Below are 144179 nucleotides of genomic sequence, written 5' to 3' on the forward strand. Positions count from 1 at the left end.
TCAGTAGGAAGACACACTGTATTTCGTAGTGTTCTAGAAAAGATAGTTCAATGTTTTGTTATGTCTGGAGTGGTATTTGGAACATTACCTTTAACGTAGGTGCCATGGCTGATTTGAATATGCACTTTCTGCCAGTTAGTAAATGTTTCTTGTGCATATTATTGGCCTCTTTGTTTCCACATTTGCTTCCCCCTTATCTGCCTCTTTGTGTCTCAAGATGAGAGGTAGAATATGTGTATACTATAAATAAAAATTTACTTTGGAGGTTGCTCACAGGCTATACTCATCACAAGTGTGGCACCTGAACTTATTTTTTCATAAAATATTATGTGTTATATTTGTAAAAATACAAACGCTTGTATCACTGATAGGCTTAGCTCATTGTAAAATGAAGATAAATTAATCCATCCATTTTTAATTTTACAAATCAGTTATTCTCCTCTGATACTGGCTCATCCTAATTTTGTCCTATGTTGAAAGGAGAAGTGGGCACACAAATTTGTTCCTCAAACCAGAATTAGGGCCACAATGATTGTAGTGTTTTAGTTCCCACTCATTTTGTGTTCTACTGCTGTGTTAAAAAAACATGCATTCATGGAAAGTATTTTATTTGTTAACTACACACTTACAAACTCTCACTGAATAGCAACCAACCTGTCTTTTCAAATTTTCAAAATGAAGAAATGGTTAGCAGAGGGAGAGACAGGAGGAAACTTCAAGATAATGATGGCTGGATTCAAGAAAGAAAGCACTGACATGTTTAGTATATGAGAGTTTGGGACTTGCCAATGAAACACAAGGTGAAAGGCACTAATTTTGTACTTCAAAGCTTACATCTGTTTTGCTCTGAATTGCTTTAATTTTTTTTCTTCATAAGAAAATATTGTGCCCTGTGACTGTTTTGAACTTACCTATATATTCTGCAAGCAAATAATACAAATTTCCCTGCTCTGCAGTTCCTCATTTTCATTCTCCCTGCTACTTAGTGCTCCCCTCTGATTTACTTATTTGCTTCTTGATACTTTTCACAAAATGGTCCAAACAGCACTTCTTATTTATCTTGCTATATCCTTTATATTGCCCATTAACACATTAATCTTTTTTCCACTTGCACTTAAATTCAGTTTCTGAGTGTCTCATATGTACATCTCAATACAGGATTCCATTCTATATCCTTTCCATGGGAGTTGAAATTCCTTCTTTTCCTACAGGAAAAATCCAATGCTGCCAGCAAATAATATGAACCTCCCCTCTGGGGCTCTACTAGTCTTCTCAAACAGGAAAGACTCCATCCAAGTTCTGGGTGAGGTGTCTACTCTCTTTTATTTTCCTATGTTGCTGCTCCAGTGACCTGCCACCACCATGTCTTTAGATTTCCACATTTAGATGCAGAAGTGAGGGGCTTATTGTGGGGTTTTGAGGTGCCTGCATGCTGGCTGGTGGCTGGTGCCATTCAGGTTTGGCAGAGTGGTGGCAGGTTGTCTCAGGTGGTCAGCACCTCCTGGCCCCAGGCAGTGATGGAGAAGAGCTGCAGGAGCTGTGGGTTCAACTGACTCTTCAGGAGCCAGTGATGAGCATCAGAATGCCATTCTTAGCAGCACTGTTAACTATCTCTTCTGATATAATAGTTCCTCTTTCAAAATAGAACTCTTGAACATAACTGGAAAGTAATTTACTGTGTTTATAAAGGAGATGTTTTTAATGACTGAACTGTCATTTATATACAATCAAATATTCAAACTCTGTTTTCTTGCCAGCTATTCCTATTAACGAGATGTGTGTAGTGAGGGTTAGTATATGCCTAATATTGTATACAAGAAGTCTCAAGTAGTGTTCTATTGATATTTAATTAGGGATGTTGTGTAGCACTTACAGCTTTATACTTCAAATACTTCCACTAGTGCATTAAATAATGAGACTGACATCTGTAGACTGTGGCTCCCCACTGTGGAAATCACTGAACTACCAAACTTCTAGTCTTAATTTAATTTTTGGAAACTTAAGTCTCTAATCAGCCTTATGATGCAGTTATCCTGCTTTTTCTCTTTATTCTTCCCTTATCATTAAATAGAGAAGAATGTTTTCTCACATACAGGTTTTTTCCCTGATGGGTTTGTATTCTCATTGCTTTGCTTATTTGTGGTAAACTTTATAGGTTTGTTTTTTTTTAATATACTCACATATAACAAGGGATCTTCCTTTCCTCTTAAATGCAAAATTTGTGAATAATTCCTAAATCCTTTAATGAACTAGAGCATCTTCAAAAAGTTCATATTAATAGATTTTTTAATATCACTGAAGTTCTCTTGTAAATTAATAAAATATACAATCTGCTTCCTTTCTTAAACATATGGAATTTGAGTTGCCATTTTTCTTTGGACTCAGACTTCAGACACTATGAGCAAAATACGTTTTGTTCATTTGCTCATTTACAAATGTGAAATTCTCCAAGCCTTTCCCGTCTAGCAGAACACAGCAATACCAGCATTACAGGCAGTTATTTTTGATCCAGACTTCAATTTTAACAGTTTATTCTGCAAGTTTATTATCTTTTGTACAAAATAATCCTGTTCCTATTAACCTCACGTATTGTGTTTATTTTTTTTCTAGATTATCACGTCATTTTTTAGTCTACTCTTACAGCCTGTGCTGAAATATGTTTCCAAACTCTGATGTTTTGTATTTTTTCTTGTGCATGTGCAGCATACATGCAATACCCAGAATTTCTGATATAAGAACTTATTCTCTAATACAAGCTCTGTAAAAGAACCTTACATGCATTCTGACTTATTTCATAATCAGTTGGAAAACTTATTTACAGGAGCTACAATAAGCTATATGCCTCAAAATTACATGTTAGAAAACACTTTAGAAAATGAAAATGCTGGGACTTTAGTCTTAGTCAGTATGTTGCTTAGTTCCACCCTCTGGACTGCAGTGGGTTGCAAGTAAGCAAGTTAGATTTTTTTTTCCCCCCATTTTTTTTCCATTACATCTTAATGGCTCTGACCTTGTATTTTTTTTACTGGGGGAAGAAAGGAGTGGGAAGGGAAGGCAGGGCAAAGGCAAATCCTCCCCAGCCTATCTGCTATGTTTCTTCCCCCATTTCTTCAACAGAGTTTCTCAGAAACCAGCTAAACTTTGGAGTGCCACCCACAGAAGCAGACAGTCAGGAGACCCCAGCCAGGTAAAAGCAGGAAGACACATGCCTTTGTCTTCCCCTACTCAGCATGTCCAGCTGTGAGAAAAGCTGCCATCAGACAGCTTATGTGGGACAGAGCATTGCCTCAGCTGGGTGGCTGCAGGAGACCCACCTGAAGGCTTTTTGCACAGGAAGATGTTACTTGCACACTCTGCTTAATCTCACTTAGACATTCTTGTGGCCCAGTGTAGTCTCTTTTTCATTAGTTTACTCTAAAACATGTTAAAGAAAATATTTAAACATAAACAATTCTGATTTCCAGACTCAGTTCATGCCATGTTTTTATCCCAGTAGTTCCCAACCTCACCCTGTCTCTTCTGAAGGAAGCCTGCTTACCTCAAGTCTATAATTCTGCTAGAAAAACTGTAATTTCATAACTATTGGTGTGGAAGTATGTAAAGGAAAAGCATTCCACTAAAGGTTTTTACAAATATCCCACTACTGATAAAAATATTTTTCTTGAGTTAATGAAAGTATTTTGCAGGAATAATGATTTTCACATTATAGAAAAGCAAGAACAAGCTTTATACCAACTGTTGGTTATTTGTGCAGGGATTAGGTAACCTATTTTGGATCTAGATTTGCTGATTGTTTGTTTGTTTTTTATTTGTGGGTTGGTTTTGTTTGTTTGTGGGGTTTTTTTGTAAGGGATTGACTTTCTTTGTATACAGATATATAGGAAATTAAGACAGGTCAACCTGTCTTAAAGCTATACCAGTATTTTCATTAAAAGGTATCAAATAGCTAAGACAGCAACAACAATTTAGTGAGATGTTTTTTAGTATAAATAATAGAGAGACAGCAGATTGTGAACAATCACAGAGAAAATTATTTTGTTGTATAATGAAACTGAATATTAGACAAAATTTCGGGCTTAATACTATACAAATATTGTATCATACAAATGTCATATATGTTTGTAATTCTCCCTTGCTCTCTCAAAACATTTAGTTCTTAGATGTTTGTTCTTCAGAGATTTTTTTCTAAAATGAGAGTTAAAGACCAGTTCTCCTTAAATTGCAATGAGATTATGGTACTCACCATCTTAAAATCTCAACTCTTTTAACTTCCATTTTCTTCCATTGTCTTTTTGAATATAACAACAATAATAATTTACTGCATTTGTTGTCCTGTGCTGAGACTAAGCTTAACATTTCGACTACAAATAGAAAATGGTTGTCTTTTCTTTCTCATTATCATGTCCTTTATTTCCTCTTTTGGTGAGGTGCATTTTGGATGATGTATTTACCCTACCGTGAGCTGCAGGATTCTGTAAAATCTGTATAGAGACCCATTTCTTCATCATTATCTCAGTTCTAACTTATAATCACAAATGTGGCAGGGTTTCTGTTGCAGCTTCCTAAATATGACTAAATTATTCTCAAGTGGGCCATTAGCAAAGGTGAAAAAAACCCTCGGGTTTTTTACAAGTTTAAACCCCCTATATTCTGATTACCAGAATAAATTAGTTGCTAAGTGCATGCTACCTGAAAAATCATGACTACTCGAAGTGCAGTTACTTTTTAAGTATGTTTAAGAAGAGGAATCACCATCATGTCTGCATGTATCTCCTCCATGTAACTTCTCACAATACAAAACCAAATCAAAATTAAATAAATCTGACATTTGTTTTAAGTTGAATGCTTCTTTGTGAGCTAGTGAAAATTTTGCTAATAAAAGATATGTTAATTCCCCTAGTAGTCAGCAGTTTCATTGGCCCAGTGGAACATAACTGTTGTACTTACAGTGACAGTTGCTTTAGTATCTTGAGATGATTAATTGGAAGGCTTTCACTATTGGACAAGGGGTTTGAATTAAAGATCCAGTACAGTGGAGTTAGTAGAGGTGATGATTCCTGTCAATAGTGTCCTGCTTCTGCCATTATATAAACCAGAGACTGCATTTCTCGGAGTAGCAAAGAGTGACACAGAGTTTGAGTCTCTGACTGTGTAAGCCTGTGTATACAGTCTACACGTTTGGAGACAGCTGATTATTTCCAGTGAGCAAAATGCAGAACATGCTCCAGGAATGATTTGCAATTCCTATTTGTCATCATTCTTTGCTTTACATATGGCAGTCTCTGTTCAGAAACTGTTGTCTGAACAAGCTGATGTAAATTATTTACTTAGTAAAGGCTTTCTTCCCCTGATCCTCTGGCATTTAGAACCATTGTACCTGATACAGATACAATTTGTGTTATGCACCAATAGCAGTGTGTAAAGTCTGTCTGCCTTTAATATACTCTTTCTCTTTTTAACATGTCCTACTCCTATAATCATAAAAATCTCTAATAGAACACTATGTGCTTCATTGTAGAAACCTACCCTTATCCTGTTTGATGAAAACATATGCTGTAAGGTATATTTATGCACAGTTGGTTGGCAAGTAAGACTCTGTAAGCAATGTATGTTCACCACATATTTCTTCACCATTTTTGTTTCAAGTTCCAACATTCATTTTGATATTTATGAAAATAATGGTACAGAAAAAAAAAAAAAAGAAAAAAGAGAGACTGGTTCTTTTCTTGTTCCTTGCTGTACATAGCGCAGGGTTCTGGCAATAAGGAATGATACAGAATTTAATGTATAGGGTAGGCAGCTTGACTTAAAAGAGTGACACATATCTAGTATAATTGACAAAAGCCACAAACTAATTTTGCCACCTTCTCTGTCATATGGTTTTTTATCAGTGTGAATTTTCTTGGATCTTAAAAACTTTATGCATCCCACCCTCCTTCTCCACCCCAACTGGGGTCTGTACCATGTCTCCCAGAAAGTCACAGCACCTGAATATCATGGGGGAAAGGAGGATATGCTCTTCTAGGTCCATTATTGTCTTGAAGTATTCGTGGCTGCAGCAGCACATACTCCTCTGGCAAAGGAGAAGAATTAGTATCAAACTAGAAAATCAACCAGAAGTGAGGGTAAGATATGTTTTTAACTTTGGTTCTGAAGATATAGGGTTTTTTTTTTCCTTTTATGACTAGGAAACAGATTCATTAGTTGTAATAAGAAAGAACTCTACCTCTAAGAGAGATATAACAGAGCGTAGACTATAAGAAAGCACAATCTGTCCATGTAATTGCCCACAAAATCTTGAGAACCAGCATTTATTGATGCTTGGATTGCCTCTGATATTTTGAATTTTTTACCCCCTTGTTTTTTTTTGCAAAATAAAATACGTTTTGTACTCTGTATACCTGCATAAGGATCTAGTTAAATAGAAGATAATGATTAATGTTGTTGGGCTTATGTTAGCAACACTTATATACCTTCTATAAATATATTTCACTTAGACAATTCTTTTCCACTTTTAAAGAGATATAAGTTACTGAGTGATTCGATTTATTGATTACTCCCAGAGATGAACATGGAATTACCTTTATGCTAGCAGTGATTATTTCACAGTTTGCTGTGTTTGTAATTTCAAAATAAATAATGCAGTTGCATTTTTGTGCTCTGTCAGGAGTAATTAACTACCTCTGCACAGTATTTCCATAGCATGTATCTGCCCGTGATTTAGATTGTTTGTCTAGACGTACTACAACATACAAGGGGAGAGGGAGAAGCCATCTGTCATTTAATTTATTTCTCACTGCATTATGTATATAAAGCAAATGCTGCTTATGCATTAACATTAGTCAGATAGAAATTTCTTTGCCTTTTTTTTTTTTTTTTTTTTTTTTTTTTCTTCTGAGCTGTCATTTTTATAGACTTACTTTTGGAAGATAAATAAATGCCTTCTGTTGCCTGTAGTATGAATTTCAGAGCTATGTTAGAGGGAAAGAGGTAACAGAGCCATGTTCAATGTACTTATCTCCTGATGGACAGATTTGTCGTATTTGTAGTGAGTATAGCCTGCAAAAGGCTTTACTTATTCGCTTTTCATGGGAAAGTAGCTAATAGGTGATTCTGTATCCCATTCTGTAAAGATTAATTCCAACATTTTTATCTGGCAGACATCTACTTCCTCAGGCATTAACTGGTTAAGCACTGATCTTTGAAAACTCAGATGCTGTTTTCATTTGACTTACTTTCTTCAATACAATTAACATGCGATATGACCGAAATTTCATTTGCCTTTAAATTCTGTGACATTTCACAATACTTTAAGATGATCTTCACACTGAGTCTGATATGTTTCTCTTCATTTTGGTTTGGGTCTGGCATCTGGTTTTGTCCTTTCCGTCATGAAAGAGAACGTGCACATTGAAGTCTTCACTCCTTTGTCTTTGAACCTTGAAAGATATCTGCCTTTAATTGCTCTATAAGAAAATGAGTGGTGAACAGGATAATAGAAATATTCAAGAAATATTCAGTGGTATTTACAGGACCTTTTTTTTTTTAATCTTAGTACATTTCTAATTATGGTTTTTATTTATATCACAGGAGAGCTGAAGAATTCTAATTAGGATTAGGTCTCTTCTGTATTCAACTTCATATTGAACAATAATTTGCCATTTTCTCAAAGACTTTGTTTGTCTTCTTATGGCCTAGGATATCTAGCTAGTGGAGGAGCCAGAGTCACTTCTCAAAACATGTACAGATGTCAAAAATCTTGTCAGAATATCTGATGGTGACCCATTTTGGATCTAAATGTTCATCAATAAGGAATATTATGCCATGTGTAGAAAATTAACTTAAAATCCATAATCACTGAGATTTTAAAATTTTCTTTTTTGTTATTTCTGGATATATAAAGAATCATACCATGGCCTGAATAGAAACCATACTGTTTTAATTTATCATACTAATTTATTCAGATTCTGCACTAATGATTTTATATCACAATTTTATTATAATAGAGAAGATTATTTTGCCAGGCTACTTGAAAGCAGCAAAGATTTTTTTTTAGTATGTTTATAGTTTACATATTTATCTACACAAATATTTTTATTACTAAAAGCAGAACCACTGACATAACTACACACGATAATGTTATGGTTGTTATTATAACATAGTAATTAGAAGTACCAAGCTTTTAGAAACTTAAGTATAAAACCAAGACAATATATGTATACACATGAGCAGGAAAAAGCAAAGATTTGATGAACAAATGTAAGTCAGCTTAAAGTGTAGTGGTCCCTGGACCCTTTTTTTCCTTTTTTGTTTGTTTGTTTGTTTGTTTGTTTTTAATGTAACAACAGCATTTAAATGAACCTCAGCATCCTCATATAACTTGTTACTGTCTTTTGGGAAAATGTATAAAACTTGACTGTGTGTTTTGCTTCTTCTATTTAGGGATACTTAACATTTATTTTTCATAGAAAGTGGAAAACTTTCTTTTTACCTTCAGCTAAGATACTAATTTTTATCCTTTAGGACACTCTGGCTCTATATCTTTCCTTCTCCTTTATTTATCTCAGGTTTATATCTTCTAATTTGTGAATCAAATGTTGCTCACCAGCCTGCCACTGTAAACCTTTCATGAGTTAGTCTGGATCTATGCTGAGAAAATGGAGGGAAAATTGGCTTCATGCCTCTTACCTGGTGTAGTCTCTTTTCGTTCTAAAATACAGTCTCTTCAGACATGGAGCATATACAAAACCCATCAAAACTGATGCAAAAGCTCCTACCCATAGCAATTTGATTTTTCACTTCCTTGATCAGTGCCTGTTGCCACATCCACCTCTATTAGTTTTGTTTCAATGCTTTGCAGCAAAATGTGTGTGCTTATTTCTTTCATAGCATTTCCTTCTACTCTTGTACACTGAGTGCATGTTTTCTGACAGCACACCAAAGCAAAAGATGGGGTGATCGAACAGTTTCTATGGAATTCACATACATTTTTTGTCTGAATCCTGAAGATGCAACACTGACAGAACACCAAATGCAAAAAATGTAATTGAGTTTTTAATACCATTAAAATGTTAATTCATATTATTTCATAATTTCAAAAATCCTGAACGTACCTTTCTCCCAGCACTGTTAAAAAATGCATCTCTCTTACAGCCAACCTGCTTGTTTAGCTAATAGAAAAACATCAACCATTATATAGGGCTCACATAAAGTTTCATATCCAGTGAGGTCAGCCCAGAAAGGAAGAGTTTTCTGCCTTCTAATAAATCTTAAAAGTCTCAGTTATGTGAAAGCATATTCAGTCTGAACAGAATGCACAACTTTGTACTCATGGCTGTTTTCACAAAGAATAAACGGTGGCACGCTGGGTGGGTGGCCAGGCATTTCTGTTGCAATGAGTCAGAGGGCTGGTCTGCAACTCCTGCAGCTGGGGAGCAGCGAGAGCGGCAAGGCTGGAGGGTCAGCAGCACCACTGCCCGAGGCAGCTCCACTGGCTGGGGTGTCTGTCGGGATGGATGGGCCACCAGCAGCTCCTGGGTTTTTGGTGATAGCAAAAAGTGCTATCCCCCTACCAAGGTTTTCTTCCCCTTCTCCTTAACTCTGCCCAGATAACACGCTTAAATAGCTCTGGGTTTTATGGTTAGGTCTGTCAGAGAGACAAACTTCTTGGAGCTTATTTCTCTGAACTAGCTACAAACTGCAAGGAACAAAAGCTCCCTGACCAATATCCAAGGTGGAAATGATGAAAAAGTATTTTAGTGAAGCCTTACACTTGTAACACTCAAAGACCCTTTCAATCCTGCTACTGTTTTTGTTGCCTTACAACTGCCCCTAGTAGTAATTTTCTTTTACCCCATTCTCGCAAAGGATGGAGAAAAAGAGAGAAATTCTGCTTAATGCAAGCTTCTCCTGCTGACTAATCGAAAAATTCCCTATTGACCTATGAATCTGTAAAACTTTAGCTGATATTTGACCCTGGAGACAAATGTCAGTGAATATTTTCCTCAAAGGAGATTGCAGGTCTTTCAAACAGATTGGTTTATTCCCAAACAAGCCAAAGTTTATATTTTTCAATATTTTTGAGGGTTTTTAAATAGTGTTAAATTTTTTTTCTATTGAATTTCTACTCATAAATTGATTACATTTTTTTTATAGACCACTTCTGCTGGGAAGAGGCTTGTTTTGTTGTGTTTGTTGTCCTTTTACAAACATATTATGCAAACTCAGCAGTCACTGAAATGCTTTACTTGCAATCAGAAATTCCGCTAGGCCAGTTGTTGCAGTAGAGATGATCGTAATCTCTATTGAAATCTTTCATATTTCATCTATCTTGTAACTGCTTGTACAATTTAATTAGCATTTGAGGATTAAATTTTGAAATGGAATATTTAAATGCAATTGAATTACAGCAGTATCTAGGAAAGTAAGCTCATGAGTAGTTTTTTTTTTAAAGATTACTATATGGCTTATCATTTGTGCATTGACATAATGTAGCCTATTTTTTAGATAGGCGTAGTTAATCTAGAAGGAACACATTCAATTTGTATTAAATACCAGATGCCAAGATCTATCACATTCCCTAAAGAATGCTTAGAGCCCATATGGTATACAGTAAAAATAAAAATTACTGAAGACTGCTCAAATATTGAAGTTTTATTAAATAGCTTAACACAGTCCTCTATTTAAAAACAACAACAACAACAACACAAAACAAACAAAAGAACCCACAACAAGCCCCACAACATTTTAAATTATTAAAATTAAAAAAAATTGTATGATTCACTGCTTTTCTTATGAAAGATTGCTGTTAAAGGTTAGTAACAGCCTATGCAGGAGATCATTCTGATATGGAATTACTTTTAAGTTCAAACTTTTAGGTGTATGTTGTTGAAACTTAAGGTATGGTTCCTCTCATCATGTACTGGCAGGAAGCGTTTTGGGATCCTGAGGTGGGATGCAGTGAAGTGAAGCTTTGGGCATTGACTGCATTGGCCTATATGGAATAAGAGTTTCAGGATGTCTGATAAATCCCCTTCCTTTTGTATCTACATGTCTTATTTTTGAGGGAGGGTAGTATTTAGCCTTTATCACAATTTTTAATGCATAATCCTACTTTATATCAACTGATGTGTATGTGCAATCTCTATTTAAACTGCTGTTCAAATAGAGGCAGTGGGATGAGGGAGATATGTTCAAACACTGTGCTGGAAATGAGGATATAGGTGTTCTTGACTGTGGTGCAAGACCTCTTATTAACTTTGAAATTTTTTTGTTCATCACTTTTCTGTATGTAAAAAAAGGGTGATAATAATAATCTATTCTTTGAACGGTTTGTCATTTAAAAAAAGCATTTGCAAAAAGGAAAATTATTCAGAAGTTAAAACATAATCAAGCTATCTTTTTAAGAAAGAAAGAAACTTCATGGCAGGAAGGAACTAGTAACAGCTAGAAATGCAGATTTTGACTTAATGGAAAAAGCAAGCATTTTTTCTACAATCTTTGTCTAAGCTGGTACTGTTATAGATGCTGAGCTGTCAATAACCAACACTTCATAAAAATTCTCTCTCCAGGCAAGCAGGAGAGAAAACTGTACTAATGTAATGATTTGTTTTTTTCTTGTTTACGTGTGAAAGGAAAAAATATGTTTCTGTTTATAAAAGTGTTGGAGAAAGCTTGCTTACTGGAAGAAAAAATGTATTTACCAGAGGAAAGAGGAGAAGGAGCAGGTAGTTAATATCTCTGTCTCTAATGCTGTCCAAAGACAGTGTCCAGGAGATTAGTGTAGTTCTGGAGAGATGAATACTCTGAATATTACGAACTGTTACACAGAGTGATGGAATAAACAAAATTACTAAGATTTTCAAAGACATCTAGTCAATTTTTAGGCCTTCTAGAAAGTATGATACATTTTCTCTCTGACAATGTAACTCATTTAATATGTTTTGGGAATTCAAAAGATGAAAAATTGAAAGGAAGAGCTTTAACATGCAATTACATGTCTGAATAAACATTCTGGCTCTGTCGAGTTTTTTGCTGTGTCTGGGAAAACATTGCTTCCACCATGCAACTGATTTCTGGTAAATAGGATAGCATTTTGCTAATTTCACAGAACTGAGGAACAAAACCAGGAGCCTGAAAAGTACTGGAAAATACTGTTTGGCAGTTTTCAGGGAAAGATAACTGACTTTTTCCTGAACCACTTTCTCATTTAGAGAGGAGAAATTTTCTTATTTTGCATTGACAGTGTTTGTCATTGACAGAGAAATTCATCTGCCCTACCTGACCCTGCATGACCATCTGTCTGCTTTGGCTGGGCAATGATGCCTGTGGGCGCAGAGCTGACCTCAGCCCCTGGCACACAGTGACCAAGGTCATTCATCCAGCTGGAAGGCTTGCAGGAGTCATGCTGGCCCATGGAAAGTTTTGATAGGTTCCTTCCCAGGAGCCCTTCTGCCAGGCCAAAGGGTCAGGCAGGCTGCACCCCAGCAAATTCTGGGAATTCCCTTGAATGCTACTTGTCTCCAAAAAGTAATAGAAAAACTGAAAATCTGTTTTGTATTTATTTCACAGTAGACAGTTTTTGGCTGTTCATTTAGGTACATCTTAAAGCCATTTTTCACAAACTATCCATAACCTGGGATCTAGAGAAATAGTTCCTTATAGCCAATAAAATATATGTGGTTAATATGCATTGAATTTACAAAGAACTGATTGATGTTCTTAAAATTGTGCAAACTTTATTAAGTTTCAAACATTTGTTCTAAAACTACTTGTACCTCTACAGATGTGCTTATATGCCTATAGAAAAACAAGACTTAACTAAAAAACAAGCCAAATGTTTACTTGTAGTTTTTCTGTTCTGGTTGTGAAACAAAAATATAATTCTACTAAAATTATGTATGATCATGCTGCTTCATGTCCTATATCAAACACCCTTTTTTTTACCAAGTGCAGCTTATAAATAAGTAATAAATGGAGGCAATTATTTTAGCTTATTTATTTGTGAATGTGATTTTAGAAAAGTTTATTGAAACTATTCTGGTAGCCCTGATTTTTATTTTTATTTTCTGTGATTTTTATAATAATTTCTTTATCTTGAATCCTTAGTACACTCAGAGAGAGAATGTATTCCCAATAGTCTGGACCAGTACTACTTAACTAAGAAATTGCCCTAATGATCTCCTTGTTTAATTAAGGATTCTGGTTTTATCCCTTTAAAAAAATCCTCTTTCCAAACCTGGCCCTGTGAGTACCTGCAGTATTTTCAAGGTTAGTGGCATACAGAATATTTTATTCTTGACTGGCCTGAGTCCTAAATGTTTTTCTCTGGTCTTCTCAGCGGAGTCTGCTGTAGAATTAGCTTGTTAGTTATTTTGGTTCTCCTGGGCCCATTTTTTTTTCCCAAAAGAGAAAGTTAATTCCTTACCAGAATGAATTTTTTCTGTTTTCTGGTGGCCCATGGAGGGAGAAAGAACTGTGCCTTCAAAGAGCATCTGAGTGGGGAATGGTTTAAATATAGGAAGAAGAAATTTCTAACGGAAATGGCGAAGCACATAATCTTTAGAATATTCCTAGCAGAAGGAAATTGAAAATCTGTTTTCTTATGCGAGCTTGGTTATTCCTGGTCCTTCTATGAGAAATGACCCTATTTTTCAGGTGTTTAAATCCTGGCTGGTTTAATTATTTCAGCTGTTGGCAGAAAATTTTTTCAGTGTTCAATTAGCTCTTAGATAACTTACATAAATAAATGTAATAAGTAGTAAGTTATGTTCTGGAGTTGTCTACTCATGACTTAGGCCAAATAGTCTTTATTTCCAAAACCAGAAGGAATGATCGAATTTCCCTTCATCACTTGCTTGTTTTCAGCTTCAAAAAGAGTCACTCAGGAAAGACTGTGGATATTTATTATTACCTTCATTGCCCCATCTTTGCTTGTTTTTTGTTGCCATTATTGCCATCACTAGGCAAGTAAGCAAAACTTGCTGCTCATTATTTTAAATAAGCCATCTGCGATGGATCATCTTAAACAATAGACCTACTAAGTCATGTTTATACCACAGATCAGTCTTACAAAACTGAAGAAGAGTTACAGCGTGAGTTATGAATAAGAAAACTGCAGAATGACACAGTTTAGAATGATGCTGGATCTCACTCTAATTGTACTGCCTGGAACCCAGCTGTGCCTGTTCCCCTCCCCTGCTGCGTCACTGTTCCCAGGGATCTCTGCAAAGCACTTTTCTCTTTGGAGCAGAACAGCAGTGTCCTGCTGCTATATGAGTTGAATCCCAATGGGTGGCTGCTACTGGTGGCATAAAGGTGATGAGGGGAGTGGAGAGCTCACTGCCTCACTGAGGCACCCACATCCTGATTCTTCTCAACCTCAAGAACTACTGCTATGAGAAAGAAAACCAAACTTTTCCCAGATGAGGGTTAACAGTCTTTTCAATGTGTCAAATAAACTCAGTGTCTGGTTTGAATAGAGCTTTGCACAGTGTCAATATCCACAACTGTGGATGTGTGGGATGAGACACAGGAAAATGAAAGGGACTTCTGTGACATTGATAAGGGGCACAATCTTTAATCTGAAGTAATTAAAAATAAATCATCACAGTGTAGGCTCTAATTAAATTTGGAGTTCAAAGAAGCATTCAGTCTTAGTTTGCTGTAGCAAAAAGCCTGCTCTCTGATACTTGTTTTTTTAAAACACTGAACTTTTTTTATGATTATGACTGATGATACTTCTTTGTATTTCTTTAAGGAGAGTGAAACTGTCTGGAAAAAAAAAAAATCTGAATTGCATTCTCTATTGGTATTTTTTCTTCTAACATGGTGTGACCTGAGACAACAGCAAAGGTGAGTTTTATTATCCTCCTTCTGGAGAGAATTCAGATAAGTGTGAAGGTAACATTCACAGGGATGACTTTTATATGGAGGGGTCCAACCTGTCAGAAAGTGTGTCCCATGGGAGAAGTGAAGCAATGTGAAAAGGCCAGTGGAAACTCCTGTATGTACTAATGCAGTGTCAATGGGTTAGAAAATATCCTAGGCTCCTGGAAAATTTATTATCTCACCATTCTTTGTGGAATATGATCCCCAGAGTAAACTATTTTTGTGAAAAATGATGATTTATACCACACCACCAGTCTCCCTCACAGTGGAAAATCTTTAGCTCTGCGTTTCTCAATAAGGGCTAATAGCAGTGGTGCAATTTTATGCTTAAGAAAGCATACTTCACTGTAGTAAACTTCTGTCTATCCTGCATTTAATTTAATGGAATATTTCCTTAATTTTGTCTCTCGCCCACCTTCTTAGCCCAGGATCACTGGAAGGGATGCAAAAGCATCTCATTCATTTCAGCCCATTTATTTACCAGCCCTTTTGGCTGTAGGTTTCTCAGTAATTCAGGAATAGTTAAACAAGTATTCAGGAGAAGCCATGAGCATCTTTCAGTTTCTCTGAGGTGAAGGGGAATTATTGAAGAGGTTGAGAAATCCATGGAGAAAGGTACGAAGGATTATTAATATCCTTTTCTTCACCCAGGATGAAGATAGGAAAGGGTAGCTATGTCTCTGCCCATGAAGTTCTGGATTAAAATTCTTATTCTTGAATATTCTACAGTGTTTTCTCTTAAGTCAGCAAAAACAGCAAGCTATTGCCCCACATCTTTCATACCTTCTTTTAGCAGCACCTGCTGCCTTGACTTTCCAAAGCTTTGGGGCTCTGGCTGCTATCTGCCCATGGCTGTCAGGTGTGTGCAGTGCCCATATCTAGCAGCAGTATTTCCTCACAGCTGGAGGAGTACAAGCACAAAAACAACCTGGTTCTGTTGAACAGCAATGAACTCATCAGTCCTGCTTCTCTCATGGTTTGTGAGCACACAGTTCAGTACAATAAATCTGGGAAAAAGCTCTTTGACAAGCTGGCAAAATAGTTACTTTCCATTTGTGGGCTTATAGAGAGGTTTCTTTCTCAGTGGTGCCTAGGAGCAGAATAAGAAGGGAACAGATAGGATATTCCACCAAAGTTGGCCTCACAGGCATTTTATTTTCAGCTAAGACATTGTTTTCTAGTTCACATGTGCTATACACATTAATCAAGCAGGATTAGCTCTTGGCGTAAGCCCTGCTGATGCCAGCAAACCTATACCAGCAACAGTTTGGCTAAGCTGCTTTTCCACGCAACGGGGCCCTGAGAATTAGGACTTTCTCATTTCTGTGCTGCTTATGAAATCAAAATAATGCCTTCAATAAAATGAAAACTTTTAACAGAAACACAAGAAAATGTTCCGTGCTCTAGCAAGTATGAGCAAACAAGCTACTTTTAATGTCAACATTGATTGATCAGGAAGTGTTTAATTTAATATGAATCATAATAGCTGACTATTAACTCTGACAAACTTGTGAAAAAGTCTTTTTTTCTTCTAGTTCATACTAGCACCCACTTGACTAGCAATACAGAACCCACTGTGTCTGCCTGACATGAATAATAATTATCTGTCAGGATATCTGCATCTACAATTAAACCCTGAAACTGCTGTAGTTTCTAAACAAAGAGAAGCTGAAAATCTGCCTGCTTGTATCCTGAGAGGTTTCTTTGGAATCTGATTGCCCACAGTCCACAGGGGATTTAATCTTGCCCCACTGTGCAGCACAGAAGACATTTATGCTGCATGACCATTAATTTAAGCACCCTGAAGTTTACCACTGGGAAAAGGAGAGTGGGAGGATAAGAAGACCTGAGAGACAAACAGTAGTGAAATATTTGTTGTCCACTCCACAGAAACAGTCATTACAACAGGCATTAATGGACTCCCTTGCTGGCAGTCCCTCTGGAAGATTAAATTCACTCCAAGCCTAAGCTGGTCTCATAAAAGTACTACCTCTCTCCACAGACCTTGCCTCCTATACTGAAGCAAGCTTTCTGTGACGGAGGTGGTCCATCTCAAGTCACCCTGAGGCCAACTGATTTACAGGGAGTTTTAATGTGACTACATCTGCAGTAAAGGAATAAATGCCAAACTTGCTCCCCACTGTTGTCACCCCAAAACCTCCCAGGGCATTCTGCTCATGTACAAAAACTTAATTATTTTTCCTTCAAAATAGATTGCAAATGAATAATGAAGTAATTAATAAAGAGTTATATTTAGGTACCTAGATACAAATTATCTACTGCAGTTATCACTAAAATTTAGTTATTTTTTAGTATTTAAAATGTCATTCCACCTTTTGCTTCTGAAATTTGTCCTGGCCTTCGCACTGATTATTTTGCCTACCGAGCAAGTTTTCAAAAGTGTGTATATAACACCTGGGATTTTCTACTTAGAACTTGTCATAGATTTTTGTACTCTAAAAGGTAGGAATGTCCATCTGTTCTGATGATAGAACCATACGCCACACAGTTACTTCCAATTTTACTTGTGTTAAACTGACACTTTTCTGTTTGGCTAAAATGCATTTTAAAGAAAGGCAGTCAGTATTGAAGTGAAGCTGTCAAGAAATGGAGAATTGTTCTTTACCTAAGTAATTTATTTTGAAGGTTGACTCACTAATCACTCCCCTAATAACATTTGTGTACCTTTATTTTTAATATAAATATGAGTGGATTTACTATCCAGACTTTTAAAGCAGTTGTGGGGTTTTGAGGGTTTTGTGGTGTGGGTTGTTTGTTTGTTTGTTTCTGTTAAAGTATTACTTTTCTATTATTTAAAAAAGTTGGTATTGTATTTTCTTGGAGGTATTCCAAAGCTTGAATTAAATAGTGTCTCATGCATTTCTTTTGATGAGGTAAGTGGACTTTCCTCCTTAATGCTCTCTTCTCCTTCCACTTTACCTCAGTTAAGATTAGGGGTTGTTCTGTAATCTCTCTTCAGTCTGTCAATCTCCTCTTCAAAGTGCAGATATCACTGGTGATTGTGCAGATACCTAATGCCTACTTTGAAAAAAATTATTTTGAAAAAAGTAATTTGCTGTTCACATCAGCTTTCCTTGGTGTGTTTGTCAGTCCTTCTGGAAATTGTGCCACTTGTATATAAATTACTTGCTTTAGGCAGATAAAATTGAAAATACTGCTCCAAGATACTAATCCAAAAAGGACCTTGATGTAGACAGAATCTAGTATGCCCAGGGATATCTATTGACTTTAATGAGGCTTTATTCAAGCCCAAATGTCTTCCCATGTGGAAATTCATGAATCAAATTTGAAAATATTTTGGATCAGTAAATGGGAAAAATGAGGGTAAGAAAAGAGAAATATGCTAAAAAAAATAATCTTCAGACAGGTAACATTGCAATTCTTCTAGTTTTAAGATTACTTGTATTTTATTTTGTTTTGTTTTGTTTTCTTTTTATTTTATTTGTGTCTGACTAGTAAACAAATGACTGATAATTTGTAGCAAGAAACCATACAATGGAACTGGAAGACAAATTCTGTAACAAAATAACAAGGTTGTGAACTTGTGTTCTTGATTTTGTTTCTTTAGAGAAGCATGTATGTCAGCTAAAGCCAAGGATTTAACAGTAACACTGTGCTTTCATTTGAAACTTATTCATTGGAAACTTATTTTGGAAGTGGAAATCAGTTTCTCATTTATTACTTTCATCTTCAATTCCTATAGGTAAAGAGCTTAGAAAAATAATCAGAGGTCACCTGGAATCTTAAATAAATTTGTCAGTTATTTCGGAACACTTCTGAAATCTAAATATGGAAATTGAACAAAAGCTTTCTGATACTGATTTTAAGCTGCAATTTCAGCAATCCAGGGCCTGAGGCAAGTTAAAGATGGGAAGAAAAGTTTCTCAAAGTGGTATTGTCTATCTTTCGTTCTGCTTCAGAAGTCAGGAATACTGGGCTTACAGGAAATTTCCACAAGGTAGGAAATTACATTTTCTTCACCACAAGATTTAAGTAGTTGCTAAGAGTCATTACTGGCAAAAGGAGCAAGATGGGCTTTGACTTTTGAATGAAATTTTAAAAGCCCAGAGGAACAGATTCTGATTCTGTAAGTGTAGTTTATACCAGCCACAGACCTGCAGTTTTTGCATGACAAAATTAAGTAAATACTGAACTATACAGCTAGTCTGTATTTTTCTTGCACCAATATAGAGAACCAATGGTATGAATGTCTCTCTGAAAGCAGAAAAAATTGCAGCCAAATTAGGTTGGTAGTAGCACTTACAGTTAAGATTCACTCTTTTGGCAAAATCCTCAGCTTTAGCAAAATATATTCAGTGAACCTATGGACTAAGTGGAGAGCACATTTGCTTTTCCTTGACATAGAAGTCTTATCTGGCTCCTAGCAAAATTTAAAATCTGCTTCTATAAGTCAAGAATAGTCAGGATATGTAAGGGTAAATCTCTCTGCTGTAAATAAATGACTAACCTATGAGTAAAAGGCATTGATGAAATTCAAGAAAGTCCTGATTTTCCAGGGTGTTTTGAGACAACTCATCTGTGTGAGCTGAGAAAGCCCAACAGGGACTACTGCTGAAAATTTTACCTGTTGTGCCCTGGTGATTTTCTTCCCTCAGTATCTTACTCAAAAGCATCTGAGGTGGACTACTCTAACTTGAAAGGTGGAAAATACCTAAAAATGTCCCTGGCAACTGAACAGCTTTGTAGTTCTATGTGAAATCTGAAATGACGTAAAGAATGACTTGTCCTAAAATGAATTATATTTGATTAAAATGAGGTAATGATACTGTAAAGCTTTGCTCAGGGGAGTAAATGTTGGTCTTTCGGAATAACCATTTTACTATTAAAATGTTCTTCTCTTACTTCTGCTACTCACAGCTGATATCCCGAACAATAAAAATCCTCAAATAGAGCCTACCTAATGCATAAAGTTTGTGTTTAGGAGCTGGCCATTAGTGATGATGTATCTTATGATACTATTATGACATTTGGCAAGATATCACAAAAGTGTGAGATCAATTCTACAACGCATCAGAAGCTGTTCTGAACAGAGAAGAACACAAAATTAGTCTAGAGCTGGAATTAAAATGTGAAAACAAACTTTTCAATAACCTCACTAGAAATTTTACATTAAGAGTCTGAGATCACTCTGTAGCATTGTGCCTTGACACATTAATTCTGCAGTATGTTCCAACACATTAAAGCAACATAGATTTTGCATCTTTTGGTTTATGTAAAAAAGCAAGAACTATTTTTAGGTCCTCAGGAAGACAGGCTTTATAGTAGCAGCTGGTACTGAAGCTTCAGTGTGTTGTGTTTATAAACATATTTGTATGTTAGTAAAGAGTGGAAATTTGTCACCAAAACTGTCAGTTTTCTTCTGTTTCAGTTCTGCAAACATTTACTTATGAGTTTATTGTTAGGTATGCATATGCTTGCTGAAGGTCAGGTGCTCAAGAGCTTGGGCACGTAAGAAATGGGCTCCGTATTTTCCGTCTCGTTCTAGCGGAGGCCAGTGATGGATGCTTCACATCTAGATAGATGTCATGCAGATAGGACTGTCCTTATCCTACACAGCCATGGCTGAGGAATACAGAATTGTTAGAATTGCTAATACTAAAGCTTTTTCAGGCATTGTTCTTTAGTGGTAAATCCCTTCTTTGTAAATAATTCTGACTCCACAGTTTTAGTCCAGTTTTAGGAAGGAATAACTCTGCTGATTTTAATACAGTTTCACCAAGGGGTTGGATGTTTGGAAGCCAGCCTTCCCTTTGGAAACAGGTGATGATTCTGGTCATTCATGATTTCCAATGTCATTTCCAATCACAGATTTCCAGTGGTGTCAGCAGAAATGTGTGCTCATCCTTCTAAAAGCAGGAATAGAAGTATAAAATTGGAGAGATAATTTTCCATTCTATCCTCATTAAGTCCTATGTTTGTCAGGGTGTTAAAGCTGAAAAATTAGAAGATACATGGTATTGTACATACATGAAAAATCAATTCTGAACACAAACTTGACTGTAGACACCTGAAACTCTCACTGTGTTGTTATTAGTGTTATTACTGTTGATAGGCAATGCAGAAAATGTGAAAACGGGGAAAAGGCAATCAACATGAACTAGAAGAAAAATTAACTAGACTTCAAGAAGAAAAGGTGAATCTTTTTCAGCTATTTGGATATGTTCCTAATAAACACTGAAAGCAGATTAATAGTTTCCACATTTTATTAGAATGAAATTCAGATTCTTATTCTGAAAAAAACGACTTGCTATTAAGCAATGTCCCTAAAGAATTATGTGCTTTGTCAACAGCTGTATTCTGCACCTAGAGGTACAGCAGAGGTAGAACCTCATGTATTTTAAAAATTGTTTTATTACCAGACAAGGTGTAGGAGTCTAAGGTTCAGTAAGTCAAAGGAAAATGGAATGTGATAGCTCATAACTTGGTAAATTCTACAGCCAAGGCTCTACCAATTTTGAACAGAGATAATGATTATTACATATATCCTCTGTTCTATCTTTACAGGATGATGTTGGCCTTTCTGGAAATTGGTAACACTTATATGATACCTGGACCTTCTTTTTCAGAGCTACTGCCCAAGAAATTGTCCTTCAGCCTGGATTTCTGTGATCAAGCTTTTGAGAGTATACATGGTCTTAATGACTTTTTTCTTTGTGTTAAACTTTTTTTCTCGGTATGTCAGAACCATTTGCTTGCTAGTGCCTGTTCCCTGTGCTACTGGAGGTAATTAGGCAGATTTGACATGATCTGTTCTTGTCATATCTGTGTTGGCTGCACCTTATATTCCTGTCTCCTAGATTCCTAAAATGTGGAGGTTTTTTCTATAATATATGATACTACTTCCTTGTTGTGTTAACCATTTTATCACAAATGTCTTCTTAGTGAAGCCCAGTGTCAAAAACCAAAACACATTTCAGCTTTCTGAGCCTTATTTCTTAGTAACTTTCCCGTTTTAAAGATAATAACACTTCAATCTTTTTTATTGCAGATGCTTAGAGAGTACTTTCTTGTTGTCAATACTATGGACTGGTAGATTTCAGCTTGCTTAATGGCATTTTGTACCTTGACCTTTCTGACTTGGCCTTTGCATGTCTGTATGTTTGTGTGCTATTTTATACCTGCTAGAGTAACAACAATTTGTTTTCATTAGTTATTTGCTTCCCTGTGTATGAACTCAGTGAAGAGTTCACAATTTTGCTCTTACTACACTATCCTTCTGCTTTTGGGGGGTAGCTTTACTTTATGGTCTTTGCATAATTTCTTAGACAGTAGCCACTTCTCCTGACTTATGCTTCCCAGGCATCCTTTGAAGTTTATAATGCAATTTTTAAATTCATTTGATCTGACTTCTTGAGGCTTTATGTTTTTTATTTTCCTATTTACTTTTCCACTTTTCCTAGGAATCATGAACTCTGTCACTTTGTGGTCACATTTATAGAATTTTCAATCCATCTCTAAGACGTTAACTCATACTTAGGATAAAAACCTCACTTTTTGGATATCAGATGTAGTGATAAAGTAGAAACTTCTCTATAATCTTTTTCCTTACCTACTGTTTCAGATTCTCCATGTTTCTCTAGTTTAGATTCCTTTAACCTTGCAAGTCAGGTTAAGGATAATAGAAAGAGCTTTTTCAAATGCATAGCTAACAAAACTAACACTAGAGGCAATATTGGCCCACTGGGGAATGAGGTGGGAGCCCTGGTGACAGAGGATATAAAGAAGGCAGAGGTGCTGAACACCTTCTTTGCCTCTGTCTTTACTCCTGCAGGATTTCCCCATGAGCCCCAGATTCATATAGCCCCAGAAGTAGTCAAGATAGGTGAGGACATAGTAGATGAGGATTGGGTTAGGGATCAGTTGAGTAATCTGGACATCCATAAATCAATGGGTCCAGATGGAATGCATCCAAGGGTGCTGAGGGAGCTGGCGGAGGTCATTGCTAGGCCACTCTCCATCATCTTCAGTAAGTCATGGGTAACAGGAGAGGTGCCTGAGGACTGGAGGATAGCAAATGTCACTCCAGTCTACAAGAAGGGCAAGAAGGAGGACCCAGGTAACTATAGACCGGTCAGCCTCACCTCCATCCCTGGAAAGGTGATGGAACAACTTATTCTTGTCTCTATCTCTAGGCATATCAAGGACATGGCGCTCATCAAGAGCAGTCAGCATGGTTTTATCAAGGGTAAATCATGTTTGACTAACCTCATAGCCTTCTATGAGGGAATTACTAGGTGGATAGATGATGGTAGAGCGGTAGATGTGGTTTATCTTGATTTCAGTAAAGCATTTGACACCGTCTCCCACAGCATCCTTGTAGATAAGTTGATCAGATATGGGTTTGGTGATCAGGTAGTGAGGTGGATTAGGAACTGGTTGATGGGAAGGAGTCAGAGAGTTGTAGTCAATGGGGCAGAATCTGGCTGGAGGTGTATGACTAGTGGAGTCCCTCAGGGGTCGGTACTGGGACCGGTGTTGTTCAACATCTTCATCAACGACCTGGATGAGGGTATAGAATGTACCCTCAGCAAGTTTGCTGATGACACCAAGCTGGGAGGAGTGGCTGACATACCAGAAGGCTGTGCTACCATTCAGAGAGACTTAGACAGGCTGGAGAGTTGGGCAGGGAGAAACATGATGAAATTCAACAAGGGGAAGTGTAGAGTTTTGCATTTGGGGAAGAACAACATGATGTCCCAGTATAGGTTGGGGGCTGACCTGCTGGAGAGTAGTGTAGGTGAAAGAGACCTGGGGGTCCTGGTAGACAGGAGGATGACCATGAGCCAGCAATGTGCCCTTGTGGCCAAGAAGGCCAATGGCATCCTGGGGTGCATTAGAAAGGGTGTGGTTAGTAGGTCAAGAGAGGTTCTCCTCCCCCTCTATTGTGCATTGGTGAGGCCGCATCTGGAGTATTGTGTCCAGTTCTGGGCCCCTCAGTTCAAGAAGGACAGGCAACTGCTGGAAAGAGTCCAGCGCAGAGCTACTAAGATGATTAAGGGAGTGGAACATCTCCCTTATGAGGAAAGGTTGAGGGAGCTAGGTCTCTTTAGCTTGGAGAAGAGGAGGCTGAGGGGTGACCTCATCAATGTTTACAAATATGTAAGGGGTGAGTGTCAGGGAGATGGAGTTAGGCTCTTCTCAGTGATGACCAGTGATAGGACAAGGGGTAATGGGTGTAAATTGGAGCATAGGAGGTTCAAGGTGAATATCCGAAAAAATTTTTTTACTGTAAGAGTGACAGAGCACTGGAACAGGCTGCCCAGGGAGGTTGTGGAGTCTCCTTCACTGGAGACATTCAAAACCCACCTGGATGCGTTCCTGTGTGATGTACTCTAGATGACGCTGCTCTGGCAGGGGGGGTTGGACTAGATGATCTTTCGAGGTCCCTTCCAACCCCTATGATTCTATGATTCTATGATTCTATGATTCAGATTCTCCATGTTTCTCTAGTTTAGATTCCCACTAGTCTATCTTTCTTCTTTTCATTATTATCCAAATATTGTAGGATTTGGGTCCAATTCCTTCTTCAGTCTAGTGATTTATTTATTTTTTTAATCCTTGAAAAGAAAGGGAAAATATTATTTTATTTTTTTTTTTCATCTCCTGTCTGCCGTTCTTAAAGAAACTTTACCTTTCAGTCTTACACATTATTGCACCAACATTTTGGAATGACAGTTAAATCATAATAATTTTGGAAAACAGACTCCTCCTTTACATTCCTAATCATGCGTGCATCAGAAAAATTAAGCAGCTGACCTTTTTCCTCTTTCTTGTCTGTCTTATGCTCCATCAATAACATATTGAAAAATAAATACTTAAAATGACAATGTTATCGTAGTGTGAGTTGGACTCAGATCTCATATTTAACAAAGAATTCCAAGAAAATAATACATAATTGTGTGTACAATTGTGCATACCAAGAGGATCTGACATACCTAGAACATGTCAGCTTTATTGTGAATGTCTTGTGCCCAATTCTTTAGTATTTAAAGATGCTAATATCCTCGTCTGTGTCTAGATAAATGTGTATTCTTTCATTTTGCCAGGGAAAAAAGGCCGAAGTCTGTGAAAACCTTTGTGTATGGTAGCCCTGAAATTCTGCAAGTCTGCTGAAATAACTGAATAAGACTTCAGAGAACTAGACTATACACTCCAGAAGGAAGGCAATAGATATTTTCTATTAAATGTAGGCACTGCATTTTATTTATTTATTTTTAATTCTAGAAAACGATAGCAAAACATTGTTTGATTTACTTGTGAGGCTCCCAAGGAAGATGATGGGAAACTGCCCCCAGATAAAGGGCAGTCACTGGTTCTAAATACATTTACATGACACACTGTGAAAACTCCAGTAGTGCAAAGATTTAATCTCATATTTAGCACACTGTCTAGCTTCCCACAGGTGCTGATGGTGAAAAGAAGTTGTATCAGGTGTTTGTGCAAAATAGACTCCTTTAAGAAACAGAAAGAGGCAATATATTTTTAATTATGAAATGGAATCTGGATTGCATTTATTAGCAATATAAAACCAGCTTACATTCATGTACTATTAATTAGGATGTCCCTCACTCAAACCAATTCTTATAAAAATGTTGGCCTAGGTCAATACTAAGTAAAAGTGTATTAACTTTATACATCAATTTTGATAGAGCTCTGGTGATGTACAGCAGGCAGAAAATTGGCTTGCCCCTGGGATGTTAGGAGTCAGACCCTAGAGCAAATCAGCTTTTAATCAACTAAACTATAACTGCAGTGCAACTTTGCTGCTCAGCTCTTCAAACTGATCCATAAAGTTTTGTCTGACTGCTTAGATTCCTGATGTGCCAACCGACTTAGTTTTGGTCAGCAACATTAATTAGCTCCCTGAAATATGTATGTATGTAGACATTGTTGTTTAAGACAGACATAGCAATTTCCTCATTCATCTTACACCTAAAACCATGAAATCAAGTTGCAAATGTAACTAGATACATTTTAATTTGAAGAAGTGTTTTGTTTGGGGTTTTTTGTTTGTTTGTTTTTTCATGGAGTACAGAATTTTGAAAACTAAAGAATCCCTTCCATAAAGGTCTATCAATCCAACCTGCAAATGGAACAGATGCCCATTTACACCAGTAGGGAATTTGGCTCATACTGAAGAAACTTAGAGTGACCCATTTCTTTCATTCTAACAGGTTTTGTTTATACCTTAAGGGTATGCTGGACATCCATTGTTCTCCTTGAAATCCCAGCCAACTGACATTTAAGGAAGTTCAAGAAATAATGCCCAGAGCAAGCAATTAAAAGAATCACAGGCAATGCTCAAACAAGGTACTTGTCCTTCATATTTCTATGGAAGGACAAGTTGTTAACAGACTGAGAGAATTCCCTGATAAAGTCAATCCCAAGTAACTTGAGAGGCTCATCTCTACCACACCCACAATTTATACAGCCATACTGCTGAGTAGAAGAGGAAATTATTTCCCTTGCTTTAGTTGATGATAAAATGATAAAACCAGAACTTTTTATTCCACAGCAGTAGAGATGGGATGTTTCTGGCATCCATGTTTTACCCTCTGTAGGGGTAAAGCACCTGATTTTCTTTACATTTCATCTTCAAAGTGTGTTTGTGACAGCTGACTCGCAATGTTTTGCCATTGTTCCTACCAATTCTTCAGGTGTTTTTCCTAGAGTTTCCAAGTCTCATTTCATCCCCTTTCTACATTTGGCATTGCCCATGAGTCTTCTAAGTCAAAACAATCTGTATTGGTCCTGTTTCCATTATTGCTAATGTTCACCTGATCTGTGATTTGATGGCTTTTAACTCCTCTTTGAGCAACTTATTAGGTATAAAGGCTATACCTCCCCTATTTAATTTAATTTATTTTTTGCCTTCTTGTGACATTTTAGAATGTGAATTATAACACCACAGAGTCAGACACATTCTGAGGGAAGGCAGGGTTAAGGGAGTCCGTACAATGCAATAGCATTACATTACAGTACAAAACAAACAACTCAGAGTACCAAGAAATACATACTACAACACAATATTCACATCTCTGAATTTGACATTATATTCTTGTGTGTTGCTGAGAATGTCTGCTTATCAGAGCTCGATGTCAGCTAAAGAGTGAAGTTATAAAATGCTCCACTTTCATTCACGCCTGCACTAGTGAACTTTCAAAAAACAGGGCTTTCAAAGTGCGAGAAGCCATGCTTAAAAAAAGCAACTATAAATCATTTGCGGGCAAAGATACATACATGAGATAAAGAAAGCAGAGACATTTTTGCTACTAAATCTGAATGAGAGAACCAAGTAAATTCAGGAGGACTGCCAATATAGCCTGTTATGTGTGTTCTCTATTGCAATATTTGAGAGAGACATTTCACGTTTTACTCCATGGCTACAAATTACTTAATTAAACCATTAACTCCATAACCTTGCAGTAAAAGTAACTGATGGTTCATGAAAATCCTTTAAAAGAAATACTCTTAGAAACTTTTCATATAAGGTAGTTTTCAAAGCTTTCCTCTAGCTATTAATTATTATTTAGTTTAACTATATATATGACATGTCGCTACATTTAATTATATTAATTATAGATAATGATTCTGACAAAAGACATACCACTTCCATTACCCAACAAAGAAATCACTTCATGTAAGAACTGAAAAACTGCGAAGTGAAAGAAAAGGACATCAAAGAAAATTACAGAAAAAACAATGAAAGTTAGAAAAGGTGATAAAGGAGGGGGAGAAAAAAAGAAAGGAAACACACTAGAAGAGAGAATCAGATCTTGTTTTTCTTTACTTTCATTGTTGTCCTCTTTGTTTAATCATATTTTATTTGTAGATTCTGTTCTATTTGCAGCCATTTTTACTGCAGTTCCATAGGAAATGTGATCTATGTCACTACACGTTAATGGGCACTACAGAAGGAAGTTTTGCCACAGAACTATTTGAATGCACTTTTAACACCAATATTCACCAACAGTGCCTCATTATCTACCCCACTGTATATAATAGAAAGTAGTTAATTTTTTGTGACTTGAGAAAATCAGTCATATGGGAAGCTCCAGTTAATGTTTTTCACTAATGATGCAACACAAGATTTGAAATTGTTCTGACATATATACTTTGTGTCTTCAGACTATATTAAGCATGCAGCTGAATGTGACTGCTGCCTTTCCCTACAGGTGTTTTTTTGCCCTGAGACCACTATCAAAACTAAATGTTGCTTTTTTAGATGGAAGTAAATGTGTATATCTTTCCTCCATTTTAATTTATAGCTTTTTTGTTTTCAACAATGTGATGCAATTTAATGATACAACTGTTGGTAACAGCTTTGTACCAGGACATTTACAGTAATATAGTCTATGTTTGTCTGCAATATACTTTTGATGATGCAGATGAGATACATGACAAATTGGTATATGTTTCTTGGAAACGACAGCATGGAATCTTATTTTTCCTCCCCTTCTTTTGGAATCTGATTAAGACCTGCCACAGCATAGGAAATAAGCTCAGGCCTCACTAGGAGTAGGAGGGGTGGGTACCTACTGTACAGGGCCACCCCTCAACAATTGACATACAGAGTGGTACGATCTTTGCATTTTCTTCAAAAGTTACTATTTCTCATGGCTGCTAGGACACAGAAACAGGTTTTGGCAGTCTTATGTAGTAAATGGCATGCATCACTCATTGTTGCCTTAAGTCTGAGCAGTAGCTGTTTTGAAATATAGCTCAGAAAGAAATGGATAACCCGAGAACTTCTAGTTCTGTGTCGATAGCTTGTTTTGCAGCCTAGCCACAGTGGATGAAGGAAGTTTTATAATCACATTTACCAGAATCCTTGGCTGGTAACAACAAGAAATGCTGAGGTGGAAGGAAGTGCATTTGACATTATTTTGTTGCATGATGTCTGTGGCTAATACCTGACTGGGGTCTTGGAGGATTTTCTAACAATGGGTAGGCAATGGTCACTAAACGCATGCAGCCTGGAAGACAGTATTCCTGAACTCCTGGGATGTTCAAACTGCCTTCAACTGCAAGCACCCAGGAAGAAATAATTTGTGAAATTCAAAACCCACATTGTCACAGTGGGTCTCCCTAAGACTCTGAAATGCAGAAACTACTTTCACAGGATAAACTCTCCTTAATTTTGCTGCTGCAGAAAAAAAATTCATGGGGAACAAACGAGAGTTACCTTGCTTCCTTGACACAATTGGCTTTCTTCTGCAGCTGAGTACTGAGATTTATACTAATTTTTGTTGTTTTCTCAGTGCTTACAATCAATCCATTTTTTTAGAGCCAAAATTGGAGGGACATCATCATAGTCTTACGGCAGTTTGCAACAATATTTAAAATTTCAGATGTGTCTTTTTCCTGACTGCTACCTGCATTTTAATTTGGCAGAAGCTCTTGGATAAAAAACTGCTGCTGGCTTAATACGGTCAATATATATGGTCATTCTTCTGTGAGCCCTCGCAGCATCTTCCAGCCTTCACATCCACTAATTCTATTAATCCAATCTGAATTTTCTCTGGAGCAAATAAATTCAAGAAGTATAAAAAAACTATGAAGAGATATTAGAGGTGTAATTGTCTAGCTGGACATCTCCTTGGAATACTGAAGGGCAATGCTGAAGGCCAACGTTGAAGTCAATGTCAGTAGATGTAAAAGGTTTCAAACAGCACAATGCTTTCACTCAGAGCTTTGCAAACATGAGTGGAAAATCCAACTTTGAGCATTAACAGGAAGGTCTAATAGACATAATAAGAGAAAACATTAAAAATCGTTAGGTAAGAAAATCACAGTATTTCGGTTCTCATTGGATGCTGTAGTAGCTGCTGCAGAAGAGTAGATAAGACAGAAGCCTGAAGATATTATTTCATATTGAAATAATAAATCTGTTTCTGTGGGATTTTCATATTACTAAAACTGAGAATGTGCAGTGTATTTTCTACTTTTGATTGAGAATTTGAAATATGCCTCTGGCTGGTCTGTGGGAATCAACACTGTTTTTTAAAAAATTTTTTGTTTTCTGACAGTTTCTTTAAAATCAGCTTCTTAATTTTGGACAGGAACTTGAATCAATTTTCTGCTTTGGCATTGCTAGATAGAGGTGTCAAAATATTAATAACAATTGGTGAGATAGGTCCCAGAATAATAATAAATTTGTTGTTAAACACCATTTCACTTAATGCTATTCTGCCTCTTCATATTATTAGTAATTTGTGAAACTTAGTTGTGATTACTGGTGTGATACTGATAGTTAAAAAATTCTGGAGGAAAATTACTCAGAATTGAATTTGTTCGAAGATGCTTTACATTCAGATTCTGATATCTGTAATCCTATTATGGTTTCAAGAAGTGGTAGTCGTGAGCCAGAGTACTTTTAGTATCTGCAGTCTCTCAGTATAATATTAGCATCAAATATATGAGGGTATAAGACACCTGTGTCACTCCTCCATCTACCTATTTCTAAAAGAATTGCCTTGCAAGCAAAAAGACACCTTCAGTCATTGTTCTGTTTAATGCAGGCTGATAAGCTGGGAAAGAAAATAAGCTCTGCAGCTACCCCCTGACAACTGGTAATTGTACGGAGGATAATTTCTTTACGCTGTCAACAGGAACCTTTAACCCACTTTCTCCTGAATAAATTTCTCTTTGTTTCAAGGATCAATATTTCCTTGGTGCAGATTTGCTAGCTGTAGCTTTTTTTCTTCTTTCAGACATGTGGCAGGGAGCCTTCTGCACTGCAACCTTGCCCATGTATACGGCAAGTTCTGCTAGAGGGATAGCAGGGTCAATTCTGGAATAAAAAGGTAATTCCGCATTCCTCTGGTTGTGCATCTGTTGGCAGGGTTTTGTCCACTGAAATAAATCAGAACCTTATCAAGGATATCTTCTTCCACAGCTGCCTGTAAAGTATTATGAACTGTGGTGGCAGTCAGGTACAGCCAGAGTCCTGCACAATTAGTTCAGCTTTGTCTATAATGCTGCAAAATTTTTCAATAAATAGACAAAGTCAAGCCTTGGACCACTGTATATTGTATATCACCTACCCTTATCCAACATGGCCAATTAAGTTTTTATGCAGCAGTTTTTGGCGAATCATGGAAAATCTGTAAACTAAAAGCACTGCATAAAACATCAATTCTTCTGTTTTTGCACTTTTTCTCTGAGCTGACACTGTATTTTTACAACTCAGAAGTATCTGTGAGGAGGTATATTTTACTTAACCATCCAGCTAATTTCTCTTTATTATCTGCTGTAAATTAAATTAATGCATTTATGCAACAGATCTTTTAGTGATCATGTGACATAGATCAACAACAGAGTTACATAAGAACTCAAAAAAAAGGTTCTTCGATTTTTTTAGTCTACAAAACAGTACTGGTGAAGTTACCCACTTTTCTAATTGGAGTCAAGGGGAGAAATCTTAAATTCAGCAGGACAAAGACACTCCCCTTTTATCCCATATCACAGAACCTCAGAATGTTGGGGATTGGAAGGGACCTCTGGAGATCATCAAATCCAACCCTCCCTGCCAGAGCAAGGCCACCACAAAATCTGGGGCAAGTCACACAGAAACACATTCAGACAAGTCTTGAAAGTCTCCAGACAAGGAGATTCCACAACCTCTTTGGGCAGCCTGCTCCAGTGCTCTGTAACCCTCATAGTAAAGAAGTTTTTCCTCATGTTGAGGTGGATCTTCCTGTGTTCTATTTTGCATCTGTTGCCTTTTGTACTATCACAGGGCATGACTGAAAAGACATTGGCCCCTCCTTCTTTACATCACTCATCAGATATTTGTAGACATTAATAAGATCCCCTCTCAGTCTTCTCTTCTCTAGACTAAACAGCCTCAGGTCTCCCATCTTTTCCTCCTCAGACAGATTCAAGTCCCTTAATCAAACTCGTAGCCCTTCATTGGACTCTATCTAGTAAATCCCAATCTCTGTTGCTCTTGAACTGAGGAGCCCAGAACTGGACACAATACTCCAGATGTGGTCTCACTAGGGCAGAGCAGAGGGGGAGGATAACCTTCCTTGACCTGCTGGACACACTCTTCTTAATGTACCCCAGGATACTATTGGCCTTCTTGACCACAAGGGCACATTGCTCTCTCATGGATAACTTGTTGTCCACCAGGACTCCACTGTCCTTCTCCATGGAGCTGCTTTCTAGCACGTCAGCTCCTAATCTGTTCTGGTCGATTAAGTTGCTTGGCAGTGAAACACATTTATTCTCCTTCCCAGACACTAGGTACACAAATACACAGGCCTTCCACCTATCTAGACAGTACCTCTACTTCCAAGATTTTCTTGGTCTCCCTAGTTAACTGGCAGATGATAATCCATGTGTTTCATCTTCCAGATGGTCACTTGATCTAGTAGAAGAAAGAAACTACTTTTCAATGACTATGTAAATATTTCTCATAAAATAGAACAATAATGCCAACAGGATGGAAAAGGAGGAAGGTACAGGGTAGTTGAAGGAAATTCCACCTTTGAATTACCAAACTAACATTTTTTATGGGAAATGAAAAATACACATTCACATCTTCTGAAACTAATTATTCCTGCTTTAGAAGAGTGTGCCATGCAATGGATTATAGCACAAAGGAGAAATAACTTCATCTCCTTCTTACCTTTTAATATTTTTTGAATGCAGAGCATTAATTTTCTTGCCTTTTCTCCCAATTTAGAAGAAAAATGTGCCGTATGTCAAATAGAACATTTCTCCAATACAAATCAGGTTGATTTTTTTTTTTGGCAAGATTTTTTTTTTTTTAAAGTTCTTCTTTGCCTTGCCTTACTTTGCAACTGAAACCAGGGTAACAGAATGGAGACCTATTACCTAAGACCATCTAGATCTGAAAAAAAGAGACTTATTTTGTTTTAAACTTTCAGATTTTTACAGAAACCCAAATTAAATATAATAAATTGAGGACTAATAATTTTCTTCACATTTTTTTTAGTCTCTCATTATACTGTTGATATAAGTCCAAACTTCCTACAGAATTTTCTGAAAGTTCAGTACTCAATCTGATTAAGTAACTGAATATGTTTATTTCCTTTCAATTTCTTTATATATTTAAGTAGGAAAACATTAATAAAAAACAAATTAGTATTGTGAAATCAAATAATTATATATAAATACAGAATTTAATTTGAGGAATGAAATTCATAATGTAAAATGCAAATTGCAACCTTGTTACAAGTCTGTATTCACTTTTTTATTATTACCTTAAAATATGGTAATTAGGTGACTGTCTTTCAGAATGTTTTTGGGAAAATGTCTAATTAATATGCTAGAGCTTAATGTTTGACTGTTGTCACTTCCCTAGAACTTTTAATTAGAAAGTTTCAAAATGTCTAATAATAGTGCCTGCCTTGATCTGTGGTTTCTCATGCATGCACAAATTTTAACTTGTTATATGATGAAATCTTCGTCAACATCCTCCTCTCTGAAACTTTATGGGAATTTTACTGAGATATTTTCCTTTTTTCTGTACTATGACATTAATCTATGGAATTATGTCACTATAACAGTACAGGTTATGTGCCTTAACTCTGTACTTAATGGAGGAAGGAACCAGTAGGAACCAGTAGAGTCACCAGAACTGTTGACTGTCAGTATGGTTTTTTTCTTTTTTTTTTTTTTTCCTCAGAGTTAACACAATGGTCTGTGACATGACAAACAATAAGTAATCAGCCCCCAATTTTTACTTTTTATTTAAATTTTAATATGGTATGAGGAGAGTCTCCCAGTGGAAGGGGAACATTGGAAAAGGAATTTCATTCAGAGAATAAATGTATTTTTCTTTAACAGTGAGACATATTTTAAATCTGTCTTTAGTCTACCTCTTCCCAAAAACAGGCAATGATGAAGATATTCCAGATTTATCTAGATGGAAGTCTAAACAGGAGGATAAAGTGATCGTTTTTCTTTTACTGCAGGTAAAATAATTTGTGACAAGGTCAGTGACTGCTTATTACACCTTATGGTTCATAGGACAATTAGTTCTCTGTTGGTACTGGAAAGGCTTATCAATATTCAGGTTAGTATGGTACTGGATTGCTCAGTCTGCCACTTCTATTGGTGATTGAACTTCATATGGACAATGCTAAATATATTTTTATCCCAACTTTATTGTTTGTCTAGAAACAGTAAATTTCATCTGGAATATTTTTGATCCATGTGCAGAGCGGGATGCAATTATACTGCCTGGCAGCTTTCTGGGGCTTTTGCTGTTCTGAAAAAAATATTTTTTTTATGGGAGTTTTGTTTCTTGTATTTTTAAATGTCTTTATTACACAGGAGATTAGTAGCCAAGATGCAGAACTGATACATTTACATAAGCTATTTAGGGTGATAGAGGAGTTCTAGTTGTAGGTTTGTCTTGCATTTCTATGTGCAATATTGTGAATATTGTGCAATTTTCATTTGAGCACATCACTGGTGACATCAAAATTATTCCCTGCCTGGTGGAACCAAGGCTAAAGTCACCTAACAGCTCCAGCTAGAGGCATCCACTAGAAATGAGAGTGCAAGTCCTCTAGAAGCTCTGTATATATTCATAGTGCCTATGGTTGGCAAGTGGCAACGTATTTCTGTCACAGCTGGTTAGTACTTGAGGTGGGTCCTGGGACCATAAGAGCAGCAAAGTAAAGCATGGTCACTCTTTGCTCTACACCAGCTGGTAAAGGAAAAAGCATCCATTAACTGCTATTCTACAGCTAGCACAGATTTGCCTGTTGAAGTTCAAAACGACTTATGGAATCTCTAGAACAATACTTCTGAAAAACATGGTGCAAACAAAAACACTAACGTGCTCTTCCGAAAAATGTGGTGCAAACAAAAACACTCACCTGGTTTTTCAAAATATAGACGCCTACATAGTTCTCCATCTGTTCAACACTACAAAGCAAAATCAGACCAAGTACGCAGAGTAAGATTTTTTTGCCAGCAAAGCTTCTTCATACAATGAAGGTGTACAGTAGAATCCACAATATAAATTAACTAGCATAATCAAAAATTTTTTGACACCATGTAATTTGATGCCAGACACAGGAACCGTGCACAGGAAGCAGTCGCACAGATCTCCTTGTTTTCTAACTGGTCTACTGTACAAAAATGTGTGAGTCTTCTGATGTTAGTCACATTGTAGTGAAAAGGGAAAGAACACAATCCTGTGACTGAGCTTCCGGAACTGAAAGATTGCATATATTTAGGCTTAAATAAAGCATATGTGAAAATGTTTAATTGAACACCTTTGACAACAAGCAAGATGACAAAAATCTTATGCAGTGATATTTTCTGTGTGCCTGCCTCAGTCTCATTTTTAAGAGTTGAACTGATTTACAGAGTTAAAATTTCTATCACTTATTAATAGAATGGGTATGAGATGAACCATGCTGACAGCAGTTTTCCTTAACAGATTATAAAAAGGGTGAATAGAGAACAATGTTGCCTAGTGAAATAGTAACCCTTTCAGCTATCTTTATTATACAGACAAAAGGTCTTCAAGAAGACTTACTTGGGCTTCAAGGAAGTAGATATACTTTTTTGTCAGTTTTGTATACAAAAAGCAAAGGGGCTACAGACCTAAAAATAAGTCTTAAATATTCCCCACTCTTCTTTGGAAATATTCAGTCTAACTTTAATGAATAACAAATGCATACCTTGTGGTAAACTCTATTCTGAGTTCATGTCTTACTATAAGAGATTCAAGACCAAGCAAGCCTCATTAAAAGATGATAGAAAAGCAAAGCTTTCAAGCATTGGTATTGCTGTATAAATATGAAAAGCACTTCTTATCTTTCCTACTCTCCTACTTGCAATTCAAATGGAAGAGAAAACTTTAAAAAAATGAAGAGGAAAAACGGCATCTTCAGGAAAAACTTCTCTGTCCACATTCTAAAGGAACACAGAGAAAGGTGGAAATGAAAATGGAAGATTATGTTAACTGCTGCCTGATCATTAATAGCAGAAAAAAACATACCTCATCATCTTGCTTCCTCTGATCCATAGGTTTATTTTTTGTTCAATCTGAACCGAGTATTACATACCTATCTCTGCAGCTCTCGCAAAGGTCTTTGAAGTTTTGCTTGTCACAAAAAAAGAATGAGCTCACTGTGAACAAGACAGTAGAAACTGTATAGCCTCTAAGTTTCTTATTAAAAAGTTTTACTAGTTCTGAGTTGTACAGGGTGATGGGGCAAGAAAAATTCTGATGGATCGTGCATAGGGCAAAATAATAATTATTTCTTAACCATAGCTGAAGTGAACTAACACCCATGAGGAACAAATAAAATCTTATATGGCACAATCAGGAGTAGTCACTGATATGTATGAGTGAATTAACACCTGAACATCATCCATTGCAGACAGAAATTAACAGTGGAGCAAGTGCAGTCCTGGTGTTTTATACAAACTACTGTAATCAAATTAACTAGCAATACGAAATCTCTGGTAGAAAGATTATCTCCAAGTCTATGGCTGCATATCAGATTATGCTATATGCTTGTGTAAGAACCTTTTCCTCTAAAAATTGCTAAACAGTTCACATGCATCACTCACTGACTTTGCCATCTGACATGAATGAGGTAGGCAAGTACTAATCTAATTTGCAGATTTGGAAATAGGGAAGCAAAGTGCCTCTTTGAATGTTGTACTGTAAGTCTTCTTAGCAGAGTAAAGAATAGAAGCTAGATCTTCTGACTTAGTTTGTCTGTTCTTTGTGTCAGACTGCAACCTTTCATTGACCCCTCACCTATTTGCCAGTTACAAAAGGAACAGTGTCACCATTAGGGTTGGTTCATTTCAGTAACAGTTTATAACTAGGTAAGTTTTCTTTTTTAACAGCTCCAACTTCTAGAACTTTCTGTGCAGAACAGGCTCCTCATGACAGACAAATTTTGTCATAACAGATAGTGGAGCAGCATTTCCAATAATGTAAGTATTCTGTAACAGTCGGAGATAATACACAGCTACCAGTGGTAACCATGTGAGCCAGCACAGGTAGGATGCATTAACAACCACAAAACCATGGATGAGATGCAAAGAGTAAATTTGTTACCTGGCCAACCAGGGGATCCCTGAAGCAACATCCAGGCAGAGGCACACAGGTGGGAACACAGGCACGGCAGAGCTCTGTCTTCGCTACAGGATCACCAGACTTGCTGGTTTTGCCTGTATATCCAGGATTCATGCAGGCGGAATTTACCACTGTGCTTTGATCTTTCCCACAGCAGGACAGGAATCTCGGGCATGTTTGATAGGGTGAATCTAAGTCTAAAGACATGTAGATGAGGCACTTAGGGACATGGTTTAGTGGTGAACTTGGCAGTACTGGGTCATTGGTTGGCCTGGACAACCTTAAAGGTCTTTTCCAAACAAAACAATTTGATTATGCTTTTCCAGGATCCTGGCAGGCTTTCATTATATGAGGGTGAATTTCAGTTCTGTAGAGTATAATTTGACTTTAGTGTACACAATTTTATTGCAGAATAACATGCCTGTGTAAAAAATAAATAAACTGGTTCCTTAAGCTTCATACAAGGAATCTCTGGGGTGAAGTATCTGCCCTTAAAGTCAAAACTTCTTCAAAGAAACAACTTCTGTTCCAAGGTGGTATTCTTACCATATTAATATTTGCAAAATCTTACATCTCTGGTGCAAGGTTAGAATGGAAGAATGAACATCCCAGAAACATGCTGGGTCACTTTGGTTTGAAGTTGTGCAGAGGACAAATCTTTTCATTAACATAAAATTGTCCTTAATAATCTTGATAAGAAGTTTTCTCGCTTCTCAAGAAATGGATATGGGAAAATAATGAAGCTGAGTAAATGGAGTTTCAATGTAAGTTCATAATAAAACATAAAATTAATTCATCCAGTTTCAGGGTTAATTGTAGGGCTTCAGTACAGCTCTGAAACTAATGGGCCAAATTCTTTTTTAATGTGATTAGAAATGAGTTTAAAGAATACAAAAGTAGTTGCCTCAGTATCTACATGAGACTGGAGAGTAAGTCCAAATACATTACATAGAAAAATACTATGTATAATTGAGATATAAGGAGGAAAAAGAAGCACCTACCCTGGGAAAATAGGATTTCTTCCACCCTCAGGCTGTAAATTTAGCAACTTCCTAAACAGCTAATTACTTATTTACATCCCCCCCATCTCCTGAAGTTCAAGCTTAGAGCTGTGGTGATAAAACAGATAGTATTTTATCATGTACTGTATTATTTATTGAGTGCTGAATGTGTTCTTAGCATTGTACAAACAAGTAAGAGGACACGGAGCTTACCCTAAGCACCTTACAGTGTAGGTCAGACACAAGCAGAGCAGTTCAGGCACACTAAAAACTAACTGGCAGCACATACCCAACTTGGCGAGGAAATTTTAGAGTCTTTACAGTGGTTAAATTTGACAGGTTTTGGGATAGGGGTGGGAATACTATAAGGATTGATTCAAGGGAGTCTGATGAACTATATAATGTAAAAGAAATACTTGGTAGACAGGTCTGCAGGGACCTGATCCCATTCTGCCATAACTGAACTTATAAAGTGCCATGAGTTTCAGGCATGGGGGGGTCAACAGAGAAGATGCCAATAATGCAAAACCCTGTGAAGGGGCAATGCCAGAGAGGTAGAAGGGAAATTTCTGCTGTAGGTAAAGTAGCAGAAGAACGATCATGAGGCATTTTTGAATGAGCAGAGTAATTAGTAAGGGCATTCCAGAGGTCTTAAAAAGCAATTAAATAGTGCTGCAATACCAGTTGTAACCTGGCTTTTGGTTTTTTCTCTGTGGACATGGAACATAAAAAAAGGAGATGAAAATTAGAAAATGGGTTGCATTTTGATAGGAAGAAAATGTCCCTTTCATCAGCTTTTCATCTGTCTTGTCTTTTTATGTGCTCAGCAATGAAATGAAATGGAATATTAAGGTTTATCCTACTATGCATTTTTTTCATGTTTTTTTCCAGGCAATGTTAGTATAAAACTGTCCTAAACTCATTTACTAATAATTTATTAATAACCTTGTGACATCAGTTAACCAAAGCTTCTCATAAATGCTTTTTTTCCCTGCCAAAAAAGATCTTTTTTAATCAGTTAAATGTCTCATTCCCATTTAATTTTGAGGCTTCAGAAATTTGTCATTATTACAAGATTTGATAGCAAAGGATAACCCATAACTACTGGTAGGTATTATTCAGAATAACAGTTTGTTTAAAGAAATGAGACCAAACACCTTCAGACAATTAACATATACCCACGTTTAGAACAACTGCTCGAGCAAATTTCAGACCTGATTGAAAAGAGAATTCAGTGGAGAAACTAAAGCTACCTTGCAGCAATGTTTTAGCAAATAGCATCATTTCCTAACACGGGAGAATGGGAGAGATTTACACCACTAATTCACTGAATTCTTCCCATCACCTGAATGTCTCAGGGTAAAGAATTGCCAAAAACAACTGGGATGGTGTGGGGAACGGTCCATCTTCTCTCCCCCCACATAAGACTAAACAGAATGCCTTTCAAGCCAGCAAAACAAGAATGGTGTCTTTTTACTGATTTAGTCAAGGACAGACTGGAACAGGCCTCTTACTCTACCAGATAAGTCCACAGCAAGAAAACAGCACAAGAGTTACGGTAACTGGCAGCAAAATGGACAACAGGTTAAAGATGCCTCTGACAGAGCACGTACCTGGCCAGTGCTAACTGGCTAATTTGAACAGTGGTACCTTCTCGAACAGTGATTTCTGATCTATAAAAGAGGGGAAGATCCGCAGGCCGGTGCTCTCTCTGCCTGACCGGGACGAGACCCTCCTGCTGCAGCACCTGAACCTGCCTGGAACGCCAGCCTCGCTGTCCGGAGGAGCCGAGAGGGAAGGGGGGGCAGCGCGGAAAGGGCGGGGGGAGCCGCCTCTGCCCGCTCCGCGGGGACCCTGCCTGCCCAGCCTAAACCAAACCGGACCAAAGTAGGAGCTTGCCCAGCCTGCGCTTGTCACCTGCTTCGGGACTAAAGGCGTGCTCGCCGCAGCTGCTGCTGCTGGGAGTGGTCGCCCCGGTTACTGGGAAGCCGCCCCCCCGTCCCCCCCCCACGCACACGCGCACACACGCACACACTCACACTCACACACACACTCTAACTTTCCTGCCGGGCTCAACTCCTACCCTTTCACTCCATTGATTTTACACCTCTCTCTCGGAGACCATAGTACCTTTGAATCCCTTTTCCGATATATGCCTAGACAAGCTCTCCTGAACCTTGATCCCTTAGTTTCTGTTGACCCTTAATAAACCGATTAATTCGTAAACTAAACATCGGTCTCAGTAGCAATTTGTGAGCGTGGTGAGAGGGCATTCTAATCTACCCTCTAAGATACGGTCCCGCAGTGGCCGTTCCTCTGTGAGAGGCGAACTTCACGTGTGACCCTCGGGCTCATTCACAAACCTCTCCACACTGGGGGGGGAAGTCGCAAAAACATCCTGACAGCCGGTAGCCCCCCAGTACCGGCCCGCGACAGATGGGATCTATGGTTCCCCAAATGTCACTGTGAGTCACATCTGCTGAAGGCAGTGCGGACACGCTGCTGATGGCGAATGTCCCCCACTCCTGAAACACACACTGCAACCCTGTACTTATGTTGAATGCTCCAGTATGTTTTCCTTCTCTTTTTGTCAAAATACTGATACCTGTAATATGGAAAAAAAAAGGAAACTAATAGGTACTCCTGCTTTGTTTGACATGGACTGCAGGACAGCCCTGGCTAACTGTACACCACAGGGAGTTCAAATACTCTGGAGATTGACTCATATCATCCAAACCTTGCCCTAAGCATCTAAAAATACAACAAAGAAGCAATCTACTACACACCAAGTGGCAATGATCAACAGTCTGCTTTCACTTAGGCAAATGAGCCTTGGGTCTCTTTTTTCAGACACTGGGAAGAGATACAGATGAAACATAGCTTTTTATCAATTCATTTGAATTTTATGTTAAATCTTTTACTGATACATTCAGTAAAAAGGATGTAAGACAGTAATATGATTAGCTAATTTTTTAGGATTCATTTCACCTCCTTTTTCCATCTAATTTCTTCTTCTAGTTACATACTGACCTGAGAGGAGCTGGTGCCAAAAGAACAGTTCCTAAAAAGAGGAAGCATGATGTTGCCTTGGAAAAACGTGTTGGAGGAAAGGTCTGAGAAGTGGGTGCAGATCATAGAGGTCAGGGAGATGCATGAAGATGGGGACACCCCAAGGGATTCCCCAGGGCCCTGGCTGGTAGTGCCCAGGATGGGTAACTGTGAGCAATGACAGAGCAAGGACTGATGCAGCTTTTGAAGGCTGGGTGATGTAGAGCTAGAGAGGGGAAGAGGATGAGTGAGTGAGTGACTGTGTAAGATAATCAAGTAGGTTAAAAGTGCTAATCTTTTTGGGTTTTAGACAAACCCTGATACCAGGTTCACTGTAATTTACTCTGTCTTGTCTGTTAAAATGTGGGTATAGTAAATTAAAGTTCCAGCAGCAGTGAACCTTCAGAGAATACAGGCAGAAAGAAAGGCAGTAACTCTTCACAAGCCTGGTCAAAGTATAGGTTGTGACAGTATTTTTTTAAGGTGCAAAGGATTGTCTTTGTTACTTTTCTTTTGGAGAGCAGAACACATTGAAAAACTGTTTCATAACTTCTCTTAAGGAGTTTGATTCTGTAGTAATTGAAAATACTAGTTCTGCTTAGACAGTATTGGGGAATAGGCAATGAGCACAGCTTGAAGGTTTACAGAAAAGACAAATGTGACAGTTTCCTACAAGGCATAGAGATGAAAATGAACAATAGCACATCACTTTCTCAGTTATATAGGCAAACTGAATTCAATTTAACTCATGTTATAAGAGCTCTTACAAGTCTCTCCTTTTTTTCCTTCACAATAATTTGAAGATTATTTGTTCACTTTCCAAATTTGATGTATCACTAAGGCTAGTGCCCCCTAGATAGAATACTCTGCCCAAATTTATTTCAGGCTGAAAACCAGAATCTAACCTTTAATGACTTTGAATTTTGTATATACAATAAACGTAAGGCAGAGATAGATTGTACAGATGTGCCTGTAGTTTATTTACTGAAGGAGCACAAAATATCCTCTTCATGTTGACAGAGGAAAATAATTCAAGGGATCTGAAAGCTGTTATGAAAACCTCTGGGAAAAAGAAATGTCAGAATATGTTAATGGCTGTATCTTTAAAATGCATCTGATTTCTGTGAGCCTGTATACCAATTTTATCTACTGTTCTTTACAATTCCAGACAGAGTGGAGTAGATTCAAGATAACCATTTCAGAAAAGCATTTCTTTGACTCTAACATGGTTTTTATTATCCAAAACTAGCTGAAAACATTATCCATGATAATGGATGAAAAGCCAGTTCTTCAGATTGTATTTGAAATTTTTTCTAGAATATCCTTGCACTTTGGCAATGAGCTTTGAGATAACCTCACTTGGGACAGACTCTGTGGGAAAGCAGGATGGGATGGACAGAACTGATCTTTCTGAGCAGAATTTTCCTGTTGGTGAAAGAGCTATGAAATTTAATAGCAAACTTTGTAGATACTGTAATACCAGAAAGAATCCCAGACTCTCTGCAAATGGGCGCCTGTACCATTGCCTTGGCTTTTGTCTCTAGTAACTGAAGCAGTCTCGCACTGCCTTTCATAATCAAATATGGAAGTTTGCATGAAAGAAAAAAAAAATCCCCTTTTTTCTTGGACTTGGGACCAGATCATTAAAAGCAAAATTCATGGAAATTAAGAGCTTTGGTATTTTCTGAAATCTTGAAGGTGTTACTATCTGTGGAAATATAAGCGCCTTAAAAAACACAACCAAAGTTTTCAATCAATAGTCAATTGCAAGGGGAAAATTTTCAGAAGGGGTAATCTGTATGATGTTCTCATCATATGTGCTATTTTATAGCATCTGGATCCATTGTGCCAGGATCTTCAAAATCACACAGAACAAAAGTAATGCAATATTTTCTCTAGCAGATTTAAATGTTTGTGCCTACTATAATACCGCTTATCCTGCTCTTTGGTAGGCTTCACAGGCACTGTAGTCAGATTAATACATTCTGGCTAAATATCCTGCATGTTAACTTTTCTCTGTGTCTCAAATATAGTAAAAAATAATTAAATGCTGACAGGCCAAACCTAGTCATAATATAATGTTTTATCTCCTTTAAAAATGCTGAAACTAAGGAGTTTAATTTCAAGCCATTTCATAAGTTAAATAAAACACAGACACTTAGCACTCTGCCATACCATCTGGCTCCTGTAAAATTTAAGAGAGAATTTAAAACTGACTGATGAATAATACTGTAGAGGTGAAATAATTAAGCAGTGTGAATTTTCCTTCTGCCTTTCCAGAGACCTATGATCTCTGCATAGCAGCTGAAAAATTTCCCAGAGAAAACCCTTCTCAGAAACCTTTGATTTGGAGAGAAAGTTTTGTGGCTGGAAGAAAAGTATCTTTGAGTAGATAAACAAGTTCTTTTAAGCATACATGCCCAGATACTCAAGTTAAAGCAACTCTCAGTCTGTGCAGTTACGAAGCTGGTCTGTATATGTGGAGAGATAAGCAGGTCACACCTAGGAGACAGCTGATGATCTTTTTTTTGCCGTTAGTTAGAGGAACACAAATCTGGAAAATGTTCCATTCTAAGTTTTTGCTGCTCATGCCCATACTGAGTTCTTACAAGTTTAGAACCTGATCAATTTATGTGTATTATTTTAAGATTTTCATAGCTCTGACAAGCAGAATGTGACAAAGGTAATGAATTTTCCTTGGTCCATAGTGCTAGGATACTAGAACACTTCTGTTTCTTTCTTACGCTTTTCATTAGTCCCTCCTTGGAAAGGACTGATCTATTTCAACTGAATTATTCCACAAAATTCTTAAGGATGAAGTTATAATGAAGTAATTTAGTGTAGCTGGGAAAACGCATTTTACCAAGAACTGTCAGATCACATTATATTGCTGAACTTATTTAACACTAATAACATTACTTAAGCCAGGTTACACTCGCTAAAAAGATCTTTCTCCATTTGCTTCACTCAAATTACCTACTTTCAGAAGATTTACTGGTACTTCCTGTGTTTCATTAATCTGTTGCTAGGTATTGAAAAAGTTAATGTTCAAGGGAAGACTTTTTTGTATACATTCCTGCAACTTTCAGCATATTTAATAAATAAAGGAACATTAATATATTTTTTGAATGTGGATTTATAGGGGTACAATATAGTTTAATTTTGTATGGAGAATAGAGTCTTATTTTTAGAGTATAAGTCAAGTCTTTACAAGTAAAATATGAGAAGACTATCAATACCAGTCCCCTATGTTTTCATATAGACTGAAGAAAACATGTGAGCCTAGATAGGATTTCCTTTTTCCTCTGTATTGACTTAGCATATTAGGAAGTCCATCTCTCAGTGTTCAGTGCAACAAAGCAAATATTACAGAAAAGTCCAATGTGGCTTTCTGTGAGAAATAATAAAGCCACAAGAAGATGAGAAACTTCAAAATTATTCTGTACATTTCCATTTTTTTTTTCACAATTCTGTGATTTTTTTTGGGTAAGAGTTATACACAAACTCATCACAAACTGCAATTGAAATTAAAATGTAAAACAACTTGTACCCTTCATTAAGGGCTTATGACAGATATAGAATCTACTTTCCTAGCAAAGTATTTTCCGTCATAACAAATAACAACAGAGTGTTACAGAAAATGAGTCTGGCTAGGTGATGACTATTTAATGGACAAAGAAAATACACAGGAGTTCTTATACATTCATAATCTTAAATTTTCCAGACACATTTTTCTCAATGTCAAATAACACTGTCAATTGTAACATCATAAAAATATAGTCTAATCAAAATGCTGCTAGGTTTTCCTCTAAAGAAAATAAGAGGAAGATTCTCTTCCTAAGGCAACGACAGAATTAGGCATCAAAGAGTTTTGCCATTCTTAGTTAGAGTTCTCCTATAGTCTTATTCTAAAACAATTTTACGTTTTCCTCTCCAAGAGAGCACTTCAGATCTCTGTCACCATTTGACTCAGGTCCGACAACAATGCTCTTTTGTGAAGTTATTTGTTTACTGCTTTTTGAAAATAAATTAATAGCAATTACCATTAAATGTTTCCAAATTAATCAAGGAATGGAATATTTTTAAGGCATTGTAAAAACAGCTAAAATTTTTTTTCATACGCCTACTGAAGTTTGATTATTTTCAATTGTAGCAGGCTAGAATCAACCAGCTAAGTAATCCTTTCACTTTAGGCTATTTTCCCAACTCTGTTTGAGGGTTAAGAGCCTAGGCAGATTGAAATGGAGAATGAAACCATTGACTTATCCAGTCTGCAGTCGAAAATTTGAAAATACAACTTCAGGACAAGATTTAAAAAATGGACTAACAATGAAATTTCTAATTCTTTAGACAGATAGTAAATATGCATACAAATTATGAAACAGTTAATCCCCTAAATCCAATAAATATGCAGTTTTCATGTAGCATATAAGAGATTAAAGGCATCTGTAATTTCAAAAGTTACATTCAGTTGATTTTGTTGAAAAGAAGTTATTCCACTTACCCTTTTCTACTGGCTACACCATCCCATGCCACTTTTTACCGTAGTAGCATAGCACCACTAATAATTTGGATTATACAATTATACAATTGGCTAAATCAGAAACATTTAAAGAAAAATGTGTATTATATTTCTGTAAGTTCTCCTCAGATAATCTATGAATATTGAAATATTGGTGTTTTTCTGTAGCCTTGTCAAAAAGCATGTTGGATAAAGTGCTTTAAAATAGACGGAAATGCCTTAAGTGTTTTCCAGCTCTCTATATAGATACCATGCCCACAGTGGTCTCCTGCCTGTCTATACTGGACACTGGAGATACAACTATTAAAAAATTCAAGAGGCCTGTAATACATAATATCAGAAACAAAAGATTTTATTCCTGAAAATATTATTCTTATTACACTTTAGAACTCCTTTGGAGGTAAAAATGTTAAACAGTAAATATCTTAATAAAACATTCAGAAATGTCTAGGAGGTGAGCTTGAATGTCACTGTTAGCTTCACATCTAAGGAAATTTCATTGTTTCCTGTAGTTTAAGGTGGTAGCGCATCTGCCCATTCTTATAGCCTCCTTCCTTCCAAAGACCATCAGTTCTCACCCAGCTTAGGTGTGGTGTCCTCACATACGAGGCAGATCAAAAGAAAAAAGAATCACTGGCTCAAGCTGCAGAGCTGGTAGGCAGGTGGCCTTCCTTTGTGACAGTGTATGTTCAGCAGTAATGACAGAAACAACTGATTTTTGGTTCCTGCTTTCTCCTGAAACAATGTTTGTTTTCAGCATGTGTTCACAGACAATTTACAATTAATTAGTAAATTACATAGGAAATAAATTACATAATTCCAAAAAGGTTCCTCAATAGCCTATTAAATGGTTATGGCATAGAAAAATGATTAATTCCATTTACCTTGAAGAGTATGAGGATTAAGGCTGGTTAGTGTGAATCCAACTCTACTGGGTATAGTCTTCACAGACAGCCATAAAATAACCTGAAGTGGGAAGGCACGTAAGCATATAGATTTTGTCTGATGGTCAGAAATTATTGCAACATGATGGATTCAGTGGTTTATGAGTCTCAAAGTATGAGTCATGATAATTACTTCCTAACCATCAGATTGAGAGTTAACTCCTAGCCTGTAGCTTTTGTAAGGCTGCACGCCAGCAGGTGATTGAGAGACAGAGTGAACATAACAATAAGAACATTTGGATATGTAATATAATGGGAGTTAATTAAAATTTGTGTAATCTGAAGTAGGAGAATAGAGGTGGATATAGACAGTTCTAGGTGATCATTATTTATCAAAGTGAAAAATAAGCTCACAAAAAAAACCCCAAGAGCATTGCACCACTGATACCTGCTGAGGATTTCGGTGTGTGAAAAGTAGAGTCAGAAAGGACATTGCACAGCACTTTGAGATAATTCACTTTGATGTCAGAATTGTTGCCCTAGTAAAGCTCATAGCATTGGGAAGAAGATCTATTGCAGTAAAGTGTAAAACAAAATAACTGTTGTGTTTCAGATACAGCTGTAAGGCTGTAAGATGTAAATATTGTGAGGAAAAAGCATTTCAGTAATTCTTTTGACTAAAATTAAATTACTGGGATAAATCAATACAAGGTAGGTACTGGCTGTATTAGCTCTGATTACAGCTGATAGAAAAAAACCTGCAAGCAACAATGTCAAGTTTTTAGAACACTTGGGTAGGAAGTTTATCAATGAAAGTATCTCAAGGAGTAATGGCAGACACCTGTGACAAAAGGTAATTTGATGATAAAGTTTTCCAATTGAACCAGGAGGTGAACTATCTCCATGCAGGAGGAATGCTTCATATTATTAAGGAAAAATTTCATCCCATGTCCAAACCTAGTCACCAGTTCAAACCTTGCCTGCAAACAAGAAATACAGTTGAGCATCAATGACTACATTTCTGATCCTTTACACTGCAAGCTGGTTTTGGAGCAAACCAGAATGCAGCAATCTGGGAACAGCTGTTGTCCCAACAACTGTTCTTGATACATAGAAATCAGGCATCCATAGTATAACATCCCACAAAGTTATCCTGGCTCACGTTGGGTTCTTTATTTATCAAACCACAGAGTGCTGGAATGACCACTGACATGAGAATAAATTGACCACAGATTCTATGTGCATTCATCTCTGCAACATAGAACAGACAACTTAGTAAGGTGAAAAAAAAAAATAAATAAAAATTGAAAGGAATAGTTATAGAAAAAATGGATTAAGCCAATTTGAAGTCTTCATTTTTTTAAGTGAATTCACTCTGTTTTCAAATGTTAGGTACCATATGTTACTTTATGACACACAACTCAAATAATCAATTTCTTTACAGCATTATAAATGAGTATTACTGAGTTAAGCATGGCTAATACAGCTCTGTTTAATATTATCACTATTATTCTCTCAGGCCTGTAACCCCTTCTAAGGCATTTGTTTAATATATCAAGGTGATGTACACTTGAAGCCTTGCTTTCCCCGTATGCTTATATCTTTATTTAACCTTGTGTCTCTAATTAATGGAATATGCTATTCCTGCTTTACTGTAACGGATGGTTATGTTTGAGTAATACACAACTTAGTAATGACATCTCATTCCGTAGCAGACATTATAACAAAAATAAATAGATTAACCAGAGCTGACAAATGCATTTTTACTCTATATTTTTTATCTTTTTCTTTCTGACATCTCTTTATAGCTTAAACAGCCTCCCCTGTAAAATCTCACTAGCAATACAGCCTGAAAGTTCACTACTGACCACCCCAGGGATTACATTGCCCCAAGAAGTGAGGAGAATGTGTTGGTACATTCACAGAATGTACACCAAGGCACAGATTCAAATGTGCAGTTCCTTCATTTAGAAGGCAATTGAGCACTTCAAAGCACTAGGAAAAGTATGTCATATCCCACGGTTACTAAAATGTTAAAGCATTTTTTTTATTAAAATGAAAGAATTTTAAAAATCCTTTTGCCTACATGTATCAGGCATTACAGAAAGAAAATTTCACTTGCAACTTTTCCATTAGTGGACTAATTCATATAATTGCATGAATATAGGGAGGACCATGCTGACAAGACTGAAGACTGAGGTGCATCTTGAATTGATTTATTAATTTATCTGATATTGTGTTTATACTTGAAACAGAAAACACGTATTTTTTATTGAAGGAAATAATGAGCAGTCAGCTTAAAATAAACAAAAGGAAGTACTTTTCCAAACAACATATTTAAACTGGGAATCTGATTGTCAGAGGAACTGCAAAAAGCAAAACTACAAAAAAGTTCAGAAATACATTTGTCAAATTTATGAAAGGTAGATCCACTGGCAACTATAAATGCGAAAGTCTTATATGCAGCCTCTGGAACTGGAAGATCCTAAAGTGGAGATTGGAAGGGAAATGGAAATATCAAAGATAATATTATTCCCTATGAGAATAATTGATTATCAGTTACGATAATACAACAATGTTTGCATTGTTGTTGCCATTAGAAAAAGAGATGCTTGTCTGGAGAAACCGTGTGCTGACCCTACTTTGCCATCCCTTCCACTATCTGTTGCACCTGTCTTTTATATCACCTTAAAGTCTATCAGTAAAGGCTTTTTTTTCTCATTTTCAAAGTTGATCTTGGAATTCATCCTGCAGCATCTCACCTACCAAACATTTAGGAGTATGAATTAGAAAACACTATCCTACATCATAAAATGTGAAGGTTTATGAAGCAAATGGAAGATCAAGGTCCTAAACATGTTTTGGACCTCTGAGGATAATAATGCTTCAGTTCTTTCCAGCAGGAACAGATTCAGGCCTCACATCAAAACAGCTGTTAGACTGTCAAAGTCAGATTTGATTGTGCTACTATAGACCTATTTTTTACCCTCAGAATTTCCTTGAAATTTGATGTTTTACAAGAATTTTGGAATTTTTATTTTACTCAGCATTGTTCACAAATGCTCACATTATTCTAAAACACTCTGAGTAGCAAATCTTCAGTACTGAGTATTGCTGACATTAATGCTACGGTTAACACCAAAATATTATGCAATTACTCCAAGTTTTTTTGAGGAATTTTAAACACTCACAGTTACTTTTCCTACATAAGGTTTTTGTAATTTTTTTGTTAGGTGAAGTTATCCCAGCAATGTTGCTTTTACCCTAAGAGATGGAATTGAGACAACAACGTAAGGATGTCTGAAGCTTCAGTTCAGTTCTGGTTTGGTTGGTAATTACCAACAGTCTACTTGTCATGGTCGTGAGATGTTCCCTACGGGATTCTAAAAGAAATCAGGGACTACAAAAAAAAAAAAGTGTTATCAATTGTTTGTCTGTTCTCACTGTTACAGTGACTCCAAAATGCTTTATGTTTCATGTGCTTAACAAATGTCTTCCCACTGTATTTAAGTGTAGCACAGTGATTCTTGACAACCTTTTAAGAATAAATACTTGAGATTAACCTATTTGTTCTTCCTAGAGAAATAGTCTGCTTTCTTGTGTTCTTTTAAATAATTAACTTACTATTCAAGCAAAGCTTAGCTAGCACCTTACTTTCCTGACTTTCTAATTAAAGAGAGGCCCAAGACTACACAGAAGCCTTTCAGTTTTACTTCATGAATAAATGAACATCCCTTACTCTTCCAGATAATCTCAAACCTTACAACACTTTGGTATAATGATTTCAGTGACTATACTGTCATTACTGATGGCATAGACAATTACGAAGTTTTCTCTTCAAGATATATAAAAGGCAATTTTAGTTCGTGATCTGTCGGCAGCTTGTATTTAAGGTCCCTTCTTGTGTGTTTCCTTCATGCATGGCTGACTTTGAAGTATTATTTTTCTGTATGTTATTAAAAAGCAAATGTTTCTGCCATTTATTTATTTTTTCTCTCTGAGTACATAAATCAGTTACCATATGAGTTACAGAAACTGTTTGCAAGTTAAAAGCTTTAATTCAGCATAAAAGAGTGACAATGTCACTCGTCCTAGCTGGGATGACCAGTAAAGGACAATAGATTCAAAAAACCCTATAGCTGTTTTTTGGTAAAGACACTTATCAGGACAGGTTTATAAGGTGGAAGAAGAACATTCCTATCATTCAGGTGAGAAATAGAACTTCAAATAGTATCTTTGCATCACATACGGTACATCTAACCAGAGCATAAAACTTGCAATAATCTTTTTAGTTAAAAGGATACAGCTAAATATAGGTATGCTTAGAGTGACTATATTTTAGGTAAGTGAGGGAAGTAGTAAACTGTATAGCAGGAGTAGTGTTAAGCTGCTGTTAGCAATATCAATTTGCTCTAACTCCCAAGAATACCCCTATGACAAATGGTAAGCTGATTACTTCACCTGCCTGCCACATGCTCCATCCCACTGAACAATGGATTCTGTTTAAATGAAGCTAAATGCTCACAAAATAAAGGCAGACCTAATTCTTAGCCTGAAGCTAAATATATCATGCTATACACATCATCATGATGCGTTGCCTGAGAGAGAAGAAATTAGGCCAAATACAAATTAAAGTCCTAATTTAGGACAGCAAAAAGTAAAATAAGCAGGAAATACCAACTCCTGACTATAATGGTGCAGTTGTGGTGTAGTCATACTAGCATACTAACATGGGCAGAAATATCCAAGAATATGAGTGATGTTAAGGAGAATATTAGATGATGTAGCTGGCAAGTTCAAAATGTTCCAGAACTCAAGTTTTTTTCTGACATGGTTACCCAGGAATTCAAGAAATACACAGAATCTGAAGAGGAGATCTCAAGCTCTCAGCTTCATTCCTAACTTCCTTACTTTTTACTGAGATGTATTAAAATGCAGACATAGCACTGAAATCTCTAATATGATGATGTAGTGGATAATTATCTCTTAGAGAAACATGTGGGGGTTTTGCTATCTATGTTTTGCTCTGATCCCATGTGAGCCAAGCATTTATATAGCTTAATGGCCTATTACTAGTTAGTTCCTTCTATTACTCTTTGAGTGAACTGCCCATGAAGCAGAATATCCACATTTTCCTTATCAACATTTGAGCTCAGTTTTGGATCAGAGGTGTTTGTGCAAACTGTCAATTAGATACGAATTTTTATTTTTAGAGATGGAACGTCAAAACTTCTGTTTTATTCCAGTTATCCTAGAGGAGGATGAGATGTAAAGCAGTAATCTCTGACACAAAAAAAGAGAGAGAGATTCCTGACTCAGCTGGATATTTTTGCTTACTTTCCTACTTCATGACAAGCATGCCAACCAGACCACCCCATTCAAACAGCAGTCTGTGATGTTGTTGGGCAAGGCAATATTGATTTTTTTCTTGGTGACCTGTTTTATCCAGTTTACCTTAGTTTGAAGAGAAGACTTGGGTAGTAATGGTGCTTGCTGCTCTGAAGAATAAGCTGTTTATCCTGACTGCTAATAGGGAAGATGAAACAGGTGATGAAAAAGGCTCTCAACCCATGGAGACATTTTGCTAGAAATCTGTGTGTACTAATCAGAGCTTAACACTGGAAGAATAACTTGCCAGAAATTCCATTGTCAATACAGAAATATTGAAGCAAGGAAGAGTAGGAACAGGAGTGGGAAAAAGTTGAACTTCTATGGATTTATGAAGTGAGAATCTGTACACAGCCACCTAACTATAAATGTGGTAATTGGAAATTATACGCTTTGCTTTGAGCGTCAAAGTCTCTGAGGGAATTTATGTGAAGAAGGATGGCTTTTCTGCCTAGAACAGCTGCTGTGTACAGCTGCTGAGGGAAAGCAGGCAAACTGATTTCCCTTGCATCTGCTCCCAGGATTGTGTGGTAATCTCACAGAAATACATCTAAGCTTCCCCACTCGGCGATTGTCTTTGCTCTTACACCAACACGTTGCATGGGTGAGACAGCCACAGACTTTGGATGACCTCCACACAAATTTCTGTTTTCTTCTTCAGCATCTGTTGGCTGTCTCGTTTTCTCAGTAGCAAATGCTTCAATTGTAGTGGGTGACTTGTTCTTGTAGGGTCACAGAAAGCTCCATCTCATTTTGACCTTTGATGAAATTAATCATGTCATGTGTTTCACGTGTGCCCTTTCCAGATATGTTATGGCAATCTATCTGACAGAGACATGGAGGAAAGGACAAGACAAAGTAATAACTGATGTTATCAGCAATAGCAGGAACAGAAGATCACAGATCATTGAGTTTCTCCAGCTACATGTGAGTTTTCTGGGATAGTAGTGTAAACATGTACTGCTTATATAATACACAAAATCTCTTTCTTTCTGGAGTAAGACAAGCGACTAAAGAAAAAAGCAATAATCTAAGCCATAATCTACCAGCTTTTTCTGTCTCCTTTATCTGATGAAGTTAAAATTTTCAGTGGTTTAATTTCTGGAAAATTTATCTGACTTGAATAAAGCAATATAAATACTTCTAAGCAATTATTTTAAAACATATTGCTGAGTTCAGTCTTTATAGAAACAAGAGTTCTGAAGTTTGTGGGTTTTGTTGAAGCAGTAAAAAAACCCTATAAGTAAAACCTAAGCATAACATTTTCATTTTATAATAAAAATAATAATAAATCAGCAAACAATTTGAATTATTCTGAGCTTTTCTTGAGATAAATTTGCCAGTAATTTATCCAACAGTGAAATAAATGTCTTTACTAATGACTTGAACAAAAAGGCTCCAAATTCACATTAAATTTTTTAGGAATGTACATTGAGCTTGGTTGAGTCTTGGAAAAACTTTTTTTTCTTTTCCTTTTTTTTCCCCCTTTTTCCCAGAAATAACCACAAAGATGTGAATATGGGAATTAACTGTAACAAAGAAACTGCCAAACGCCTACTCAAATTGGTGTTTGCATCAGCATGATTCCCACAATACTCTGCATGTTGCATGCAAAGTGCACATATGAAAGTGGTCAAGGCCAGGTAGAATGGAGCTTTAAGCAACCTGATCTAGTGGGAGGTATCCCTGCCCATGCAGGGAGGTTGGAACTTCATGATATTTAAGGTCCCTCCCAACCCAAACCATTCTATGATTCTATAAATGTGTGAAAACCCGAACATAGAAAGGGAGGGACTTTTGAAAATGACCCCTGTTTCACAAAAGATATGTACCCTTCTCTATGTAGAAACAAAAATGTGAATGATGCAGAAAAGCAGGATTGGATTACTATAGGTTTCTGCATACTCATAACTAGATGGAAGGAATATAAAAACAGCACAATAATTTTTATTTTTTTCAAAAATAAAAAGAAATGTTTACAGTGTTCAAATAGGTGCTGTGCATGAATTTTTTTCTTTTAGAAATTACAAAGATTAATTGCTAACAGAAAGGGACATTTGACCAATTTCAAGCAACAGTGGACAGAAAATAACCTGTTGAGCTGTGAAAAGATCTCTCTGAAAAAGAGATGGAGACACACGCTTCCCTGAGCCTGGGGTACAATAGATTTCTATTGGGACAGAGGGTGCCAAAGACATTGCTAAAACCAGAAGAATGAAGCCTGTCAATATGTGAAAGAACTGGCCACAGTTCTACTTCTTTCAAAGTTGGAAATATCACGTGGATTGTTGAGAGAGGAATAAGCCTCTGGGAAATATGAAAGACAGGGAGAGTATTATGCTAGAGAGAAATAAATCAGATGAAGCATTTCTGAACTTTGAAAGCTCAAAAGGATGCACTTATATACCCCAAATAAATTAGATAATTTTCTAAATAAATAAAGTACTGTTATTTTCATCTGGATTCTTGTAAAAAGACATATCATTTATTGAAAACAAACATTTTCCAGAACATTTATTTGAGAGCTGTAATTTTTCATGAAAATATGTTTGAGGGCAAAAGAAAGTGTAAATTCCAATATACTCGGCTCAACTTCAAGACCAAAAAATTGGAATTTCAAGTGATTTTGTGACACAGATTTGAAAGGCTCACTGCAAGTATTTGTTATTCCATGTGAAAAAGGCACAGCATCCTATCATTAGGATTTTTACAATTTGAGAGATATTAACAGTTCCACTGATATTCCTACTTAATACGCTTGTGATGGATGAAACCTTTTTTCATGGAAACCTATCATATTCCATATGTAAACAGCAAGAATGCTTCTTTACTACTAATATCAGGAATCCATCTAACTGAACTTGATAGATTTTTATGAATTATTAATTTCTGGCACAGTATTTATCCTGTTAGACTTTTTATTTTTTATGTGTTTATGAGCATATTGGAGCTGTTGGGTAGCACAGTAATGTTGTGTCGCATCACCTACCACAACTGATTATTCTTTTCTTGGCCATGGAAAGCAGAGTTTTAAAATGAAGACTTAAAGTGGGTTATGAAATTCAAGGAAAGTTTGAGCTGACACAGACGGTTTGATTTATGCTTTGATGCAAAAAAAAACAACTGGGCAAGTATATATGATTTTCAGTGGTTCTAAAAGAGAAAAAAGGCTTCTGTCAGCTCTATTTGAGCCACTGCTTATGGAATGCAGCCTCACATATATATATTAATAATTTTATTTTTTTTTTCCTGTGGAACATCACCTAGAGTATATTAATATTTTCTCACTTTTTAATCTTTTTCTCACTCATTTTGTGTATCAAATTATTTTTCAACCACAATTTTAGTGCAGGCAGTTGCAGCTGTGACAAGATCATCTTAGTCTCTTATCTGTAGAGACTTTGTTTATTACTGAAGACATTAATTTCATTTGTGTACCTTTTACTGAAGTGGAGAGTTAGTATAACATCTTTTAACAAGAGAACTCTGGACCCCTTTTCAGAAATTTCAATATAAACACCTCCAAAATACCAAAAGAGTTTTAAATCATCAGCAATCAATACAAAAGATAATGTGGAATATATAACTTTGAATATAAAGGAAATAATATTACTTCTCTGTCCTCAATAGTGACATTTTAATTTGCAAAATTTTATGTGCTTTCTCCACAAATGTAGCTATTACGAGTAGTAATAACAGTAACAATGATCTTTGATAAGTTAAACTAAGAAATAAGGAAGCAGAGCTCATAAAAATAGAACTTAAACTTTTAAACAGGCAATTTTATTCTGCACACAGCAATTACTCTTGTTGTCAGCAGGATGAAAATTTACTACCCCTGGAAGTCATAAAGACTGATGCATTCTTACACAACATAGCGTGAGCTGCATCTGAACGAGACTGCCCTTTCCAACAGCCTCCCCCTGCACTTCACTGTACGGGTGCTTACATCTGTGGCACACCATCTGAGGCTTTTGCACCATACAGAGCCAAACTAAGTTGCACACCAGCACTATTTATGATTATTTTAAGGTTGGAAGTACTTTCTACCTATTTTAATCAAGGGGCTTTTTCATTGTTTTAGAGAGCACATTGAGATGTGCTTTTGGCAGGAGTGTTTTTCTCCAATGCTCAAATAGGCAATGAAGCAGATTGAAGTTTTGCTGTGTCTCTTAGGAAGAACAGGCAGTTACGAAGCTCAGTTGCCACCTAGAACCATCACTGCTCTTCCTGTGAAGATGAGAATAGAAGGAAATACACCATCAGTCAGAAGGGGAAGGAAAGCTTCAAGTGGCACCTAACCCAGGAATAATATGAATCATGCTGCTGAAAACCTTAATGTGTTAGCTGAAATAGTTTACAAAGAGGGATGCTCCAGAAGAAAAAGTTGAAAATGCAGCTGAAGTCTGCTAAGGGCTTGCAATCTTGCCATAGAATTCAACCCTGATGATGGGGAGAGGATAAAAATTAACTAACCAGCTGATATAACAACCTAATAACAGCTCCAGGATGGTGGTGTAACATCCTAATGAAGGTTCTAGGATGTTGAGGATTTGGTGTGATCCAGGACTGCAATTCTTCGACAGCACTATTTGCTAAGCTGTTTCTCAGTCTATTCAAGACCCTCTTTTTGGCCAGACAAAAAACCTGAGGACATGTAATCTTACTAGTAGGCAGTTTGGAGAAGATTTCAGAAGTGCCTTTATTAGCTGACTGGCTATTTACTTGCTGAGAGATTTTTGGATTTAAATGCTTTTGATTCAGATTGTAAATTTAGTATAAAAGTGGCACAGCACTTGAAGACAAAAAAAGATTTATTCCCATTCCTCATCCAGTATCCATTCCACATCACCTTTCTGTAAGTTCATGCATATGGAGAAATTAAATTGTCAGAAATAAAAATTTAAATTGAATTACAAAATATTCACACAGCTGTCCAGAGAATTATTCTGTGAATATAAAGTACAAATATCTATTTCCTTTCTTGCAGTGTCACATGAATACTACACATTGAACATTTTTAGGATGCCTTTCTGTTCTAATAGGCTGAACAACAAAGATTAGTGACTGATCTCTTTGAATCACTTATGTAATTTCCTTACAGGTTCCAAGTGATCAAGTGAGAGTATTCTGTTATGATACTTCATCAAAAGGAATTATAGATTAAACAAATAGTAACTCAATCTTTTTTTATCTGGCCTTTTACTATAGAAATTTATGTTTATTATGAAGTTTTTCTTCTGGCCATTGATTGTTCATAATTTCTTGTAAACATTGTTTATTTTGTTCAATCAATGAAATCACAAGTCCACTGCAAGTTCACTAAAAACAGCAAGAAAAAAAAGAAGAAATAAAGCTATTTTACAAATAAGCCACTTAAAATCAAGAATAATTCAGAATATAATAGTACTAGGAGTTAAAATATTGTTTAGTCAAAGATAAATGCTGAAGATACCCTACAGTGTGCCTACCCCAGAGTTTTCTAAGTGTCTCAGGCTGGTTATGCCCTGCCATTTCAGGGCATGTGCCTTCTACTAGAATCTGAAAAGACTGGCCAAGTTTGCCTTGTACAAAGACGACCAACGTGTGGGAGTTAGAGATGCAGGCTTTGCCTCATCAGAGACATTTCTACTTGACGCACACGAAGAAAAAGCAGTGAGATAACCCATCTTGCTAAAGACCTGAAGACTGTTTCACTTCCTCTTCTACAGTGTTCATTCACGCAGGAGTACATTTGCTGTCTTTCTCGGTCTTTTATGCTCCAGTTTCTGGAACATTTTGAATGTTTTTTGTTCATTATATTGTATTTGTTTTCTTTTAAAAATCAATGCTATATGGTATACCTACATCATTCCTCACAATCAACATCCTTTTTCTGAATGCGTGTACTTTTTATGTTATTTATCCTAAATGTTGATAATAGTGACCTAATCATATCTTCAGTCAGTCTTTTGAAATTACTTTTTCCCCTGTCATTGGTTATAGGTAGTCAACTACCTCCACGAAGCAAAAACTATTATATATCCTCTGTGTGCAGCTTTTCTCTTTTTCAGTCTATTTCAGTTCTGTCTGAGAAAAACAAGCAAACAAACAAAACCCCAAAATTGACCCAAAACTTTGCAAATGTGCTTCCTCCAGCGTTGTAGTCATTTGCAGTCAGTATTTGGTTTGGTATGACATGCATATTGCCTAGCATATCTGTGCTCTAGGAAGTAACAGAAACATTAAAAAAGAAAATCCCTTCACATACACTCCAACTGCAGCATGTAAACAATCTGATATGCCAAAATTTGATCGATACTATCTTTTTTCCAATAGCAGGTTGTTACAATTTACACTGTCTCATTTGTAAACAAATAAAACAAAGCAAGTTCCAGCATTGCTGATTCAAGATTTAATGTGGCAGGTTTTACCTCACTGATGTCATTTTCTTTGAAGTATGTGAAGAAAAACTATGAAGAGGTAGCCATGAAATCACCAAACAATTTCTGACTAGCATCCTGGTGGTCGGGGACTGTCAAATTTTAAACTGTTTTGTTGCACTGAAAATTAAAAAGGGTCATGAAAAACATCAGTTGTGCAGCCTTTATTCGAATAAATAATTCTGTGATTATTTTTGCATTGTTCTTTCAGATCAATGCACACGAGTTTTTTTCCAGTTCTACCAAGCCAGTAGTTTGTAACCTGAAATTGTTTCGCAAGATATCAGATTGATTCTGGAATGAATTTAATTTAGTGCTCTAAGATAGTATCATGACTATCACTTGCTATCATCTTGTATTCAGGTTTTATCTCAGCTTCCCAAAATATTACATCAAGGTTTTCAAATTTAGTACCCGTTGAAGGCAGAACAAACCTGTATCATATAGTACTTTAAAAAAGCTGCTGAATTCTTGGTTAAATCAGATTACAGATGATACATCGAACTTGTAGCATCTAAATAACAAGAGGAAATTTCTTTGCTGAACAAAGTTACAAAACAGTGAATGAATCTTTAAAAAAAGTTTAAGCTCATATTTGGGCAGTAGATTATCTCAGGTTTTCTCAGGTTTGTTTATCCAAAAATTAGAACAAAATACCAGGGAGTAACTGGCTATTATCATTGTATATGAACTTTAACAAAAAGGCCTCATTAGTTATGACAACTTACATGGCATCCAGCCTGTGCTGATTTCAAAAGGAAGTATTGGTTTGTGTTTATACTCACAGATCAAGGTTAGCAACAAGAAAATATTTTCTAAGTCAGAGAAGGGACATGAATATGAGAAATACTACACAGTGAGATCAGCCTGTGATTGTCTGCAATATTGTGCAGCTGAGTGTAAAGAAAGTAACGAGAGCTGTGTGTAAAGGCAGTGAAGACACTGTGATAACTGCCTTTCCATTTCTTTGTCAGCAGCAATTCTTTAGACAGCTCATTGGAAAACCATTCTCTATGTACTTAACTAGTCCAAGCTGTTATCTTCTATTCCTGCTGCATTCATCTTTGTGTAGCACCACAGATTATCTCTAAAATAGTTGTATTTTTTTTAGACTTTGTGACTTTGTGATCTCAAGTAGATTTACTTTATTTTGTTTCAAGTTTGTAATGCCAATGATTTCTTAACAAAAAATCATTCACTCTATAGAGTTCTTTCCTCCTGCTTCAGAAGATTCTCAGGAGCACATGGTTGCAAACAACAATACTATTTCCTACAGTATTTTTTTTCTGTAAGTGAGATACAAAGAGTTTATATTTGCATAGCTCACAGAAAAATCACATTACAATAATGAGATAAATTAAACTTTCATGTTTTTATGCCATCAAAGAGTTATATCAAAATATATGCATGCATGTAAGCTATGTAAATGTACACGTGTGTCTACTTATATAATAATCTTGTACAATTTATTCTACAGTCAGAAAATTTTTATATTTAAGTGAAATATTTAATTTATAGACTCAGAAACACATATCTATGCAAATGAGGAAAGTATGACTGAAATCACTTATTGTTATAAGTTTTATACTCGCTTGATGTCTAAGCATTTACCAAACATTTAAAGTAATAAAAGGTATACTAATTTTTTATCCTTCCATTATGTTTTCTCACTTGCATAAAGATACAAGGAATGTCCATTTCATGAGTTATTGTGCAAAACAGAACAAATTATTTTCATTACAGAAATTAATATTTTCTTCCTATAATTTTTCTGGCTTCATTACTACTATCTAAAACAAGGAAGCTTTCTAAAAATCTGGCTGCAGACAACTAGTAAATAATAACCGAGATTACCTTATTATCAAAAAGGTCCCCAATAGCTCAGAGAATTACCACATGTGAAAACCAGCATTTCTAAACAAACACACACCCTGAAAATCTGCAAAAATATGTATTAACATATTATTCTACTTGCACTGCTTTACAGCTCTGCAAATCACATACTGAATAATTTCACAACAGTACTGAATTCCATTACAGAGCCTTCATTACTGGATTACTGGCCCATTAAAGACACCAACACATCGTTCTTGAAAAATGACCATAATGATAAGCCACTGCCCTGAAACATAATGATGTGTATATGCCCTGCAGCAATAATAAAATCACAAATTAATGTATACTGATATAACACAGTACTAAGTGGAGTTGACAACAATTGGTAAAAAGACTGGCAGGCCTGTTTAATATTGCCTAAAGCAACGCGAACAGTAGGTGAAGAAGTTGTTTTGAATACGCTGCATCTACGTGAAGATATGAAGAAGTAAAAACTATTTTACCGTCTCTAATATCCAACCATGGAGGTACAACAAAATTGTGCCTGTTTGTTAGCTTAATTAAGTAGTTTATTCTGTTCTTTCTGGATTATTCCCATTAAGTAATAGAAATAACTGGAAGACTCACAGAATTCTTTCTCCAAAATTCTGGAAACACAAGTTCTGTATTTCTCAAGAGAACAGATACTGCAGAGCCATTAGTACTGCACATTTTTATATATGTCTTCCAAAACACCTTCAACTTTAAGCTGAAAAGACTCCCTTGCAGGAATGAAAGAGTTGCTGATTTTCAGTGCTCATTCAGTTCTCATAATTTCTTCTGAAAGTGCCAACAGAGATGCCAATTAGTAGGAGTTAAGCTAGATTTTGTGATGTGTCTTGAGATCATTATTGTATTTCATACAGGTCACTGACCCACTGCTGGTTAGTAATGCATTACTGATCAAGAATCTTCAAATTATTACGATTCACCAACCGCATTCTCCTTCTTTTCTGAAGGGAATTATTCAGTTTTCCTTCTTTTCAGATAAAAATTGGATTCTACTCTGGAAGATAGACTGTAGCTGAAATGCAAGTTACTGAACTCAGTTCAGGGGCAACTGGGTGAAATACAATGACCTGTGGGAAGTGATCTGAGTATATAATCAGATTGCCCCTTAAGCCCCTCAGGTCTGTCAGCCTATGAATTTTTGCTGTAGTATTGATGCTTTTTGAATCTGCACCACTGTACACTGTGATGAGATTCTTCCTAAAGAAGACCACTTGCATTTCTGAAGCAGAGACTGTATGCCAAACCAACAATTTATCGATCCAAGTTGTATTGATAGAAGTGTAATCACTGACTACAGTGCTTGCCAATATAATTCATTCACCCATTATCCTTGAACACAGTGCATTTTCACAGTTTTGGTTTTTTTTTTTTCATTTCAGTCCCTTTAAAATTAGGGAGAGGGGGGCGTTAAAGAGGGGTATCACTTCTAAATGATTTTTCTAAAAGAAACAGCATGAGAGTGGCAGAGGAAGTAAGCTAATCTTATGATATTTCAGACTTACATGCATGTACATGCTTTCCACTTTTCTGTCTCTAATATATTTTATGACACAGTGGAAGAATTATTATTTTTCAGTTTGGAGGGCAGAGCTATACAGGGGCTGAAGAGTCTTCAGGACTTGGAAATCCATAGACTTGGCTTCCTGGCTATGTCCCTTAACTCGGGGGAGTTTTCTATTTCTCCTTATCTGACCTGGCATTTTATAATTCTATGATTAATGAAGGTACTAAATAATGTGTATTTTCTTTGTGAGAAATCTGCATCTGGCTGCAGTCTACTTGCTCTCTTTTGGTTTTGAGGAAGAGAGGTAAAACAGAAAAAGGGTTAGGGTGAGATATTGTAGCTGTGACCACAGTCATGAACTGTAGGTCTGGGAGCGCAGTGAGTACAATGAATTATAAGGCTTCAAAACTGTTAACTTAGGAAATTGCTAATAGTTTCCATGGTTGGAGACAGAAGCTTGCAGTCAAGCAAGTCTAATTTCTTCTTGCTGCAAAACCTTTTTGAACTTTTTGACGATACATTTTATTTCATCTGGTCAGAGGATGTGGCTGCTGACTACAGCATATGAGATAGAGAAGTAGCAGATGGAGAGGAGACATTAAAACTTTACATTTTTGCATATATAAGGCAGTAATAATCCATCTGGGACTTAGTCTGCCTTTGTGCTTCATCAAACACTTTGTCAGGCTACAGCAGGCATTCCAGCTTTTCTGCTTCACAGAGAGACTGTCCCAAACTTCTAAATACCTAGACAAAACTTTTCAAACTACCTTTTGCTTGAATACATTTAATCCCAATGGGGATATTTTAATATTCTTACCTTCACATTTTCGAAACATTCGTGTTTCAATTCAAGCAGATTAAAAATGCCTTCATATTAAGAAACTCAAGTGTTTAATGATAAAAACGACCCCAAATAAAACTTTTTAATCAGAAAAGTAGCTTTTTTTTAGACTTAGGTGCACATAATTTGGGGAAACTTAGTTATTAAAAGAGTTAATCCTTACAGGATTAACTGTATGTAAATTCCTTTTGGCTGAAAAACCTAAGTGCTAGGTAGTGAAAAATAGGAACATTCCTCAAACATTTTTATACTTTGCTGTTGTTTTTGTCAGCCTTGTATTATATTTGTTATTTCTTTTTTCTTTTTGAATTAGTGTGAAAAATTTGTTAGTTGTAATTCTCAGACCACTTAATAGGCACAAATGGTACCTTTTTGTAAAGTGTTTACAGCTACAGCTGCAATATGTGTGTCCAGCACCAGCAGATGGCTGTTATCCAGTGAAAAATACTGTAATAATTAAGTGAGCTCTTAAATACAGCAGCCTCGCAGACCTAAACTTCTACAGAAACAATACAGAACAATACTTATTTACCCTCCATTAATTTGCTTTTTTGCATTATTTACTTGTTGCCAAATTTACTATAAAATGTAAACCAAAAATAATACTTGTCCATGTATACTAACTTAGCACAAGATATACTGGACAAATCTGTGCAAAGAGTATGAAACTAAATCCAATATACATCTAATTAAAAAAGAATTATTCAGACTCAGGAACATAGGAAATGAAATTATATCTGGTTGAATTTGGGGGCAATATTAGGTCATATAAATCCTAGATTGTATTCCAAGTATACACTGTTTTCTGCCTCATCAGTCACAGTAAGGGCAGCAAATGACTGAAACTAACATAGGCTATTGCTTTGAGCATAGTAGGGGTGGGATGGAAAAGGAATAAATGCAGGTACCCTCTTTATGGAGTGTACTTGTGGGATAGCACTGTCCCTTGTCATCTTCTGCAAGCTTTGGCTTAAGCTCTTTCAGCGCACATCATCTGATTTCCATCCTGTGGATTCTGCGATACCTAAGGGGAAAAAAGAGGGAATCATGCACATGTTGACAGAACTGCAACTAGTCCAGAAAGTATTGCAGCTTTGCACATGTTAGAATTTGGCCAGCCCACAACTATCTCTCTCCCTTTGCACAAATTGAGGCATCCAGTGGAATAACTGCATCTAACAGATATGTAAAGCAAAGTGGACCGAGAGAGCTCCCTTGCATTCTGTGGGTATAGTGCCTCCAGCTATTGACATCTTGAAAACTTTATCTGGCCTTCCCCCAGGATGGTTCTGCTACAAGAGAGTAATACATTGTAAAGTGATGTATAGAGATAAGAGGTTAGAGACGTGACTGTGTTTAATGAAGAACGATAACTTCTCTTTTTTAATGATGTCATCTAGACACTAGAAAGTGAATAAACTGTGAGGTTATGCCCCAAACACCCCAAATCAGCCAGATTTCTAAGGCAATTCTTCATATGTCTTTTCTTTTATGTGAGCTTTCCAATGAGACCAAACCAGCTTTTATGGACTTGTTTTTATTAAAACGTTAATTGGAATGAGAAACTCTTAAAAAAAAAAAAAAAAAAAAAAGAGCAACCTTTTCCACCTTTTCAGTGTCTAACAAACTAACCCTACACAGTGTCTCTGTCACCCTGCTGGGATAACTTTGGATTACTGTCTGCTCAGCAGCCTCCCAGGCTACATGTTGGGCAGTTTCCCAAAGCACATTCATCTCCCTATTTATTGCTTAGAGGCAAACCTTTCTTACCTTTGGCATAGTGCTGTCATTGAAGAACATATAAAACCATCCCAATTACAACTTTGACATTCGTTGTGCAAAAACTGCATTATAAATGTATTTTTAGTTATGTACATATGCTCCTCTGTAATCCAGTCCTCAGGCACTATTCAACCCCTGGAGTATGGGCCCGTCATGTGCTTTTGGAGGCACTGATACATTCACTATTTTCTTGGTATTCATTGTCAGTGCACAGAGGCATGTTTGAGTGGACATCCAACATTTTCTGCCAGATGCTTTCAAATGAGACTCATCTTGTAAGGGAAAGCTTTCACTTGCAGAGGAAGTTTCCACTTAGCTCTTGCAACTGTTCAGTTAGCTGCTGCATGCAGGTAGGATGGGGGGAGCCTTATGAACATGGGGACATGGCTACTGGCTGGACCTTTGAACAGGCAGAAAGTGTAGATGCCTGGAAGCTGCATCACAGCCATCATTATATGACTGCACAGTGGTTTATCAAAAGAAATGGAGACGAGGTGGCATGTTACGAGACAGAAATAAATGATGTAAGTCCTAGATTCCAGTGTTGCAAAGATCCTTAAATATCTATTATTTCCACAGGAAACTGGAGAGTTAAGTGCAAGGTTCTCTGACTCAGATTACATTATGGGATGGTCTTGGAAATGTGTTCTTCAATTCTTCTCCCAAAATGGGGAGACTAAACAGTATCCCAGCCAATTACTTTTATGGTTTGTCCCCTTATTTACAGAATAACAACAATTGTCTTCCTATCTAATAAAAGAGTAATGTGATAACGTTGTAAATGCTGATACTGTAGGCATCAGACTTCATCACGCTGAAAGTCTGCTAAGCTTTTTATATTGTGCAAGAGCAGGTTTTAAGAATTCTACCAAAATCATTAGGGAATACTCCCTCACATTTTATATATATTTTTTTTCTTACAGTTATGGAAATGTACTAATATACTTGGTCTTATTATTTATATTTCACATCAACTCATCCTTGTGCATTAGAACTTTGTACCACATGCATTATTTAAGAAGTTCTCTTCCTCCCCCTGCCTCCCCTCCACCCCCTGGGCTTCCAACTGTCTTAAAGTATATTTGATGCTTGTTTGCTGGACTTCAAAACTACATATAAGTATTTGTTCTTTTCTGATTTGAAGGTCATCTAATTCGATGTTCCTCAAATCGTTCACTATCAGGAACAATCCCAAGCCCTCTTTCCTGCCCACCATGGCACATGTGATGTATAGTTTTTAGGAATTATTTCCTACTTCTCGCATTTCTGTTTAGTGTTTGAAAGGTCTAAGAGATTTCACCAGTCCGTCAAGGAGGTGAATTTCACTCCTACCTGCTTCTCTGAGAACTATCACCTACGGGCTGGATTTCATATACTATCAAGGAAACTCAGAACCTGCATCTATTCCACTAATCAGAGCCACCTTGGCAACCAGTTTCTTTATTTGCATTACAGATCATGAGACTTTATTCTCAAAGGAGAGCTCTTTTTTGCCTTGCCACTTATTTTCAGCTTTTCAGCTTGTTACTATTTTAACTACTATTGATGATCACCTGCAGTCTATCACCTCCTTATTTGTCAAAGGCAAAATATCTGCTGCTTATTATTATGATCAGTGCTTCTCTAGGGTTTTTCCTGTAACATGCCTCAAAGTTTCCATGATCTTCCAGTTACTTTTCCATTTATTTGGCATTTGACTTTGATAGATTCACTGGCTAGTTTACCATGTGGAATTTGTAATATTTTTCTTTTTAACTTGTCATGAATCTATCACTTATTAATTGCATTTATATTTAGAAAGGAAACATGTAAACAGACAAATAGTGTCAATAGCCATACTGTTAGGGTGATGACACTCTTTTGCACATTTGTCCATGTCATGCACAATTCTTGAGCCAGAAATTTTGAGCAATCCTGGAAATCTGCAGAATCCTAAATTTACCTATCTGTATTCAGAACTCATTGCTGCTTCCTTAGTATTATTTAGTTTTCTCTCTGGAACACAGCTTCTTTCTTTCTTCACTACTAATTTTTTTTCTCCACATTGGGCTGACAACTTTTACAAACTAAGGAAAGCTACAGATAGCAGGGGAAAACATAAAGCAGTGATAGGTGAATTAAGACAAGGTGCTATGAGCAAATAAATAATTATTAGAATTATAGTTAACGAGCAGAGAAAAATGTAAAGAACAAAATGAAATAAGAAGAGTTATGAAAACCAGCTTGTTAGTCTTTAATGAGAAATGGTCATAACCCTTGCCTGTTCAATATGATTCTTTCTACTAATGTAATTGATAGGTTATATGAAGTTAGAACACCTTGTGTGCTATAAATTTCAAGAAAATACCTACCAACGTTATTATATCCAATACCAGCTGATTTTTGCCAAACTTAAAAAAACCCAAAGTAAATTAGTAAAACTTTGTAGAAACCAGTATCGATAGCACCCAATTCATTATGCTCTTGGTAATGGTTATATAATGTGTGTAAAACAAAATTGAATTGTTACTTTTGTTGTTACATAAATGTTGTTTTGGCTGATTTCAGTGCCAGCAAATTTGGAAATCAGAAAAATAACCTTTTTTTTATTTTTTATTTTTTTAAGTTAAACAGCCAACACTATTTCTTATATTTAAATTTCATCCATGTCTCTAAATAAATTTGTTTGCCGTAGTCAGTGGAAAAGCACATTTGAATGTATGAATGTTTCTGATTTTCAGTAGCTTTAGAATCCTGTATACTACTGCTCCCTTACATTTAATGCCTAAATTACATATTTAAAGGTATGAAAAAAGACTCCACGGTACCATAGTACTAATTCCTTCTTAAATGTCCTTAAGACTCAGAGACACAAGTTCTCAAGGGAGGGTAAGATTTCTTAAATACATGGGCAAGCATTTATGCTTGCAGACTTACAAGGTTAAATACTATTTGTAATCAATTTATCAGAAAATTTAGGAGAACATCTATCTCATTGAAAAAAAAAGTCAAAAACTTTTCTAATTACAGCTGACTTACTAGTAAACAGGTAATTTTTTTTCAAGAGTTCTAATTAGAAATTTATTCCATTCTTTGAATTCCAGACAAACTAAGTACTAGAATAACTTTTCAGTGTATCTTGTGAAAGCTACAGCAGAAAGATAGCTGACATTTTACTCAGTGACCCATCTCCTGTTCAGATAGAAACAAAACTGCTTGTCCTCCTCTGCCACTACTCAACAACCTGACAATCATGCTCAAACTTCTTCTTAATCTTTTGACAATAATAGTAATATTCTAATTATAGTCTTCTGCTTGTAAGTAAAAGCGACTAGCTCAGAACCCTTCAAGCTGTGTTATACAATGCTATTAAAAAGTTAAAGGCAGTGATTAAAAAAAAAAATTGCTTTCTGTAAGATGAGTCTTCTACTCTCTGCTTCTAATTCACCAGGCTGCAAGGGGTAACAGAATCACACTCTAAGGGAAAAAAAAATAAAATAAGAAAATCCTGATAACTGTGTCCTATCTTCGTTTCCAAAATATTCTGCCTTAATATTGCACAACTCAGGAATTGAACTGATAGACAGTAGCATATTGAAAAAGGTGCTTTCAAACTATCTGAACCACCAAAATACTGTTGTTTAATTAGCAAGATTTCGGTTAGATCATATTCAAATAAATATTTAGAAATTCATAGGTCTCTGGCATACTGTGGTTGCTACTATACAAAAAAAAAGCTCAATATATGGATGCCTGCTGGGTAGCTGTGCACTAGGGCTCTGAAGTATCCCCTCTTGCACTCCTACGGTTTATTTAACTACATTTCTGCAATTGCCCAGTTCCTCACTAGTAAACAGGGAGCTTTTCTCAGCCTTCAGTAGAGCACCAACACCATCTTCTTCCCTGACTTGAGAAAAAGCCTGCTTTTAAAATTGTTTAAATAAGAATTCCTTCTTTATTTGTAGTTTGCTGTAACCTGGTCCTCTCTATCCTTCATGTTTGAGATTCTTGTACAATTCCTTGTGCCTGGATGTTGTTCTATTTTTTCTAACCATAATCTCTTATTAGTAATTGGATAGTTTCATTCACACAGCTGTTACTAGTACTGGGGAATCAGCTGCATCCTGAATTTCTATCTATCTTCCTCTGTTTCTCAAGATCTTTTCAAGATCTTTTCTCTGCCCTGGAGGTGGAAATGCTTTACACTCGAGCTGCTTGTCATCACAGTTCCTCAAGGAATGTTCAAGGTTCTTTGGCATCAGTCAGGGATGGGAAACAGACCCCTTTATTTTCTTCATTTACTGCTGTGCTGAATGTTATTTTGTGGAAACATCCAGCTTCTCTCATATACTTCATTGAGAGCACCTCAGTTTTAAGTTTCATGAACACAAAACCTTTACTGCATGTATTACCAGGTATTTAACTCAGAATCAGAGTTAAAACTCAGCAAAACCATAGGTAAAAATTCATAACTGTTTGGGATGCTTAAATAAACCCCTTTTGTTGTGTAAGTGAAATACACTGAGGAAATGCACTATTTTATTAATGTTGGAAAAAAATATAAATGGTATATTGATATCCTAGATTCCTTTCTTGAAATATGTTGTAAACTTTAACTGGCAGCTACATGCTACAGAGGCAGAACATCTGTTTCATCTGTGAAAAAAATAGTCACAGGCTTAACAGAAGGCTGTTAAAAAAGGTTACTAGATCATCTTAGTCTTTGGAACCCTTTCTAATTTCCCACTGAAAATTTGGAAAAACAATTCATTTCACTGTAGAACTAAAAGCTTGTAACCTGACCAGTGAGTCACAGCTTTTAGTTGCTGAGAAAAAACAAACAAACAAGCAAGTTTTCAACAAGATTCTCAACAATAAATGGGATATTTGTTAATGGAAAACACAGATTACAGATATCTACCATAGCATCCTCATAAAGTGCTTCCACTAGAAGCTTAGGCCTAAAGAGCCATAAAAGTGGAACAAGAGATTTTCCTTGTCAGCCAGAAATTAACTCCTTCAGTATAACATTACTGTCACTATTTCACTATAATTCACTGCAGTCAATTCTTTTCTGTCCCTCCCTTTCAGGTCTGCTATCATGCAAAGAGAAATGGAGTACTGGAGGAAAATAAAGTTTTAAAAAGTTCATCAAAGTTACTCAGAACTAAGGAATATACAATTTAGAGAGAAAAAAATGTTCAAAATAAAGCAGAATCTAACTAATAGTAATCCAGGGGCAAATTACTGTTGAACAAAGTGGCACATACATACCAAACAAGGCCAAGAATTTGTATTTTTTAAGTAAACATGGGGAAAAAAAAAAAAAAAAAGAGCCCACTCTTTAGCCTTCTTTGAATTTACAAGTTTAGTGAGGTTCTGTGAGCATAATTTATGTAGACTTTCAGTCCCAACAAGACTCCAGACAGGACTCTGAGAAAAAAAGTAAGCACAAATGGAACAGCTAAGTACTATTATGGATAAAAATCTACCTAAGTGACCTAAGAGTAGAAAAGTTTTATTGTAAGAAATTATGAATAGTTGTGTTTCATAGAAGAACTGTCCCTGGAGAGCAAGTGAGCAATGACACAGTAAATTTGCAAATCATATGATATTCTTTAGACTAATCAAGAGCAGAAGGAGCTGTGATGAGCTCCAAAAAGCTGTAGCCGATCAGGATGATGGATAACTCGGTAGGCAGATGAAATATGATATCACCAAAAGCAAGGTACAGTGCATTAGAAGGAAAAATGAAAATCTTTTTAAAATTGTCAGTCATAAACAAACAAAAGAGTCGGAGTATCAAATCAGAAACAGTACAAATAATATTGTAGTCTTATCTGGGCTTTGGTTACTTTGCTTTTAAAAGATGCTTCAAAATGATAGAAGCTCAAGTAGGGGGGAAATACTGAAGCTACAGGGGAAAGGAGGTTGAAAAAGCTGGGTTTATTTGCTCTAGAGAAGAGATTAATGAGAGAGAACACAAGGAAAACTTACAATATAATCAATGGCAGCCAAGGCGGAGTTTGCATACTTGTGCCCTTGTTTCATAACACAAGAACATGGGGACATTCAATTTGCTTCAAAGGCAGAAACCTGAAACCTGTACTTTTTCTTATTAAATGCAGTTAAACTGTGACACTTCTGCTTTCAAGAGTTTATTTAAAGGGTTAAATTTAGCAAGTTTAAAGGAGAAATTGAGTATTTACATGATGACCAGGTCAGAGCCCTCCAAATTAGTGACAAAATTTCAAAAGTTAAATTCTGACTTTTTTGGCTTTTATGCTTAAATCAGTCTCTAAAAATTAGATATCAGCAGGTGACCTGTGTGAGGGGACAGATTATGCCATACATATGCCAACTGCAGATTGCATAACTAAGTCAAGGTCCTTGGTCCTGCTATTTTGGAGTTATTTTATAATTACTTTATTTATAATAATAAGCTATTTTAAAGTTACTGTATAAAATGACCACTGGGCTAGTGCAATATGGCACTTTGTTTCCATTTTTCTGTGTGGAATAATTGAATATGCAGATTCTAATGTACAATTATTTTAGGGTTTTTTGAGACATTGCATTATAGCTCAAACCAGAATGCAGCTCAAAGTGAATTTGAAAATGAATAAGAAATGAAGGTAGTTACAAATGCAATCTGAAGTACATGAACAACCACTTTATTTAGCTAGCAAAAATCTAATGGATGCCTGAGCAAGCTTCCCAAAGGAACAAACAAGCAATTAAAAACTCAAAATCGCAAAAATGTCGGTGGTTATTTTGGCTCTCTTCCCCATCAGGAGCATTCATTAAATAAACATGAATCTTCTATTTATATTTCTGTGGTTTTGCCTTTTCCTTGAGTGCTTATTGTTCCTCTGGGTTTTGGTTTTGTTTGATATTGCTTTCCCCTACATTTTATATTATAGCCTGGATATAAGGAATAAAAATTGTAAACCAGTCTTACCAGCTGTCAGAATTACAGTTGCATGAAAAAGGTCCCAGACCAGAGAAGCTTATAAAAAGAAACTTATTCTGAATTAATTCTAAGTAGCCCACCAAGTTCTTTTTTCTATAATTGATCCATTAAATAATAGAAACTGCAATATCAGGAAGGTAATTATTTTTGTGGAAATGACCGTGTCTCATATCACCGAAGCACAGGACAGAGTAGAAAGAATTTTTTTATAAGTCTATTTCTTCACATTCAACAACAGAGGGAACAGTATTAAGTAGCTGCTCTGCAAAAGCAAACTATTTATTTAAAAGTTCTTTTATTAAAATAGTGATGTAAGCATGGTTTAAAATACAGTAAATGAAAACATATGCTTTGATCTGAAGTCCAGAAATTGGAAGGTCATTTATAATTATAGAGTTTAGATAATAATTCATCACATACATTGAAACACATGCATTATGGAGTATACATATTATGATTTTCTGTATAGAAAGAATGCTAATGTGAATGAATAATGTGAATATGAACCATAAAAGAATTAGGTTATTCTTAGTTATGCTAAAGAACGTTCCACCTGCATCACTAAGTAGGTTTCAGGAGAATTAGGAGAAATTATTGCTATAAATATTCACTACAATGTTTCTTCCATCTTTCTCTGCAACACTTGATTCCTATTATTGACAACAAGAAAGTATCAAAATGTGTAAATTGCTAGATTTTGTTAGCTGTAGCAATGAATACGTTCCCTCTCATGGAATATTTGAAAATATCCATTTTACTGGCATTTTTCAATGCATAGTCAAACATTTTTTTTCTGAACTCAGGAAACATTTTAGTCATTAATATAGGCATCTAACATGCTTTTAAATATCCCCTAAAATGCTATTAATCTTAAAGCAGAGCACATGGTTCCATTCAAGGGTCAACTGAATATTTGTCAGGTGACTTGTTTCAGCAATCTTCTTTAAAAAGAAAGCCTGTCACTTTCTCAGCAATGCTATATAGGTCTGACAGTGTTGCCTTCTCTCTTTTTCTTTTTAGCTTCATTATCTCCTGGCAGTAGCCAAACTTGTTCGTGAACGAAAGTGAGAAGACCTTGATGAGAGGTTCATTATCTCTGAAAATGATAATTATGTTATGATCAGAGGACAAGATGTTGATGCAGCAATTTTTGATAGGTGGAGCCTCAAGCAAAAAATTATATACCGAGTAACAAATGTCCATGGTGACTGCTTGGTACAAAGCAGAGGGTGAATAGTAGCCTTTCTGTGAAGAAAAAAAATTGTGGTGGAAGTGGCCCAGTGGAGGCATAACAGGGAGAGAAAGAACGCATAAAACAGGTTGGGAAGATTGTTAGTTTATGTTGGTAGTGTCACTGGAAATTAAAAGGGAGTTGAAGTGCCATCAGAACAAGATATCCATTAAAAGAAATGCTAAAAACTAAAAACAAGTACTTTATGATCCCTGAAAAAGATACAGATTGCAAATTCAGGAATAGGAGAGAGTACAGGGAAAAAAATTACTTTAGGTAATGATACTTTGGGTATGGGACATCATACTGAAATTAAAGCAAAACTGATTAAATAATTTGTGATAAAACCAGCAATACAGTGACAGTCCTGAGTCAGACATTGTGATTAACTTGCCTTATCTCCTGTATAAACCTGTGGAAATGTTGCCATTACTGTAAAGGAGAGTAGACTAGAATTATTGTTTGAATCCCACTGAAGACATTTGGCCATACTTTCTTCTTGAAAAGCATGTTAATTGCCTTGCCCTAGCTTGGTGTCTGGGCTGCCTCAATATTAATGGAGGAAATTAAAGATCTCTGGAGGACAATTAACACCACCTGTATTATGGTCCATCTTTAGAGGGATTTAGTCAGTCTGTGAAGCCGTATTACAGTCTAATATAAACACAGCCTAGATGAGTGGTTAGTCAGGATGAATTTTTTTAATACTTAAAATTAATTTCCCTCATTTTCACCCCTGAACTTGAGTACATGGTTTGGATGGAGTTACTTTAACCGTATAACAAAAATCAGATCTATTTTGGAGATTTTGCTGAATCAGAGCTCCAAGAAGTGAAACAGGACATGTTTGCAGCTTAGTACCACAAGCTTCAGGGAGGAATCCATGTACATTTTACAGCCAAGTGTTATAGGGCATAGGAAAAAGAACTACTAAAAAAAATATTTAAAAAAAAATAATTCAGAGGAAAGCTAATGGTGTCTTTTATCTCAGAATGGCTTCACCTTTCATTCCCATGTTTTATAGACTATGGACTTACTCCTTGCCAACCAAAATATTCTCAGGGGACTCTCAAAGGCCTTGATCACTTAGACTCATTTCAGACTCAAGGGTAGAGTCTGCATCTAGATATACACAAAATGACCTTCTATGGATGATTCTGACCTGTAGCTTTTAAAGAAATTTGGACAGAAAGGGCCAAGAGCGAACGCATTAAAGGAATATATTAAGGAGTAACCCTGAGTTAGTTTATTCAGAGACTATAAAAACAAATAGAAAGCATTTTGTGAGAAATACAGTTTTGTTTCCATTTCTTTTCCTTTGGAGTTCACTTCTGTCCTTATTCCAGGTATTCAAGTTTTGACAGGGAATCTGTAAAATGACTAAATCATAATTTCTTTTGAAAAAAGTGACACAGAAAAATGAATATAAGCCCTCTACTTCCCTTTTGCTTTCTTTTATTTATTCCATTGTTTAATACAGAGAAAAATATTAAAATACTAAAAATACATTATACATTATATTTCACTTGTAATTGTGTTGTCAAAAGGTCTGTGCTTTATAGGAGGGCTTTTTTAGTTACTCCTCAAATACCTATTTAGAAATCTAATACCTGAGAGCCTAAAATAAATGGTATAATTATTCTCACTGTAAAAATTGGAACCATTAACATTTTCACATCCTACTATATCCACTGCCTCTCGCTGCACTTTTTAAAGATTTTTTTTTTTTAAGATATGTTTTTCAAATGTGCCTTTGTATTTTAGGAGCTGAATGTGTATTTTTTTTAAAATCCCTTAGAATTTAGAAAAGTGACATCCACAGTTCGAGTGTATTTAGGAACACACAGTAGAAAATAGAAGTCGAGGCACTGGAAGTCAGTATGCTTTGTGGATAGATTTTCTTTTTGTTTTAATTAACAAAGCACAACACTGAATGTTTAATGGCATAACTATTTTTTTAAAAAATCTTCAACTTTCACTGTGAAATCTGCAAACAGCAGCCATGAAGAGAAGGAATGAAAGAGGCAAAGAGAGACTCATATGGTTAAACTTTTCACAATGTCATTTTGGTAAAAATGTCATTTTCTTTTTTTTTTTTTTTCTTTTTTTTTTTGGTCAGTTGCTGTTAGATGCATATACCTGCTCTGTTGGTTCTTTGAGCTCCAAACTCTGCTTTTGCAAGTGCAGTGTTCAGGTGTCTGCCATTCTTTAAATTGGTAACTGTCACTGTTTTATAAAAGTTGCTGACTCTCTGTACTGTGTAAAATCTTCCCCTGCAGCACAATTTTTGAACTAGATTATGGTCACTATAATGAAACCAGGGAGACTATAACTTCATGAACTTATTTTGCATCAGCTCAGAACAGAGATTGTTTTCACCTATGGATTGAAGAGTCTGTAAATAAAAGGCAGTAAGAATACAACAGTTGTTTAACTGATATTGTTAACTACACTGTGTTTCTGTATTTTTTTGAGGTGCAAATTAAAATGGTATCTCTTAAATGAAGGCTAATGATTGCTGTGTGTTTGCTTATGCCCTACCACATTGGAGCAGGAATTCTGTCCAAGAACACTATATTTCAAATAAATAAATAAATAAATTTAAAAAATTGTAAAATATAAAAGAGAGAACCAAAAATATCTATTATAATAGTAGTAAGTACCAAGCTTACTCACACAATAGTTGCAAATATCTAGCGAATGCTTCTTCATGAGCAGAATCAAACAATGGATAATGGCTTGAGCCTTAACAGTTGCACAACAGAGCCAGAAAACAGGTTCACCTGTGGCAAACTGAGAGACTTATGACACTGTATGAGCTGACTATACTAGAGAAAAAGCTTCAGCTGAGTAGCTCAGTCTGTTTTTTCCAAATATAACGAATTCTCCATTATGGCTGAAAGGAGGAGAATGCTCCATGGCTTCTACCAAAGCAAAAGCAGGAACATTTGATATATATTATTCCATTTTGTCACTGACTTTCCCTAGATGGCAAGTGTATTTCTAATGTCCATCTTCTGCAAGGGACTAGTGCCCCTACAAAATATTGGCTAGGTTTCTTTTTGTCATCTTATTAATTCACATAATAATGTTTGATTGGACTCCTCCTAATCCATATAAACTATTTGAATGAACATGGACTATGAATAGTCTTAATTTTTAAGCAAAATTAAATAATCTGTTCTTTGATAAAAATGAAAGTGTTTTTTGGTTGTTTTTTTTAATTCTGTCAAGAAGTCCCTGTAAATAGAACTTATCTGCAGAGGAAAGAATAGTGCTGACAGCTTCCACTGATACTATAAAACTATAAATCATGTTAATAAGCACATCAAATATTTATTTAAAATTATATCCTAAAATAATGATTAAAGCTACTGTTGTTTCAATATCTGAACAGGTAAAGAGACTGGCCAGTGTAGTTAGAAGCTGTACCGCCTGGATGTCAATTGTGGGGAAGTAATAGAACAGCTGATATGGTACTTGTCTAATAGAAAATTAGAGAAAGGTAATGTAGTTAATGATAAGGAGATGGATATTTGGAAAATGTATACTGTCAGGCTAATCTGATATTCCTTTTTTTTCCCCATAAGATTATAAGCCAATTGATAAAAACTAATTATCAGTAAGGCATTTGTCTTGTTTCTGCCTGACATTTTGATGAAGAAAGTAGAATTATACAAAGTTAAAATGACATGCACCAACTAGATTGTATCTGACTACCAGCAGTCAAAACATAATGATAATTGTCACGAGGGGGTCGATTCCAGTTGGGTCTCACAAAGATTGATTCTTGGTCTCATTCTGTTTAGCATTTTAAGTAATGGGAAAAAAACCCATAAAATCACTACTTACAAAGTTGGTAGATGACATAAAGATTGAGAGAATGATAAAAAATGGGTATGATAGATCACAGAGTATGAGCAAACAATATGCGTTTTAGTATAGACAAATGAAACACTGTATATATGGAAAAAAGTATGTAGCTCAAAATTAAAGAAGACTTTCTATGGAAGCCTACTGTTTGTGGTGCCCGAAAAGTTAAATTAGATTATTATAGAAGCTTTTTATAATTTTTTAATGTATAAAACCAGAGGGAGGTAGGCTTAAAAATCCAGATAATAGAATAGCTAGAATAGCTCATTACTGTCCTACTGTGAAAGAAGGTGAATTGGGCTCACCTCTGCTCTCAAACCAGAATTATAATGGGGAGACTCACAGTAAGAAGTCCAGTTCCACTAGGTTGTAGACAAAAACATGCTCCAGGTAGCAGAAGAGGCTGCAGAAACTTTGGGACTTTGAGGGCTCTGATTTAATCTCTTTTGTTCTCAGCCTCATTACAGCTCTGTGTCTTCCTTTCTCTCCCTTTTTCTGTCTCTCCATCTCATCTCCTTTCATTTTTCGTCCATTTATCTGACCCTAAAAACTGTGGGAATTACATGCTGTTTGATACCACTACTGTTTCCACTATATTTTCATTCATTCTTACATTTTGCTCTGTATTCCAGCCAAATGTCTGTTGATGTGCTTCATCTTTGGACAGGGATGACAACTTATTCTATAACTGAATAACATCTAGTTCAATTCTGATTTGCTCTTTTGGCACTACAGGCCTATAGACCAGTTTCTAATTGTAAAAGCATTGAAATTAATTATACTACCTCCCACTACTTTTTGCTTGTGCATGTGTTCGATTGCTCTTGGATTTTCACAGAAAATCAAGTTTTTTTAATTTCACTCCTCCAAATCACTTCTATGGTTATCTTTAACACTGTAATGAAGCTTCAAGACTCAAATGAAAAACGTTACAATATTGGAAATATTACTAAGTTCTTGTATGAGACGGTTTTCCCCTGCCCTTAGATGATGTACATTCCTTGAGCTTCCACTGTATGCTTGTATATTTAAGAGGATGGTTGATTTAGTCCAAACTCAACCAGTTGTAACTATGTTTTTTCTGTTTCAAGCACCAGTTTTCAAATTCCACCCACACCTTAGCATCTTGAAGGCTTGTCATTCATCAGCAAGGGTGACTGCTCACTGGTTTCACTTGTACTTCAGAGTGTTTTCTCAGTGTACACTTACACATAGATGAATACTGCTGCTAAGGTAATTTTTATCCCCTAATACATAAGCAAAAATAATTCTGTTGGAACCATTGTATCCATTGACCCCATGTGTTTTGAATTTACGTTCAGGTTTGTGTGTCACATCCAGTCCCTCCTACGAGAGAGCTGTGTCTTTGATTAGAAGACTGGCCAGAAGTCAAAACTCCCTCCACTTCTTAATTCATCCTTCACAATAAATTGCCTATGGCTGTGTCCCAGGAGACAGACCCGGACAGATGTGGGAAGACTGTCAAGTAATAAATGCCCATCCGGAGGACTTATCCACCCAAATTGAAGATGCAAAATGTAGTCCATGCATAGTAATCTTCTCAGATTACTTTTTCCTGCCAACTCTTTTATTTAAGTCAGAATGTAAAACAGAGAATCTTGACTCTCACATCTCTTCTGTCCTCCAGACAAGCCGTACTTGATGCTAGGCTCGTCCCTATTTCTTTTACTGGCAGTACTCCTGACATGTTAAGCAACTTGCAGGTATACAGATTCTTGATGTAAATTACAAACTATTATGCAGAATAATATATATGTTTCACTATCAAGGTAGCAGTAAATGCATAGTGTTTATGCAGGATTTGTCTTGTGTACTTACTTCATCTCCTTTACTCAAAGGATGATGTTCTCTGTCTTTCTCCCTACTAGCGTTTTTCTCTGCTAATCCAAAGTCTCTTTACCTTTGGGACTGAAGGGTTAATCTTCTTTCCTGGCTACCTACTATGTTTGCTCTATGAGTTATCCAAAGGATTTGGAATGAAATGTGAAAATGAATTCAAAGCACAGGGGCTTGTTGCCTGACAAGGCAATGTTAAGAAGAAGAAGAATTTAGAGAATGTCAAAATTCATAGTTTGCATATGTTAAGATTCAGGGGTCAGAACAGTTAATTTGTGCTAATATTCAAATAGAAAATATATATTTAAATGTCAGTGACTAGAAAATCCAAAATCATCTGGCTTTCAAGAAGAAAAAGTATAGGAAAAAATGTAAAAACTGTAATAGAGTAAACCTTACAGAAAAAGTTATGATAGGGTAAACAAAAGAACAGAGAGGGAAGGCAAAGTGAGACTTTTTACAAACTTTTTTTTTTTTTTTTCCAAACTGATATGCGAAGATTTGGTGAAGCTAGCTACTCCTGTACAGAATGAACTAACTAGGCAAAATGGATGAAGAATTAATCACTAGCAATCAAGGACATAATCGCTTCTATTATGTCAAATACCAGACATCTGATCCTGTGTTACCTTACATCTTGCTTAGCTTTTCTAAGGAGTGCAAAGAATATACAAGGTAGAAATAAAATGCCATTCTAATATGTGAGGCAATTCATGTGCTGTGTAGGACCTTTGCACTCATCCAATACTGAAAAAGGTACAGGGCAGGAAAGAACTAGTGCCCACTGGTAGAGAAAGATGAGAGGGTAGACATTGGTGCCTGCTGAAAAAACCCACTGCACTCAGTGTGCAGTCCACAAATACTTAGCAGAATCTTTGCTCTGTGTAGCTTTGGTTTTGTTGGTTCTCTGGTCATGAAAATAAAAACCATAGAAAACATTCTTTAAAAATTCTGTCCCAAGGAGGACCTTGATTGATAGGCAGTGCATGAAATAATGCAGAAGTCAAACATCAAACAGGTTAGAACGATTAAAAAAGTAAAATCACTTTGCTAGATAATTAATAGTATCTTATCTTTTTCTACTACTTCCAGGTTAACATGTATTTCCTCACTCAAATTAAAAGGCATGTTAATGTAAATGGGGAAAAAACCTCAGTAACTTGAACATAAACAAACAAGTAAAAAATCCACAATAATATGAACTACTTAAGTGCACATGCCTTTACAGTTCTTCTGATATGTAGCATTTTCTGTCACATATTCTCAGATAATACTATAATTCTAAAAATCCTGGGATGTTATTTGCCATTAGTCATATCACTATCTTTGTTGGTCTAAACTTTTCCACAAGTTTTGTTAGAATCTTTCAGATAAAAGATATGGCCTCTTACATCAACCATTATAGACCTTTGAAACAGATTTTTTTAAATCTGATTGTTTCCTCTAAATTTCAACATTAGTCATCCTATCTCATGATGTTGTTTCAATCAATCTCCACTGATCAAATTGTAATAACTTCAGATGTCTTACCTGTGTTTCCTTCTCGTGTGGAGTATATTAAACAATTTGCCAGTTATGGAAGCTTTGAGCGCAACTAGTTTTTAATAATTTTGATTTGTTGCAGGAAGCACAAAAGGCTGGAATCTCAGCAGGATTAAATACATTTAGCTTTCCATAGTTCTATGAAATTAAATCGCAGTGTGCCAGTCTGTATCCTGTGAGCTTCTACATATTTTTAAATTATTTTTTTTCCCTGGGAAAAGTAAACTCTTGCACATACTAGGGGTTTGCACTTGTGACAACAGGGAAAAATGCAGTGCATTCCTCTTGTTAGGCAAGAGAATGAAAACAAAGTCCATCCGTAATTCAGAACTGCAGTGTTTCATATAAAAATAATAAAATAATAATTTGATTCATGAATGAGAAACTCTGATTGTTAAAAAAATACAATAATAAAATTAATAACAGAATTCATTAGAGATACAAATAAAAGAATTTCTGAGCAATAGCTGAAGAAAGCCTCAAAGTATTTTCTTCATTGGAATTTATTTGAAAATTGAACATGAATTCAAGCATAATTAAGGTTGAATTAGCAACAAATATAAGACATAGCATCTATAGCACCCTCACAAGTGGTGAGGGTACTTTGCTTAAGAACAGCAAAATCTGGCCAGGTGAATCTCACCTTCAGGCTACTCATTTGTGCTTTACAGCAGCATATAATGTGGTTAACTGTGGTATTCAATGCGCTTAATTAAAGGTAAGTTCCCAATGGTCAACTTCTTAATTAAGAAAGGGGCCTAAATGGCTAGTATTCCACCTTCTATCACTTTGACTGTAATTAATAGTGCAGCTTGTCCAGCTGAAAACCACTACTGCAATTTTAGTGTTTATCAGAACTACTCTTTACAAATAGCAAAATGGCAATATTTGCATTTTCAAGGACATGGGGCTATAGCTGATTCTTGGGATAGAGGGAAGATAAGAAGTCTAGGACTGAGGGACAGCATCTGTTTCTCTTGCTTGGCTGATGAGACCTGCTTACTGCTCAGCTGCACAGGCAGCTGTGCTGAGTGCAGGTGCGTGCCTGGGGGTTTTGCTTTCTCGTATATCTTTCTACAAGCTTACTTTTGGTTTCTGTCCTCACCTTTATTAGCAGATTCAACTACTGTAATCCCATATTGCTGATTATCACATCACGTAACTGCCAGAAGAGCATTACACATGACAATGTAATGGCAGACATTTGTCTCTGAAGTGGTTCAGTAAGAACTTGCTCCTGCACTCTTACTCAGTGAACCACAATAGCCTTCCAAAGGCCTTCCAAAGGTGTTCCAAATGGTAATGCCATGCTGTAGCACCCAGAACATCCCATCTCTTTTATCTAGACTATACTAATTCTTTGCATTAAAACTGCATTCCTCTGAAAAGAAATAACTGAATAATGAAGCAAACATTCCAGGCATAAATGTTAATAATTATGAATTATTTAATTCAATTGCTAACTGATTTCAGTAGAGCAATGATTTTAGCATGCATAGGGTTGAATTTACAAAGCTGCAGGCACACAAATCATTTGCTGAAGTATTTACTGAGTTTCAAAGATGAAATACTGTGAAGAAATGAGAGAACTGAACAGGTTACATACTTTGCAGTTGCAAAGAAAGAAGCAAGCCAGATATGCCCATTTCCTTACAGAAAGCAGGGAGGTGGGAGAGTGACATACAAAGACCTTTATTTGGTGCTGATTTAAGTTAGTGCACTCTGCTGTACTAAGTCTGGTATAAAGGCAAATTAATGTTCACAAGCCTGCATATAAATCCTGTAAATAAACATTTGTGTATCTAAGTTTCTGGAATGGAGGATGCAGTCTAACTGAAATAAAACTGGTAACATTTCTTTGGTGTTGGCCTTTGATATCAGATTTCAAGTTATTAGGCTAATACATGTCACAAATGTAATTAAATTTAAAGGCAAGAATGAATTTCTAGTAAGAAAACAGCTGTTAGCAGCAGTTCTTAGAACATGGAACTACTTTTTTTCTCACTGCTTAATCACTAAATAAATAAATACTTATTTGTCATTGCTTCCCATAGAAACTAAAAGATATACAGATTAGTTTAAACTATGCCTTATTATCACTGGTTGCTCTTTATATTAATGGTCTTAAAGGATCTGTAAAAATTGTTAAAATTTTTTCTCATTCTTAAAATGTTACGATTCACCCACTGATTTTAACATCTTACATATACATCCTAAATGCAAAGTGCGGTCTGATAATTATAGTAAATAAAAGTAAAAAATATGTCATTGAACTCTCAGGCTTTAAAACTACTTTGTCATTGCTGATATGCTGAATTTAAGTCTTCTGTTGAATATTCATATGTTCACAGCACTGGCAACTCTCCGAATTTCTCCTCCTCCAAGCTTTAGCTGCTTCTTATGGATGGGTTTTTTGTGTTTGATATTTTAATCTTTATTAAACCAGTACTAAATCTCTATGATTATATTATAGTACTATACTAAACTTTTAATTTTAAAATACATGTAAAATATCTGGCTTCAGAAAAAGTTTTATAACAAGTTTCAGAAATTCTCTGGATGAACACAAATATTTTTCTTCTCTTGCTGCAGTATTGTAATTGTGATTCTGAGGCATTTTCATTACAATTATGCCAAGGTACCAGTAAACGAGAACTTTAAGAATAATCTGATAATCTGCACCCATTTTTTTCCAGCACAATAGATGAAAAAGAAACAAGCACATAATATTTTAAATTGAGCATATTTAATATAAATGTTTAACCAAAGAAAAATATGCTATGTGTTTTTTTTCTAGCCCTATTACTGCCAACCCTACCACAACACTACTGCAGCCTCTTTTTTAAAAAGAGGACTATTTTAACACATCAATTTATTTTCACTGAAGAATTTCATGTTCACAAAGGTAAACCCTGTAGCTTAGGTTACTGGTTGTTGTATTCTTGGAAATGCTAACAAGCTTATTCTTTTTTTTTACTTTTGTAAATAATTATTTAAAAAAAATAATCTTTGGTGTTAATATTTTCTTCCTGCAGAAAGGAAGAAGTATATTCAAAACATATTGTAAACTGTATCAGTACAACAGCTATTTGCCTGCCGTAATGCTGACAATTTTTTTGTCCTTTTTGTTTTTCTTTATTCCTTGCCTCAACTGCTGAATTTAATGAGATAAAAAGGTGAACAAAGAGACAGGACCAAACCAGCATGATGATAGAATTTGTGTGTATGCTCTGTCTATCCAGACACTGTCTCAGCCTCTTTTGATTGCATCGCTTCTACCTTTTTAAAGACATATATCTTAGTCAAAACACAGCATCTGAGAACCAGAATGGGTTTAGAAAACTGTGGAAATGCATTGATTAGAACATGATGAAAATCAGATTACATAAAGGCTTAATCAGCCCTTGACATTACATCAAACCACAGAAGAAAATTATCACTGGTAGAAAAAGAACCACCGACAAGAGAGTGTTAAAGAGATCGTACTCTGGGGTCACTTCAGAGTACAGGCATAAAAAATTAGCCATTTTCTGCTAGAGAAAATGTTGTCAATCTCATGTGTGGTCTATGATGGTGCAACTTATGGGTTTACAGAAATAGTTAGGAGTGAGGTTTTTGTCATGCCTAAGACACTATGAAGCTTATAGAAATTGGATTTAAATACTAACTACTTCATTTAAATGTTGGATCTGTCACTTCAGGAAAGGAAAAGAAGCAGAGTTCAGTGAGATAAAGGCATGTAAAACAATCAAGTTATAATTTTAAATATAACAGATTTAACTTCTAGTCTGCACACTGCTTTCTGAAAAGATCTGAAAAAGAAATAAGCTTCTGTCTTTTCTTTAACAAAGATCTGGGGCTTAGGGTGCAATCTAACATGCTGGCAAAACATCCAGCTTTGATGTCCTGTCTCGCATTGCCCACAATTCCTTTCTGGTACAATTCAGGCTACTCAGCCAGCAGCAAAGCAAGTTGGTAAACCAGTCTGGAGGAAGCTGCACTGCTGCCCATGCTGTGCCTTACTTGGCATTTACAAATGTCTCCAGCCTTCCTCTCTCCTAGTTTGGTACTTTTAATGGGCACTACACTAATTTACAACACTGTCAGATATAAAAGCAAGCTTGCCTGAAAATATGTTTCTTTTTCCTGAATAAATCTATATTCCATTGACACTGCAGCCTGAGGTAATATTGTATATATCAGCATTTTTAATGTATGCTAGTCTGCTCATAAAACCATTGCTTCCTAATCTTACACACTGTGACTTTTTAATGCCCTAGTGACTGAAACAAAAGAAAAAGTGATATAAGCCTTTTCCAAAATTATATTTGGGAAACAACCAATGCCTTTTACAATTTAATAGAAATGTAACTATTTAACATATCAGTACATTCTGCTCTGCTCCAGTCCCTCTGCCTGAATATAATATCCCAAACTTTTTAGTTATGCTAAGCACACACAACTAAATCAGATTCCAGACTATTCTTCTCCACTTCTATGGCTTGAAATGAGATCCAGATGTTATTAAAGTCTTCCATTTTGTTGTCCATCATATAAAGATATAACATCTTCATATGATGCTATGGATTCAAGACCCATTCAAAATTCTGGTCATTCTTATGTCTCCAATACCTCAACAGCTTTGTTTTCAGAATCATCAGACTTCTAGGTGTCACTTTTAACATAGCTCTGTTTCTGAAATATAGATGAGTGAAAAAGAAGCTGACCCTGTTTTCTGCAGTTCCTGGCTCATATTGATATTAGTGGTTCATTTCTTTGTGGACAATTTCCATGTATTCCATTATTTGCTTATAGTGCTAAGGTGTTAAAAATGCTTCCTATCTATGTCTTAAACTATTCACATCAAACCACTTTTTGTTCATGGTTTTGAAATTCTTATGCAATCTCTCTGAGAAAAATTTGGGGAAATTATTTCACCCCAAATTTTGAACCGGTTCACTAAATGGAAAAGAAGCTAGGTAAAATGTATATTTTGGTCTGAGTATAACTAATACACTAGAAACCAGACTATAAAAGCCATTTTCAGATTGCCTAAAATGCTGATGCAAGATTTCCACCAGGCCCTAGGAAAGAGATTCAGGATAATCGCATAATTGGGAGAAGTAGGCTTAAATTAACTTCAAGGGAATGACAGAGATGGAAATCTTGCTCCTTTCTTTGACTGTGGTGTCTAACCCAAGGCAATAGTGAGGAATATCTGTGAAATTGAGATTCAGAGTCAGAAATCTCTGCTGCTCTGAGTGATGGGGCAGAGCATTAGATGCACGATGGTTGCAACCTTTCAAGAGGATCAGGACTTCAATCCTTGTGTGTCTGAGCCTTCCCCTTCCTCTGCAGCCAGGAAAATAAGTGCCTACAGAAACTCTCTCTACAGCACTCTCTTGAGATTTGACAGTCCTGGATTCTGCTCCTTGCTTTCAGGATTCCTAAGGTTTCTGGCCTGGAGCAGTTTAATGTAAACTGTATCATTATGTTGGTGGTTGTGATCAGTGAAGTCTCTGTATTGCATTGTGCCTTCTCCAAAAATCAGCTATATCCTTGTTATTACAGCAAATGGCATTTAATAGAGCAGCAGAGAATAGATCATAAACCAGTGATTATTTTACTGTGAGGTAGAAACAGTAGTGTAGATAATGGTTGGGTACAAGGAATATATTTTCCACAGGAGCAATTTATTTTGTCTCAAGAAGGGCACATGATTGATTAAACACAATTAATTCCATCCAGCAATGTGCTTAGGTATCCTCTCAAATTTTAAGCAGAAGTTATAAGTTATAGCTTTTAGGAATGGTTGAGATTAATAGTACTCTATACTTATCCTTAAGTAATCCTTACAAAACAGACATAACACAAAAACTACTGAGATCAGTAGAAATGTAGAAAAATGAGACCAGGGGGTGAGGGCAAGAAAATAATTCAAACAACCTGCTGGGCATTCAGAATAGCCCCCACACTGTTCCCATATCACTCATTCACAAAGTGACCCATTTAAAAGCAATTAGGTTATGCTCCTGTTATTCTGACTAGAAATTTTCCAATTTATAATCTAAATGTGTTCAGAACCACTATATACCTACCTCTTGTGTCAACACTTGTCCTTTAGCTTGAGAGTTCCCCCCCATTGTTTTCTCTTTGATTTATTTATAGACAAATCCTCCATAGCTTGCATTGGCTAGACTAAAGCAAGCCATACTATTTTAGCCTTCCCTGTTAAAAGATGCACTCCTTTTATTACTGAGCCCAGAAGCAAATATTTTTTCTATATTGACTATCTGTGACCCCCACCAGAAAAAATCATAAACCATAGAGCATATTTCAGAAATATTCAAGTTGTTCCTTACATTCACAGTCTCTGACAGTTAGCAAAGTACTGCAATTTTCAGAATAGGTGATATCTCAAAAATAAAGCAGTACTGCAATAACAATGCATAACCGTTGCCTTTATTTAATAGCCAAAGACAGCCTTCATGGTTCTTTATTGCTGCAATCAGAAATTACATTCTTGTTTCCAAAATAAATTGTCACCCACCCCCCTCTGCCTTTAATACATATTTCATTCTAGCTTTGAATTGCTTTTGGTTTCTGGCCAACAGAAAGGATTTTACAATTCCTTACTGAAAAAAGAATGACATTGAATTTAACCTTCTAAATGTAATCCTTTTAAGTCTTGGTGGGTTATAACACAGCCATCTTGTTTTTAATGGCAGCCGTTTCCTCAGATTTACAGCTCAATTTTCACAAATACATGAAACACTTATTGTAGGTCTCAAATGACACATGTTCGGGAACATTACAATAACGAATAAAGGCATTTTTGTAGTGTCACTAAACATATAATCAAGCTCTCAAGAGTCTACAGTTTCGTGCTGAAGAGCTACATTATGTTTTTTTCCTTCTGGCATTAACTCTATTAGATGGTATGTACAACCTGATTATTTGTCCTTTGTGGAACATTCACTTTTATGGACTGTCAAATAAAAACTGCTAAAAGACATATCTTGCAAAGAGTCTTTATAGAGCCAGCCACATCTGCAGTATTAACTATACATTGAGAATGGCTATCTCTCTGTTACAGATTGAGAGGAAGGGAAAGTTTCAGCAGACCTTAGAAGGTTTAAGGCTAAAAGTTAGTGAGACTTTTCATGATTGATTTCCACAGTGTGAAATATTTCCTAGATATTACTGTGACCTTAAATCTTGTGAATCTTGAGAGAGATTCTTAAGTATTCTTAAATAATATCCACCATTTCAGGAACATTTTGAAACAAAGATATAACAAGTGTATGTGAGAGGGACAGGAAGAAGCATATAGGAATAATTACCATCAGCTGCTGTGATCTTGGATGAAGAACCACATTTCCATAGCAAAGAGGAGAGAAATTAGTATAGGAAAAGATGGATAAGGCATAAGGAAAAGAGTCTAGGTCCAAAATGTCTTATTTCAACTCTGCTTTTACCAGTTACTGCTCTAAGAATAAAATGTCAAAGATTTTTATTCTTTTTATTGTTAAAATCCAGTTGCGCTCCTTTCTTTTAGTACAAATTGCACGTACTGAATATTGTGTGACTAGACTATTGTAATTTCATTATTCTGTTTAACTGCTGTTGTTGTTTGTGCTTCTATGATTTTATAAATTTTAAAGTTTTAGTTGTGTGTACACGTAATTATGAGGTAACAGGTCCTTGGCAAAAATATTTCTCCTTAGTGTACATTGTTTTTTGCTATACTGAGAGGCATTGCTCTTCTGACAAGTACTGAGTAAACAGGCTTATACTTGTGTCTGAAAATTAGGTTTTGTTTTCAGGCTCTGTAAATGGCCAGTAAATTCCAGTCATTTCTGAAATAAGTCTACTTTTTCTTCTGAAGTTAACTTTCCTCAAAAATCTACACACAATATATTGTAGCATGGAAAAAAAAGCCAAAACATTCTGTGTGTAGAGACTTCAGTGAATAATAACAAGAACAAAAATGCTGCAATGAACTACATCTTCAGAAGAAAATGTTCTGGTCACATGTCTGCATTTCATTTCACCTGGTGCATTCACTCTGTAAGAATGAGAGCTATGATATTGTGTATGAAATACAGAACCTTTTTTTTTTTTTCTGAAAATAGATTATTTATATCAATGATAGTTAATGTCTTAAATTGCTATCCTAAAGATGGAATACATTTAACTTATGCCAATGACAATCATCTGGCTTCAGTTAAATGTGTTTTATGAAAATCACAACTGCAAAAACCCAAGATATGGACAAGAGAGCAAAATAAAAATAATAATAATAACAAAAAGGTAACAATTTAATTCAGTGGAGAGTAAAAAAAATCAAAAAAATGTAAAGGAAATAGAGAACAATACTGGTGTAAAATGCTCCTTCCTTCCTAACATTAGATTCTCTCATACTAGAATTTCTTTACAGTGGCGAACACTGGATATGAGTTGTTAGTGTGATATAACACTTTGTAAGAATATTGAAAAGCTAACCACAGAACATTTCATTGAGGTAATGCAGACATTGTTGTGGTAAGTACTGTCATTAGTGACCTACAGAAATATTCCTTCTCAAAACAGGTAGGTTCTATTTCTAGTAGGCAAGTATTTTGGGAAAGTTGCAGTTTCAGTCTATGTTCTTGTCCAGATCTTAGTAACAAACTAGAAGCAACAATTTTCACACTTCTGAACTAGACACAGAAGTTTCACCAAGTGCCTTTCTGTGTTCCTTGTCTTGACAGTCTTTACTTAGAGCTGAAATACCTCTGGGATCCCCCATAATTGACTCTGACTAGCATGAGCTACTCTTTATCTAGGGAAGCCAGGGCAAAACTATAATGACTTTCTAGAAGAATAGTTCGATCAAATTAATAGTTGGCTGAGACTCAAACTTCTATGGCTTGAGTACAAGCTTTTTGAGAACCTTAAAAAGAAATGTCTCTTCTTTAAAAAAGGTTACTAAGATACATGTCTATATCCTATCCAAAACATTACAAAAGGCTGATCCAATAAAAATAAAATGCTAGTTGTCCTTAATTTGTGATCAGGTTACAATAATATTTCTTGTACCTACTATATTTAGTCATAGACATATAGATTATAGCAGTATTTGAAATCCATAGATGTACTGTATTAGACAAGGTTAATCCAATTGGGTTCTTATGTTTTGTAATATTGCTTAGAGTAACAAGGCCTTTTTATCCCTCACATTACAGCAGAAACCATCATACTCCTGGAGCATGGAAACCATGTTAGAAATGCAGGAATTGTGTAAAGAACTTGTACAAAAGAGACTGTGAAAACAGAACCAGATGTTTGTGTTATTTTAGCCACTGAGTTTTCTCAGAAATCCTTATACACTTCCTTACATTAGGGAAGATTTGTCTGGAAATGATTTCTTGGAGTTTCCGTGTTCCAAAATCACAACTCAGTTTTAAAGCCTCATATATAGCTGATATCCGAGAGCATAGCTCTTTCCTGTTTTTACAGTTTGCAACCTTAATTGCTACTATTGTATGAAGAGCAGTGTGAACCGTTACTGCCTGAGTGCAGCACTGAAAGAGAACATTCCAGTCTCCATGGAAACAGGAATAACTACAGTATCTGCTTTGTATCAATTAACCTAAATGAAAATAATTTGTATAAAATTTCTGATCTCTTTATTGTATGAAAATAATAAAGCTAGAGTTATGTGGCACCTCTTCTTAATTTTCAGACTGAGAGGGCTATCAAAACAAAGTAGGAATACTTAAAGATCTATATTTAGGTGTCAGAAAGATTTCCACAGAACAATGGTTTCAGCAGCTGGTAAAACTAAGCATAATTAGTCATAGCTAGGCCTTTTCTAAATTTTTTAAGTCAGAAGCATTTGAAAGCTTTTTATCAAGAAGACAAGTTGAACCTTAACAAAATTATACACTACTAATAGTTTTAAAAGGAAGGCTAAATGCAATGGAAGAAGAGATATAATCCATGGTCAGTTTTTCTTGTAATAAAAGCAGTTGTTTTCTCTGACTTGAAAGAAATAGCATGTTCTGTGCTCAGTAGTGCTAATCCTGAAAGTTGCTCCTGGCCATGTATTTCATATAATTTTGAAAGGTACAAAGACATAAAAAAACTTCATACATGAAACAGAACTCATGGATATTGAGATGACAGAGGCTGAAGTGGAGAGTGTGGGCTTTGAAGAAGGAAAGGCAATTTTCAAAGCAACTAACTTTTTATTCTTTTTCTAGAGATACTCTGTCAAAGATACTTAGCTCAGCTGTCATGTCTTCCTTACTAAAGCCATATGTTTCACAACTGAAATCAGCAGATCCATCTGTGTTATTGGTGGTGAATAGCAGTGGTTAACTGCATACGCTGCATACAGATCATTTCGTTATACGTAAACTAAATTTTGATTAAAAAAAAAACAACAACCAAAACTGCCAGTTATGAGTTGCAGACATTTTCAGGTTTCTGATCCAGGAACTGAGGGGAACGAAATCTCTTTTTTCTTATCTGCATAATTTTTTCAAAGCCATTAAGAAAAAAGTAATTTTTTCCCCATGTTATTTCTTTAATATTTTCAAATTCAGAACAAGGCTGTTCCAATATTTACAGTGGCTTTAGAAGAGCACACAGCTAGGATAAAAGTTATTACTATATTCCATCATGCACAATAAGCTTTTATATATTGGACTAATTTAGTTTTAAATACCATGAGATAGTAAGGTTTCAGTAACATCCACTGCCTCGTAGCACCCTCTGAGTCACATTCAGTAAGATATTTTAGCTGATAAAATACTTTATTTCATAAGTGTGTTATGTGAGTTAGACTTTGCTGAGCCTTTCTTGCCTTAGAAAGTAGAGGGGCAGAAACTGAAAACATCCTGATACTAGTATGGTTTCAGTGAGGTATCATTTTCCAGGAAAAAGATGCTTGCTCTCACTTCCAAGCAGGCCTGGCAGTGCCAGTCTCAGAGTTGCATGCTCCTTTTAAAAAAGCTACCCTTTCACAACTAGTAGCCCCACCAGTATCTGCATGTTTCTGTTTCTAGTTATCATCCATGATGTTGCACCAGGTAGGGATTCTCATTGCTGATTTATTTTGATCAAAATAAAAACCACCTGTTTCTCATCTTTCTGAAATGGCAGCATTTTAAGAGCCAGAAGGGATGATATTTGAAACCCTGTCTGCTCAAGGTTTCTTTAGAGGACATCTGATTTCACCTTCAGAGAGCACATGTAACCAAACATTGTCTAGCTAACAAGTAGGAGGAGGCAATTTCAGAGAGGCAAATTCTCTCTCCACATCTGTGACAAGGGTGACTCAGCTCCCCAAGGCTTCTCTTCAAACTTCTGAGCTAAAATACCATCTGTCAGTGACCTGTGGGATGAGTGGCAGCAGTTGAAAACTTTGAATCCATGCCTTTCTGGATTACCTGGCTACTCCTTTCTTTTCCCATGTCTTCCCAAGTCCAATTTAGGGCCATTAGAGAAAACAGCTCTGTGTTAATGCAGACACAGAACTGCTCTGCTGAGAGAGAACAGAATTCAGACTTAGTCCAAAGGTACGAGGCATACTCAGAGCTATGTTTCTGCAGCTGTACTGTTGGCCTACCCTTACTTTAGGCTACTGTATCTCACCTTCACCTGTACTGACTAAAACGTGTATCTTCTCTATACCAATAAAATTATATGGAAGAGTTGCTTTTAGTCTCATAAAATTAGTCCCAGAAAAAAAAGAATACTGAGTGCAACAGATTAAGGATGAAGGTAGACTGCAACACTTACACCTCAAAAAGTATGCATCATTGAATAAACACAAGCATTTCAGCTTTCTAGCAGCTTGTTGGCTATGCTCAAGGTTACTTTGAATAGAGACATTTTCACAGCAGTTGACGTAGGGAAGAATACTAGTATTGGAAGAATTGAGTGCTTTATGATAAAGTGGAATAGAAATGCTGATGCTCACCAAAATAAAAATAAATAAATAAGAAGCTTCTGCATAGAATGCAGTTTTTCATCCACTTACGAATCAGTTATGTGGAGACCTGGCTTTTTCACAGTAATACTGCAGATGTGATTCTATCACCTCTAAGCAGAGCCTAGGTGAAGCTTTTCACAGTAAAACAGGATTTCTGTTTGAAAAGGAAGCTGCTTTAAGAAGTGTAATTAAAAAAAATATAAAAAAATATTCCTACATTATCAGCTTTTTTCTTAATAAAAACATGGATTTTTTCCATATAGGAAACATATTCCCTCTGTCCATCACCACCAGATTTACTATAACCAGCTAAGCCACCTGAAAGATCTGGTAAGGAAGAGATGCAAGAAACCCCCTCCGGGGTCTCCACCTCTGGGCTCATGACATCTGCCTATGCACCAAAACAGTAGACCTCACTACAAATAGCATAGTGTAGAAAAAGGGAAAATACTAGTTCATTTTAGTATTTCATAGATAGACTATGTTACACATTTGTATATATAAATAATATAGGTAAACTCTTCAAATATTCACTTCCTCTGCTCCTTTGCATTGCAAACAGCCCACCACTTTGTTGGAAGATTAGAATACCTTGTCTCCCAAAATCATGATGAGAGGGATTATAAATTTAGGAGTAGAACTAGATTATAATCTCTGTCTCTTTGCACATATGCAGGTCTCCTTACGTCTTCTTTTTGTTTTTCTTTCAAAGAATTGGGGTAGGATTTCTAGACTAAGAGCAGAGTTTTTTAACAGCAGAGAACAGGGATTTAAAAACTGTTGTAGATTTAGGTTTTTTTCAATAGCACTGTGAGAGTCATGTCAAATGAGGCCTATTTGTTCTTCTAGCTGTGTGTACATTCATTTTGTCCTAGTGGTAATTTTAATCATGATTGAACTGCTATAATGAAGCTGATTACTTCCTAAATTTATGTCTGAAGACTTGAATCAAAGCTAATTTTTCCTTCCCCAGCACAGGATATGATAAAGAGCTGGATCTTCAGTTTTATTTTTTTTTTTTCTTAGATATCCTTATTTTTTCTCCTTTTTCAAGGGTTTTGAGCTATCTCTTTCCCACTACAAATGGGAATCCTTTCAAAAAGCGGTTAGGGTCAGACTGCATGCACAGGGAAGTTCCTTCAAATGTCCCTTCCCACTACTATAGCTCTTTTGCTTGCATTGCCAAGGTTGCTAGCTACGCGGCTGTTCCTATGGTATGAGCTGACAAAACTGAATCTCAGAGAATCACTTTCTGAGAGATAAAAAGCCACTGTGCTTGTGACGGCTTTTTCTTTTGAAATATCTGATTCACTGAGTTACTTATACAATATTCCCAGTCATATCAAATAATAGTGTAAAAAACATCCCCTTTGATTAATTTTCTTGTTTTAAAATACTTTATTGTATCCATTAGCTTCTTTGTTTATTTGAAAGCTTTCCTAAAATGTAACTAGGTAAATGTAGAGAATTTTAAGTATGCCAAACAACACCTATTGGTAAATGTAAAAACTCTCCAACTTTACATAGATTAAATGAAAAGCTATTTTTATTGTGTCTGGTTTCATCTGTCCATCTTACTTCACTCCTAGTTGCTCTGCTTTGATATTGTCACAGTTCAATTTTTCTTTTCAAAAGAAAGACCAAATTTTAGTCACATCAGGAAAAATTAATGGACGTATTTTCAGAAAAGTTAATTTTGCCTGATCTCTTCCTGGAAGTCAACACTTTGCAGTCTTTATTTTCCAAGGAACTGGGCACCCTTTTCCAATCTGTGTGATAATGGAAGCATAAAAAATACAGAATATCTATAAAACAGTCTGAGATCTCAGCTTTGGCAGTCATGCAATGAAGGCATCTAAAATCCATAAGTAATCTGGAACAGCGCCATTTTCATTCTACTGAAAGGCTGAACCTGGAACTCTAAAGTTCCTTTTTCAGCTTAGCATTCCTGCTCTGAGGCCGTACTGAACTTCTATATTCAGGAGTAAAAGGAAGCTGATTCAAGTATTCAGCCTTAATATTTAGAGTATATTTCTACTCATTAAGCCAGGCAGAAGGATGACTTTGTAACAATTATGGAAGATATTATGCCTACTGCTGTAACATACCTGCTCCAGATCTGTCATGAGTGATCTATATCCACCATCTCAAATATCACTCCAGAGAATCTTTTGTCTTTAAATCTTGTTCTTAAACTTAACTTTTCAGCTTTTCATTCACTCCTTTTCTCATTTTATTTCCTTCCACCTTCTCATTTCCTTTCAACTTGAATTAAGAAACCTATCTATAGCTTATCAAACAACAAAAATAGGCACACTGAAGATAACACTTTTTAAAGTAACTTTTGAACTTGCTAGAAACTAGTTCCAGAAAGGCCAGTTCATTTCTGCTTATCAGATAGCACAAGGAAAGATTTTAAAATGTGGCTGACTGTGGATGATATGTTTGGCACACATGGAACAAGAGAAACTGATGTGAAAAGGCTAATGCGAAGCACTCAGGAATCGGGGTCCAAAGTAGCAACATTTACACCATTGCAATCAACTAGGGAATAAGCCAGGCCCAAAAGAGCAGTGAGAAAAGTTCCTTAGCTGCCTCCCAAGATGTCAACCATAACATCAACCACCTCAATGTATGTATACACTTAAATGCCTCTATGCAAACACACCTAGCATGGGAAATAAACAAGAGGATTTAGAGATGTGCACCTTTCTACAAGGCTATGATCTTATTAGCATCACAGAGACATGGTGGAATGCGGGAGGTCATCATGGACAGACACACAGGGATCAATATAATCAGGTGAATGCCAATTTATTTTACGCGCCAACCTTTCTTATATACCCCCTTGCTGTGTACACGCGCCCGAAGCCACTCTTGTCATGGGTCAGTTGCCATAATGCCTGCCACGACCTAAACAGGGATTGGTTCCTAGCGCGCACATGCGCAGTCGTGACTCTCCGCCTCACTTCCTTCTTTGGCACATCCGGAAGTTGCTTGCTTCGCTGCTCACTTTCTCAGTTGGTATCCATGGGAACGACCTTGCTCAGGGGCCCAGAGGTTTTCAGTAAAGGCTGGATTGCTCACATGTACATTGCTCACTAAAAAGCCCTCTACAGTGGAATGGCTCCTATGGCTGGAGTGTTGGAATGGAACAATACAAACTCTTTAGGAAGGACATGCAAGGGGAGATGAGGAGGGGATGTTCCCCTCTACAACAATGACCTGCTGGAGTGCATGGAGCTCCACCTGGGATTGGATGAGAAGCTGGCTGAGAATTTATGGGTCAGGACTAAAGGGAGAGCAGAGGCAGGTGACATTATAGGGGGGTTCTGCTACAGACCACCCAACCAGAAAGACTGAGTGCATGAGGCCCTTTATAAACAGATAGGAGTAGCCTCTCATTCACAGGCCCTGGTCTTCTTGGGGGACTTCAACCACCCTGATATCAGTTGGAGCAATACAGCAGAGCATAGGCAATCTGGGAGGTTCTGAGAATTTGTTGATAGTAACTTCCTTCTCCAAGTGATAGAGGAGCCAACAGGAAGAGATGCTATGCTGGACCTGGTTCTCAGCAACAAGGATGGGCTGAGGGGGAATGGGAAGCTCAAGGGCAGCCTTAGCTGCAGTAAACATGAGATGGTGGAGTTCAATACTTTCAGGGCAGTAAGGAGGGTGCACAGCAAGCTTGCTACCCTGGACTTCCCAAGAACACACTTTGGCCTCTTCAGGGATCTGCTTGGTAGTGTACCATGGGACAAAGCCCTGGATGAAAGAGGGACCCAAGAAGCAACAGGAAGCCGGACAAGAATGTGAGGACGACTACATGGATGAACAAGGAGCTCCTGGACACATTTAGATGTAAAAAGAGAGTCTACAGAGTTTGGATGCAAGGACAGGTAACCTGGCCCAAGGAAGTTGTCCAATCAGCCAGGGATCACATTAGGAAAGCTAAAGCCCAGATAGAAGTAAATATCACCAGGGACATCAAGGGCAACAAGAAAAGCTTCTATAGATATGTCAGTGACAAAAGGAAGACTAGGGAATATGCGGGTCCTCTCTGGAGATCTTGTTACCAGGGATATGGAGAAGGCTGAGGTACTCAATGACTTTTTTGCCTCAGTCTTCACTGGCAAGGGCTCTGACCATGCTGTCCGAGTCACAGATGGCAAAGGCAGGGACTGAGAGAATGAAAGACCACCCACTGTAGGAGAAGATCAGATTTGAGAACATCTAAGGAACCCAAAGGTGCACAAGTCCATGGGACCTGATAAAATGCATCCATGCATCTCGAGCGAACTGGTGGATGGATGAAGCTGCTAAGCCACTATTCATCACGTTTGAGAAATGGTGACAGTTTGGTGAAGTTCCAACTGACTGGAAAAAAAAAAAAACAACAACAAAACATAACCCCCATTTTTAAAAAGGGAAAAAAAGAAGACCCAGGAAATTACAGATTAGTCAGCCTTATTTCTATGCCTAGTAAGATAATGGAGGAGATCCTCCTGGAAACTATGCTAAGGCACATAGAAAATAAGGATGTGACTGGTGACAGCCAACATGGCTTCACTAAAGGCAAAACATGCCTGGCAAATTTGGTGGCCTTCTGTGGTTACAGTGCTGGTCATCTACCTAGACTTCTGCAAAGCATTTGACACTGCGGAAGAGAATTCCAGTACCTGAAGGGGACCTACAGGAGAGCTGGAAAGGGATTTTTACAAGGGCTTGTAGAAATAGGACAAGGGGCAATGGTTTTATGCTGGAAGAGGATAGATCTAGATTAGATATTAGGAATAAATTATTTCCTGTGAGGGTGGTGAGACACTGGAACAGTTTACCCAGGGAATTTGTGGATTTCCCCTCCCTGGAAGTGTTCAAGGCCAAGTTGGTTGGGAACTTGAGAAACCTGGTCTAGTGGGAGGTGCCCTTGCCCATGGCAGGGGAGTTGGAACTAGGTGATCTTTAAGGTCTTGTTCAACTCAAACCATTACATGATTATTTTCTATGTTAATCTCCCAAAAATTAATTCAGTGTATTATACTGACTGATATCTGTGGTAAAATAGGCAAAAAAGACAAGCTGTCACTTGGAAGGTGACACCAACCTATTACTAAAGTCTTTCAAGATATATTCAGCACCTTGTTAGCATCTGAGGGCACTTCGACCTACACATTGCACCGTGTGCAGTCAACACCAGCCAATGATATTTATTCCAGCATATGACAAACATTCACAGCAGCATGGACAAGCTATCTGAACACTAATATAGGGTAACATATTTGGTTTCTTATTGATGACTGCATGAATCAGTTTCCAAAGGAGGGTATACTGAAGCAAGTAGCACATTCAATGCATTTGTTAATGTTTTGCACTTAACACACGCAACCTCATCTTTTAATCCAAGGTGTTTTAAACGTAGAAGGTGGGGGGGTGTTTTGGTGTTTTTAATAACACAGAAGAGAACTTAGAGGGAATAGTATCAAAATTACATGTTTTTTACTCTTTGTTGTACCAAAGCAAATTTCAATGTCATATAACGGGAAACTCTCATAAGAGAATCTCCCAGTGGTCCCCACTCTGAATTGGCTGTTTTGAAAACTTGTCATTTCTGACTTACTGTGTGTCTAGTTTTGCTGTTGTCAAATCAGCATTTAAATATTTAAGCAACGTAGCTTTATAAGTTACTATTCTAAGTTTCTCATCTGTGCCTCATTCTGTGATTTGAAAATCTCTTCTCCTGCCAAATTTTTCTTAAGCACTAGAAATGTACTATATTAATAAACACCAGGAATAATTATACTATTATAGCTCATCCTTTGGGGGAATTGCTTCCATTACACCACATAAGCACTAAACATTCAGTTCTATTTACCAGAAGAACTTACATGGAAATTGTGCCCAAATGAATAAATCAATATATTGTTTGGGCAATAAAGATATTGCATAAGAGGCTGATAACTAGTAATGTAGGTGCTAGACAACTGAATAATGTTTAGATGTGCTGGTACATGTCTCATGACAGAGTTTTCATGTTTTTAAAATGATTTAATATAATATATTATCTTTTCTGATACTATCAACCTCCATTTAGAGGTTGATAGGAATTTTCAATTTGTAGTATTATTATTTTAACACCTTAAAATATTAAAGTGGTAAAACCTCAGACCGGCTTCATATATTATTGCTATTACATATGACAGATACAGGGGAATTTGGGGGAAGGACGGTTGTCTTTGAAGCACAACTAGCTATTTGCACAATAGGCTTATGTCAGCACTGCCTCTGTAGAATTAATTTACCTCTGGACTGCAATTACAGAGAAGAAGTAGTATGGAAATCTCACTAGCTTTACATTCACCATCTTGCTTAATTTCAATCCTTAAGCTTTTCTAGGTGTGACTCATAGGTGGAATTTTGGATTTTTCAGTCTCTTCAGTATACTCCCATGGTATGGAAATTTATCAGTTTCCTTAAAATTGGACTGTCTCATCTTGCTGTCCTACCCTCAAAGCCAGTTCTTATTCCCAAGTTTAAAAGGTCTCAATTTGGGGGTTTTAAAGAGTATTAGATTTTTTCATGCACATAAGAAATTTCTAATGCTCTAAAATTTTGAAAGTAAAGCCCAATGTCTTACAAAGGTACTTGAGGAAGACAGTTTAGCATAGCACTTTTCAGCTTTCCCAACTTCTCAGGATGCTTTTGTCAGAAGGAATTGTGACCCTTCATTGATACACTTACAGACATATTGATTGCATTTATAGATGGATTCCACATAATCCCAACTTTATGTCTTCTGTAGTAATAGTTAAAAAAAAAGCTTTAAGAGTTAATACAGAAGTCATCATACTCTGATATGTAACATCTAACTAGAAGTACAGATACCCTGAAGAGTGGCTTTTTACAAGGGCTTGTAGCGAGAGGACAAGAGGTAATGGTTTTAAACTGAAAGAGGAGAGATTTAGGTTAGAGATAATTCTTTAGTGTGAAGGTGTCGAGACAACGGAACAGGCTGCCCAGAGATCTTGTGGAAGCTCCATCCCTGGAAGCGTTCAAGGCCAGGTTGGATGGGGCTCTGAGCAACTTTGTCTAGTGGGAGGTGTCCCTGCCCATGCAGGAGGTTTGGAACTCAATGATCTTTAAGGTCCCTTCCAACTCTAACTGTTCTATTATTCTTCCCATTCTCAGCCAGCTACCACCCTCCAGACACACTTTGTGCAAGGGCATAATAGAGTAAAAAGTATGGATCTCCTGGAGAAAAAATCATACACAGAAAGGTGCTGGAGAAAAATATGAACCCAGAGTAGCTATGCTGCTAGTAATAATCTAGGTTAATCTTTTAATTAAAGGCAGAGTTAAGTGAAGACTAAACATATCTGTAGTTTTAAACTGCTACTATTATATTGCTAAAAAATTTATTCCACAGATAAATATATTTTATCCAGTTAATCTCATCTGTGCTTGGTATAATAGAAACCTATTTTCTGAAATCAAATACTTAGAAACTGTTGCTCAGAAAATTCTACAAAGTTCTTTACCTGATATTTATGACAATAAAATTATGTTAGTATGTGATTATTATGGCTTGTTTTACTTGTTTAAGCAAAGGGAGGTTTGGAGCATATGAATTACTGTGGTTACAGTCTGAATGGTAAGGAACCATAGATCACCCTTGACAACCTTGCTTTGCAATGATGTTTGAAATAGTGCTATGAATTTTAAAAAGAAAAATAGAAGTTGTTCTTTGGCTCTTCTTTTGCTTTATTATTTCTCAAAAAAGGGCTGCATTTATTTCTGTTATGATTACACTTAATAAAAGGTTAATTTCTGATCTTCTGGCACTTTTACAGACTAGATAAATAGAATGAAATTCTGAAAAAAGTCAGTAAAATTAGAAGGTATTGGAAGGCTTAAAATATTCTTGCTGGTATGAGTTTTTAGCAGGCATGAAAACAATGCCTAGATCTTTTTTACTAACTCTATATCATTTTAAGAAGGGCTTCATGTTTGAAAGGTAATTGCTTCCAGTATAGATTTACTTTTTCAAGAGATTTAGAAAACAAATTTAAGCTTATGTGACATTTTCCCTGAGTTTTGAAAACAGCAGTGTATCAATGAACTTATTCAATATTACTGAATGTGATTTTTGCCAACCAAGGCAATGTATTAACAAAATCCTGCTTGTGCCAAATACCAGAAAAATAAATGAAACACTTATTGATCCATTTTGAATTAATTTAATGGAAGTTATATTAAAACAGGGTCTTCTTGTCAATGCATGTGTGTCACTAATAACTTTTCCATGTTTTAAAAATTCATGCTGCACAATTACACAAGAGACCTTACTGCTTGAAATGTCATTTAAACACCAATCTTGGACTACAAAAGAAGGAGAAGGAGAATTTTCATTATATGTATTAAAAAAATACACACTGTATGCAAGGTTGGTCTTATTTTTCCCTTTGTTTCTCTGTTCTAAGTAGACTTGCTCTTATTGCCGATGTAATTTCTTTGTTTTATATTTGTATTAGATGTGTTTATTAAAAAAAATACAAATTCTGTGGGATTCTACCTGTTCTGTGGTAGGGGTCTCACCAGAGTAGAGTAGAGGGGCAGAATCCCCTCCCTGGCCCTGCTGCCACACTTCTTTTGATGCAGCCCAGGACACAATTGGCTCTCTGGGCTCCAGCGCACACTGGCGGCTCATGTCAAGCTTCTCATCAACTACCATCCCCATGTCTTTCCCCTCAGGACCGCTCTCCAGCCATTCCTCCTTGAGCCTGTATTTATGCCTGGGGTTGTCCCAACCCAGGTGCAGCACCTTGCACTTGGTCTTGTTGAACTTCATGAGGCTGGCATTGGCCCACCTCTCCTGCCTGTCAAGGTCCCTCTGGATGGCCTCCCTTCCCTCTTGGGTGTCAGCTACTCCACACAGCTTGGTATCATCAACAAACCTGCTGAGGATACACTCAATCCCACTGTCCATATCTCCAAAAAGATGTAAACAGCCCATGTCCCAATACTGACCCCTGAGGGACATAATTCGTCACCTGCTTCCATTTGGACATTGAACCATTGACCACAGCTCTCTGGGTGAGGCCATCCAGCCAATTACTTATCCACCGAGTGGTCCATTTGTCAAATCCATGCCTTGTCAGTTTGGAGACCAGGATGTCATGTGGGACAGTGTCAAACACCTTGCAGAAATCCAGGTAGATGATGTCAGTTGCTCTGCCACCATCCACCATCTCTGTAGCCTTGTTGTAGAAGGCCATCAGATTGGTCAGGCATGACTTGCCCTCAGTGAAGCCATGTTGGCTGTCACCATTCACCTCTTTATTTTCCATGTGCCTTATCAGACTTCCCAGGAGGATCTGCTCCATGACCTTGCCAGGCATAGAGGTGAGACTGACTGGCCTGTAGTTCCCTGGGTATTCCTTTTTTCCCTTTTTAAAAATAGCGGCCATGTTCCCTTTTTTCCAACTGTCAGGAACCTCACTACACTGCCTTGACCTCTCAAACATGATGGACAGAGGCTTAGCAGTTTAATCCACCAGCTCCCTCAGGACCCGTTGGTGAATCCCATCAGGTCCCATAGATTTATGCACATTCAGATTCTTTAGATGGTCACAAACCTGCTCTGCACCTACAGTGGGGGGCAATTAATTCTCTCAGCCCTTGCTTTCACCAGGTCAGAGGACTTTTTTTTTCTGTTTTCCTGAATTAAGTCTATTTCTTAATATTATGTCAACCTGTAACATGCCATGTTACTAGTGATGCACTGACTTTGGAGGAATTGTTTTATGGGAGCACATCCAGGATGTATCCAGGCTACCTGAGAAGAAAGGTTATGGATACCATCATAAGATCAGCAGCTCCGGGTTAGCTATCTGAACCATCTTTGCAAAGAGCAGAGTTTGAGGTGGGAACAGGATGATTATACAATAGTGGATTGATTTAAAACCATACTAGATTCAGAAGTGGCTGTTCTAGCCCAGCACTTGATTTTTATTTGCTATTATAATGGAAGTTCAACAACAGCAATAAAACCTCAATTGTTTGTATAGTACTGTCTGGGGGTTTACAAGGAGTATCCAACGTGTTAGACAGGTGACATGAAACTAAATATATATTGTGCAAATCCGCAGTCCAAGCTGCAGTGCAAAATCAATATTCTGGGAACTAAAATGGGGCTGAACATATACACTATTTTCATTGTTGTTGCATGTACATAGAAGTTATTTTTCCAAGATGACCAGAAGTAAATTCCTTTATAAATGTTATTAAACTGAATAGCACACTGCAAATCCTCCCCAATTATTTCTGATGAGAAAATAAATTATTTTACCAAATATTAAACTTTCTGTTCTGTTTTCTGTTCCTGTGTTTTAATTAAACCAAAAGAAATTGGGGAATGGAATTCCTCTTGAATGAAGAAATTAAAATATTTTTATTTGAAAATGGTAGAAACAAGCATGTTGAGGTTTTTATTATTGCCAACCATTATTTTTCAGCCAAAAGCAGCTGTCAAATTTTATCAATGGTTTAAGCTGTTCTTCTAAAAAGGGCTTCTTTCTCTCCCCCCCACCAAGCTTTGATCAGTGAAGTCAGTACACTGTATATTGCACACACATAGAAGAATCTCTCGAGTCCTCTTGCTGTATGAGAGAAAATGAAGTGTGGACTTACACTACATGCAGCCACTTTCAGACCTGAAAGTCAAGTGGCTCTGTGTTCTTCAGCTCCACCTGGCAACCTCACTGGCATCAATGGCCACAGAAATATTACTGCCAAGTCAATATTTTTTAGAGCACTAATTCCTGCAAGTCACAGGGATCTCAAGTCAACCTTCAGCAAGAGGATAAATATCCAGACACAATTGTAAGTAAGAGCTTAGAAATGCAGCATAAATAAATAAATAAATAAATAAATAAATAAATAAATAAATGTGATTCCACAGTCTCAGGAGTATTGTCCAGAAACACTGTGCTTTTGAGGGGCAACAACCCAGAATTTTGGATGTGTGTCTGGCAATACTGCAGCAGGCAGTACAGTCAGGGATGGTTGAGTGTTGAAGGAAATGTGGGCAGGTGAAGAACACAATGTGGAATGTTTTAGTGCCTTACAGAAACAAGAGTGAAGGGATAAATGTCACATATTCTGTAATTTTTTTTAATATACTGAGGATTTCCAGAGAAAGGCTTGTGGAAAAGTTTCTTTGTCATTGCGTTAGCTGGTGTTGTAGATACAAACTCAGTGAGAATAAATAGACAATAGAAGTCTTATTTTAAGCCGAAATGTTGAGATATCATTGCTTGTGGATGAACATGAGATACAGGTGTTGTTATATATGAGAGATAAGTGAACTTATCTTAAGCCAAACAACCCATGCCTGTTGAGGCAAATTAAAGAATTTTGGTTTTGTTCTTTGTAGATTTTAAGCTCTTTAACTGAGACACAGTGATAGCTAAATGCAAAGTATTCTTCTGCATCCGATAAAAAGGGTTTAAATATGAAAGGAATGCTGCAGACAGAGGTTTTGATCAGCAGTTTTCTCTTCTGTAATGCATCCCAAAATCATGCTAACAGAAAATGCAAGTGCTCTGTTGTATACTGACAGAATACTAGTCACCAAACATTCGTACATCATACAACACATACAAAGATAAATTTATCTTTTTCAATGAAAAGATTTTATCTGAAGTGTTTTAGTGACTTCTAAAATCCGACCTGTAACACATAATATTTCTATCTACACAAAACTTCCTATAGGCTTCAGTCAGAAAACTTGTTTTAATGGAGAAATTTATATGCACCTGATTTTGATTATTTTCTTTTTAGCTTTTGTATCACATACTGATTCTCATTTAAGATTTTTTTGTTAAAGTTTGTAGATCAAATCAATAAAAAGTAAATTATATAAAACAAGTTGTTCTTTAACCTGTGTCCATGGTGTTCAAATTAAATAAAAATTAAGTCTGGCAATTGAAAGCATTACAATTTTAATTTGAGTAACTCTTAACAGATTGAAAGGTTGAACCTCAAAAGGTTAGATGCTGTTTGCAAATTACCAGTTTCCAAGTCAGAAAAGTAAGAACGATAAGAATAAGAAAGGAAAATAAATAATAGAAATCTAATCTTACTATTATGTAGGAATATCATGACAATTTTCAAATAGAAAGCCATTGCTAGCTTCCTAAATGACATTAAGTTCAGGGAATTTCAAATTACTTCAGAGCAGTTTAAGTTTCCCATTATTATTATTTTTTTCTATTGTTTTTAATAAACTTTAATGACAAAATTTGTATAAAACCAGGTTTTATGCCCACTAGGAATCTGAGATTGTGTTGAAGTCTTGCACATTCCTCACCCTTATTATTCTGTCTTCAGAATATCCTGAGCTGAAGCAGTCAAGGTCATGGTCACACATTTGATGACACAGAGCACTATATGTTTCTTTCATCAGATGATACTTTGGGGGCTTTGTTTTATTTCATGGGGAAGCTGTTGTGAAAAAGAACCTGAAGTTTACAGTTCACCCTACCAGTAAGCCATAAGCTGTGTGACTTCTGTTTACTAAAAGTTTGACCTACATGTTGTGAAATCAGATGTTTCCGAATGTTTGTTAGTTTTGACTGTTCTTGTATGGGTTTACTTGTTTTTAAACATAAAACTTTTTTTTTTAATGCTTTAGGAAATAAAGAGTGCAGTGGTGAAAGGACAATGTTGTGGGAAAGAGTCACTTCTGATCTAATGAATACAAAGGAGACATTTCTACCTCCAGAGGTGAACCTGTGGTCATTATCAGTCACATAAAATATATTAACTGCCCTCCGGAGTTGAGACTTCTGGGTGCTCATAAATCAGATGAGATACTGGTGGTCAAAGAGACTTATTTATATTCCCTGAGTCAAAAGAACTGTTTTTCCACAATGATTTTCACCCTGCACTCATCACCTAGTCCTATTTTAAAATAAATCTAAAAGTTATTTTTCATTGCTGGCTGATTTCCAGCAAACAAAAAGTGGTACCTGACTTCTTTGAAGTGAAAAATGAGAGCGTCCTAGTTTATCACTAACTTGATCTCCCTTGAAATTCTACTATTTACCAACCAGCAGGTCTTAGAAACCTAAATGCCTTTGAGTGTGGGTGAGTGTACATCTCCTGTATACCTGCACAAGTGTTAACACTGAGAGCACTCCAGGAGATCCAGAAATTTAAGGCTGCCCTGCTACGAATAACCTCTCCTCTCACTCTTCAAAGAGCTCTTACATTTGAAAGAGAGCTGAGCCCCTACTAGTGTTTTCTTTCTGTAATAACTTCTTGCTGAGCCTTAGCTTTTTCTTGTTGCTGTGTTCACATTTCAATGAGATGGTAGGCTCCTGGGGAACTTGGAGATCAAATGAGTTTTATGTGTATAGTGCTAGGGCAAACAAATAGTCAAACTATGAATGGCATGGGAATGAAAAGAAAGGAGAAAATCAATCCCAGTGCCACAAAAAGCCCAGTCCAGAAAAACTGAAAAAAAGGGTAGCATCAGTCCACAAGTAAATAGTTTACCATGCCAGGGAAACTGAACGTGATAAAAGCATCTGATTGACTTGAATAGGACTGTCTTCAGCTCTGATCTCTTTTCAGGGCCTAAAAATAAAGGTTGAAATAGTTCTTTCTCAGGTATCAAGAAATACCTTAAAGAATTTTTATTTTAACCTATAAGGAGCATCAGTATTGGCCAAAATTATGTCTTCTTCCTTTCTTGAGGATGATTTGTGGTGGTACAAAATCTCAAAACAACAGGGTGCTGGTTTGGGAAAAAAATTATTCTACTCTGATTAAACTCTATTAAAAAGTTGGCTAGTTGTTTTCCTTTTCATTACAAGTATTCATCAGGTTATATAGTTGACAGGAAATGAAACAAACATGGTATGAGAAAATAAGTTGTATCATTCAGTTCAACAGAGGGATTAATCATTTACGGTGCGTAGAGTCCTGAAATGAATAATTGTCTCAAACAACTGCCCTGACAAACTGGACATTGTGCTTGGGTGGAGTCCTAATTCTGGATACTGTTCTTGCAAGGGGAACCCCTCATTTGGTGGTGACCCTGTTATGCAGGGCACTGTCCTTATTTGATATGGAACAGTGGCAGGCCAGCAGGGCCCTGTGGAGGCAGAGTGCTTTCTTCTGAAAGCCCTGTGTAAGGCCGCTGAACAGAGCTCGTGCACAGAAATAAAGGTTATTGCTCAGTTGACCCTGTTGGGAGGGATCAAACAACCACTTGCAACCCCACTCCCCAACAACTCATTTCCAGAACATTCTCAAACCCAACATCTGTGCAAAGTAAGCCAAGCCTCACCCAGGAGAGGTGGGGCCATGTGGCATAGAAGAAGGAGACTTGAAGCATTTGGTGTGCCTGCCCACCATCCAAGCACCACAACATTGTGCTGATATCATTGCTGGATTGAGGGGTGGTGATATCTTCTATACTCCCTTTCTTTAATCTCTCTCTCTCTCTGTTTCTAATCTTATTCAGGGCATATAAGGAAAACATAATTTCTAATTTTGCTAAGTTTTGCTAGTTGTAACCTGTTGTTTTGGGAGTATAGCATGATGGTTTGTTTTTTTTTTAAAAAAAAGCTTTATAATCTTATTCAATTTTAAGTAAAGTTGTGCTTTATTTGTACCTCCTGAGTAACTGTCATTACTCTAGTACCGCACAGATAATTATAGAGGTTAATCTCACCAACTGGCTTATTAAAAGAGATTAAATAAGAGAGGATTAACCCTGCCCTTGGAATAGTTAGGAAAGGTTAACTCTACCTATATGCATTTGGTGGGATAGGCCTGTTACAATCCTCCCTGGGATGGCCAGGTCTGAAAGGATTCGATCCAGCAGAAATTGGTCTCCTGAGAAGGAGCCTACTCTGAATCTCCCTGGGTTTCCCAACTGGTGGGATGTGACACAGTGAAAGAAGATAGCTATTTAAAATGCATTTTGAATATAGCCAGCTTCTAGGAGATATAACAGAAGTTCTGTATGCAAAAGAGGATAAAGCATATTTAAAAATCAAGCTGTCTTTGCAAGAGAGCCAGCCACCCAGAATCTACCTTTTCATCCTGGGACCCAGCCAGTATTGCTGCTCAGAGGTGTGATGGTTACGCTTCTCTACAAATTCTCCTAATTCATCAATCACAGGCAACCTAAAAAGCACAAACAGGATTGCAAAGACATTTTAAGGACTGATGACATGTACTTCCCTGCATGAAAATGATATCAGGTTATCACGAGTGCAGGGATTCTGAAGGACAAAGAAACCAATTGTTGGCATGTTACCTAGTGGTGACCTAGACACAGAGCCTCGCAAAAAGAATTGCTGAACGTCAAATGAATCTCAGATCCTGGAGATGCCATAGGCTGCCTGGTTGCTTTGTCACTTAATTGCCATGTAGTCTGGAACTTCTATAAGAGAATTAGACATGTCTTCACAGATAACAATAAGTAAAACCTAATGCTATTCATCAGTGTGTATGTCCTGCATTAGAAGTAAAATGCCAGGAAGGGAAGAACTGAAGCTGTTCCTTGAATTGTAACTGAAACTGGGATTTCTAATCTGTCCAGAAACTTTAACCACTGGCTAACATTTTCTCTTGAACTATAAAACTTGTCATTTTTAAGCATCCCAAGAAAAAACACTTCAAAATCTAAAGAGGAGGTAAGGCAGATAAACTGTATTTTGAAATACAGTTAGTTTTGCAGTACCAAGTAACTTTTAAGAATCAGATAGATTCATTTGTATTGACAAATTTATGTTTAGGTAGTGGATGGAATTCAATGTTTAATCAACGGAGGTTAATCAATATGTTGTCAGTTGGATGTTTTTCATACTATAATAGCAGGAGTTTTACAATTTGATTCAGTGTTGGTAGTTTTCTCAGCATAAATAAAGAACAGAGCTGATAATAAGAACAGATTATCTGAACTATAGGAGAAACAATTGTATTTACTGCACTATGTAGTATTTTACTCTCAAGTTTAATTTCCTTTTTTAGGAAATTGTGACTTCTAACCCTGTGTACTTGCAAAGTAATAGTCGTACTTCTAGCAAATACATTGAATTTTTCAGGTTTACAATTTAAAGAGACAGTGTTACATAGTATATAACTATTTGCATCTCTATATATATGCACATTTTTTAATGTATGAATTATCTACATCTCTATATCTTTCAAACTTTCCTTGTAGACTTGGAATCTTCATTCCTCAGCTGACAAATGAAAAAACTTTTATTATATACAACCTTATGAAAAATATTCTTCTAATACTTAAATGGAAGCTCTCTGAGGATCCAGGCTAAATTTTATTAAGGATTTAGCTACAGGACAAATGTTTCCTATTTTCAATTTTTACAAGTCATTCCTCTCCCAGGATGCTCCCTAATATACTCATTTATAATCCAAATGATCTGTTCTACTGGATGGTTTTACCTAAGCTGTGTTTCTCATACCTGTGAGGTCAGAGAAGCCAATCTCATCAGTATTAAAGCTTGTCTAGAATTTTGAGTGACTTTTCTTAAGTTCACTGCAGCATGTCAAAGGCTCAAAGACTCTTTCCAGCTTCCCTGGGAGTTGGTGGCAACACAGGTAACTATCCTCCCTTCCTCCACCTCTCCAAAAACTGTAAATTTCTTATGCTCTTTGGGCTCGTATTTGGCCTTAGAATAATGTAACTCTGGAATTATTTCTAAACAGTAATTACATACTCTACATAACATAAATAATTTAATAAAGAGACATCAGATCACAGGTTTAAAGAAATAGGTTATATTGAAGTGTGTGGAGGGAGTGGTCAGTTGCATGAGGGCCTTCAAATCCATATTCAGAGATTTAATTCCAGATTATTAAGTCAGAATAACACAAGTCATGTCTCTCTGCTATACAGTGCTTCACTATTATAAACATTGCATTCATAACACCCCCACAGCCCCCTCTCCCCCTTGTTTTGACAAAAAATTCATTAAAGGGTGGGTTTTCTGCAAAACAGGTTCCTGGTTTGTACTATAAAGACAGGCATATCAGGGAATGGCTGTGTTTTGTAGTATTATATTAACAGAAATACAGTTTTCTGAGGAATAGAATTGCTGCAACAGGATGTAGAAGTGGTAAGAAACCAGATGGGACCTCAGGAAATCAAAGCAACACTCCTAATTTTGCTAAATAATCCCTCTGTGACCTTTAGCAAGCTATTTATTATACATTTTGCAAGAGCTCATGAAAAAAACCCAGATGCTAAAATCCCACACATTTTCACTGAGAATTAGTGTGCTAAATGTACCTGAGTTACTCACAGATGTGGACATGGTCTCTGAAATTGCTTAGGAAAGTGAGTCATCAGGGAATTAGCAAGGCAAATTTCATAAAGAACATATTGGTAGAGTAGTGTTGGATGACACTAACCTGTTTCACAGCAGTACAAGAAGAGCTTGACTGTTACAGTCATTAAGAACTTAGAAATGTATACAGATGTACATGTCAAAATCCATGTTTTCTGTGAGACCTAGACATATACTCTGCCTGACTTCTCTTGATCAGGGTTAAGAAAGCTCATCCTGCACAGATGGAAATGCAGGAAGGTGGTAGATCCCATAACTTCTGAAAATTATGGCCAGGTCATTTAAGTTTCTGAAGTTCTGACTTTTTGGAAATTAGGACTAATACTGCTTTGCTTCAAGTGGTATTACTGAGGAAAATGAACAGCCTTTGCTTTGTTTTGTTTTCTTTAGAGAGCTCATTGTCTGGGAAAAAGCTGATTCTATAATTCAGTTGATTATCCTGCTGGTAATGAGGACAGGGAAGAGCTGAACATTTCTCATGTAGGACTGTTCCTTGTGATTAGCTTTTAATACTCCTAACCCCAAAGCAGCTCTCTGAGTCTAAAGGAAATCACAGTGTTTAATCATCTGGGACTGGGAAGGAGATACGTAGCCCTTGCTGGGTGACAGGAAAGGGTAGCACAGAAACATTCAGAAACTGGTGATAAAGTAGGAGTTATTTCATCTTGTTTTTTGCTCCTCTGAAGGAGCACAGATAAGTTCACTGCTACAAGAAATAGGAAATGCCCTCAGGCACTGAAGATCTCAAGAGTGCCTGTGTCTCTCTCTCTGCCTCTCTCTCTCACACCACCAAACAGAATAGGTTTTTTTTAAATTCTGTTCCAGACAAATAACTGAACTCATCTTGTAGAGCCAGAAGAGAAATGAAATTGTACTGATTTCCAGGATTAACTGTTGAGGGTGAATTTCATGCACACTGGTCTAACAGCTAGTTATAGAAAGACTGCATTGTGTGTTCCTAAAGGTAACAGTATTTCTGATTCACAGTCTGGACAAAAAAAGTAAACAGAATATGTAATTTTCCTTTCCCTCTTCTTCTTCTCCTCTCCAACCTCCCCACAAGTACATGCTCAAATATTTCTAAAAGAGACGAACATTTTTGATGTAAACTAATAATCCAAAAAAGTATATGGCCATTTGGAAAGATGTTAATTAAAGAAAACTTCTTTATTCTTTTGATGCTGAGTCAGTGATCAGGAGTAAACAGGGGCTAATGAGGAAATTAGAGGTAAGCTGAGGTCACGCTTTTGTCATCTATACTTTTGTTTTGCCAATCTGTTCCCCTGTACATTTGTCCTCCTTTTGGGCTTCCTTCACCTTCCCCAGTCCAGATGGTGCTCCTGGTCATGGGCCTGTGTGCCAGACCTAAGGACACTAACTCCACACGGACCCAAGCAGGCGCACCAAGGCACGACCTATGAGGAAGAGAAATGCCTGTTCTGAGGGCATCTGGCAGGGTTTGGGTGTGAGCCACATACCCAGTTATTCCACTGTTATCCAGCTGGCAGGGCTTTAGGGCTTATCCTGAAGATTATTTTAGAGACCTAGGGAAAATTAGTCTCAGCACCTGATGTGCCTGGAATTTTTGAGGGTCTCCACGGTTACACAGTGTCTGGTTTTGAGGAGTTTGACTGTGTTCTTATACACAATCCTTTTGGATCTAATTTTATATGTAATTTATGTTTTGATGGGAATACAGGTGCTATTTGAGCCTTTGAATTCACCTCAAGAGATGTATATCCATGTAAGTTGAAACTAATGAAGAGGTTCCTACAAAGCCTGGCAAAGCCAAGCTATGTAGCTTCATAGATTTCTGCAATAAATATGTTCTATAAAATTGAGTTAAATGTATTAATGCAGCAGTGTGCTACTGTATTAAGTTAACATACTGCAGCATGAAATTAACTTTACCCCCTCAGAAAAACAAATATTATGTAATGTAATACAATTTCCTATATGTTAGTACTGCAGAAACAAGGAACCATAGTCAAAATACAATTATCATCTCAGCAAGATAGAGTTGCAGATTCCTCTTATTTACTTGGCCTGGCTTTTTTTTTTCAGCTTTGGACTTGCTGAATGTGAACAAACCAATATGAATTTCAAACAGTCATTTTCCTATATTTATCTAAAAGAACAATACGTTGGCCAGAGAGAATACAAAGATACGATTGTATTGAATTACATTTTTAATGGTTACTTACTCTAAAAAAAATGAAAATCAGCTACTTTATATTGTTTCTAATTTGCATTAGAATTTATTTTAAGCCATTTTCCATTATTTCAAATGTAACTGAACATGAGTGGTACTCAAACATTTATCTGGGGGATAATTCATGTATTTCTGCATCTCTAAAACAAGTACTCACTTTACCTCATTTGCAAGCTGATTTGGTTTAATACAGAAACATGACTGATGTCTAAATTTTCATTTATATACTGATCTATAGGTGTGGTTATTTCTTGTACTCAGTTAAATGTGATACATAAAAGAAATATGACTAAAAAGCAACAAATCATTATCTGTTGATGGTGGTCTATCAGAAAAAGAAAACAAAATAGGTTTTCTATTTGTTTGTTTTGGTATGGTTTGTATCAAAGAAAACCTATGTGATCTGTTATGATGATTGACCAGACAAAATAAAACTGCTGGAACCAGCAGTTCAGCTGCAGTTGTCACTGAGAAATGGAGTATTGAATAGTTTTCCCTCTTTGAACACCACCTTTCCTATTTGGCATAGTTTGACCATTAGAAGCAGGCTGGAGTGCCTGACTAAATTGTTCTTGTGACTTTTTAAAACACTAACTGATGTTGCAGATTCTGCAGTTTTCCACACCATGCCACAAAATTTACTTTGCAGATACATTAATGGGTAAAATTAAATGTTATGTTTCAATATACTAAAAAGCAAATGAGTAATTAAAACTTTTCCTTCAAACGATTATGAAAATGTTGTTAGAGGCCAAGATGAGCGAAGTATTTTATTCAAGTGACAGTAGTATATTATTATCTTCATTGAATTAACTGTCTTAACAATCTTCTCTGCTACCTCTCTCAGCAGACCTAAAGTATGTCTTCATAGTAGCACAGTAAAGTAGGAAATCATTAAGTGCTTTTTAGAGATATATAACTACAGGACATACTTCTTAAGTGTGGGCAGAGTTGTCTAAGTCAGGAGACTAGATAAGTTAGGACAGTCAGGAATCCAAGTGATTTCTAGAGTCAATGTATAAAAAAATAACATCTGAGTTACCCTCAGACATCTTTCTCTTGTGTCTCCCTGCACCGAGTGTGAAGACGGAATCTGAGCACATCTGGATAAAAGCAAGGAGGAGAAAAGAAATTGCTTGTTTATTTTTGAAAAGTGTTGATTAAAATATCTTCACCATGTGTTTCTGTGTTGGTTTCTTTGGGATTTGAGGGGGGCGGGTTTGTTTGGTTTGGGGTTTTGTTTGGTTTGTTTTCTTGGGGTTTTTTGTTTGGTTTGTTTTCTTGGGGTTTTTTGTTTGGTTTGTTGTTTTTTTAAAAATAATTTTCTTCTGTGATATAGAATATCAAGGGAAATATAATGACATAAGAATTAAGAGCTCTTTGCAGCTGATGTTGCAAATGATAAATCTTATAGGTTGATATGTGAGATGTGACTATTTGCCTGAGCTGCATAGAATTAAATAACTGGGGTCATTTAGAAAAACTTGCAGGAATTTTTTTGAAAGAAGTGGGGTGGTCCATGAGAGAGGGCTGTGGCAAGGAACACTTTCACTATGACTAGGCTAGACTATTGAATGGACACCGGTTCCTTTAACAGGGAAGCTTGGCCATTTAAGGCCCACTTAGCCTGCAGTCAGCTGCACACATTCAATTATAAGACCTACTGGGAAAGAAACTGGTGATTATAAAAATCAGCAAGTGGCTCGATTCTGACTGAGAGCTGCAGGGGGAAGATAGGATCCTGTAACAGGCCTGAAGCAGGGGGATTAAAGAGAAGACAGTGGGGAGTATATGTTTCTTCAATTTCCTTACCTGTGGTAGGCAGGGGAACTGTTTTGTTTTGATTTTTGCCTAAGTTTCATGCTGGAGAATTAATTATATGCTAAAAAAGCAGAGTTCCTCCTGCTCTGGGAAAAGCTAAGCAGGTCATCTTTAATGAAATCCTACACTGACACTATGATTTAGCTGATAACATTACCTTAATGCCTCCAGTACTTCCAAGAATTATAAGAAATGCTTTTTTATGGTTGTTTTCCCCTCCTTTTTTTTTTTTTTTTAATATCCCACTGGGCCACATTGTGTCCTGAAAACTATCCTTTTGTGCCATCTATAGCATAATGGACCTGTCAGAGTCTTCATATTATAAATTCTGTGAGTTCTGGAGCAGTATCAAGTTACTTTTCTGTGCATTGACTTCTCCATCACCCCCAGTGGAGAGTGAGACTTTAACTTTCTCAAGAGAGCCCTAGGAATCATGAGAGTTAGTATGATAAAAAAAAGATGCTTACCGATATTAAAAGATGCTATTTCCTACAGGATTTCAAAGATACTTGCTGCTCACAGATTTTTATGTCCTTTTTACAATGGGAAAAAGCTTTCAAGGACATTTCCCAAACTATTTTACTTTCAAGATCGTACTCATCTTTATCTTTTTAATAACTTTACTTTTTTTAGTAGATTAAAAAATGGGCCTTGTTTAGGAGTTTGTAGCCCTAGTCCTCAGCTTCAGTCTTCAGAACACATCTTCTCTAGAAGTCCGATGTACTCTTCCTTCAGATAAGTAAGTGTAACAGTCCCAGTGTGTAAACTAGGTGCATGTGGTTTACCAAGTATTATCTGGGCAATTTAAATTGCTTTCTATATTAGGGGCTACGAGTATAGTAGCTGAGATTCTACACTAATTTTGGAAAGAAAGGCAGTTCTATCACCTTAGTTAAGTCTTGAACAACTGTATTTATAGGTAAGTCAAAAAGTAAGGCAATACCATTTTCTGGACAAAATTTTATTGTGAAGACAGAAAGCTGTTGCTCTTGTTATTCAAAGTTTATCAAACATGAAAACTGTAACATCAAAACCTGTTGGTTAAACCTTGAATTTGTCAAGTGAAAAGGTGGGTATCTTCTAGCCAAATCTTTAGTAACTTGGGGATCACACTACTTCCTCATTCTGACTAAATTTTGGGCATGATTTCTACAAACATCTATGCCTGTAAATACATTATCCTCACATAAGCAGGACATGAGTAGACTGAAAGTTTTTAAGAGGTTAGGATGATCAAAACATTTAATCTCCTATAAGAGAATGGTCATGTAACTTCCTTAGGTAGTGTTTTATTTAAAAATTGCCAGTGATCACTGATTGTTCTTTTGGGCCTGCATTTTGTTCTGTGTCATTTAGTGGAGTAACAATAATTAGCAACTATTGAGCAAATCTGGATCTTTGAGCTAATTCCAAGAAATAGCTCAACATGTGAAGGATTATGTTTAGGAACTATTTACTTATAAATACTAATATTGAAATGTAGGAAATATTATGATGGCAAAAGGAGGGATAAAACCTTTAAAATTAAAACAGTGGATTTTTAATGCGTAAAATATGCTTTAATTTTGAGTAGCTAATTCACTCTTTGAAGTCTGCCAACTATCAGTAAAATTTCCCCACTGTGAAGCTGCACTGTGTTACTTTAGGGATACTTTTACTATGTTACCTATGTAATGAAAAAGTGACACTGATTTCACCCTCACATAACCTAAAAGTAGATGAAGAGAGTTTTATTTACTTTTTAAAAAATCAAGTTCAGACCAAACATGAAAAAATGCATCAGTTTCTTATAAAAGACCTAATGAAATACTGACTAGAGAGGAGGTCTGATAAATAAATACTGCAATTGTTTTCTGTGCATATGTGTACTTACCACTTGTCTTACCTCATCAGCTGAAATGACCTTAGCCATCTGTCCAAAGGAAGACTATCTTTAAGATTTTTCAAGGACATGAGTAAACATTAAATGCTTTTGCAGTTCATGTTTCATCACCCCTCTGTTTGAGACTGAACATATGGAACTCAAAACCAAATTTTCTTATTTCTACACAAATACTGATTGCTCTCCTATCTCCACACTCAAACATATAAAGGCAGCAACAACCTGAAGTCACTGGTGATCAGATTTATCATTGAGTCACAGCCACATGAAAGGATAGCCCAGTGCTGGGTCAATGCTAAGCAACATGGCAACTGGGAGGGAGAAGTTGTAAGGAGGAGAGGAAAGCCCTGTATTGCTGACAGAGTTGTCAGTAGAGAAAGAAAATGCAGAGGGCAATTGTGAAGAAAAATGGCTTCTAGCAACTCTCTATGTCTAAGTGTCTAGCAGGGAAATAGGGTGATGAGGGTCAACAATGGCTTCTGAAGTTTGTAATTTTGTACTAATTGATGTTTTAGGGTGAAAGAGATTAAGTTTATTGTTACATAGCATCTTCTTCTTTCCCTTCCCCAACCAATCCGTGGCCTTAAAAGCCAATTTTGTGATGACGTTTAAACTAAAGAAACATAGTTACTTCCCCTTCTAAGGGTTAATATTATATTTTATTAACCTTTATAAACATGTTATTGTAGTTTTAATATGCAGAGAGAAAGAAATCAGATATGAACACAGCAATGATAAAAGATAATCCTTGGTCAGGGGAATGGATGGAAAGCAGAAGGTACTCACATAGATGAGAACTGTAGACAGTTAGCTGAAACTGATAGTGAAAGATTAATCCAGCTGAGGATATTAGTTTCTGGTCAGTAAACAGTAATTGAAACGCTATATATTAATGCCAGCACTCTCAGTGGCAATAGTGCAGAATAAGAATTGTTGGTGCAGGACCTGAGAAATAATATTCTTCAAGTAAAAGAAGCATATTAGAACGGCAGCCATGGCAGGAACACAGGTATGAAAAGATAGGCATTGTTCAGGACAGAGAGAAATGAAGACATAAGGTGATTGTATCTCAAGGATATGAAAAACTTTGGGAAATAAGCAGATATGAGATATGTAAAGCAAAATCTTTTGGTGTCAAAATCATATGGGGAAGCATGATAGAAGATGAATTACAGGTAGGATACTGGGAGGTTTTGGGTCAGATATAGATAAGGATAGAGATCATAATGGAGTGTCTAGAGAGAGAAATATTACCAAAAGTTATACATCTATAAGAATCTTCAGAGCTACTGGAGGCAGACTGACAAATAAATGAAGCAAATATTCATAGGATCCGTTAATCCTGGAGATGGCATATGAGAGATTTCTTCAAAAATTAGAGTACGAAAGAGGAAATGCTGTTTTAAAATAGACTGTACATTAAATGGCAAATAAATAAGAATAATGGAGGTACTTGATTTTGAAATGGCAGACTTAGAGAGGAAAAAGAAAAAATAAAAAGAGAAATTGGGAAGATCATGAGAACTGCTGAGGGACAGAAGTGTGACAGTAGCCAAGAATTTTTTTCTGTTGAAGGTACTATAAATACTCAGGTTCTACATCTCAGAAAAAGACAGAGAAGTCCTTGGAGAAAAAAGACTACACTTACCAGCATGAACACCTTGACAAAGATATTTGAACTATATATATAGCATCTGAAAGGAGTGGGAGAAAGGAGGGATGATCAGAAAGAAAAGTATGTCAAACTAGAAGTCAAGAAGTATAGGGAAGTATTAAAACAGAGAAAACTTATTCTTGTGAAGAGAAGATGGAGGTGACCAAACAATGATGATATGCGAGACAAGAGATAGTGTGTGGTTCCCAAATTGAATTAATATTTAGCTTCAGTTTTTAAGTTACAATGATGCTCTTGGCCATGGAAACAAAAACAAAACAGGCATATGAATGACTAAGGAGATGAAGTTTACTCCCACAAAGTGCATGGTAGTTGAGAAGGCTGGATAATCCTAGGTTAGTACAAGATACTGGGGGACCCTTAGCTTTTTGTGTGGGGGGTTTTTTTTTGTTTCGCTTTTTTTAGCCATCTTCTGATGCATTATTAGACTAAACTAGTAATTTGAGGGTATTCACAGCCATAGAGAATATCAAATGTAGAGAGAACCCATATTAGCAAAGAGGGTAAAATATCCTTCACCCCTTCAAAAAGATTATGAAAGGCTTTTAAAAAGCCTTGAAGAAGGGTAAAATGGAAGCTGGACACAAATGAAAAACTGAATAAAATGCAACATAATTTTAACAAATTAAGGTCATCCCATACTGGTTTAATAACTTTCTTTGATTCTTCCATAAGTAAACTCATTTGACTTAGAGGAAATAATTGATGATGGTGAAGAAAGAATGGACAAATTCACCTTTAGAAAAGAAAGTTCTGCACTCAGAGACAAAAAACACTTTAGCTTAATAGGAATTCACTCTCTGAAAGCAACTGAAGACAAATATGATACTTGTATTGATAGAGAGACGTCCAATAGACTAAGACAAAAATTGTGTGAGGATATAGATCCTGAAAAACTTTCATGTCAAATATTATTCTCACTTCCAATTGCTCAAACTGTCAGAAATGCAAAGATTGGCTACTATGAGAACAGAAAGCATACTAAAAAGAAGCCTAGAAAAATTGGGTATCAGCACAAAAATTGGAACCAGACACAATTCTCTGTAAAATGCATAAAATGTGTTAGCTGGTGAACACCTGTCTTACCAAGAATGCCAACAATTCATAGAAATTCAGAGATTGTCTCTTGGGGCTGAATCATGGTGCCTATCTCAATTCAAGCAAAACTTTTGAGTCCCATCCATGCTATTAACGGCCACTTAACCAGTTTTTTGCTGCTTTCATTGCATTCCAGTTTCCTACCTGCTCAGTCTGAAGAAGGTGGTCCACCTCTGCATTTGACATTGCTACCTGGAGATGAACAGTCTCTTACATACCTTTGAGAAAGTGGGCCTAACTGTGAAGGTGAAGATTCATTCACAAGGCCTGTATTTGACCCTGTTCAAAACTTTGTTATTTTCTACAAGTACAAGATTGGATTAAAATCAGTGCATAAACCAAGCTGAAAGTACAAATTATTAATGCCCATTCTTATAAAAACAGCTGCTGTCACTGGTATGCAGGAAATAAGAAATTGCATTCACATATGCAGCCACATGTGTCAGCCCTCACAAAACCCCAAGGATCCTTTCTTCTGGGAGCACAAAGTGTACTAGGCAGTTGTGTTCTTGCTGCCAAATTCCCTGCTGCTTCCACTTAAGTAGAAAAGTTTTAGCAGTTACTCTGTGCTATGAAATTCACATTGGTTTTGCTACATAAACTTTTCCTTGCTGGCAACTGTCTGATTGCTGTATTTGAGGAGATAGTGGGGCAGTGTGACCTAATCCAATCTTGTGTAGAGCCAGAGTTCAAGATGGTTTGGGGTTTATTCATCAGAAGAAAGGTTTCAGCAAAACTTAGTTCTGCTCTCACCTGTCAGATCTGCTCTTTTCCCAAATCAAAATGGAGTTTTGGGAAGAGGCTGCAAACATGGGAGAATCACACTGTCAGAGAGGACATGCTTCAGTGGAAGATTACATGCATTAACTAAAACAGCCAGGATTTTACTTAATTTTCTCTCCATAGCATTTGATATTTGGTTTTATTTTTTTTTGGTAAAAACAATACATTAGTATGGAGAGTTTTTCTGCATTAATAGGTTAAAAGAATAGGAAGAATTAGAAAACATTCATAAACTATATGTTGAGTAAGAAATTAGGTTATCCCAATGTAATCTCAACTGCACAAGAAAGTGAGGTGTTAAAAATGCCATTTTGGTTTTAGTCCCTGGTGTTCTGAACTTCTGAATAACCTTTGAAAAAAAACCAAACAAACACCCTTCATAAAATCAAACAAATTTTCCTCAACCAATCAAAAAAACCCATGGAATCAGACCTTCATGCAAGCTACCATGTCCTTGAATTCTACTGAAACACTAGGCATTATTCTCAAAGGTCAGGCAGGTTAATGGAGGTGAAGACCTCCTGGTCTCCTGAACAACTCTGAAACTGTATGCTCTAAAAATATGTTTATGTAATGCTATCCAATTGAAAAATAATAGCAAGAAGCAGAGGACTAGTAGAAAATTCAAGTGAACCAGGAATGTTGCATCATGCTGCAGGTTTCCACTTGTGCCTGTAAGATCCAATACTGTTCTCTATCCTAGACTCACTTTCATTTCTAACCTGCACCCTACTTATACCAGAGTTCAACAAAAATATATTCATGAAAGAGTTAACAATGAGTATTTTGTTCTTCATCACCATCTTTCAGCGGTAATCTAAAAGCTGCAGAGAATGGATTTATAAAAACAGAAATCCAAGACACTGCTCCCAAGCTGTTGAGCTGGTATAGTGAAAAATGAGCAGTAGCTGGGAATCTTTTCCTACTGCTTGCACAAGACAACTATAAACAACAATTCAGTGTTTCTAAATACAGTATCAAATAAAACAAGCTTTAAAACCTGACTATATCTTCCATTTCTTATCATATGCAATAGTATGAAACTAATATTAATTGCACCATAGTGAAAAGGATTCCACAGAAATTAGAGAGTTTCCCGCTGCCCCATGTATGGAGTTTAACTTGGAACCCATCACAGCGTTATTAAAGCAAGCTGGTAGTAGCCAAGATTTCCACCTTATCACCCTGCCTGAAGGGCAGAAGTAGTTGAGATGAAGCTGGAAATTTTCTGGCTTTTTCAAGTGGCTCAGCTTTTTTGTTTGAAATATTTTGTTTTATAAATCAATAACAGAAAGCCCTGAGGACAGGGACTGAAACTCTGGCACTGGTGAGAACCTTATTCATCTTCCTCGGGTGGTTGTTCAGCCCACTGGCACACAATCTTACATGGAAAGCAATAGCCATGCCTAACAGGAATAGGTGATAACTTATCTAAAGGCTGAATCTATTGGGTCTGTATTATTATATTGCAGGTAAAGTGAGTTTTTTAACTCACTCAAATAAAATGAAGAATTGGCTCTGAGAGAGATTACTTATGAGTGGAATAAAGTAAGTTTAGGTCTCAAAGCTAATTCAGAGATATAGTAAATAAATCTTTTATTATTATAGACTGAAACTCATCATTGTCTATCAAGCCAGCAGAAAGCTTTTATACTGCTGTCTATAGTTTAGTGCTTCCACTGTTGGAAAATATTATTTATAATAATTTTGAAAGGTAGATAGGTTGTTATATCCTTAATATCTTTGCTTCAAAAAAAGAATCAGCTTTGCTGTACCCCCAAAAGAAGTCTTACCAACTCTAAACAAGCTAGTGAGGACCCCTTTCACCTGTCTGTCAATATGTGAAAGAAAACATGATTTGTTTTTCTGAACACGCCCTTTTTTACCCACAACCAACACATACATATGTCTAGTTCAGTCACTGTTTGTTACTTTTAATCACCCTTGCTTAATCTATTTCATGTAGAAAGAAGGGTTGGGAGAGAGAAAAGACTTCCAGAAGCACAGATACTCCCCACAACATATAGTAGAAAAAAGCCTATAGGTGCTGGTGACTCATTCTTGTCCACCTTAGATTTCAAGCTCTTCAGAACAGAAGAATACTAGTGAACACACTAGGATTTTCTTTCCTAGTGTGTTCAAAACCCACCTGACACCATTATGTATACCATTATAAAAACATCCATCATACACAGTTATTCCATGAATGCTGATTATTTCCTTCTGACTGACCTGAAAAATTCTCCTACCTCCTTGCACTTGTACTTTGAGTATCTGTCATCTTACATCTATTAATTTATATCTGACAAAGCTAAACGTGCTCTGCTCTTTTCATTTTTCCTTTAGCATCTTCTTGTAGTTCTTTATGTTATTCTCTGTGCTCTTTTAGATGTGTCAACATTAGTGATCACAGAGAAAGGGAAAACTTCAAGATGATCTAATAGATAGCTCTAAATTAGGAACTGGTATGACAAAGTAACACAAGATAGCCTGCTCAGCTTAGTACACTGTGCCCAGTCAGGCAAATGGTAGAAATCCTCTTAAGAGACAGTTAGACATTTTTATGGTGAGAGAAAATTGAAGGAGACAATGACATACCAGGGGGTAAAGGGTAAAATAAGCCTAAGAGGGACACAGTCTTTGGGATAAGTTGGCTTTCCTTGTATAAGTAACCCTTATGCTTCTATAACACCTCTAACTTCAGCAGGTGAGAATGCTCTAGTTTACACTGAGGCAAAAAAAAGTTTGCTAATAAAATCAAATTTGATTTTTTTTAAAAGCAGCACTGAGTTGCTTCAGGAGTTCAGGGCAGGTTAAATGTGACACATCTGAGATTTAATATTTGAAAAACTAGCTTTTCTAGCCAGAGATACTGCAGATTTAATGTGCTTGATAAATCACTGTCATTGCTACAATGGGACTGACATAGCAGGTATAGTAATAGAAGCCCAAAGGAAACACAACATTTTGAAGATGAATGGTATCAAACAATACTTTTAATAGAAAACAACTTGGACAGAAATGCCCTGAGCTGCTATGGTTCTTTATCACAACATATTTTAAAATATTGCATTGTTTCAACAGTAATTTTTAAATTGATGTGCAAGTATATGAATATACTGCAAGAATTCACAAATGTGTTGTGTCTGACATAACATCTATGGCAAACATTACTGAATGTAATTTTATTTTCCCAAACCTATCCCAAACAAAATACATGAAAATAAACACATTGGGATATTTCCACTACATCTTTGAATTTTTAAGCACAATACTGTTGAGTACAAGGGAGAACAGAACAAATATTATGATAAGAAAACTATGGAATGAATTTGCTGAAGCAGTTTCTCAGTTGAACGTCACTGCATTAGTACACAAGACAAAGTTTAGCTAGCAAAAAAAAAAAAAAAAAAAAAAAAAAAAAAGGCAGAATTTAGGGGAGGAGTTTGAAACACTTTAAAAATTAGATTCTAAAAGTAAAACCTTATAACCTTTGCCCAGACACTGTCATCATTGGTTTATACTATAATATGAGACACCACCCCGAATCTGCAAGTTATAGGGTAGCAATTTTCCAGTTGGCATTGTATAGCAGGTTAGCATGCCATACACTGAAAAGCAATGAAGGAATCACTGACAAAGAAGTAAAAGTATGCATTTTAATGTGGATCTTGGGAAGCTTGTTCTGCATTTCATTATTTTTTCTAATATGCTCATTATATTTGTTTAGAAAAAAAAAAAAAAAAGGTTACTTATATACTCAGCAAGTTTGTCTCCTGGTATGGCTGGATATCTTAGGTATGCCAATCCATTATTATTTGGTTATCTTTAGGATCTAGAAATGCTTTTAGGAGAGTGTCTCACTCCTCCTGTTTCTGTCCCTGGGCTACTCTGACAATAGTGTAGGATTCTAGCAGCATTTATCATATTGGTTCACCTTTAATAAAATATTTTTAAGCTAAATACAAGTGCAACTTCAGAATTTGTGAAAAGTAGGGCTCTGAGTGAATGTGGTGGGTTGAATCCATCGAGCAACTGAACACCCACCAAGCCTCTTGCTCATTTGCTGCCACCAGCAGGATGAGGAAAAGAATGAGGAAGAATGAAAGCAGGAAGAAGATAAAGACAGTATAATAAATAAAGACCAAAAAAACCCAAGTCATCTCACAAGCAGACCAATGACCAGCCTCCTTTCTTCCCCAACAGTTTTTTTTTTTATGAGCATGATGTTACATGGCATGGAACATCACTTGGATCAGTTTAAGTCAGCTACCAACCTTTTGCTCACCTGCAGCCTATTTGTTGTGGGGGGGCAGAGTGAAAACCTTGGCACTGTGCAAGTACTGTTCAGAAATAGCTTAAGCATCAGTGTGCTAACACCACCATTTTAGTCACAAATCAAGAACACAGCACCATATGGGCTGCTAAAAAGAAAGTTAACTCTATCCCAGCCAGACTAAGCCTAGTGAGGAAAAGCATTATGGACTAGAACAGTCTATCACTGCCTGACAGAGAATTAGCTGTTATGGTCTATGATCCTGCTGTCATTTGTGTAAGTGCTAGTAAACTTGAGACCACAGCAAAAGTAGAACGAGATATTTTGTTGTCTCTTGGAAGATCTAGCTGCAAACAAAATATGAAAGTTAATTAGGAAGCCTGGAATTTCTAGAAAGTGGCTTATGCAGTCTTTATGCCTCCCTGAAATCCAGATTCAAGTCCAGGATTTGGGACTCTTTGCCAAGATAACACTTCATTTTGGCCAGTTGATTGCAATCTGGATATGTTTTTTTTTTCCTCCAGCACACCTAAATATCTGCAATACTGATGAATATTGAAACAATAATATATAAAATTAGTATATAGCCATTCACTAGAGTATTTCAATAAATGATAATATAAACTCTACTAATCCCAAAGATTGGTATTGAACATAAGTATGTAATGTACTTACCTAGACTGAAAACAATTCAGATAAAAACAAACAAATGAAACCTCTACCACAATTTCATTTTACAATCACTTTCCCTTTAGTAAAGTCTAGACTATCATGGACAAGACTTTATAAAGCAGGTGCTGTTTGCCCATAGTTGAATTATTATAACTTTTTATCCTGTGCACAACTGTAAGTAGATTTCATTCATGTTCAGCATTCATTTCAAATTTCAGATGTGCAAGTAGAAGTACCCCCAGTCCTTCCAATACCATTTGGTTTTGCCGCCTTTCCTTCCAGCAACACCGTTCTGAAGATTCTGAAAATCCTTACAGAAGTGAATAGTAAGATGTTTTAACTGTATTAGCTACAAAAGCTATGTTTTCTGTCTTCTAAGACATAAACTGTGTCAGCTGAGACATATGAATTGAATTTACTCTCCCAAATGGATAAAAGATTTAAAAAACCTCACTGTTCAGTTGTACAATTTTGTGACATTTCTGTAAGAGCAAGAAAATGAAAGCCGAGGTATGATTCAGAGTGGAGTGAAAAATGCAGGTCAATTTCCTTGTTGGTGTAACTGTACTGGAGGTTATTTCTTTTGCAAGATTATATCCTTTTGTTTCATTCTATCCTCCACTTACCCCTGATTTTCCCTAGATGTGTTAAAATACAATATATTCTTTCACAGCCCATACACCATTCCTATAAGACAACACAAACCAAAGTAAGTTAATAAAGACAATAGATATTCAATTCAAGATGTCCAACTTTGTAAACTCTGGTGACAGAAACAGTGTGGGGTTGGACCTAATAATCATTAATATGTAGCAGCTTAAAGTTGATCATATAATTTTGGATTGCTAAGAAAAAGCTCTCTGAATATGATAGATTTATGGCCGCTAAAAAACATATGAGCAATAAATGCTGCATCAGCTGCATGACTGCGGTAAGTAATGCCAAACCAGGAAACAACTGTGCCTAATGGAAAAGTAAAGAAAAAAATGTGATTGGTCCAAGGGGATTCCTATTCCTTATATCATTAAACATGCAGTTGAGTCTGTATGCAACAAACTTCCTCCTCAAACTGATAATAAGATTGGATCCACAGCAGAGTTTCCTGCCCCAGTGCTAGGTGCATATGTAATCAATCTGTTTGTGTTGTCAGAACCTATGCATTGGATTACTCACTTTCAATACTCATCACTAAAAATAAATCAGACTTAACTGAAGTTCATAGTTGGTTGTATTGACACTCACATATTGAAACAATGTGTCTCAAACTTTAAAAAGCTGATGCAGACAAGCAAATAGAAGGAAATATTTTGTCACAGTCTTCTACCATATTTTTTCTAATAAGAAAAGATAGAGCAGAATTTGAACACCATCCTCTTTGCAAGACATTGTTCTATTTTATTTATGCAGCTAGAATGATGATTTACGCATTTTTTAGTTTTTTCTTAAACCAAGCACCTTTTTATTATTGTATGTACATATTTTGTTTATGTTTGTATGCTAATTTGGAAGTTTATACAAACCTGTTTCTGAGAAGGTAAAAGTATATAAAAAATCCTTACCTCTCCTTCCATTAATAAATGAAATGTGAACTGTATTTCATCACATAAGAGAGCAAAGATCGACTGTTCCCTGAAGGCATTTGGTAAGATAAGAAATAACCTTAAGGCAATATTGTGACTTTTGCAACTATTGCTGGTTTTGGAGATGTAGGGTAATGAAGTCTATTCCTCCAGTTTTAGCTGCCAGGGGCATTCTGCTCACAGAGGACAGAGCTTGTGTTTCACATTTCCTGCCTTTCACAGATAATGCTAGAACTAAGAAATCTTTGACACACTAAAGGAAAATTTGTACAAATCCTTGTAGCCCCACAATTTTAAAATTTTTTAAATAGGAAAGAAAAATTATCTTAATCACTTAAATGTTGAGACATAAGGCGATTTCTAAACCTGTTATGGAAGGAGGGTGCACTGTCCTGAAATCACAGAATCACAGAATCTTAGGGGTTGGAAGGGACCTCGAAAGATCATATAGTCCAACCCTCCTGCCAGAGCAGGATCACCTAGAGTACATCACACAGGAACGTGTCCAAGTGGGTTTTGAATGTCTCCAGCAAAGGAGACTCCACAGCCTCTCTGGAACCATACAGATTGGGTAATGGGGGAAACGAGGTGAACCCAGTAGTACCATGAGCTCTGCAGTTGTAAAGCTGCCATTAAAAAAGATAAAGCCTGACCAAGTACCTAATCTTTGAGAAAAATATATAAAAATACTGTTTTGCTAAAGGAGTATTTCAAGGTTAGATCCCAGAGTACTTTCAAAGTACTTTCAAAGCTGCTGTAAGGCAGTTCTGATCCTGGAACATGACCAAATCTAGCACTCAATACAGTGCACAATGAAATTAGAATAGCTGAGATAAAAATTTGGGTTATTCATCAAATCATTTGCTATATCAAGGCAAATTTGGACTGAAATAAAAATCTGTAAATTTATAAAGTATAAAATTTATTCTTATTCTGCTAGCATTCAATTTCAATACTTCAGCATTTTCAGCTGAGGCCAAGATCATGGGGGAATTCATAGGCAAGAGTTATTCCCAGGGTTAAAACTGCGGAATAAAATTGAGCCTGGAACACAACTTTAACAATTACAAGCTCCCTAAGCAAGTTGCCTGTGTCCTCCTGAGACTGTGACACGTGTTGCTGAAAGTGAGGCAGCATTGCATTCCTTCTCGGCATCATTGTGAGCACACTGCAGCAGACAGCAGACCCTGTGTTTTCAGAGAATGTGTACTAAAAGAGCATCTCCCTGTCTACAGTGCTTATTAGTCACTGCTTTCCTGCTAGAGAATCACAACACTGTGTAGTTCAGGTGTAGCCGGCTAACTACATTTCTCTTTTACTCATTCTTCCAAGACTTAATCCCAAATGAGATGAAGTGGGTCAGTACATTCCCAAATATTCACTGAAGCAGGAAATGTAATCTCATAGAATCCTGATTGTCGGCTCAAGAGACTCCTAAAAAAAGTGGATGCTATGCATATTTGTTTAGGCACTGAGACAAATGAAATTTGCTTGCATCTCATTCATCAGGATTTCATCTTTGTTTTTTATTGCTTATGTATAGGTGTGACAATAACAGGAATTATTTCTGCAGACACAGGTAACCACTAGAACTAATATTCCAGTAGCATTAGAGTCATATAACATTACAGCCAAGGCACAAAGCTTTAATATTAGTCAGCTAAATCATGGCATAATTAATTTAATGTACAGACATCCTTTCTTAAACCAAACAGATTTGAAGTCTTTAGAGAATACTGGTTAGCTGGTTCATTTAGATGAGATTACCAGCTATTCTGCACTCTAAATTACTAGAAGTATTTGATTAGGCAATGATGATTTCAAATACTGGGTCCAAGTATTTGCTGGACAAGAGCAGTAGTCTGAATTTTACTCAAACTCTTGTCTGCTGGCTAAGTTGAACAGTGAAAAGCCTAGGAAACTTAACAAGCTTAGTTTACACTGAAATAGAATTTCAACCTAATGAGTGAGAAGGGATATTGTTCAGTTAGCGTCTCATGAGGGGCATAATCAAGAAATATGAGTTCTCTGTACTCTTTCCAAATTTGCATCATAGTTGTGCGCATAGTTCTCTGTATCTATACATGATGTAAGTGCTTGTGTGATGAGATGCCAAACTGGAACACACTGATGCACATAGTCCCAATACAGTTTTTTCTCAACTCAGGAACACCACTAGGGATTAAAGAAGAGAAATCTCTGCATGTGAAGTTCCTGAATACCTTCAGTGATGAGAGAGTGTTCAGCTACAGCAGTCTCCATTTCTGCGAGGAGTCTGTCTCCCTATCTAAGGGGTCCCCTGGATTTAAACGGAGATTCCTGGTTGAGCATCCCTCAAACAAGTTACAAGACCAAGTGAAACTGCTTCTGATTATATTCTAGTTTTGTTAACTCATTTATCTCTTAGTGCTGCTTTCTTTGCAGAATGGTAAATTTTAAATTATCACATTTGCTACAGTCTGTTTGAACTTTCATTTCTTACCTTTCCTGTCAATCAGAGGATGCAGGAAGGGAAATAACTTCTTGGTGATATGACACATGGAGCTTTAATCATCTGTCAGCTTCTGTAAATCAGCAGAAAGAACAGCCAAAGACTTCAAAAACTATACCCAAAGTGTCTAAAATCAGTCAGGTTTCTCTGTTTGCTGGATTAAATAATAAAAAATTTTAATTGACAATATTTAAATTTAAACAAAAATACAGTGGGCATCCAAAGGTGTTAAATACCTGAGGGAGAAGTTATAATGAGCCTGCACTTTAAAGAACATATATAACCTAATGGCTAATTACACTTTGGAGAACATACTATACTAAGGAATTTGTTTAAATGGAGAATATCATAAATTAATTTCTCTGTCTAGAATTTTTGGATGTAGATACAATAAGTACCATAAGCTGGATTCTTGTGCTGGGTATTCTCTCTGAGGCCACCAAGGCCAGCCATCTCCTTCTTCCTACCACCAGTCTAGCATTAGAATTAATAAAAAAACAGATTGAAGTAAAATAGAGTTCGAGATAGGTGAGGCTTACTCAGTACCCACTGCTGCCAACTCTTTAAATTTATCTCTCTCTAATTTAAAACGTGGTCAGGAGACTAGATGAAGGTGTGGTCACTCACTGTGTCTTGTCTTGCTGCTGACACTTCTGGTTCTTTCTGGGTTTTGTCATCTTGCTTGTTCCATCCCTGCTGCAATGCTCAGCTCCTGCTAAAGAGAACAGGGTGAGTCAAGGAGCAGGTTTTCTCTGTGGCCAAGTTATCAACTGCAGTAGGTTATTTTATTTTGGCAGTTTCTTCCCCACTTCTCAACTTTTTGTTCTCTCACTTATCCAACATTTACTTTTCTTTCAAGTTCTAGAAATGTTTGCTCATACTACTATTTACATTGATTTTTGTGCTAAGTCTTTGCAAAGTTAGATTTGTTGCCTGTTTTCAGCCTGTAGAACATCACTTCTCATGGTTAAAGGAATTCCAATAGTTTTCCTAAAAGAGCTATAATATTGTAAAGTTTTCCATTCATGACAGAAAATGAATTTCAAGTCAAAATGAAGTTTAATGAATACTGACAATGGAATTTAATCTTTTCCTATGATGGGTAAATCCCAAGGAAATTGATGAAAAGCAAATAAAGGTAGTTATGAACTGCAGCTCCTTTTTCTTTGCAGAATAAAAAGAATGTAAATTAAGAGGCAGAGATAGTACTGAGCAAAACATCCCACTACAACATCATCAGAAAAACTTATCTTCATTCTTCAAGTACATTCATATCTTTTCCCCCACTGCTTTATTGTTCCTCCATGGATCAGTGGAAATACTAGAACTGATTTCTCCTCTTGAGACATTGAAAGAAGTAACAATAAAAAGTAGTTCTGATCATAGCAGTGATAGACAAACAGCAAAAAATATGGCAGTATAGCTAAGATAAGGCTTTGTGCTCGCCTGTGTGGAAGATCTCAAGGTCTCCTAGAAGTGATGTGTTCAGGCCTTACTCTGTCTGTCAAACCAACACAAAGACCTTTGGGATACAGAAGTTGTTTAACAAGACAATATAATGACGCTATGGGATGCAGACAAAGGCAGATGCAGTTACATCAGTGGGAATATTTATGTGTTTTGAAAATAAATGTCCACAAAGTTGATGCTTACTTTTAGATGTTTGAAATAATTCATTGTATTATGCTTCTCCTAAAAAAAGTGATTTGTAGTCCAACCAATTAGTTATTTTAAAATGTCTATAAGAGTGGAAGGCCGAGATATGTGGTAGAAGGTAGATGAGGCTCACTGTAATTTTTACTATTTCGGAGCAGTCAGGGTAACAAATTCTAGATCCCTGGAATTGTATTGAAAACATCTAATCAGAAATATTTTCAAATACTTCAAAACATGCACTGATTTCTTTGGTACTCTGAGGAGAAGGGAGGAACATGGGAGGAGCTGTTTCCCTAGTAGCTGCATACATTTACACACTGCATGTTGCCAACCCTGACTGGGTGAGACAGCAAAAGCAATAGGCAAAAATAAATGTGAAACAAAACATGAAGGAGACTTTGTTTTGGGAAAAAAAAACCCCCACAAACAGTGGTCAATGATGTTTCATTACATTACTTGGGAAACAACACTTATCAGGTCAAAGTAGAGAAGTTGTTGCTGTGAACAGAGGTGAAAAAGATGAGAAAGAACAGACTCCATCAATCTCTATCAAACAATTATGCAGGTTATTACTTTAGGAACATACTGAGAGACTGTTCAACATGCTATCAGCATAAGCAGAGGTTTTTAGCATCAGATTTTATGAACCTTTAAACTATCGAAGTTTCCCTATAACCGATGAATAGTATTTTTATTCAAAAAAACATACAGAACAGAAGAAGGAAGTTCGTTCCCTACAGCAATATGCATTTTATAAATGTATAGCTCCACTAACCAAAAAAAAAGGTATCAAGAAACATTGAAGAAAACATTTAGAAACACATTAAAAAAAAAATCCATTTAGAATTTATTTTAAATATTGACACAATTTACTATTCTATTTTATAGTAAAATTTTGCAACTATGAATTTTTTCTAGAAAATATTTGTGTGGAACTGGAAATGGTGGATGATTTTGTAAATTGTAATACTCTTTTACAGCTTACTTAGATACAGCAACACTGAATTAATTAGTTGATTTGGTACAATTCTTAATACAATATTTGGTACAAATATTGATTAGATTCCGGCAGTTAGTTATATTTAATATGGAGAGTTTTCAGTTTCTTTATTTTATTTTATCTTATTTTATTTTATTTTATTTCACTGAATTTATTTTTCTTTACTGTTCTGTTATAATCTATTGTATTTATTATTTCTGTTTTATTTTACTGATTCAACTGATCGGTAGTTCCTAGCAGGCTCAGATTTTGGGATCTAAATGTTCTTATTTTCATTGGTCATATCACATCTTACCAAGTACATGGGCAAACCACAACTGGGACTTGGGCACTTTGGTAGGATAGAAGCTGCTTATTTTCATTAATTTTCTTGATGTTCTTAGAAAGAACTCTTTTTTTAAATTTTTTTTAAATTTTTTTTTAATTGCTTTAGACAACTTCACAGCCTACCCTTCTCCAAGGTACAGAACCAATGCTGGATGGAGGACGTAATATGTGAAATGTTGCAAGTTTTTCAGTATTATTTAATTAAGCTGAGGTGCTTAGAGTTCAGTTAATAATCACTTGAGGTGGAGAATTTACCAACTATCTCACTCATGGGAGAGTGAGCTCCCCTGTTCTGGGTAGAGGCACTTGGAGCTGCCTCCAGGGGCAGGAAAACCTGCATGTAAGGAAAGGGGAAGCTTAGGGAACACATGGTCACTCCTCCAGCAGACCTCCAGCCAGAGGAGGTGTGGGAACTGTGTGTGCAGTTCCATGTTTCCTCCAGCTGGGTGGCCCTGCAGAGAGCGATGTCACCACAGAATGTCATCTGCTGGCTCAGCCCTCTCAGCAACTGATTGTGCATGGTTTATTTTCACCTTTATCTTTTTTTGTTCCCACAGATTTTACAGTCCTTCTTTGCGAATAGAAAAGGATGCAAGAGCTTAACATTCAGAGTTCTGAGGACAGTAGCATTCCTCAATATTTTTAGTACTTCTTAATCCTTTTCTCTGTTACTGTAAGGTAGATGAAATAAATAGATTTAGCCACATAGCTGTTAAATAGCATAACTACATCTCTCACCCTGGCAGCTGCCACCAGTAGAACATACTTCATGAACAGTTACTTTAATGGACTGTACCTCTGTGACATTGGACAAGAGCAGTAACAGTAGGTAGTAAGTCCATCAAGTGGATTCACATTGAAAAAGCTGCAGACCTTGTCAGAGAGTGACCTATGTGTGATGGTATGACCATTAATTTTCTCTTTTATGATTTTTTTTTCCTTTTTATTAGCAAAGATTATTCTTAATTAACCACTAGCTGTTAGATCAAAGGGAATTAGATCAAAGGGGAAAAACCCAATACATTAATTATAAAGTATTTGGTGAAATACTTTCCCAACAAGCCCATGGAAAATGTTTTCAAACCATACACTGGCAGCCAGAGCCTGAAAAACAGGGGCTTCCTGTTTATTTACAGCTAGAATCTTGCAGGTGACCCTTTTTCATTTTCTTTCCCCTCCAAGTCATATAAACATCACTTTCAGGACTGTCTAAGAAAAAGGTATCCAGTTTTTGACAATCAACCTGGAAGTAGTGCCCAGCTTCAATAATAAATACAAAATAGTCTTGCCTTTGCTACAAATAAGCATCTCCAGCTTAGGAGGCAAGTGAATTTGAAGATTATTAAGTGGAAATCTGCTCAAAGTTTTAAGAAGGTTTTGACAAGAGAAGGAATTTTCCTTTGAGCTTGTATTCAGCTTTGAATTTCACTAGAGCTGAGCTTTCATTTCACAGCCAGTCACTCACTGCACACCCGAGCTTTAAAATTTAATGAATGCGCCCTTTGCAGGAGATTCTGGCAATAGCTCAGATGTTTTAGTAAGTGCAATGATGTCAATCAAAAGAAGAAAAAAGAAGTGCAAGTGATGTCTTTCGTTGTTAAAATCGTGTAGATAGTTTCAAAGCTTCTGTGTTTTGAATTCCAGAACTGTTCCCTATTTTGAACAAAACAGAACAGCAAAAAAATTATGAGCCAATAAGAAATATCAATTATTTTCCTAAACATTCTAATGATATTAATATGCATATTTTAGACAAGGTATTTCTAGTTTAAAATAGCTCATGATAATTTTCATTTAGCTACTCTAAAAAGTAGCCACAAATGATATGTGTGTCAATTTTTAGTTAGTGCTAGGGTTCCAATTAATATTTATACACTGCACCAATAGGATTTACAAATGCTTCATGGCAAGACCAGGGTTAGCCTCATGAATAAAGCAGGGCTGAGGAAATGGGCTCAGCTGCTGGGAATAAATGAGCAGGAGGAGGCAGATAAAGCTTTACAGAGAGTAAGGAAGCTTCAGGGATGTGGAGGGTATTGATTTCATGAGCAGGAGCGGTGTGTGACTGGTGTCAGAAAGAACTGTGTTAAGAAGCTACCCTCTGGGTAGGAGAGGCTTTTCTGAAGGACAGAGGCTGCACCAGGTACAGCTGTGGGCTTTCAGCCCAGTGCTGGGACTGTGCTGGCTTGTTTCTTTGTGAAAGTTATTGGCATTTGCATGTGCAGGTAAACCTCACCTGTAATTTACCTTTCTCTATCAAAGCACTGATTGCATGTCCTGTGAACTCAATGCTTTTTGTGTTGTACTAGGAACTGATAAGAAGAAAGACAACTTTCCTTTGCCAGAATTGCCCTGGGTGACACGTGAAGCTGTTTCAGGTACTGTGTCTATCTGAGATTCCTTATTTTCTTGAGTTGACCTGAGATACCTGAAATTGAGCTGTTTCTGTCTTCTCCTTGAAGTTAGGATGCCAAAGTCTTTGCTGGTTTTAAAGGCTGAGTTTTATTGAGGTATTCTGGATAAGAATGCAGGGCTGCTATGCAAAATGGAAAAAAGCCTGAGTCTTTTAGCTTCGAGTTATCTTGCCCACTATATTCTTGGACAATGGTTGATTGTCTTGGGTCCCAATAAAATACATGGTCTCTTGTGTGCCCCTTGGACAGGATGATCTCTGCTGCATCTGAGCTTTCGGTGTGGATCTGCTTTCTTCTGCTTCTTGAGTCTATGCTGTAGATACCCTGCTTGATTAATCTCTCTCCAGCCTGTTGTCCAACCCTGCTCTCTAAGAAGCCTGTACTAGCAAAAGAGGTGCAGCCTCATGGCAGCATGCCACATCCTTTGCTCCTGGGTTTCTGTCTAACTGTGCTCACCTTGAACAAAACCATTAGCAGTATTTAGTGAATTGAACAAATAACCTGTACCTTCCATCATAATATCCATGACAACTATGTGCAGATGGAGGGAAAAATGGTGTATAAGTGCATTGGTCCTTTTTGATTCTCAATTTGATTTAATTTATTCCTATTCTGTTCACTTTTAAAGTCTTCTTGAACTCACATCTGCTTGGAAATAATGGAAACTCATAACTTGCATTTATATCTGCAAATGTTCCATGTTATTTGGTTTCGTGTTGTGTGTTCTCCTTTGCTTTTATAGTCCTGGCTGAGTTGAAAGTAGTAACTGAAATAATAGGTATAGGAGCCATAATTTGTAAAAATAATGTTGCTGTTTAGTATGAGATGTCTAAGTTGATTTAATCTCTTTATCAGAAATATTATGCACTCTTGATCTTGCCATGTTGTTTTTGATTAGGACTTTGAAGATTATACTGATAATAAGGGCAAATATGTGCCTGCTGGAAGCATGAGTGAAGAACTCAGCCCAGCAGTCTCCCAAACTGAGCAAATTGGTAACTAATCAGTTATTCCTAAGTAGGAAGACAACTAGTTTGCATAAGAAAAGATTCATGTAAAATGTAATTGTGGCTTTTATAAACTGGGATTATTCATTATTATGTATCTCCTAAAGCTGTGATCCTAATTATATAGAAGGCTATATGTCAGATCCACAAGCCAATTTACTCCTATACCCTCTAGTCTTAAAATATTTACTCTAAGGGCATGACTTATTGTGTAGTATAGTCTTTTTTTGTGAACAATAATCAGATTCACTCCTAAATTAATGTGTCTTTTAAGCTAAATAGGATAAACATAATACATGTTTTAGATAATTTAGAGCAATGGACTGCTAAGGGGATGAGACATTATAGGATGTAACATTTTCTGAGTAATTCTTGCTGAATCCCGTTAGATTGGATGGGATCAAGAAAAGCTGTGTGTACTGAGAAGAATATAGTAATTAAAAAAAAAAAAAAAGATAGTTACTCTTCTTGAATGATTAACTGTACTTGAAGAAAAAAAGGATTACAGGGCCCTGAGAGCAGCATTTAAGAACTCTGGAGCACAGGTAGTACCATCAATCCTGCCGGTCAAAGGGAAGGGGGTAGACAGGGCCAATCAGATCCAGCAAGTCAACAGCTGGCTATGTGACTGGTGCTACAGCCAGGGGTTTGGCTTTCTGGATCACAGGACCAGCTTTGGCAAACCTGGGCTGATGGGATCCACCTGTCAGAAAAGGGGAAGAGCATCCTCAGCCGTAGGCTAGCCAAGCTGGTGAAGAGGGCTTTAAACTGATGTGACTGGGGGGAGGGAACCTCCATTCATCCCATGCTGATCAATTTCAGCGTGGTGCCAGCACCAGTAAGAGATGCCCAGAGCCTGTAGAAGGGATGCAGGTCAGCAGGAAAGCACCTGGAGTGTGGCATAATGAAATCCCAGCCCCTCCAGCTGGTCAGTTACCTTCACTGAAGGCCCAGCTTAAATGCCTCTATGCAAATGCACACAGCATGGGGAATAAACAGGAAAAGTTATAGAGATGCATGTGTTCATGCAGGGCTATGATCTTATTGGCATCAAGGTGACCTGGTGGGATGGCTCCTATCATTGGAGCATCAAAATAGAAGGTTATAAACTCTTCAGGAAAGATGGGCAGGGAAGACGAGGTGGGGTTGTTGCCCTTTATGTCAAAGACCAGCTGGAGTGCATGGAACTCTTCCTGGGGATGGGTGAAGAGCCAACTGAGAGCTTATGGGTTAAGATTAAAGGAAAGGCAGGGAAATGTGACATTACAGTGGAGGTCTGCTACAGGCTGCCTGACCAGGAGGTCAGTACAGATGAGGCACTTTACAGACAGATAGGAGCAGCTTCATGTTCTCAAGCCATGGTACTCATGGGTGACTTCAGCCACCCTGATATCTGTTGGAGGGACAACTCTGCAAACCACAAACAATCCAGAAGGTTCCTAGAGTGCATGGATGACAACTGCATCCTGGGCTGCATCAAAAGAAGTGTGGCCAGCAGGGCCAGGGAGGGGATTCTGCCCCTCTATTCTGCTCTGGTGAGACCCCACCTGGAATACTGTATACAGCTCTGGAGCCCTCAGCACAGGAAAGACATGAGCTGTTGGAGAGGGTCCAGAGAAGGGCCACCAAGATGATCAAAGGGCTGGAGTACCTCTGCTATGAAGACAGGCTGAAAGAGTTGAGGCTATTCAGCCTGGAGAAGAGAAGGCTCCAGGGAGACCTCATAGCAGCTTTCCAGTACCTGAAGGGAGCCTACAGGAAAGCTGGGGAGGGACTTTTCACCAGAGAGGGCAGTGATAGGACAAGGGGTAACAGTCTTAAACTGAAAGAGGGTAGATTTAGGTTAGACATCCGGAAGAAATTCTTCACCATGAGGGTAGTAAGGCGCTGGAATAGGTTGCCTAGGGAGGTTGTTGGTCTAGCCTCCCTGGAGGTGTTCAAGGCCAGGTTGGATGAGGCTTGTGCAGCCTGGTCTAGTGTGAGATGTCCCTGTTCATAGCAGGGAGGTTGGAACCTGATGATCTTCAAGGTCCCTTCCAACCTTAACCATTCTATGGTTCTATAAGAAAGACAGTAAAATATCAATACATTTCCAGTGCTTCTGATTGTATTAGGCTTAACAAGGGGATACTATGGTTTATACTTATGTACAAATTATAAACATGAGGAGGTTTATCTTGAAGATTTACTATTGCTTCTTGAAAAATAAAATTAATCAGAAAACAGTAATACTGTACTTGTGTAATTTTAATTTCGAAGTGCTTAAGAAGCCTTATATATAAGCTATGTAGTAGCTAACAAACTGTTCTCCAATCCTCAGTTACTCAGCAACTGATAAGCAATTACTATTTTCTGATTTGTGCCTTTTGTACACACATCTAAATACCTTCCTTAATGGCTCTGAGTATTGAACTACTCCTCTTACGCTCACAAAATAGTTGTTTTTAAATGTGCTTGTATATGCACCTTTAAAGGATCATGGCTTAGAACATCTTTACCTCTTTGCATAATTTTTGGCATCTAGCTCTGCAGTAGATGTGATATTTGCTGCTGAACGGAAAGACCAGGGAAACCATCAAGATACTACCTGATGAAAAACACTGTCTGCAAAAAGAATGAAGTATGCTTATTAATTGTGTTTTAATAGAATTGCAATCAAATTCCCATCAAAGTTGAAACTATGACTTTGTACTGCTGCTCCTTAGGTGTTTTCTAGGTTTCCATTCTTGAGAGCAACCACATATGTTGCGTGTTTTCTTATCCTCAAATTAATTAATAGAACTTATTTGGTTTTGGAGATTGATTCTGTATTTAATAGTAAGTCAGTGCTGATTGCAGAAGGCTATCTGTTTTATTTACCTTAGTTAGTTTGTGTATGAGGCGTGACCCAGCATCCTGTATCAGCCGTTGTAGCCCATGTGATAAAACACCTAATTTGCAATATTTGCTTTTGATCCAGCTGAGAGGTGATTGTGGCATATATAGCAAACAATATACTGGTAGCAATTAGAAAGGCACCTCAATTTTATGCTTTGGTGATCTGAATTAATTAATTTAGAAACTTGGTTATCTTCTCTACTAGAGACCATCAGATTCTCATTCGTTTATGGCTATCTGGAAATGGAGAAACCTTTCCTTGGTGGAGGTAATAACACCAAATTCAGTTGTTCTGTTCCCAGCCATTTCCTATAATCAGTATTATGTAAAATCTTTATTTTGTGTTCTGTCTTCTAAAATTACTGCAGTTGGGTTTTTTGAGCAGGCTGTACCACTGAATGTCACCAGTTCGTGACAGCAAACATGGCTTTCTGCTTTTAGTTATGTTATGAAGTAGACTTTTCAATTACATACCTCAATACCATATACTGTTAACAGCAACTAATACTTATGCTTAAATAAAGTATTATCAGCACATAACATATCTGAATGTAAATAATATTTATGGGGGAGAATGAGGCCTAACTTCATAATTTCTTTCCCTTAAAATCATCATTTTGGGAAGTATGGCAAGTGTGGGCACCAGGAAAACTTGCATTAATATACTTGTTTGTAAACTGTAGCTAGCATATGATAACTGAGAGCCTGGTTTGTAGCAAGAGTACATTTTGTAGCTGCAATTTATCTTAAATCTGACATACTAATATTATAAACCTACATATTGAGCAGCACTCTTGCTTTTATACTTCTGACAGTCCTGGGAGTATTGCTGCTTGCTTTACACCACCTGCAAATTGTTCTGAAAGCTATTCTGTATCAAAGTATTCTATTATACATCTTCATTTATCTCTATTATCTTGCCCCGTTTTTTGTCTTTATTAATACATGACACACTAGAGCACCCTTTGGTGCTGATTTATATTAGTGTCACAAGAATTGTGATCTGCAAAAAGGAAATTCCCTCCCTCAAAAGGATGATAAATATCTACTTAAGCCTGTAATGACATTAAATGTTAATGTTTTCCTGAAATGAATCGGTCAGAAGAGGTGTTTGAAGGAAAAGTAACTCAGAAAGCTCAACCAATTGAAACCTAAGTCTCTTAATGCACTTCTTCAGGTATCCCTCAGTGTGAATGATACTTGAAAGTACTAAGGCACTTCAGAAAGTGATTATACTTATGGACTAATAGCAGTAGAGAGCCTCTTAAGGGAACAGTACATTTTGAGAGTTTTTAAAGGTGCATAAGAATTGGTAAGAAAGGAAGGTGAAAGATGTTGAAATGAGGTTTTCAAGCAGAAGACAGGTTTAATATAAGATATTGGACACTTTGGCTTATTTTGCGCAGTTTAGTTGCTATGCCCTTCTCATATTATACACCACTGCTGCACTCTTAGTGATCAAAATGTTTTTTTCAGTTTTTCATGCAACTTAATTTCATAATAAATAGGGACCCCAGAAGTATTCAAATGTCCCTGACTACGTAGGCAAAGAGGTGTAGGTTATTTGAGGTTGCTTTGTGGAGGCAATTTCTGGTGAGGGAATTGCAATAAAATTAAATACGGATATTAATTATCAATAGCTCCTAGCTTGTATCTACTGGTTGGCCTGTAGATGATGATTAATATATCCCTGAAGAGCATAAGTTGTAGCATCTGTGGTTTTTTATGGCTATGAAAACTAACGTGAGTAATCATGACTTTGTCAGAGGACACTGATATCTTGACCATCCCTGAAAAACCATAGAGATTTCAGACTTCTAGCAGAAGTCTCTGTCAGGACAGAGATCTTGGTACCTGATGACATTTGGGTAATTAAGTTTGTAGACACTGAAGACAATTTTTTATTTTTTTTTTTAACCCCTTAAGGATTGCCTCCCCGGGGAACAGTTTAAAACATGAAAGATCCTGTATCTAAAGCTGTGGTGGCTAGATTCTTCAGAGTTGTCTATCTGCCTTAGTTATAAATGATAGTGGCTTTGTTTTCTACCATGATTCACTGGCATGAGTGATTTCACTGTTTTTATTCTGTGATCTGGGATTTGCTGTATGTGCCTGTGGCTTCAACATTTTTTGTGGAACCCATCTGGGGAAGGAGCAGGAAATTTCATCTTCCTTTGGGGAAATTTCCCCAAGACAGCACATATGTGAGAACCAGGCACTACTGGGCTAAGGCTTCTGACATACATGGTTACCAAAAGGGATGTAGGATGAAGCTCTACAGTTACTGTAATCGGTTTAACTTGTGGCATTTAAAATGTTCATTAAAATTCTCAGAACTTATACAAATTCCTAAATAACACAGCTATAAGGGTAAGTTTGACATCAACCTACAATGGCTTCAGGATAAAGACAGCATTATAAAGGCAATGAACTGTGACTATATCCTGCTCCCGCTGGACAAAAAGTGGTGGAGAAATGCTTACTCTGCTCATTCTACGTGTTCTCTGTGTGGAAGTAGTTGTCACATGATACGTTAATTGAAGATCTTAGGTGCAAGTAACTGTAGTGTGAAATGGAAAAGATAATTCCGCTTCAAAGGGCGGGGGCACTGGGCCAGCCAACACCTCTTCAGACAGATGATCACCTTAGGAGGAGATCAGTAGGGAAGCTGGTGAAGGCGAGAGGCTGCTTGGCTCAGGTGGCCATGGAGAATGCCATGTGTGAGGGCAGGGAGCTTTGGCCTGGGGCTGGACACCTCTGGAGTTAATTAAGGGTGTTAACCTGTGAAAAGTCACCACACAATCCAGGCTCTGTGACTCTGTCTTAGAAGTAGCAAGTCAGAGATTCTAAAGGAGAGCCTAGAGAAAACAGAGCATCTGAGCAGCAATTAGCTGATGAGGATTTTAAGTGCCATAGTAGTAGGGCCATCAACTTGCCATGACCCTATCCAAGAGGGAGATGGGGGAAAGAACTGGTTCAACACAGCTCAAGAGAGTGAGTAACTATAGAAAAGTAAGGGCTAATGGCTGTTCTGCAGCAGATGCAATTATGCCTAGGGAGGACTTCTAGTGATACAGACAGCTGGTCAAATCCAACCTCAGTATTGTGATGATTTATGACTTGCCATCAGACATGCTCATGGTCGATAACCCTCTTGAGGGTAAAAACTCACCACAAGCTTCCTTGGATAACAGTAACTTCCACTAGCTTTCACAAGGGAAAATATTTTCAGGTAAGAAGTAAGCAGTTCTCTTTATCTTCATTCTGCAAAATGACTCCATTGCTAGTGAAAATACACACTAGTACAAAACAAACTAAAACTGACTAGGAGTCTAACAGCTCTTCTTTAAAGATAATGTAAAGCTTCCTGTTCTCTGTCCTTAAAACCAGAGAATGAAACTTCTGCACCAAGTGCTACCAGAGGGGAAACAAATACTTAATGGAAGTGTGTGTGCTGCAGCTTAGATGTACTTGTATTTTCCACTGGTTTTGCCTGAAGCACTCTTCAGTAATGACTTACCTTGAGGCTTTTTTTCTCTCCAGAGTAAGACTCCTAAAGCAAAAATGTAACTATTGGAATACAAAGCTTTCCAACTTGGGAACTTCTGAAGCTTCTTCATTACTGTTTATACTTGCTAAGCATTTTTAAAATGCAAGGCAGAAAGGCTAAATACAAACCAGAGAAATATTTAACTCAATTAGTTTTAGAGGGACCAACACACAGCATAGTGTTATGGAAGTTACTAATGTCAAATGAAATGTACTGACATATTAATGCACAATACAAACCTGTCTTGAAAACATGGCAAGATGCTTCTTTCAGCATCATACACTTACTTGGATGCACAAGGAAAGAAGTTTGGGGTTGGTTATTAATGTTTGCTATATCTTGCATAATAGTATAGCTAACTGAAGTGAATGGGAGACAAGGAATTTAAATTTTTAGCATAGGTTACATCAAATTAAAAAACATTTTATGAAGGTTTGTTAGCCTGCAAAAACTGGTTTTATATGACGATGTCAGAGAAAGCAAAATGCTTAAGTTTTTTGACCTACCCTTTCCTTATGGACAATGTTGGGTTTGGTTTGTCACACAACAGTCAATGAGCTCTGAACTTGCATAGCTCTTGGTGTAGCAAGTTTCCACACTTCAGAGAACACACAGTGCTCCTGTTCATACACAGGCTGCGCAGAGGGCAATGTCTACTCCTGGATTTGAGAGGTTCAAACAAGAAATTGTCAGGGGTCCAACATTTTTTCATTAACTCCCTACAAGGCAATCTTGTGTATATGTGTGTATGTCTGGAATACCTAGACACACGGTTGGAATTCCTATAGAGTAGAAAATACAGGGGAGTAAAAAAGATCCCAAAGCCTTAACAAGTGTAGAAAATCTTCAACTCTTAATAGCCCATGGAAGAATACATCTATATTGCATTTTCATCACAGGAGAAAACTATAGGCTGTTTTTCTCTTGAATATAGTTATTCAGTACTAACATAAAGAGCAAATTCGTAGTCAGTTGATCATGTATAACAAAGAACTGGAAGAACAGCTATCAGAGTTCTGATATGGAGGTCTGTTCTGGATCCTTAACAGGACACTGAACCTTGTTAATGTCACTTACATGACTGCAGAGGGAGTTTTACTTGGCTGTTCTGAAAAGTATCCAGAGTTGAATTTGATTCGAAAGAGTATTACACTTTCTTTGTGATTTCAATTAAAAGGCTCTGTTGCTATAAAACTTTGTTTTGCTCCTCAAGTATGGATTATTTTTTTTTTTTTTTCACAAGTTTGTAGGTGTCTTCTGCTGCAAACATGAACTAGTGAAAAATGCCATCAAGCTTTTTAGCATCACACTCCTGGCTCATTCAGAATCTGGGTACATTTTAGAGATACTGCTAGCTTATCCGACTTTTAGACTTATACATAATTTAATTTTCATCTAATTTGTCCCTTTATTGAAAACACATATGTTCCAATTACATCATTATCTAGTTAAGGTAACTAGCAAAGTGCAACAAAAGAAACATGGAATGAAGTTTCCCCAATCATCAGTTGGATCTGTGTAAAAACTTTTAAGGCCAGTGATATAGGAAAAGCACACAAGGAAGAAGCTGTTGGCATGTGAGGATTGAATAAAATTGAGCTAATGTTTTTGGAAATGCTTGCTAAGGTCTGTAGTAAAAGTATCTAAAACTGGGTGTTGGGAGCAAGCATATATGCCAGGTAGCTTGCAGCAGAGCAAGCATAAGAAATAGAGGACTCTGTATTGTCTGCTACATGTAGACTTGTAGTTCTTACTGCTTTTGCTGCCATTGTGCTGTTTCTCACTGCTTCACTTTGTTCTTTAAATCCAACTCCAACCTGTCCCTAAACTACTGTGAAAGCTGTATGTAGGGTGATAATTTCATAGCACTGGAAGTGATTACCTATGAAATACAACAGGAATTGAGTTATCAGCTCCTTATGAATGTATCAGGAAGGAAAGACTTACAGCATATAGCATTCACTCTAGCACTTCATAAAATGTTGTGTCTTAGCATCAAAAGAGGATCACATCACTTGTGATTAAAATGTCTTCAAGTTGTTAACTACATGTTTCTGTATATAATTAAAACATAGTTGCATTTGTTCTTGTAGCTCAGAATTTGAGATCTAAATACCTTACTCTGTGTCTTTTTGTTCTGCTAAATTTTGTACTTTTCTCCTACAGGGTTTGCTTCACCACACACTTTGGGAATCGGATCTTTTGAAATGCTTCTTATCCTTCTGAACTCTGCCAACATCCATGTCTGCTGCCTCTTGATTGCTGGTGCCTTCCAGGCCTGCTTATTTGTGCTGTAGAGAGCAAAAGTTGCAGTAGATCATACAGGTCTTCTTAATGTCACCTCCTTCCTCCTTCCTAGCTCTTAATAAGCTTACAAAACAACCTAGGAAGTCAGACCAAAAGCCTATCCAGTTCACTCTTCTGGCTGACTGAAGACATTATTTCAGAGCGAATGTGATCCATTTCCCTCATACTCTCTCCAGCAGCCAGAATTACTGCATTAAGGATGGTAAACAGTGGATGCTTGCCCCTCCTTTAGTTTCTTGTGGAACTGTGAATGAATTTTCTGACTGTATTTGGAACCTGCTGATATTATGTAGCTCCATAGCCTCCTGTGGTGGAGAATCTGAAAAAGCAGTAAGGATGTACTTCCTTTTACTTCATTTTAAATCAGCTGCACACTGGTTCTAATACTGTAGTTGGTGAATGTTTTGTATTCAGCTTAACTCAAGTGTTTAGAACCCTGTAAGCCACTACCGTAGTCCTCAGCTTTTTCTTTTCCAAGTGATGAGTTCCAGTGTTCTTAATGTTCCTTCATAAGGAGTGACTTTATCTCCCTGATCAATTCCCAGTGCATTTTATGTACCTTGAACAGTGTCTTTGAGCTGCATAGGTCAGAACTACTTGCAGCACTCACTCAACAGGAGTGCACACAGATTTTGTGTACTCGTGAAATACTGCTCTCTCTCCTGTTACCCGTGCCCCTACTGATGACACCAAACATCTTTTCTTTGGCCTGTCCAGGTGTGTGAGCTTAAATTCCCCTTTACACAAGTCTTACACCTTTCTCAGCTGACCATGTTTACCCTTATTCTAAGAAAACTTACTCTTTATTGCAGACTTAACCATCCTCTCAGGACTGTAGGTCAGTCTTCCCTCTAGACTCTCCTTTTTGCAGATGACAGCTGTGTTGGCAGTTAATCAGTCCTCCAATACAGAGGCAGTCTGTAATTATAGATGAAGGCACCTAGCTCAGCAGTTCTGCAACTTCACATCTGATTTCCTTCAGAGCTCTTCATTAAATGCCATTTGGTCCTGAGATCTGACCAGCATCTATTTAAAGTAGTTACACAGTAGGTGCTAGACCACTTTGATCTAGATATTTTTGGCCTAGCTGCTGCAATGCATTTGGTTTTTCTGTCACAGCCTTTATCAGTGGATGCCGCTTCTTAAACCTTTGTCATCAGCTCTCTCACTAGCTCTCTATCTGGTCCCCTGATTTTGATGTATTTAAAGAATTCTGTGCTACCAAGCTACCATGATGAGCATCATCTTCAGACTATTTTTTTAGACCTGTTACATTTACAGTTGACTCGTGATGTGCTGTGAGTTTTCCTGTTCCTCTTGCCAGCATTCGAAACACAGAGCTCCTTCAGAGTAACTTTCCTGTAGAGCCACTTAAGTATTTTTGAGCTGTGGCACATGTTTTACCTGGGTTTCTAATACAGTATTT

This window comes from Apus apus, chromosome 4 (assembly GCF_020740795.1).
Source record: "Apus apus isolate bApuApu2 chromosome 4, bApuApu2.pri.cur, whole genome shotgun sequence".
In the NCBI taxonomy this organism is placed as follows: Eukaryota; Metazoa; Chordata; class Aves; order Apodiformes; family Apodidae; genus Apus; species Apus apus.